Raw genomic sequence first — 129,872 nt, forward strand, 5'->3', positions numbered from 1 at the left:
CCACAGTATAATTTCATCCCACCTGTGTCTCAAGTATGCCATCCCCATTAGAAAAGCCTGGAAAGACAGAGAGCCCTCAGGCTCATGCAGCCAAGTGACTCTTGCATAAGTATTCATGCCCTTGAAGAAGAGTGGGTGATCAGCCACAGGTAACAGCCGACCATTTCACTTCAAGGTAATATCAGATGTTCTTTCCCATCCACCCTCTTCCCTTTGTACCCAGTGAGCGTGCACACAGCATCCTCTGGAAGGTTCCAAAGATCATTAATGGGGGTAGAGATGTGGGTGGGAACATGGAACATGGGCAAGGCTTGAGGGATATTTTCCCTCAATGACTGTCAGGTTTTTCCCCATAATTTTTGAAATATTTTATTTTCTGTTTCTAAGCTCTATATTTCTGATAAATACAGAGGCCCCTCGCTAAAGCCTGGCTACTAACCTCAATTTTTTCCTGGCTTCACCATATTTACTCTAAAGGTCTAACTGGTTGCAAATAACCTCTCCTTTGCAAAACACTCAACAGTCATCAGAATGTATTCATATACACTGAGTAAAGGAGGTTCACAGAAACACTTTAAAGAAGGTAGGGCCGGCCACATATGAATTTTCTCTACTCTACAAAAGGAAGCCCAGAAGAAACTCGTGGAAGAAATTCATCCAAGGTCTCACAACCCAGCCAAGGCAGAGACAAGACCCAAATTTAGGTCCCCCGCCCAGTGACCTTCACTGCCGACTATATTTCCTTGGCTGTATCCTTGGGGTACAGAGCTTCTGATCTCACACAGTTTCCCTCCTTTTGCTTCAGATCTTTGTTGTTGTTGTTAAATTTATTTTTGTTGAAGTACAGTTGCTGTACACGATCTTTGTTGTTTTTAATTAAAATATCACATTACTTGAGTCCCTACCTAGATCCCATCATCCTTCCTCCCTCTCCAGAGATAACCACTCTCCTGAACCCAGAATTTGTCCTTTCCGTGTATATTTGATAGTTTTATTCCTAGGCTATATACATACAAATAACCTAACGCCTTGTTTTGTAGATTTCAAAATCGTTTCTATTATTCCACAACTTGATTTTTTCTTTCCACAATTGTTTCTGAGTTTTGTCCATATCTTAGCTCTGATTCATTCATTTAAATTGCTATTAGTATTCCATGGCCTCAGCTGTTTTCAACAGCCAAAAGCCAAGCTGCAAGTCCAATGTTTCCCTTTTTTCCACCCTCCTCTCCTCAGGACTGAGCATCAGAATTTGGAACCAGATGGGCTCCATGATCCCTCCTGGGCTTTCAGTGGGCCCATCCCCTGCTACGTTACAGCCTTTACTAATTTCCATTGGGGTTTATCCCGAGTGACTGGATTAATGAGACTTGATATTGTCATTTCACTGCCATCTTCATAATTAGTTCTCAGTGGAAATTGTTGTAGTCATGATCCTTCTCAGTAGGAAGAAGTCAAGATCAAATTCTGGGGATAGAGCTTTCGAAACTACGTGAAGCAGGAAATGTGAAATGGGACCTGACTCATTGCTACTCAAGAAGACCACTAAAACTAGGTAAATAAAAGCAAAGTAAAAGTTGTGGTTTGGGAACGTTGCGAAAGCATGTGTATGTAGGGATGTCATATTCTAAAACCATTCTGATACAATCATTAAACCAAACAATCATTATCTGAACACTCATTTGGGGGGAAAACCCTAGGAATTATATGGCATAACAAAGCAATAAAAAGGCTTGTTTCTTGGGATAGGTGCTCATGAGGGTTGCTCATTGTCTATGCTTGCCTCTACTGCAGCCCTCAGCATTACATGATAACTGTTTACAAGCCCATCCCTCCTATTGCAAATTTCAGGATGGTGGAATCCATGTCATTGGTCCCTGGAGCCTGACACATATTTGGAGTTCCATTTGTCAAATGAAGTGTTTAGTAAGAAAAGAAGAGTAGCACCAGTGAAGTCCTATTGGCATGTAAGAATCTCCTAGAGGCTGCCCGTGAAAAAACGAATCACACCAAGCTACTAAAATCACTGCAGAGCAAGCTCAAATATGGCAGCCATGAGAGGAACGGGCAGGAGCGCATCTACAGATGTGATGAAGCCAAGTTCATTCACTCAGCAAACACCAGCTGAGTGAGGACCTGAGGAGGAACAGAAACAGTCTAAAGGGCAGGGAAGGAGGGAAATATATACTTACTGAACCTCTACTTTCTAAGCTTATTTATGTTGGATATAATATTTACCACACAGAAAAGCAGGTACAATCTCTATTTACTCACGAAGATACAAAGTCTCAGAGAGGCTGCCTTAGATAACCACTATCATTTTGCTCATCAGTAATAAACCCAGGTTGCAAGCTCAGTTCCATCTGACCTGAAGGCCAATGAATGGACTTTCCATAGCAAACAGGGCATCTCTCCAAGGTGAGGAATGATTCCTAACTTTGAGGAGCTTATGGTCTTATAAGGGAGATCATTTTGGCTTAATAAAAAATAATAATAAGGACTAATTAGAAAATAAGCACATCGCAAGAGGGAGGAGATATGGGGATATATGTATACATATGGCTGATTCACTTTGCTATACAGTAGAAATACAACAGTGTAAAGCAATTACAGTCCAATAAAGATGTTAAAAAAAGAAAAGAAAAGGAACACAGAGACTGAGATGTCAACATTCCTTATAACCAGGTAAAGTTTAGCCTATTACATTTTGCCTCCTACTACTTTTCTCCTACCTTCTAGAAAAACACCATGTCAATGTTCTCATTTCTTCGGTTTCCTCTACCTAGGATACTTTATTTACTCACTCTAGCTGACCACATGCCTTGCAGGTTCGTCATGGACGTGTGCACTTTTGGACCACCCGGAATCTGAAACTCTGTCCAACATTTGGGAAATTCCCAACCTTATGAATTTTAGTGAGAGGCACAGCCCACCTCCCACTTCAGAGGCCAAAAATGTCAGTTGGTCACCTTCTGCCTACCTTGCAGCTAGAACACAGCTCAAGTCCTGCCAATCAGGCATACTCACCACAGACTTGGAAACAGGAGCAAGTGAGGTGAAGAAGGACCACAGATGATTCTGTCTGGAAGTTTAACAAGATTGAGGTCCTAGAGTGAAACTGAACAGGACTGGGCACAGAAGCCTTTCTGTATCCCCCAGTTCTTGTTTGGAGGGAATAGACCCCAGCCACCATGACCTTCCCTGAGTTCCAAGGGGCAGATTCAAACAGCTGCTAATCAGGGAAGCACGGGTTGCAGAGACAAGCGAGGAACAGTCAAGAAACAATAGTGCAGCCTTGGGGCAGGGTCCTGGTTCTGCCTCAAGGGATACACATAACAATGTCTTTGAGCTCTTTACAGAACCAAAACCCCCAACAAATGGAGTTGGCATTCTTCATGCCAGAGAAGACCACCTGAGGCCAGATTAAAGGAACCAGAGAAGCTCATCAAGAGATTACCTGAGGCCAGATTAAAGGAATGCAGGCCCTGCACACACCCTAATCTTATCAGTAACCTCACCCTTGAACTATTGCTATAAAGCTCCTCACCCAATTCTCCCAGGTTGGGAAACACAGTTTTCGATGCAGGAGCCTTGTGTCCCCCTTTGCCTGGCAAAACAATAAAGCTATTCTTTTCTACTTCACCCAAAACTCTGTCTCCGAGATTCAATTCAGCATCACTACACAGAGACTGAATATTCAGCCTCAAGAGTAAGAGTGGTGAGTACTAGTGGTGGCAGCCTGAGTCCAGAGCCAATGGTCTTGGGGCTGCAAGAGATGGCCCAGTACTCGGCAGGACAGCGGTGGCGTCCTCCCCAGGCCAGCTCTGTGTTGGAATGGCCTGAGATTTTATCCCTTAATCCTGGATTGATGACCTCAGAGCCCACATCTATGTGCCTCTACCACTCCAGTGGGCCAGCTGATATAATTTCTAACAGTTTAACTCAGTGAGCAAGATGTCAGGCATAGGGCTTCCCTGGTGGCGCAGTGGTTGAGAGTCCGCCTGCCGATGCAGGGGACATGGGTTCGTGCCCCGGTCCAGGAAGATCCCACATGCCGCGGAGCGGCTGGGCCCGTGAGCCATGGCCGCTGAGCCTGCGCGTCTGGAGCCTGTGCTCCACAACGGGAGAGGCCACAACAGTGAGAGGCCCGCATACCGAAAAAAAAAGAAAAAAGATGTCAGGCATAGTGGGTACAAAGGTAATAAACCTCAAAAGTAAATCTCTGACAAATCAGCTAAATCCCGCTTGCCTCTTCCCAGCAAGGCAAGCACACTGCTCTGAATTGGTATTCTCATTCTCAAGCATCTTTAATACTTTACTATACATGTATGTAACCCTGAGCACTAGATGGTAATCGTCTTGTTTATTCTTAAATTTCAAATAAATGATATCATACTATATGTATCTTTCTGCAACTGGCTTTTTTGCACTCAACATTGTGATTATGGAATCCTTTCAGGATGATATATGTGGCTACTAGTTCATACATTTTTACTGCTGTGATGTTATACCATTCCACTGAATGAACATGCCACAATTTATACATTGCCTTATGGGCAGACATTTAAGTTATCCTAATTTTATGCTAATAGAAATACTACTGTTACAGACACTTCTGTACATGTCTTCTGCTGTGTGTGTGTGCAAGGGCTTCCAGAAGGTATATTTCTAGGAGTAGAATTGCTGGGTCACACCATATGAGCATTTCCAAGTCTCCTAGTTATTGTCATATACCTAGTCCTCTAAAGCAGTTGTATCTTACATCATTTTAACAAGTTTCTCCTTCTGCTTAAACCAGCTAGAGTCAACTTGTAACCAAGAATGCAGACGGATGCTGGGAAACAATTATCCATGGGTCTCCCACATTTCTGCATGGCTTAGAGCAGAGGCTCTGACTGTCTTTGTTTCCAGACTATCTTTTTAAGAATGTTTGTATGGTGAACAGCCTCGGGAAAAAGAGATAAGGGCTCCTTCAGGAGCGGAAGGGAGGACAGATTGTTATTGTCTAGTTTAATGAAGACAATGTCTCCTTCTAGGACAAAAGTCAGGCAGGCTCACGTCCATTATAAAAGATACAGTTTACTTAAGCTTAGGGCTCCTCTCTTGAAATTCACCCCACTGTGTGTGGAGGTATCATCTGGACCTCTTTGCATCACCCTGTGGGAACTGAGGCTCAGAAAACTGGTGGAAATCTTGATATTCTGGTTATTGACATTACAGTGACCAAGGAAGGAGTTTCATGTCTTCTGCCAGCATCTATGAAACTTGGGAGAGCTAACTTATTAGCTTGCAAGTAGGATAAAATCTCAGACTTTTCAGTTTTTGACAACTGATACAGGAAGTGGGGTGGTTTGGAAAATGGACCATCAGGGAAACCAGGAGAGGAAAATAGGATTGGTTATCTGAAATGGTCATAGCTTAAAACAGTAAAAAATCCCACTAGCATTAACAAAAGGGACTTCAGCAGTTCATGTGATTCCATTAGGAACACTTTCTGCTCTAAGTCATAGAATATTCATGTTAATAGTGAAACTGAGCAGGACCCTGTGGGGTTCCTGGGCACAGAAGTTCCTTGTTTGTAGGGAATAGAGGAGGGAGGGGATGAAGAGACAAGGGAGGAGCAGCCAAGAAACAATAGTGCAGCCTTGGGGCAGGGTCCTCGTTCTGCCTCAAGGGATAAACGTAACAATATCTTTGAGCTCTTTGCAGAAATAAAACCCCCAACAACTGGAGTTAGCATTCTTCATTCCAGAGAAGACCACCGGGAGGCCAGATTAAAGGAATCAGAGAAGCTCATCATGAGATTACCTGAGACCAGATTAAAGGAATGCAGGCCCTGCACACACCCTAATCTTATCAGCAATCTCACCCTTGAACCACTGCTGTAAAAACTCCTCACCAGGGCTTCCCTGGTGGCTCAGTGTTGAGAGTCCGCCTGCTGATGCAGGGGACACAGGTTAGTGCCCCGGTCCGGGAAGATCCCACGTGCCGCGGAGCGGCTAGGCCCGTGAGCCATGGCCGCTGAGCCTGCGCGTCCGGAGCCTGTGCTCCGCAACGGGAGAGGCCACAACAGTGAGAGGCCCGCGTGCTGCAAAAAAAAAAAAAAAAAAAAAACCTCCTCACCAAATCCTCCCATGTTGGGACACAGAATTTTCAAGGGTAGGGGCCCCCTGTGTCCCCGTTTGCCTGGCAAAGCAATAAAGCTATTCATTCCTCTTCACCCAAAACTCTGTCTGTGAGATTCAATTCAGCACCAGTGCACAGAGGCCGAGTTTATGGCATCAGTAGTAGCTTAAACAATAAAGGCTTTAATTATATCATATAAAAAGCACTCTGGGACTTCCCTGGTGGCACAGTGGTTAAGAATCTGCCTGCCGGGGGCTTCCCTGGTGGCGCAGTGGTTGGGAGTCTGCCTGCTAATGCAGGGGACACGGGTTCGAGCCCTGGTCTGGGAGGATCCCACGTGCCGCAGAGTGACTAGGCCCGTGAGCCACAACTACTGAGCCTGCGCGTCTGGAGCTTGTGCTCTGCGACAAGAGAGGCCGCGATAGTGAGAGGCCCGCGCACCGCGATGAAGAGTGACCCCCCGCTTGCCACAACTAGAGAAAGCCCTCGCACAGAAACGAAGACCCAACACAGCAAAAATAAAGAAATTAATTAATAAACTCCTACCCCCAACATCTTAAAAAAAAAAAGAATCTGCCTGCCAATGCAGGGGACACGGGTTCGAGCTCTGGTCTGGGAAGATCCCACATGCCGCAGAGCAACTAAGCCCATGCACCACAACTACTGAGCTTGTGCTCTAAGCCCGCGAGCCACAACTACTGAGCCCACGTGCCACAACTACTGAAGCCCACAGGCCTAAAGCCGAGCAAGAGAAGCCACTGCAATGAGAAGCCTGTGCACCACAACACAGAGCAGTCCCCACTCGCTGCAACTAGAGAAAGCCTGTGTGCAGCAACGAAGACCCAACAAAGACCCAACACAGCCAAAAATAAATAAATAAATAAATATATTAAAAAATATATATAATATATATTTTTTAAAAAGAACTCTGGAAGAATTCCAGGGTTGGCATGGGAATCCAATGAGGTCAAAGGTCCAGACCTCTTCTTCACGCTCTGCCCTACTGTCCTTATTCATAACCTCATTGTTGCAAGGTAGCTCTTGCAGCTCTGCATTAGGGTAAGGAGGAGAGGGAAGGGACTGTACCCATCATCCTTTGTTTTTATCAGAAAAGCAAAACAGTGCTCTGAGGGCCTCAAGCAAAGAGTCCATCATGACTCATTCCTTGTAGTTGAACAATCCCTCCCACGTCCACCCCTCCAACAAAATCTGAGTTCCATAAGCAAGAAAGGAAAAGCCAAAGGAAAGTGGGATGAATGTTTATCAAAGGTCCAATGGTGTGTGCCATAGTCTACCCATGAGACCAGCCAACATCTCCATATGTGACAATCGAGCTCCAAGTCCAGGATCTTAGACCCAAACATGCCTTCTCAACGTCTTGTGACCTGGAAGCTTCAAAACACATTATTTACTTCACTCAGTTGAATTCACCCAATAAATAGTGATAAGGAAGGCATACGATAAGTGAATCAACATTGTGCAGAAAAGGGAAGAATGGAAAACACAAAGCAAGCACCAGTCCTAACATGTGCCATAGTCCACTGAATAGGACAGGTACTCTGGTTGGCAGAACAGGGAGTTCCTTTGTGGGTTAACCCAGAGATCCCTGGTTCTACCTTTGGAATGCTCCTCTTTGTTCCCTAGCCTCTGTGATTGCTTGTCCTGGCCTCTGAGAGGAACTTCCAGGCCCACTGTCCTCACAGCCCCCTCTGAGGTGGGCCTTGAGGAAGACAGCCTTCTGGGAGGTGCATGGCTTTCATGGTCTTTTTAAAATTGTTGCAAGTAGCTTTTATTATTATGAGTAAGACTACTATGTACATTCTGCACAACTCTTTCTGTGGATATCAGAGACCATCTTTCACTTAACAGATTGGAAAAGATCAAAAACTTTGATAACACACTGCATTGGCAAGCCAGTACTGGCAGACACTTTCATATATATGCTGACAGGAGCATAAACTGCAGCTCCTTCCATGGAGGGCAATTTGACTAAATATATTACTCATAAGTACATATGAGTAATTTTGAGATATATATAGCTATCTATCTATATACATTTGGTTATATACATATACATTACTCATGCAATATCTTTTGACTAATTCCACTTCTAGGAATTGATCACACAAATGTATTCACACAAATAAAATGACATTTCTGCAAGATTATTCACTGCAGCTGTGTTTCTAAAGCACAGGATTGGAAACCACCTAAATGACAATCAATAAAGGATGGTTAAATAAAGCATGACACACCCATACGATGACATCCTATACAGTTATAAAAAAAGCATGATAAAGCTCTTAACTTAGGTCTCCTTGAAACATGGTTAAATTTTTTAAAAACAGGTGCAAAACAGTATAAGATAGTGTCACCTGAGTCAGAAAGAAAGGACAGTCACACATCTCTGGGAGGACACCCAAGAAACAGATAACAAAAGTTGCCACTGGGGCCTCCCTGGTGGCGCAGTGGTTGAGAGTCCGCCTGCCGATGCAGGGGATACGGGTTCGTGCCCCGGTCTGGGAGGATCCCATATGCCGCGGAGCGGCTGGGCCCGTGAGCCATGGCAGCTGGGCCTGCGCATCCGGAGCCTGTGCTCCGCAACGGGAGAGGCCACAACAGTGAGAGGCCCGCATACCGCAAAAAGAAAAAAAAAAAAAAAAAAAAAAAAAAAGTTGCCACTGGGGAAGGGAGCTGGGTGGCTGTGAGCATGACTGGGAGCAAAACTTTTCACTGTGTTTCCTTTCTTTTGTATTTGAGCCATATGAACACGTAAGCCATTTAAAATCTTTTAAATTGAAGTATAGTTGATTTATAATGTTGTGTTAGTTTCAGGTGTACAGCAAAGTGATTCCGTTTTATATATATATATATATATATATGTATATATATATATATGTATATACATATATATCTATTCTTTTTCAGATTATTTTCCATTATAGGTTATTACAAGCTGTTGAATATAGTTTCCTGTGCTATAGAGTAGGTCCTTGTTGTTTAGCTATTTTATATATAGTAGTGTGTTTCTGTTCATTCCAAACTCCTAATTTGTCTCTCACCCCCCTCACTATCCCTTTTGGTAACCAAAAATTTATTTTCTATGCCTGTGAGTCTATTTCTGTTTTGTAAATAAGTTCATTTGCATCACTTTTTTAGATTCCACATATGAGTGATATCATATATTTGTCTTTCTTTGTCTGACTTACTTCACTTAGTATGATAATCTCTAGGTCCATCCATGTTGCTGCAAATGGTATTATTTCATTATTTTTTATGGCTTAGTAGTACACAGCCGTAAAAAGTCAAGTGGTACACACTTGACTTTTAACCCAAGGTCACCTCATGGTCCGAAATGGGTACTGGAGTGCCAGTCACCACAGCTAAGTGCAGGCAGAAGAAGGAAAAAGAAGAAAGGACAAAAAGGAACTTGTAAAACTGAATTACTCCCTTTGAAATAGCCTTTCCAGAAATTCTGATGTCTCATTGACAACACATAAACCCCATGTTCAACCCTACCAAGGGGACTGAGGAAGGTAGTCCTTTATTCCAGAAAGCAACATATTCTACAATGTGTTGAAAACTAATCTGAGTGCAAAGGGGAGTGCAAGAGGCATTCTGCAAAACACCTGACCAGTACTCCTCAAAACTGTCAAAATGATGAAAAACAAAGACTGTTACAGATCTGCTATAGAATGAATGTCTGTGCCTCCCCCCAAAATTCATGTTGAAATCCTAACCCCCAAGGTGATGGTCTTATAAGGTGGGGCCTTTGGGAGGGGATTAGTTCATGAGGGTGGAGCCCCCATTAATGAGATTAGTGCCCTTGTAAAGGAGACCCCACAGAGCTGCCTTGCCCCTTCTGCCACGTGAGGACACAGAGAAAAGATAGCCATCTATTACCAGGAAGTGGGCCCAAACCAGACGCCAAACCCGCCAGTGCCTTGATCTTGGACAACCCAGCCTCCAGACTGAGAGAAACAAATTGTGTCTATAAGCTGTCCAGTCTATGGTATCCTGTTATAGCAGCCTGATCAGAAGGCAAGATCAGAAGAAACTAAGGGGACATAACAACTAAATGCAAAGTGGTATCCAGGATTAGATCCTGGAACAGAAAATGGGCATTAGTTTAAATAAACTAATGAGATCTGAATAATGTCTAGAGTTTATGTATTAGTAATGTGCCAATGCCAGTTTTCTACTTTTGACAAATGTACCATTGTTATGCAAGATGTTAACAATAAAGGGGACTGGGTGAGGGGTAAACCAGCACTCTCTGTACTAGCTTGGTGATTTTTCTGTTTTTCCAACATTTTTAGTTAATTTCAGAAACAGAATTTGTCAAAATAATCTGACTCACCTAAATCTGACAAGGGAACTCCTTCCCCCAGGTACTCCCATAAGTACGTCCTTCAGGTCTCTGCCCAAACGTCACCTTCTCAAGGACTCCTTTGACCACCCTATTAAAAATAGCAAACCCTACTTTACCTGGTTACTCTAACCTTTGTTTTTCTCCCTGGCACTTATCACCATCTAATACTCTACATATAATTTATTGCTTTATTTTCTTCCTTCCCACCTCCTCCAGCCAGAGGAGGGCAGGAAATTTTGTTCTCTGAGTCCTCAGCACATGGATGGGTACCTAGTACACAGTTAGCTCTCAATAAACATTTTTCAAATGAGTGAGTGAACCTTCTTCTAAACTATTTAATTGGGATTCCTATTACTTGCAGACAAAAGCATCCTAACTAATATGCACGTACAGTGGTTTAAGTCAATGGAGAGCCAGAACCACCTGACACAGGCAGGACCACCATGATTTCAGACTCTCAAGAATGATGATTTGGGTCACCATATGGAGTGGCAAACCCCAGTCAACTGACAAAGAGAACAGGGGTTGGATGGTGCTGCAGAAGGACAGTCCCAATTATCAACCATGGCTTAATGAGTAGTCTAGAAACAAGAACTGTAACATCTCACCCTAACTTTTTTCCTAATGTGTCAAAGAAACATTTATGTATTTTAACTAATTTTACCCCTGGTGTCCATCTCCCTTTTCCTCATCACTCTATAAAGGATTTCAGTAGGTGGTCTACAAGAACGGCTTCTATCCCAAGACACTATAATGGGACCAAAGAGGTAATTGATGAGTATTTGGCTCATTCCTCTTTGGGGGAGGGATGGATGCATTTTCCATTGTACTAATGCTGCACTATGTGAGTCTGGAGTTGTTAAATTTCTATTTGAAAACGTAAATATGGGAAGAAGTGCGTGTGTATGTGACATTGGACAACCATACTGGCAGACTCTGATGGACATTTATCTATCTCTTTGGCCACACAGCATTTGAACTCCCCACTTTTATAGCTAAGATTTATTGAGTGCTTATCATCTGTCAGGCACTGTTTCAAATGCTTCGTCTATGTTACCTAATAAAATCCTCACAGCAACCTTATGAGATAGGTACTATTATTCTCCTCCTTTTACAGATGAGGAAACTGAGTAACAGGGACATTTCATAATTTAACAAAAGCCATAAAGTTAGTAAGTAACAGACCTTGAATTTGTATCCAGAGAGTTTGATCCCAGTGTCCACACTCTTAACTACTACTCAATATTGTCCTCACTATATTGACTACATTCAGAAAATTTCCCATCTTGTGGTTTCTAGTGGAAGGCAGAACCCAACTGCCATTTTAGAAGCATAGGGAAAATTCCAGAAATTCACCTCCCCAGGCCCCCTGCAGGTCAGTCATGAGTACAGAATCTAGACTCCATCAATCTGAAGCAATTGCCCCAGACTCTAAGCCAGTAGGCATTTTGTAAAGAAATAAAAATCACGGAGAATTTTTTCTGGAGGCAGTGGCATTGTACCAAGATTGAACTCCTGAGCTTGAACTCCTACTGAGATTGAACTCCTGAACTCCTACTGCCCTGTCCAGTATCAATGGTGCTACCCACACGTACAGTGTTTGGTGGTGGAGTCAGTCTGTCAGATAGATAGAACCAGTCTACAGCAGTAATTTTGATCCTGACTTCTGGCTGTATAGCCTCCAAGTCTAGTTTTCCAAGCCACTTCCCCCATGTGCTTCTCTGAGCTACCCAATACCTTTATATAAGAATGATTATTACCTTATTACTGAGTTTATTTTTTTCTTTTTTAATTGAGCTATAATTGACAGTTATCATTGTATTTGTTTTAGACATACAACATAAAGATTTGATATATGTATATATTGTAAAATGATCACCACAATAAATTTAGTTAACATCCATCACCTCACATAGTCCCGATTGTTTTTTCTTGAGATGAGAACTTTTTAACTGTCTTAGTGACTTTTAAATATGTAATACCATAATATGAACTGTAGTCACCATGCAGTACGTTACATCCCCAGGACTTATTTATCTTATATCTGGAAGTTTGTACCTTTGGACCACCTTCATCCAGTTCTCCTAGCCCCTACCATGCACCTCTGGCAACCACCAATCTGTTCTATGTTTGTTTGCATTCCATTTTTTTCAGATTCCACATACAAGTGAGATCACACAGTATTTGTCTTGCTCTGTCTGACTTATTTCACTTAGCATAATGCCCTCAAGGTCCATCCAATTTGTTGTAAATGGCAAAACTTCCTTCTTTTTTATGGCTGAGTAATAGTTCATTGTGTGAATAGACCACATCTTCTTTATCCATTCTTGCACTGATGGACATTTAGGTTGTTTCGATGTCTTGGCTATTGTAAATAATGCTACAATGAACATGGGAGTTCAGATATCTTTTCAAGATAGTAACCTTGTTTTCTTCAGATAAATATCTAGAAGCAGAATTGTTGGATCATATAGTAGTTCCATTTTTAACTTTTTGAGGCACCTCCATACTGCTTTCCATAGTGGCTGCACCAATTTACCTTCCCATCAACAGTGCACAGGGTTCCCTTCCCAATATGCATTTAAGAAATGACTTTGCTACTAATAGCAATGAGAATCAACTTCTGTTGCTTGCAACCAAGGACCTTGGTATATGAGTCCTTTCCTGAGGATGAGAGACCCAGAAGCATCTAGGCTCTAGTCATACCTGGGAAGTTGATGGCACAGTCATGCCAGAAGCCTATCAGTACAGGAATCATGTGGGCTGTAGTGCTTCTTGGAAAGAGAACTTAAGCTCTATTCTCTGCTGGACTTCATCCATATCTTGTATGGCAGACTGATGGAATGGCCACACGTAATCCTCTGTTCAGGAGAGTTGAGGACCCTGTGATGGTTCATTTTATGTACCAACATGACTGGGCCACAGGGTGCCCAGACATTTGGTTAAATCTTATTCTGAGTGTGTCTATGAGGGTGTTTGGTGATGAGATTAGCAAGCATCTGAATCAGGAGACTGAATAAAGCCGATTGCACACCGCAGTGAGGGTGGGCCACATCCGATCCACTGAGGGCCTGAATAGAACAAAAGGCTGAGCAAGCCAGAATCTGCTCTCTCTCTCTACCTGACGGTGTTCATGCTGGAACATCGGTCTTCTTCTGCCTTTGGACTCGTATGGAACTTACACCATCAACTCTCCTGGTTCTTAGGCCTTTAGACTGCATATCTTTGGACTTCTCACCCTCCATAATCATGTGAGCTAATTTCTTAATAATGAATGGATGAGTGAATGAACAAATGAATATTCTTTAGTTCTGTTTCTCTGGAGAACCTTGGCTAATACAGACCCCCTTGAGAGAGAAATGATCCTAGGGGAATAAAGAAATGTACTTGACCTAGTAAGGAAAGGAAAGGCAATTCTTTAAGAAGAGTTGTTATGTTGAACCAGGATTTCTCTGACTTTGAAATCCACAGACCACTTAACAAGCCAAATTTTAGGTCATTTCTAAAGAGAGTCATCGTGATTTTAATAATAAACATAAAAACCTTTAAAATCAATAGTTTATTTCATATCAATTGAAAGGGTTGAGACTTTGAAATCTTTCGCTCTTTGGCTTGGTGACGTAGTTTTGTCACCAGATTCCACATCTAATTGGTTTCTCCTCTCTATTTTTTTCTACCTAATTATAAAATTCTAAATTCCAATTATAAGTTATTGAGCATGGCAGGAAGAGTTAGGCTCTGTCAGATAATGCTAGGTATTTGGGTTGAACAGGGACACGGAAATCATGGAGGGATGACTCACTGAAGTCTTCTTTCAGCTTTGCATCAGATGCTCAGTCAATAAGCATATCACACTCAAAAGCTGGAGGAATGACTTGCAGCTTGGGAATCGGTGCCGAATGGATTCCTAATCTACTCTTTGGAAAGTAGCTTTTCATGCGCCCTTGCAGCCCCTGGACATACTTTTAAAATATGGCCAATAATACATCATTGATTTCTTCTCCCTGAGAAGGAACTCAGCAAGTGCTGGAGAAAAGACAAACTTTCTGCAACTGAGCTCTTTGCACCATGAAGAAATTCTGGTACCTGACCCTCAGTATTAAAATTTATGATCATTCAGCCCTGACAATAAACACATTGCTGAAATACACAGTTGAGCAAAACACTTGAAGTCCTAGAAATGGAGTTTATGACATTTATCAGCGTCGTAGAGAAATGTTTTTATTTCCTTCTTGACTTCAAAAATTCTTGAGCTCCTTTCTCTCTGACAGTTGGGTACTTCAGTATGGAAGAAGTCTTGTACTAGGTGCCCATTTCTCGACATCCCACATTAAAAAGATATGCTGCCAGTGGGTATAATTTGAATGGATTCACAGTTTTCACTATCTCTATTAACCTTGAATCAAGATCAAGATGTGTTTGAAAATGCAGGCTTTATTATTATTCAGGTATGATGAGGCCAACAGATCAGGAGAAGTTTGCTATTGAAAAAAATATATTTGTTATACAGATCCCCAAAAGTAAGGGCACACCATGCCATGAGGGGGGCCACATGAGGAAACACCAGGGTTGGTCACAAGGCAGGGGGAGAGGGACTTCCCTGGCGGTCCAGTGGTTAAGACTCTGAGCTTCCACTGCAGGGGGCACAGGTTCAATCCCTGGTCAGGGAACTAAGATCCCACATGCCCTGTGGTCGGTGAGGGGGCGAGGAAGGCAGAGGGAGAAGGAGAGAAACCTGAGCAATAGCCTTTATTGCGGTTCCCATGGGGAGGAATACGTGAAGCAGGGTAAACTGGTTTAGGATCGGCTAAATTAAGATTTCAGCAGGCCCTGGGGCATAGCATAGGAACTGCCCCTAATTTCTGCTATGTTGTCTTGGAGGTTTTAGAGTAGATGGATAGTGGCCCGGAGTGTGAGAGCCTGATAAAGAAGGTGGTTGGAGGTATGGGCTCTGGATTGTTTGGTTTGCATATAAAAGGCAATTCTGGTGATTTTCATTTACTTTCTCTAGGAATTAGCTATCCTGGGAGGGGTAGTCTCTCCAGTGTCAGCAAGGCCCCAGATGTCAAAGCCTCAGCACACAGACAATAAAAGATATGTTGAAGGTAGGATGCATACTGTTGGCCAATAATTATTCTCAGTAAATAGAGCAGTGTGGGCATGACATTACAGAGGACCTTTTTTTTTTCAGATATAATCTCTATGCTTTCTTCATTTCTTTTTCTTTTTTTAAATTTTTTATTGGAGTACACTTGATTTACAATGTTGTGCTAGTTTCTGCTGCACAGCAAAGTGAATCAGTTATACATATACATATACCCACTCTTTTTTAGATTCTTTTCCCATATAGGCCATTACAGAGTAGTGAGTAGAATTCCCTGTGTTCTACAGTAGGTCCTTGTTAGTTATCTATTTTATATACAGTAGTGTGTATATGTCAATCCCCACCTCCCAATTTACCCCTCCCCCCCATTTTCCCCTAGGTAACCATAAGTTTGTTTTCTACATCTGGAATGCCCCTCCTTGCTTTACACACAGCTATGTATATTCAGGGAAGGTCCCAACATTTATTTTCTAGTCTACAACATCACTCATGAACTAATCAGCAGCTAGGTGAAAACTCTCTTCTGCAGCACATGCCTTTTGACTGAGAAACAAGACAGAAAGTCTCTAAACACTTCTCCCTCATGTTTGCATCACACGCATTCCAAGAGCTATTTCACTCTCTATACGTCAGTAGTTTCGTCCAACCATACATGATGATAATTGCTCTTTCATATTGCCTGTGATATCCAACAGCATCATTTTTCAACAGCATCATTTTTTTTTTTTTTTGGCTGCGTTGGGTCTTTGTTGCTGCGCACAGGCTTTCTCTAGTTGCGGCGAGCAGGGGCTACTCTGCGTTGCGGTGCGCGGGCTGCTCATTGCGGTGGCTTCTCTTGTTGCAGAGCACAGGCTCTAGAGTGCAGGCTCAGCAGTTGTGGCACACAGGCTTAGTTGCTCCGCGGCATGTGGGATCTTCCCGGACCAGGGCTCGAACCCGTGTCCCCTGCATTGGCAGGTGGATTCTTAACCACTGCACCACCGGGGAAGTCCCAACAGCATCATTTTTTAATGAATTTTTCAATAACTTGTTATGCTTTCTCTCTGAGTACAGTTGTCGTCACATTTAGCTGGTTTTATAAGCTTCCCTTCAATGACATAAATAATACCTCTTTTTGCTCTGAGGATAGCAATTCTGAATGATGCCTCTAGTTTTGGTCTCCCTTCTGCCTTTAACAAGAAAATTAATCAGTTCAAGGTTGACTAAGGAGGTTTCTGTGCTTCATTTGCAAGAAATCTGATAGCTCTCTCTCACTACTTGACAAAGTTTCAGACAACATATGAGGGACTGGGAGAAATAGATGACCTGTCCAACAAAATCCAATTTCTAACTTATTATCATACTTCTTCTTTGCACTCCTCTTTTGACAAATTGTGTGGTCTTACTTGTGCCAGCACATAGACTCACATACTACATTTGAGTTGTACTCTTTACATTATTGTTTTCACCTCTATTTGTAATGCTTCCTTGAACCACTTCCAAGCCATCTATCTTTCTCTGTAAACTAGGGAAATACTACAACACATTTTAAACTAGAAATATTCCCTTAAATGTTGCTTTCACTGTTTCCAACCTTTTTTTTTTTTTTTTTTTTTTTTTTTTTTTTTTGCGGTAAGCGGGCCTCTCACTGTTGTGGCCTCTCCCATTGCGGAGCACAGGCTCCGGACGCGCAGGCCCAGCGGCCATGGCTCACGGGCCCAGCCGCTCCGCGACATGTGGGATCTTCCCAGACAGGGGCACGAACCCATGTCCCCTGCATCGGCAGGCGGACTCTCAACCACTGCGCCACCAGGGAAGCCCCCAACCAGTTGTTTTTTTTTTTTTTTTTTTTTTAAAGACAGAGAATATATTTTATTGATTGATTGATTGATTGATTGATTGCGGTACGCGGGCCTCTCACTCTTGTGGCCTCTCCCGTTGTGGAGCACAGGCTCCGGACGCGCAGGCTCAGTGGCAATGGCTCACGGGCCCAGCCGCTCCGCGGCATGTGGGATCTTCCCGGACTGGGGCACGAACCCGCGTGCCCTGCACCGGCAGGCGGACTCTCAACCACTGCGCCACCAGGGAAGCCCCCCCAACCAGTTTTGATATAAAATGTTCTCCTGTTCTCCACTTCACTGGTTTTCTCAACTTTACAATACAAAAATTAACTATGACAAATGCAAACTTCAACAAATGTATACAATAACTCATGAATGACATGGAAGTACAATGAGCTAGATGAACTGAATTCTATTCACTGAAACTACATGAGATGATATCGCAAAATTGGAGGAAATACACAATAGATTTTGTAATAAATACAAGATGTTTAAGAAGACAATAATGTAGTGAGATTTTAGTTAAAATTATAACTGAGATTATAAATTTGTAAAACTCGGATGAATAATATTGTTCTATTGTTTTTTCTTTTGAAATTCCCTGTGAATCACCTGATAGCTGGGCAGGGATCACAATAATCACAGTAGGTCTGGTTTCCCTTTTGATCTTCCGGATAACTAAATCAATCATGTTTGTTCCATTGTTTCAGGTATTCTGTTCACTTTTTTAAATTCAGAAATGACTTTGTATTTCCAGAAATGTTTTTTTCTATTTGACTGTTCCTTTGCAATATAGTAAGATTTGTATAATTTTTTTAATCTCTAATTTCTCCCTAAGTCTGTGTCAGACCTCCCTATTCTAGTTTTGGTTAGATTTGCCTTCTGGCTACTGAGCCCATTATATGATTCAGGGGCTTTCTTCATCTGTTTGCATCACTTAATGCAAGTCAGGATGCTGGGCTCTTGCAGGCAGTGGGGAGCTGACTGCTTCGGAAGAAACTGCTTCTTCTGTAGGTCAGAGCCAAACAAACTGGCAAGCTGGGACTTCTTTTTTTTTTTTTTTTTTAAACAGGGCACTTATTTATTTATTTTCAGTTATTTATTTTGGCTGCGTTGGGTCTTTGTTGCGGTGCGTGGGCTTCTCATTGCAGTGGCTTCTCTTGTTGCCGAGCATGGGCTCTAGGCACGCAGGCTTCAGTAGTTGCAGCGCATAGGCTCAGTAGTTGTGGCTCTCGGGCTCTAGAGCACAGGCTCAGTAGTTGTGGCGCCCAAGCCTAGCTGCTCCGCGACATGTGGGACCTTCCCAGACGAGGGCTCGACCCACGTTCCCTGCATTGGCAGGCGCATTCTTAACCACTGCGCCACCAGGAAAGTCCCAGCACACCCATTCTTAAGTGTGAAGGAAAAGAGAGAAAGAAAAAAGAAGAAAGGAAGGGAGGGAGGGAGGGAATGAAGAAGGAAGGAAGGAAGGAAAGAAGGGAGGGAGGGAGGGAGGAAGGAAGGCAAAGAAGAAGAGAGAAAGAGAAAAGCAGCATAGAGTACATTTTAAAACTTAACCAAGAGGATGGATTTTTGTATCTGCATGACAACGAGCCACTACATGATCACTTAGTTTCCCAAAAGATAAGGGTTCGTCCTGAATCAGCAACAGAGATACCACCACTGCAGGCCATTGTCAGAAAACACAACCTTGAACCACCTACTCTGCTCTTTTAGAAAGTCTTGCTAAGAGGTGTGGCATTTAAGGGGGTCCTAGAGCCACCTACTTCTAACGTCAGTCCTACCAATTGTTCAGGTGAAGCCACCAAAAGGCTTCACACTTGGCCCCCAATAGCCTGAGCTACAGAACCATCTTCACTGAAGTGCTCTTAAATGTTTTAACATCAACTTTCATTGAGCATGACTACAGAGACAGACGGTATATGAAAAGTGATTTTGCTTTTGTTAAAAATCTTGTTATTAAGTAAATTATTCAACGTTCCTGATAACAAGGACAACAACAATAAAAGCCCTGTGTGAAGGAAAGCCTGAGAAACTCACAAACCAGAGGAAACTAGGGAGACCAGATGACTAAATCCAAGATTCTGTCCTGGATATATGGATACCTGATACCAGGACTGAATCTTGGACACCCAGATAGTAGAACTGAATCTTGGATGAGAAAAAGGATGTTAGTGGGAAAACTGGTGAAATCTGAATAAAGTTAGAGTTTAATTAATATTTATGTACCAATGTTAGTTCCTTAGTTTTGGTAAATGTTAGGGGAAATTGAGTGGAGAATCTGCAGGAACACTGTATTATCTCTGAAACTTTTCTGTAAATCTAAAATTATTCCAAAATAAAATATGTATTTAGGGGATAAAATGCTCACATGAGAAGCTTAGAAGAAAAACCACATCTCCCAAGACAGTCTTGTATGCATTCCTCTGTTTTGACAATAAGTTCCCATAACTTACTGTCCTTATTTTTATGTTTGCTATTCAGAAGCTCAGAGCCAAATCCCACGCTGGGTCACATCAACGTCATTAACCCTTAGAGTTATCATATTTGTTTCCTCATTTTTCCTGATCCTGATTTCCCATTTCAGTTAGGAATAAAGCCTAACCTTGCTGTGTTTTTGCTATTGTTGTCATAAGCCACCTCTAATCCTTTCAGGAAGGAGGCTCTGCAGTAATTATAGATGTGAAAATTGTCCTAAAGCAGGGAAGCAAGATCGTGAAGGCTCAGAAAGTCATGGGTCAGAAGGAACGGCTCCTTTAGGCAGAAAGATGACTCAGGGGAGAAACAATGGTTGTCTTCAAATAACTGAAAGATTGCCCTTGAGAAAGCAGGAGAGACTTTCACCATGCTGCACCAGAAGGCCAAACCCCAACCAAGGGGTGCTCATCACCAGAGGAAGACCCTCAACTCAAAGTGAGGAAGAACTAACAAAGCTGACCAATGGGGGAGTAGTTAGTTCCCTGGCCCTAGAGACACTTAAGGCATATCTAGATTATTTCAGCAGGATCCTCTATTTTTTTAAATGCTATTAAAATGCAATAAGTCTGATTCAATGGGTACCAAGACTCTAGTCTAGACCACCTGTCAAGAATTCCTCATTGAAGAGGTTCAGCTAGGAGATCTGAACATTTCTTTCAGCTGCATATTTTGCATAGTTCATTCTACAGTTCTGGGATGTAGAATGAATAAACGTAACAGCAGTGGGTGATATTAAATGCATACTCTGTGTCAGGAGCTGCGGGGTGTGCTTTGTAGCCATTATCTCTAGTAACCTTCCAACAACTCTTCCAGCTGGCCCAACAGGAGAGTTTATGCCCTCCTGGCCATACCTTTTCACACTGCTCTTGTCTCTAGTGGCAGTGTTGGTGAGATAGCTGCAGCATGATACCCCAAAGGCAGAGTCTGAGATAGTTACTTGTGTCTTTTTGGAAAGAAGTATGGGTGACTGAGTCAGGTGACCCATTTAGTCGATAGCTATAGCCTTAGCAATCAACTTAATAATGTATTGAGAAGATGGCAAGTCTATCTGTTCATAGATAGGAGAAAATCTCCTTTCCCTCAGCATCCCTAGCTTCAAGCAGAACTTCCTCTTCTTTCTATATGTGGGTGAATGCTGTGTAATATCTATTATATAACATGGCACCCACTAGCTGTGTGACCTTGGGCCAGTCATTTAACTTCTGTCCACCCCTCACTTGCTCCAGGGGGTCAGACAAATATTTTTGAGAACCCTTAGTGCTAACATTACCGATGATGGACTTCCCTGGTGACGCAGTGGTTAAGAATCCACCTGCCAATGCGGGTGACACAGGTTCGAGCCCTGGTCCAGGAAGATCCCACATGCCGCGGAGCAACTAAGCCCGTGCACCACAATTACTGAGCCTGCACTCTAGAGCCCACAAGCCACAACTACTGAAGCCTGTGCAGCTAGAGCCCGTGCTCCGCAACAAAAAGAAGCCACCACAATAAGAAGCCCAAGCACCGCATTGAAGAGTAGCCCCGGCTCGCTGCAAGTAGGGAAAGCCTGCACACAGCAACGAAGACCCAACACAGCCAAAAATTAATTAACTAATTAATTTTAAAAATAATAATAGGGCTTCCCTGGTGGCGCAGTGGTTGAGAATCTGCCTGCCAATGCAGGGGACACAGGTTCGAGCCCTGGTCTGGGAAGATCCCACATGCCGCAGAGCAACTAGGCCCGTGAGTCACAATTACCGAGCCTGCACGTCTGGAGCCTGTGCTCCGCAACAAGAGAGGCCGCGATAGTGAGAGGCCCGCGCACCGTGATGAGGAGTGGCCCCCACTTGCCACAACTAGAGAAAGCCCTCACACAGAAATGAAGACCCAACACAGCTGAAAATAAATAAATTAATAAACTCCTACCCCCAACATCAAAATATAATAATAATAATAACATTACAGATGATGGATGGAGGTGAACTGATATTTTCAACAACATCCAAAAGTCAAGTCATGAGTGAAAGATTATCTGAATGTTTCATCTTGAGGTTTAAACTTTCCTTTACAAAGAGCTCCTTGGCCAGCGATTTTATTTTTATCCTTACTACCCCTTGAGAAATAGCTATTGAGCTCCATTTTTTTTTTTTTTTTTTTTTTTTTTTTTTTTTTTTTTTTGCTGTACGCGGGCCTCTCACTGCTGTGGCCTCTCCCGTTGCGGAGCACAGGCTCCGGACACACAGGCTCCGCGGCCATGGCTCGCGGGCCCAGCCGCTCCGCGGCATGTGGGATCTTCCGGGATCGGGGCACGAACCCGTGTCCCCTGCATCGGCAGGCGGACTCTCAACCACTGCGCCACCAGGGAAGCCCCGAGCTCCATTTTTAACATCTGCAAAATGGGGACATGGGCCTTACCCAGTGACTCAGCCCTTCTGACCCTAGTGGTTTACCATGCTGGGTTCCAGGGCAGTGAAAATAGTGCTCCTGTGAAATCAGAGTTTCTGCCGCAGGAAAGGGCTAATGATACTGACTGTTATTACACCATCCTACACCATCCAGAGGAACATTTGGAAGCAGAATAGCATGGGCCCTACAGAGAATAAAACACAGGAGTTTGTGGAAGGGATCTTGGTCCCTAAGAGGAATAGCTTGGAGGAAGAGAATCCATGAGGCCCAAGGTTCAAGGGAGAGAGAACCTTGTTAACAAGGTAACAAGTTATAACAATTTGTGACAGTTATAACAATTTGTCTCTCAGTGCCCAGATGCCATGTGGCCTATACAGATCCATCAGACACCTTCCCTGCCCCTAATTACCAGCAGTTCACAGGGAAGGCAGAAAAACAACCAATAAACAAGGCAAACTGGGTTACATGTAGAAATAGTGCTGTGCCAGCAGAGAAGAGAAGAGAACAAGGCGGATTCAGAGAAGTCTTGATAAGCTTTTTGAAAAAAAGCAGTATCAGAATTTTGTCTTAGGGATGGTAAGAGTTCTATAGATGAGTTTAAGGGAGGAAGAGATTCTGACCAGGAAGACAAGGTATAAATAAAGACACAGAAGCAGCCAAATTAAAATGGTGAGTTTCTGTAAGATGAGGAAGAAAGGGGATACAGGAGATAAGGGGAAAAAAGCAAGCTGAAGGCTAAGGCTTGCTAAGGAAATCAGCTGCCCTTGGAGGGTCTGGGGGGATTTGGAGAGTTTTCAGCCAGAGGAGAGGATTGTAGCTGTGTTTTAGTAAGACTGCTCCAGAGGCTGTGAAGAGGTTGTGATCAGAAGCCGAGACTGAGGCAGGAAGCTCAGGAACGAAGCTCTTATAAGGGTCCAAGTTCACACTATCAAAGGGCTCGGGTAGGGGCCGCGCAGTGAAGTGGAAATGGTGCGTGTGGGGCTCTTTGGGATGTCCCCAGGGTTGGAGGTCCAGGTTTCTGGAAGGCGTTGGTGACATTAAGCAAGAGGGGACACATCTGCTCAGCACCTGAGTTTCCACACCACTTCCCCTTCCTTTCTCTCATCCCTGAGCCACCCCCATCTCCCTCAAGGTGTCACTCCCCTACCACCCGGTCTTTACTGGGATCCATTCCCAAGAGGCTACTAGAATCACACTCCAAACACATTTTCCCACTGGCTCGAGAGCCTGAAGTGGTTCCCAGTTCAACCCCTCAGATTCCTGGCAAGAAGTAGAGAGGAAGTACTTCTGATTATCAACAGTGGATCTATTTCATCCACATTCTTTCCCCACTTGGGCCCTGGTGCCAGCCAAGGCCTGCTTTCCAGCATGTATGAGTGACCAGCTGAGACCTGCTGCTGCTAGTATTTCCTTATGTCATTTGCCCGACTCCCCTCCACCCGTCTACACCCCTCTCCTTCTTCAAAATCCAGGCTGGGGCTTCCCTGGTGGCGCAGTGGTTGAGAGTCCACCTGCCGATGCAGGGGACGCGGGTTCATGCCCCGGTCCGGGAAGATCCCACGTGCCGCGGAGCGGCTGGGCCCGTGAGCCATGGCCGCTGAGCCTGCGCATCCAGAGCCTGTGCTCCGCAATGGGAGAGGCCACAACAGTGAGAGGCCCGAGTCCGCAAAAAAAAAAAAATCCAGCCTGGAACTCACCCCTAGGAAACACGAGAGTAGCACACAGATGACCATTGTCAACTGGACATGCCCCCCAGTTTGGGCTCCCTGTGCCCCCCTCACTGCTGAAGACTAGCAGCCCCAGAGATGGCCCTTCTGCCTAAAGGGACCCCATCTACTCTCCCCAACCCGGTGGGAATCAAGGCTCCCTGAATCTCTTCCTGACAGAACTGTACATGCTGCAGAGATATCCACCATCCAAAGTCCCTGGCTTCCCCTTTACCTTCCACCTGTTCTCCAAGGAGTCAGAGGGCAGAATATGTTAAGACACGGACACCTCAACCTCACTGAAACTTGACCGCCAGGAAGAGTCTCAGGTCCCTGGATGACCTACCATGCCTTTCCTGCCAGCAATCTGCCAGAAACAGTGAAGGTGCCAAGATTTCTTCAACTAAAGAAAAGAGGATACTCAGCCAGGCGGGGAAAGATACTGTAGATAACTGGATAAAGCGCTTGAAATTACTCAGTGGTGCAGCCATCTTTTAATTACCTTGGAAACAGGAGATAAGAGTAACGGAAAGCTACAGATAACCCGTTAGTTTTCAAAAAACCTTCCACGTCAAATGTGCAGTTTAAGTTGATGCTTACAAGACACAAAAGAGGCCAGGGAAGAATTTTCGGAAAGGAAGTAAAATCCAAAGGACAGGAAAGACACAAAAACCTTCCACAGTTATTCACCGAAACTCCGCACACTCTTTCCCATTAACGGAAAGGCTAAAGCTTTTCCAAGTATGACAAGTAGCATCTGATCACTCCTTAGGGATTCTCTGTTCTTTAGCCACTGAACAGTCACAATAAATTTTCTGTAGTTCCATTTAAAACATTATTCTCCAGGGGGTATTCTAGTTTACCTTGACTAGCCTGTGACAAATACCCCAACCAAGAGCAAAAATGCTTAATTCAACCCACTGTAAGAGGCAGAAGAGTCTGCCCAGCCCAGGTACCTTTGTGAGCCAGGACGGAGGCTGGTTCCAAGTCTAATTCTGCCCTCTCGCTTTGACAGGCAAGACTGTTCAGTCCAAGAAAGGGGAAAAGACACGCCCGCGGTCACATAACTCACTAGTGACAGAGTCTGCTCCAGGTCTGGGTCCCTTAAATCTGAGACCACCTCCCCAAGAATCCTTCCCTCCTACCCCTTACAGCAGGTTGTGCCACCTACTGCTTCTGGAAGGTGTGGAAAATGTAAGGTCTTGTGTAAGTGCCTAAGTAAATCTGTTAAGAGCTTTCTTCTCTTTCTACTCCTAACCCCCGACCCCTCAGCGGTAATTAGAGAAGTCCCCCAAAGAAACCACTGTTTTGACCTATGAGGCATTAGAACTATGCTGTTCAACTGGTACCCACTTTTTATATATATATAAATTTATTTATTTCTGTAGTTATTTTTGGCTGCGTTGGGTCTTCGTTGCTGTGCTCAGGCTTTGTCTAGTTGCGGCGAGCGGGACCTACTCTTCGTTGCAGTGCGCGGGCTTCTCATTGCGGTGGCTTCTCTTGTTGCAGAGCACGGGCTCTAGGCATGCGGGCTTCAGTAGTTGTGGCACGCGGGCTCAGTAGTTATGGTGCATGGGCTTAGTTGCTCCGCGGCATGTGGGATCTTCCCGAACCCGTGTTCCCTGCACTGGCAGGCAGATTCTTAACCACTGTGCCACTAGGGAAGTCCCAGTAGGCACTGTTTAAAGTGGCTAAATTTAAGCCTTATTAAAAATTCAGTTCCTCAATTATATTAGCCACATTGGGAGTATTCATGTGGCTGGTGGATTCTGTATTAGACACCACAGAGATGATGAAACATTTCTATCATCACAGAAAGTTCTACTGGGCAGCAATACATTAGAATACTTTTGCATTACCCTTCCTCAGATCAGTTAATTTTTATTGGAGAATATTGATACCTTAATGATCAGTTATAATGTCCCATGAAAAATCTTGAAGACACTTTTTTATGTTCTTTATATCCTTCACCACAAACAAATCTTGCTTTGCTCGTTTTCAGTTTCCTGTAAAGTTTCTCATCTTCAAAAAAAAACAAAAACAAAAATCTGAGACCATACCTAATTTAAAATAGACATTTTCTTCCTATTTTTCTGTCCCTCCTGTAACAGCCTGGGATGGACATGGGGATGCACCCCCCTGGACTCCCTTCAGGAAGGAGTGTGGCCCAGCTGTGGGATGCATATGCGGTCAGCACACAGCCACCGGCTTTCAGCTCCTTCAGGGTCTGCCTGCACTGTACAAGCCTATGCCACCCAGAGTCGCACCCTTCCTGGGCAGCCTGCATCCACTGACTGAATGAGGCGGAGTGTAAAGACCCAGCCACGTCTGCCCAACAGGGGCAGTGCAGATAAGCAATATTCACTCCAGAGCTCCCTGCTGGGCTAACCAGGGTTTTATCAGACCCACATCACACTGTGACTTCTTCCTCTGCCTGATCTTGTTTCCTTCCCCTTTCTTTCACAGATGCTGATCCCTGAGACACACCCCGGACTCCTCCTCAGTACCTGCTTCTGGAGAACCCGACCTGCCCTACACCACACCCCAGGCCAGGCCACCCCACACTCAACTGGCGGCCCCCTGTCCTCGATTTGTTCTTCCCTGACTTGCCCATCCTAATGCTAGGCTTGAGCTGTAGGCCACCAATTCAGGCTGTCTTTCTTTCCTCACTTTGTACCCCAAGTCTTTCCCTTGACCCGGAACTGCGGCTCTCTGGCGTGTGGTCTTCCTGCCTCTCCAAAATCAGTGACACAACACAGCAGAAGAGAAGCTTAGGACAGCTGGACCATCTCCTCACAGGCCTCTGCCCACCAGCCCAAACCCATACACAGGGGCCTCAGCTCACGTGAGACGAGCCAGCTTCCGGGAGCTGGTAGAGCAGCTGCGTGTAAGTGCATGTGAAGATGCCCCTTATCTTGGGGCGTGTGGATTGCTCATGTACTTATGGCTCCCTTAGCATTTGCTGGGTTTGCTTTAAGGGACAGGAAATTAAAAAAAATAGAGTTACCATATGATTCTGCAATCCCACTCCTGGGCATATATCCAGAGAAAACTCTAATTCAAAAAGATATATGCACCCCAGTGTTCATAGCAGCATTATTTATTGATACAATAGCCAGGACATGGAAGCAACCTAAGTGTCCATTGACAGATGAATGGATAAAGAAGATGTGGTACATATATACGAATGGAATACTACTCAGCCATAAAACACAACAAAATAATGCCATTTTGCTGCAACACGGATAGACCTAGAGAATATCATACTAAGTGAAGTAAGTCAGACAGAGAAAGACAAACATCATGATATCACTTATATGTGGAATCTAAAAAAATGATACAAATGAACTTACTTACAAAACAGATGTAGACCCACAGACGTAGAAAACAAACTTATGGTTACCATAAGGGGAAAGGGGGCTGGAGGGATAAACTAGGAGTTTGGGAATAACAGATACACACAACTATATATAAACTAGGTAAACAACGAGGACCTACTGTATAGCACAGGGAAATATACTCAATATTTTGTAATAACCTCTAAGGGAAAAGAATCTGAAAACATATATATATATACATACATAAACTGAATCATATATATATATTATATGAACTGAATCACTGTGCTGTACAACTGAAACTAACACAACATTGTAAATCAACTATACTTAAATAAAATACAGTTTTTAAAAAGAGAAGTTTAAAAATTAAGGCAGGATTTTGGTGGAAAAACACTTGTGTTCCAGTGAAGTTTGACTATTCGTGGGTAGAGTGCCCATAGGTCTGGTTTACCTGGAACGGTTCTGATTTAAGCCTGCCATCACGGTATAATTAGCAAGTAGCATCATGTTTCACTCTCAAGCATCCCGGTTTGGTGATAATGAGGTCACCCAGTATAAAGGCCATGTGACTTCACAGTAAGTCTCTGTCTGTCTAACCCCCTCCCCAATCTTGGCCATGCTGAGAGAGAGGGATGGTGGCGCTCTACATGGTGAGTGGAAAGAACATGGTCCAGGGACAGACTTGGGAATGAGGAACCTCTGGACCAGGCACCAGCTCAGAGACTTGGATGAGTTCCTGAGCCTCCTCTTGCTTTATCTGAAAAAATGGAATAAAGTACACTCAGCCTTTTACATGTGGTTGTTGAGAATATCAAGTAGAATAGTGGATGTAAAGATGCTTTGAAACTATAAAGCCCTATTCATATGTCAAGTAGGAATAAAATGCCCAACATAATAAATAGTTGCTAAATGAGTGAATGAATGATTAATTGACTGATTGAATGGCAAGGGAGAGATGTTAGGTATAATTATTATCAATATGTGGGAATGAAAACCAGTATTTTTTCCTAAAAGTCAGTGGGCCTCCCGTCAAGAGGTAGAGTCTAATTCCCCTACCTTTGTATTGGGCTGGACTTAGGGACTCACATCTAATGAAGAGAATGCAGCAGAGGTGACGCTGTGTGACTTCCAAGGCTAGGTTATAAAAGGTGCTTTAGCCTGGCTCTCCCTCTCTTGGATTGCCTGCTCTTCAATCTCAGCTGCCATGATGTGAGGAAGCCCAGGTGACAATGGAAAGCCCAAGTGTAGGGTTTTCAATCCTCAGCCTCAATCGAGGTCCTAACAAACAGACAGCTTTTGAGATGACTCCAGCTCCAGTCACTATCTGATTGCAACCTCAGGAGAGACCCTGAGTGAGAACCTCCTAAGCCCAGTCAACAGTAAGTGATCATTTTGTTTAAAAAGAAGAAGTCGTCAATGGGCATGTGTTCTGAAAACAAGATGCTCTTCTTGGTACAGACTACTTCCCAAGGATGTAAGAAGGAGTACACTAAATGTGACTTTGCCTACACAGCTAGAAATGTATGGCCCTGACAATAGCCTTAGGGGAGGGCCACTGAAAATATTCAGGTTTTTTTAATAGCCAATTATGACTGTCATCTCCACATTTATCTTAATCTTTGAAATTACATTTTCAGGCAATACCACCTCTTGGGATAATAGTTCCATAAGCTTCTTGCCTATGGAACACTTCCAGAATTTGAAAAACAAATGTGTACTCAATTTCTGTACTGCACTTAACCATTTCAGAACTTACAATCCCATTTGCTCTCAAATTTAACCTTTTCAGACTGAGAAGTCTGGTATTTTTCATCACATCCCCTAATTGGCAAACAAACATGGCACCTAAAACACTCAAGGCCTGTGAAGTCAGTGCAAACTCCCAACGAAATGGAGTTTCACTAAGTAGGTTATTTGTTAATATGTGTATGGTTTTAATTGAGTTTGAAGACAGCATGTGGGTTTTTAATTTGTGTAAAAGAGTGTAATACATACTGGAGTACTTGAAAATAAATGTATAATGCTCTGAACTGAATGTTAAGATTCTTATGTGTGATTTTTATTACACATTAAAAACTAAAATTTTTCCTTGGGAATAAAGCATCACAATCATAGTATAATACAAAACAGCCAGAAAATGTTTGCATGCATCAGGCCATCCCTGCTCAAAACCTTTTTTTTTTTTTTTGGCTTTTTACATTTTTTTCTCACCTTTGAGATATTATTGACATATAACATATGTGCATAGGTACATATATTGACATATAACATATGCACAATGTGATGACTAGATATATATGTAAAGTGATTACCACAATAAACTTAGTTAACATCTCTTATCACTTCACATAATTACAATTATTATGTGTGAGGTGCTAACATTTAAGATCTACTCTCTTAAAAACTTTCAAGTACATAATACACTATTGTTAATTATAGTCACCATGCTGCACAAAATGTATTTAAAACAATGTAGATGTCCCTCAATGTACTGGTCAAATTACGGTGCTTCCATACTATGAAATGTTATTCATTTGTTTAGAAAAATAAAGTGAATTGATATTTAGAAAGTTCTTCATAACATACTACCACTTGATTAAAGTAGGCTAGAAAATAATTATTAATACCATCATGCAAGTTATGAAACTAAATGTATTTTTTAAGTCTAGAAAGGTATAACCAAAAAAGAGAAAAAGAACTTAGAAAAAAGTATAAACGAATATTTATATATAAACAGGTTGTCTATGAATAGTTGGACCGTGAATACATTTTTCCTCCCTTTTGTTTCTTTTCAAAACCTTTAAGAGTTACTATGCCCTTGGACATATATACACTACCAAACGTAAAATAGATAGCAGTGGGAAGCAGCCACCTAGCACAGGGAGATCAGCTCAGTGCTTTGTGACTACCTAGAAGGGTGGGATAGGGAGGGTGGGAGGGAGATGCAAGAGGGAAGAGATATGGGGACATATGTATATGTATAACTGATTCACTTTGTTATAAAGCAGAAACTAACACACCATTGTAAAGCAATTATACTCCAATAAAGATGTTACAAAAAAAAAAAGAGTTACTATGCCTTGCCTTGCAGAATCGAGTCTACATTGCTCAAATGGATGGTGTCCACAATTGGACCTCCAACCGGATGCTCCCTACTTCTCAAAAAAAGGTCAGATATGATAAATAGGATCTAGTTTCTGATTCCCATACACACAGGGCTACATTGCCTCTCCCCGTCATATCTGTTTGCCAATCCTGCCTCCACAGCTGGAGTGTCTGTCCATCTTCACCCACTTTTCCAAATCCCCTTTTGCATTTCTTTTTTGAGTCCTAACTATTTATAAGGATTGATATTTTAGGACTATCTTCTTTCTTAGAGGTCTTCCAAAGAACAAAAAGAGAATTCCCATATTTTTAATTAAATAAAAACTTCTATCTTGCCATTACCATATGGACCCTTTTATCTAAGGGTAATGTGTCTAAGATACAATGTGGGATCTTAATGATCTTATTTTCCCTACATCTTAAAACATGTTACTCTTCCATTACCTGGGATATTGTTGCTCATCTTTCCCCACCATTACTCATCGACTGTTCCCAACTATGCTAAAAAAGACAAAAATAATTTTTAAATGGAAGGATGATGGCATTGCCTAGGAAGATGGTGCAAAGTGAAGAAATCATCATTCTTTTGTTTTCTTGTTGCCAAAAGGAATACATCATCTTTTAAGATGGTATAGAAGAAGAAGGCAGTGCATACAATCTTTGTAGCCTGCTCTCAACCTTCATTAAACACAAATGACAATTTGGAATTTTCAATTTCCTACCTTTAAAGGCAAAGAAAAGAAAACGAACAGAGAAAGACATTTCAAATTATTAGACAAACCAGAAAATGAAATGAAAAGCGACAGACAGCAGCACTCTAGACTAGAATCATGATGGGAAAATGTAACCTGTAAGTGAAATCTCAGACTGCAGGTCATCAGATGATGGTATCCTCATGATTCTTCTCAAATTTATGAACCAATGCGTGGACAATGTATTTTTAAGGACAAAAGGGTATAGGTATTTCATCATTAGTCTGTCAAAGGATGGATAATTGTTACAAGCACCTGGCCTATCCCATTTTGCTAAAAGGACATGTGATAGCACTGTTTCATTTTTTATGATGTTTGTGACTCAAAATTTACTTGATACAAAGAGGTTTACGGGCTTCCCTGGTGGCGCAGTGGTTGAGAGTCCGCCTGCCGATGCAGGGGAAACGGGTTCGTGCCCCGGTCTGGGAGGATCCCACATGCCGCGGAGCGGCTGGGCCCGTGAGCCGTGGCCGCTGGGCCTGTGCGTCCGGAGCCTGTGCTCCGCAACGGGAGAGGCCGCAACAGTGAGAGGCCCACATACCGCAAAAAAAAAAAAAAAGAGGTTTACTATGTTTGAATTCTTATTAAAATTTCTAATGAAGTTGTTTTTCACTATTCCTTTACGTTCACTTCAATAAAGTATTCATAGAGGGACTTAATATAAAAGAAAAATAAATAAACCATTGGACCCTGATGGTGATTATTTTTCCACCTACCTCCTGGAAACCTCCCTTCTGTTCCAGCTCACCCTGATATTCCCTTTCCAGAACTGCTGTCCCCAAACTTCCACCATAATAGTTTCACGTGTTTTTACATTTGCTTGGTTTCTTACCTAAACCAAATTATAATGCTCTTTAGGGCAAAGATATTCAGCCAACAAATGTTTGAGTGCTGTGACTGGCCCTGCAGCAGGCCACAGGGACACAACAGTAAGCACATTACACATCATCCTTGCCTTCATGGTGGTGCTTACTTCGGCTGCAGCAATGCCAGAAACTGACCAAGGGGGAGTGCAGTGAAAAACATCATAGCTTCAGTGTGAGATAGACCTGGATTTGAATTCTGGTATCACTACTTCCTACCTGCAGGAACTTGGGAAAGTTTCTTTGCCTCTCTGAACCTTGTTCGCTTTATCTGAGAAGTGGCAGTCCTAGTTCCTTCCTTGAATAAGTGTGTATTAGTTTGCTAGAGCTTCCATAACAAAATAGCACAGGCTTAAAAACAGAAATTCATTTTCTCACAGTTCTGAAGGCTGGAAGTCCAAGATCAAAGTGGTGGCAAACTTTCTCCTGCAGCCTTGCTCTTTGCCTTGCCAACGGCCAACTTCTCACCATGTCCTCACACGGCCTTTCCTCTGTACACATATCCCTGGTGTCTCCTCCTCTTCTTATAGGGACACCACTCATACTGGATAGGGCCCCACCCTTATGACCTCATTTAACCTTAATTATCTCCTTAAAGACCTTATTTCCAAATATAGTCCCATGGCGGGTTATGGCTTCCACATATAAATTTTGGGAGGACAAAACTCAGTCTGTAACAAAACATTATGAGGATTAGAGCATATACCATATATAACATACCTGGCACACAGTAGATGCTCAGTTTAAGAGTATGAATTATCATTAAAGTCTTTTAGCTCCTGGGTCAATACTTTTTTCACAAAGTCCTTCAAACAAGTTGAAATGACATTTCATAGTTGTTACAGAATTGACTCATTTGACATTTATATGGCACTTTTTCTCACATTCTTCAAGCCAACATGCACCTATTGCTCTGTTCAAGTCTTTCCTGGTGTTTCCCCTCACTTCCAAGCGTGAGTATAACGTCCTGAACAATGGGAAGCATGTCTTCCATTCATTTGCACATTAACGAGTTTAACACTCAACACACAGTCAGTGCTTAATAAATGCTACATCCTTGAACATGCCTGATGCAATGGTGTACACATAGTAGGTACTCGGTATGTACTTGATTGACCGTAGCAGGGTACCAGTTGTTTACACATACAGGGTTATACGGCACAAGAGAGAAAGTGCCACCTTTGGGGTCTGAAGAACTGGTTCAAGTCTGGACTCTGCCACTTACTAGCGTGTGACCTGGAGCAGGTTTCCTAACCTGACATTCCTTCCCTCTTTGTAAAAACAGAATAATAGTATCTATTTTGCATGGTTGTTTTGAAATCTAAATGAGATACTGGGACTTCCCTGGTGGTGCAGTGGTTAAGAATCCGCCTGCCAATGCAGGGGACAGGGGTTCGAGCCCTGGTCTGGGAAGATCCCACATGCCGCGGAGCAACTAAGCCTGTGCACCACAACTACTGAGCCTGCGCTCTAGAGCCCGTGCTCCACAACAAGAGATGCCACCACAGTGGGAAGCCCGCGCCCCGCAATGAAGAGTAGCCCCCACTCGCCGCAACTAGAGAAAGCCCGTGCACAGCAACGAAGACCCAACAACAAAGACTCAATTCCACCAAAAATAAATAAATAAATTTAAAAATAAATAAATAAATGAGATACTGCCTGTGACATTAGCTATCCTGGCACATAATGGGAGATCAGTAAATATTAGCTGAATTTTGAGAGTTTGTCTGCATATGGACCCCTAGGGAGGTAAGGGGTCCAATAAATAAAACAGTTTGCTCCCACCAACATTTTCATATGGGTAAACCTGGGTTCAAACAAACATCAGAGGTCGGTTTGAAGTAGAAAAATGGGATGGACATGTCTCAAAAAGGTAACATGCAGAAGGCTTGGGCTAAGCCCTTGGTCCCACTCTTGATGTCCTGGAGTATTAAACTTTCCAGATTTTTCCAGCACCCGAGGGAATCCCTCCCCTCCAACACACACACACACACACACACATGCAGGAAGATTTGTTCCAAGGGCCCCTCACCTCACGCCCCTACATAGCCACTGGGGTGGAGGATGAGGGGTAACATATTCGTGTTAACATTCAGATTCTCTCTTTTGGTTGGTCCCAGATCTGGGGTGAGGAAGTCCAAGATAATTCTGGAACATACTGTGCCGGAAAACACAAAGTATTTGTGGGGTTAGCTCAGGACACAGGAGCCAACTTGAAGGACTCCCACTGGCCAAATTTGGGGCAACGTATCAAAAAAAAGAGTAATTACGGTAAGTATTGAAGGTCTTTTTTTTTTTAAGATATAAATTCTATAATGCTCCTAAAGAAAGAGGAGGAAAGAGAAGGAAAGTAGGGAAAACTCTTCTTTATAAGACTGCCACCTAAAAATAAGGAAGGATTGATAGAAAATCATTTTGCAACCTGCAACATAGTAATTAATTTAGGCAAAGATCATCAAAGAATATTGGGTAAAAGTTGCAGGGAAGGGCTTCCCTGGTGACGCAGTGGTTAAGAGTCCGCCTGCCGATGCAGGGGACACGGGTTCGTGCCCCGGTCCGGGAGGATCCCACATGCCACGGAGCGGCTGGGCCCGTGAGCCATGGCCGCTGAGCCTGCGCGTCCGGAGCCTGTGCTCCGCAACGGGAGAGGCCACAACAGTGAGAGGCCCACGTACCGCAAAAAAAAAAAAAAAGAAAAAAGAAAAAAAAAAGTTGCAGGGAAACAGAATATTCACACTGCCTCCAAGTTATCACCCCACAGATTGCTTATGGATTAGAAAAGCCAAATGTAACGTTACAATAGAAAAACTTGGTGGTTTCTATACTAACTAAATAATCAAGTTTAGTCTCACCAGAAATTGCCTACTGATGTGTGAAATAGGAAGTATACAACATCACCGAGTTCACTGTTTTACCAAAAAATGTTTAACCTAAATCTAATCATGCAGAAACACCAGACAAATCCAGAATGAAGGACATCCTATAAGACAACTGGCCAGAAGCTTTCAAAATGGTCAATGTCGAGAAACATGAAAGAAGGCAGAATGACTGTTCTAGATTTCTAAATGACCAAAAATATGCAGCATAATAACACTGACTGGAGATTATCATACTAAATGAAGTAAGTCAAAGACAAATATCATGTAACATCCCTTTATGAGGAATCTAAAAAAAAATGATACAAATGAACTTATTTACAAAACAGAAACAGATGCACAGACTTAGAGAACGGAACTTAGGGTTACCGGGGAGAAGGGTAGGGGGGAGGGATAGGCTGGAAGTTTGGGATTGACATGTACACACTGCCATATTTAAAACAGATAACCCACAAGGACCTACTGCATAGCACAGGGAACTCTGCTCAATATTCTGTAATAACCTAAATGGGAAAATAATATGAAAAAGAAAAGATGCATGTGTATGTATAACTGAATCACTTTGCTGTACACCTGAAACTAACGCAACATTGTTAATCAACTATACCCCAATATAAAATAAAAATTTTAAAACAACCTTTGATTGGATCCTCAATTTTAAAAATTATAAAGGGAAATTTGGGACACGTGAAATTTTGAATATATACTGGACATTACATGATATTGTTGAATTGTGGTTAATTTTCTTAGGTATGATGAGGGTATGGTGGTTCAGAAGAAGAAAATCTTTACCTTAGGAGGCCATGCTGAAGAATTCAGGGGAAAGCATCATAGTATCTAAAACATACTTTCAAATGGTTTAGTCAAAAAACAGCGTGCCCGTGTGTGTGTATAGGCTGAGAAAGAGAAAGCGCATGAACATGGCAAAATGTTAACTGATGAATCTGATTAGTTGAAGGTTTATCGTTCTATTCGTTCAACTTTTCTACGGGCTTGAAATTTTTCAAGATACACTTGGGAGCAAATAATCTCCTTCCCGGGAATTTGCGATTCGCATTTAGAAATGTCATTCTAGGTTGATCAATCAAACCTAAAAATTGAGTTTTGGGTGTTTTTTTTTTTTTTTTCAAAGAAGACAAGTGTGTAAATCCAGAAGCTAAGGGCAGCCACCTTCTACCACATGATCGGAAAAACAGAGAAAACAGCCCAGATGGAGAAACGGAAGAAACAGACGTCCAGAATGATACAGAAAAGAGAGACCAGGCAACCCCAAAGACAGAGAGACTGATACGAGCATCTCCTTGTTTCTGAAGCTTTAGTTCTTGGTCCCAGTCTAAAAAGCCAGCCGCATGCCTGCCATTGGGTTCTTGAAGACATTCCTACATCTAATGTCCTCCTTTTGCTGAAACTAATTTGAGTGAGTTTCTCTGTTACCTGCAATCAAGTGGTAGTGGTAGGGGTGGTGGTTATGTGGTGAGGAGAAGGTGGTAGGGTTTTATTTTAACTGAGCATTTTTTATAGTGGTAAAATATACATAGCCTGTGGGATTAACAGGTACAAACTACTAAAATAGATAAGCAACAAGGTACTACTGTATAGGGGTTTCCCTGGTGGCACAGTGGTTAAGAATCTGCCCGCCAATGTAGGGGACACGGGTTCGAGCCCTGGTCCTGGAAGATCCCACATACCGCGGAGCAACTAAGCCCGTGCGCCACAACTACTGAAGCCTGTGCACCTAGAGCCTGTGCTCCGCAACAAGAGAAGCCACCGCAATGAGAAGCCCACTCACCACAACGAAGAGTAGCCCCCGCTCGCCACAACTAGAGAAAGCCCCCGTGCAGCAACGAAGACCCAATGCAGCCAAAACTAAAATAAATTAAATAATTTTTTAAAAAGGTACTGTATAGCACAGGGAACTATATTCAGTATCTTGTAATAACCTATAATAGAAAAGAATATGGAAATATATATACTTATACATAACTGAATCACTGCTGCACACCTGAAACTAACACAATATTGTAAATCAAGTATACTTCAATTTGAAAAAAATACATATGTAAGTACATAACATAAAATTGACCATTTTAACCATACAGTTCAGTGGCATTACATACATTCACCTTGTGCAACCTTCACCCCCATCCATCTCCAGAACTCTTCCATCTTCCCCAACTGAAACTCTGTACCCATTAAACAACAACTCCCCATTCTGCCCTCCTGCACCCCCTAGGCAACCACCATTGTGCTTTGTGTTATCATGATTTTGAATCCTGTAGTTATCTCATATAAGTGGAATCCTACAGTATATGTCGTGTTTTTTTGTTGTTGTTTTGTTTTGTTTTTTTTTGGTGGTACGCGGGCCTCTCACTGTTGTGGCCTCTCCCGTTGCGGAGCACAGGCTCCGGACGCGCAGGCTCAGCGGCCATGGCTCACGGGCCCAGCTGCTCCGCGGCATGTGGGATCTTCCCGGACCGGGGCACGAACCCGTGTCCCCTGCATCGGCAGGCGGACTCTCAACCGCTGCGCCACCAGGGAAGCCCCAGTATATGTCCTTTTGTGACTGACTTATTTCACTTAGTATCCTGTCTTCAAGATTCATCCATGTTGTAGCCTGCGCCAGCATTTACTTCCTTTCTAAGGCTGAATAATGTTCCATTGTACGTATATACACATTTTGTTTATCTATTCATTGTTGATAGACTACCTTTTGGCTATTATGAATAATGCCACTATGAACATGGTGGTAGGGTTTTATAGATACATGCATAAAGAAAAGTTCAGTAGTCTATGCAATCAAATATTAATAGAAGTTATCTCTAAGAGATAGAAGTAGAGATACTTTTTTTTTAAGATTTTATTTTTTTAGAGCAGTTTTAGATTCACGGCAAAATTGAGAGGAGGGTGCAGAGAGTTCCCACATACCCCCTGCCCCCCTCACGTGCACATCCCCCCACCATCAACATCCCTCACCTGATGGTACATTTGTTGTAATTAATGAACCTACACTGACACGACATAATCACCCAGAGTCCATAGGTGACATTAGGGTTCACTCTTGGTGCTGTACGTTCTGAGTTTGGACAAATGTACCCACCATTATAGTATCATATAGAGTACTTTCATGGCCCTAAAATCCCCTGTGCACTGCCTATTCATCCCTGCCTCTCCACAACCCTTGGTAACCAGTAATCCTTTGACTGCCTCCACAGTTTTGCTTTTTCTAGAATGTTATACAGTTGGAATCATACAGTATATAGTCTCTGCAGATGGGCTTCTGTTACTCGGTAATATGCATCTAATCTTCCTCCATGCCTTTTCATGGCTTGATAGCTCATTTCTTTTTAGCACTGAATAACATTCCATTACCTGGATATACCACAGTGTATTTAACTATTCACCTACTGAAGGACATCCTGGTTGCTTCCAGGTTTTGGCAATTATTATGAACGAAGCTGCTATAAACACCTGTGTGCAGGTTTTTGTGTGGACATAAGTTTGCAACTCCTTTGGATAAATATCAAGGAGCACAATTGCTGGATAATTTGGTAAGAGTGTATTTAGTTTCATAAGAAACCACCAAACTGACTTCCAAAGTGGCTGTACCATTTTGCTTTCCCACCAGTGAAGGGCCTCTTAAAGTCTTTGGCTCATTTTTTATTCTGGTTGTTTTCTTATTATTGAGTTTTAAGAGTTCTTTGCATATTACAGATAATAGTCTTTTATCAGATGTGTCTTTTGTAAATATTTTCTTTCAGTCTGTGGCTTGTCTTCTCATTCTTTGACATTGTCTTTTGCAGAAAAGTTTTTAGTTTGAATGAAGTCCAGATTATCAATTCTTCCTTTTATGGATCATTCCTTTGGTGTCATCATATCTAAAATGTCACCTTTATACTCAAGGTCATCTAAGTTTTCTCCCATGTTATCTTCTTGGAGTTTTATAGTTTTGTGTTTTACATTTCAGTCTATGATGGATTTTGAGTTAATTTTTGTGAAGAGTATAAGGTCTGTGACTATATTTTTTTCTTTTTCTTTTTTTTTTTTGCATGTGGATGTCAAGTTGTTTCAGCACCATTTGTTGAGAAGACTGTCTTTGCTCCTGTGTCAAAGATCAGTTGACTATATCTATGTGGGTCTCCAGATAAATTTTTACTTTTATTTTTATGCTTTTTTTGTATAGTCTAAATATTATTTGTTACAATGAACACACATTGTTTATATAGTCAGGGAAAAAAACTATTTTCATTTTGGGGGAAAATACCATTTTCTATTCCATAAGTGGTCATTCCATCCCTGAAAATTACTGGAATAATTGTCCATGTGATGAAACATTCATTCATTTAGCAAACATTTCAGTATGAGAGAATATTGTATTGCTTACAAAGACTCCGGATATATCTTGAAGGTTTTCTCATCTAAAATTATGTTGTTTCCCCCTATTTTATTCTATAAATATTACTGTAAGAACATGAAATAAAACTTTGAAAAGAAGGAAAAATCACCACGCTGATTTCTTTCTTGTTTCCCACCACCATCCCCCGCCCCCCGCCCCCCCCACCGCAGTCTGTGTCCATATCATTTTACCCAGTTGTAATCACCTGGCCTTCCTTTTAATTCTCTCTTCAGAATCTATCAACTCATTCATTTAAAACCCTCCGGAATCTATTCATATTTGGAGCATGTTCTGCTTTGTGTTCATTCTAAACGCATTTTTCAAGCTTTGACAGTTACTGTGTGCTAGAGACGGGACCTTGTCTCTTTCTTGTCTGTGTGCCCAGCCCGGAGAGCAGTGCCAGCACAGAGGAGGTCAGTAGTAGTCCGTGTTTGTCGAATGCATGAACAGGAATACGGACAGTTGTGTTGGGGGGGAGGGGATGGTCTGTGTGTGTTTAGACCAAGCACACGTGCAAAGCTATGGAATTGCAAATGAGAACGTTTCCACCCCAATCCTGAGCCCTGACTCAGAGCCCTCTGGTGTCTTTTGTCTCCAAGCTGCAGGGAATCCAAGCAGAAAATTCACTATTAATGGTTCCATAAAACATTCAGGTCCTGGATGCAGCCCCGTGGAGGCCACGTGGCAGCCCGGAATACAGATGTGCCGGCTCAGGAGGGAGTCCCATTCTCATTTAGTCTTATCTGTCATTAGGGCAGGAGCCTGAGCCCCCGAGCCAGGCCTGGGGAACTCTTCATCATCGGAGGGTAAAACGGAGCCAAGTTTTGGCCAGCCCCAGTTAGCGTCTGGAAGAGTTCCCCTCCTGGGGGTCTGCACTGGGTTTTGTTATATATGACACAAGAGGCTAATCTCCTACCTTTCCCTCAGAGGAACAATTCCATCACCTTAACCGACCATGGGGCTTTGGATTTTTTTAGACGCTGTGCTTGTGTGATTCAACACGATACATTTTGCGAGTGATTCTGATGGCACCAGCTCACGTGGGTGCTTGGGAAAAGCTCTTTGACTGTAATGATGGCAGACAGAGCTGGAGGTACCAGCTATGCGCAAGTGCGTGTGGCCGGCAGAGGCCCAGGGCGGGTAGAGGACACAAGGGAGGGAGACAGTCACGACGAGGTTCTTAGGAAATGTCTTTTAACTGATGCAGAAAACTTGGACTTAGAGATCTATTATTTCATTTTGCAAAGAATGAAAACAATGTCCTTTCTCAAAAAAAAAAAAAAAAAATATATATATATCTGTTTTGTATTCTCCTTTCCCGAAACCATGAAATAGCTTTGGAAAGATAGTCCTCTTGTGTGAAAAACAACACAATTTCGTGAAATGGCATTCTGTGAACTTTGGGGAGAGGGAGGAAGAAGCGGCCCAGACACTCTCCCGCTCTCTCCCAATCAGTAAGTATTTCCCGTATGCCCTAGCGTAGCGCTCCCCAAAGACTGCCTTGAGCCTCTCACTCCCTGAGCAGAAACTCTCCATGTCTTCCGATCGCCAAGACAGAACACAAATCACTGAGGCCACCATTCCAGAGCTGCGACTGTCTCACCCAGCCGGCCTGTCCAGCCCCCTCTCTGACCACCCTCTTCTGCAAAGCCTCCTCCACTGCAGGTGAGCTGGCCCGTTCGCTGTAAGCCACTTTCTCGCATCTCCATCTATCCGGATCTCACCCATCGTCCAAGAGCGGGGTCAACTCCTCCCTTTTGGCCAAGTCTTTCCCATCACCCCAGCTGGAGGGGGATCCATCACCCTTAAACACCCACGTGTCTTTTGTAACAGTCTTCTGCATCTTTTTCCATTCCTGCAGGTCATCTTCCAAGCCAGACTGTAAGCTCTCTGAGTGCAGGGATTTTTATTATAGTTCGCTGAATCTCTTGCTTATTCATATGTGCCTTGTGTGAATCAAATATCTGATGCTCAGTCAATGTACGTGGGATTGGTTGACTTCAGTGTGCTTGACGCTGTGCTCAGTTGGAGACGAACAGGAGAGAATATAAGCGTGTCCCTCGGGTGGTTTACAATCCTCCTGGACAGGCAAGATGTGACACCGGCAGAGAACAGCAGGGGGCGCACCATGCAACGCAAACTGCAAATCTGAATACCACAAGCAGTTGTCGGGAAAAGGGTTAGGGAAGCTCAGGAAAGAAAAAGGCCAGCTTTTAATTAGTTGTAAGAAGTGGTTGTGCTCGAGATGGTCTTGAGGGGTAATTATATTTTGTAGTATTTGTGTGGTACCTTCGTGTTTTCAAAGCCTCTTCACTTACACTGGCTGAATAAATGTCACACCGTTGTTGTTAGGGATTACTATTTTAAAGAATAAGAGGACAAGGTCCTGGAAGCAGGAGTGATTTGGCCAAAGTCACATGGCAGGGTAGGGGCAAAGCTAGGACTCAAACCTGGGTCTTTGGAGTTCAAGTGCACTGGGACCCCACTGCCTTCCGACTCTATCATCCTTTGCCTTTAAATTAGAACTCTGGAGCAAGGTAGTGAAGCAAAATGAAAACGTCACTTAAAAACATATTGGGGGCTTCCCTGGTAGTGCAGTGGTTAAGAATCCGCCTGCCAATGCAGGGGACACGGGTTCGAGCCCTGGTCCTGGAAGATCCCACATGCTGCAGAGCAACGAAGCCCGTGCGCCACAACTACCGAGCCTGCGCTCTAGAGCCCGCGAGCCACAACTACTGAGCCCGCGTGCCACAACTACTGAAGCCCGCGTGCCTAGAGCCCGTGCTCCGCAACAAGAGAAGCCACCGCAATGAGAAGCCCACGCTCCACAACGAACAGTAGCCCCCGCTCGCTGCAACTAGAGAAAGCCCGCACACAGCAACAAAGACCCAACGCAGCCAAAAGTAAATAAAATAAATGAATTTTAAAAATATATATTGGGCACAGAAACAGAATCACAGACATAAAGAACAGACTGGTGGGAGGGGCTTGGGGGAGGGATGGAGATGGGAGGTGGGGTTAGCAGATGTAAGCTTTTATATATAAACTGGATAAACAACAAGGTCCTACTGTGTAGCACAGAGAACTATATTCCATAGGCTATGAGAAACCATAATGGAAAAGAATATTTTAAAAAAAAGAATGGATATGTATGTATAACTGAGTCACTTTGTTGTCCAGCAGAAATTAACATAGCATTGTAAATCAATTATACCTCAATATAAAAAGTGATAAAAATAATACATTTTTAAAAATAAAAAAAAATACTCGGCAAGCTGCTCTGTATAGGATAGATTGAAGGGGGGTGCGGTTGGGAGCTCTGACAAATGGCAATAAAGATGAAATGATGACACTTGATAACACCCTGGTTACAAAGGCTGGGGAAAGATGGGGGCGGAAGACGACTCCGGTCGTAGGGCTGCGTGGATGTGAGGACGTTGTTCGCGACATGGGAAAGGTGAGGGGGGTGGGCTAGAGTAGACAGGACAGCGTCCCTGTGGGCATCGAGGGAACATTAGTAAGAACTCCTGAAGGCACTGGCAACGTGGCACCGGAAGTCCAAGGGAAGCTCTGGGCTGAGGGAGACCTAAGGGTCCTCCCAGTGGGTCAAGGAAATAAGCTCACTGACGAAACTTGTGCCTAATCTAACAGAGGGACCAGCTCGGGTTTCGTAGCATTTATTTACACAAAACGATGGAACGTAAGGATGTCGGAGCCACGCCCCGGCATTCAGATACTGACCTGAAGTGGCTGGAGGCCTTCTTCCCCTGAGCATGGCACTCCTTACGTTTCCATGATCTTCACATTCCAAGTTTCAGGATACCCCTCCCTATAAGGATGGGACTCTAAGCCATGGCCCTGAGAACGGCACGGGTGCCAGGCGCACCACGATACGGCAAAGCAGGACATGAATGGTCAGGGGTTGGTGTCTGGGGTTACCAGGGTCTGGGTCTGGGGGTCTGGGTGGGGGGCAGTGGAAGGAACACACTGTGCACAGGAGTCGCCTGGTGTCCCATAGTGACCTTTAGTTCCCTTTCTGGGGCTTTACCCCCATTATCTGATGGACACAGTATCATTTCCCCCATTACAGGTTGAACTGCGCTCTCACATCCCCAAAATGTGTATGTGGAAGTCCTAATCCCCAGGACCTCGGAATGTGACTGTATTTGGAGAAAGGGTCATTACAGGAGGTGATTAAGGTTAAATAAAATCATCAGGGTGGGCCCTGCTCCCTTATGACTGGTGTCCTTATAAGAAGAGATAAGGACACAGACACACAGAGAGAGAGGAGACCACATGGAGACACAGGGAGGAGAACACAGAAGGAGAGGCCTCTGGAGGATGCAGCCCTGCTGATACCTTGACCTCAGATATCCAGCCCCCGGAACTGTGAGAAAATGAATGTCTGTCGTTAAGCCACTTGGTCTGTGGGGCTTTGCTGTGGCTGCCTGAGCAGACGAATATACCCCCAATCCTGATACCCAGATTGAAGCCCAGCTGACCCTTTTCTACCCACTCAGAACCTGCAACTGAGCCTCAGTTTCTTAACATTTCGTTCTAAAAATAAGACAGGGCTTCCCTGGTGGCGCAGTGGTGGAGAATCTGCCTGCTAATGCAGGGGACACGGGTTCGAGCCCCGGTCTGGGAGGATCCCACGTGCCGTGGAGCAACTAGGCCCGTGAGCCACAACTACTGAGCCTGCGCGTCTGGAGCCTGTGCTCCGCAACAAGAGAGGCCGCGATAGTGAGAGGCCCGCGCACCGCGATGAAGAGTGGCCCCCACTTGCCACAACTAGAGAAAGCCCTCGCACAGAAACGAAGACGCAACACAGCAAAAATAAATAAATTAATTAATAAACTCCTGCCCCCAACATCTTCTTAAAAAAAAAAAAGACAAATATCCTGTCTCTTCTGTCTCACCTGAACTTTTCTCTCACTTCCAGGCAGATCTGCAATTAGCCCCTTATTACGTGCGCTCTCATTCTCTCATTTCTAAGCCACCGGAGTGTGTGCTGTCCTGTCCCGCAGGCTCACTTCTCAAGGGTGGGACACCTGAGTCCCTCTCCCTTTTGCTCTCCCGTCACCTGGAGTAGCACTGGGCTGAATGCTCTGGGTCGCAAAACCTACCCTTGTGATAATAACAACAGGCTCTTTGCCTTGACATTGGACTTGCCTAACTCTTCATTTAAAACGATCGCTACCACTCCACTTGCCCCCAGTACCCCAAAAACCCATCCATTTGGGGAAGCAAGGTTGGGGAGAAACAGGAGAGTCTCTTGATTTTCAAAATCTATCTGTGTTCCGATTTAGGGTGTTTTACAGTGTGAAGAGGGTTTGCCCTCTTTGAAACTACGAAGCAGCTTTTCCAGCTGGGACCCTGCTAGCATGGTTACTAAGGAGACCAACTGGCCTAGGTGCTGTAATGAATCACTAAATTCTGAGCAGCCAAATCCCCGGTGATGAGGGCCTCTTTCCTTTGAGAGCGACAAGTGCTGGGTAGGTGGAAGGCTGAGGAGTTTGCGGTGGAAGCCCAGCTCTGGCCGTCCCTTCCGCCTGCACTCACTCCACTGAAATTTGCCAGAGGCTGTTTTAAGAGCTTCTAGATCTGCCTCCAAACTTACCTGTCAGAACTGAATGAAGAATAGATATAGGGACTTCCCTGGTAGTCCGGTGGTTAAGACTCTGCACTTCCAATGCAGGGGGCCCAGGTTCGATCCCTGGTCGGGGAACTAAGATCCCGCATGCAGCAACTAAAGATCCCGCATGCGGCAACTAAGACCCAGTGCAGCCAAATAAGTAAATAAATACATAAATTTTAAAAATTAAAACAACGACAAAAGTGGAATAGATACATGTATATGTATAACTGAATCATTTTGCTGTATCCCTGAAACTAACACAACATTGATAATCAACTATACTCCAATATAAAATTAAAATTTTTTTCAAAAAAGAACTGAATGGAGTCTAATGCTTGCAGCCACCCTGGCTCGGGGCCCCTGACTGCAAGAGGATGGGGAGCTGGGATGGGCAGAGGTGACCTTTCCTCTCCAGTGATTTGAATAAGTAGGTGCTGTTAGTCAGAAGAGCAGAGGGCAGCTTGCTTCTCCAAGACCAGGTCCCATGCCTGAGGGAAGCCCACAGGCCTCAAGGTGTCTTGATTCAGCCACCAAGTGCAGAGGAGAAAGCCTTTAAGTGACCCTGAGCACCCAGTTTGCACCCACAGTTGGCACCCCTGCTAGTTCACTCCTACTGTTCCGAGAGGCAAGCTTCTCACACCCACACACACCCACACCACACACAACTGTGGCCGTAAACTCCCTCTGAACTCATTCCTGCCCTCCCCGCCAGGCGGTACAGGAAACAACCCCCCACAAAAGGCAGCTTCATTCAACCCAAGAGGAACGTCTGGCTCATTCGGTTCAACGCTTCCGTTTGGTAAAGGAGCAAAGAAAAGTTCAGAGAAGTTCAGTAGCTTTTCACTCTTACTTTTTCTTTCCCTCCACTGCAAGGACAGAAGCGCATCTGGTCCCCCAACACCCAGGGAATGATGAGATGCTCGAGGGCAGGGAGATCATGGAAGATGCTTTTCTACTGCGAGTAACAGAAAACCCAAGAAGGGTTTAAACAAAATGTGGTGGTTAAAGTTAGCAATGGCTCCAGTGAACAGCCTCGGTATAGCCACCCCTTTGTCCTCTGACCCTGTGGTCTCCACCCAACCCGGCTCTGGACTGGCCTTGGGATGACCTTTAGCCAATAAATGCAGCCAAAGCAAACGGAGTGCCAGCGCCAGGCTTAGGCTTCCAGGGATTCTATGTGCTTCTGCTTGGCACCTTGCTTGATTGTACTTGCTTGCACTCGCACCTCAGCCTTGCTCTGAGACCATGCCAGACCAGGCCTGCTGAGGGGATGTGAGAAACACAGGAAGGATAAGACACTTGGGAGAGAACCAAGGTGCCTCCAACCGACAGCCAGCCAACGTGCAGCTGACTGCAGATTCACGAAGGTGCCTGAGACCAGGACTTCCCTGCTGATCCCAGCTGAAGTCGCCAATCTGAGGGATCAGAGCCAAATAAACGGTGCTGTTTAACAAAGCCTCTGACTTCGGTGTGGTTTGTTATGAAGCAACAGTGAACTGAATCCTGACATGTGAAATAAATATTTGAGTGTTTTCTCTTAAAGAAAGTTGGAGGTTTCAAATCCAGGATTGGTGTGGCAGCTCCATAGTCAACCAGGACCCAGAATCCTTCTATACTGATGCTCCACCATCTTTAGTTCATGGCTTTCATGCTCAAAGCTGTCTCATGATCCAACATAGCTGCTGAAGCTCCAGCCATCACATTTGTGTTCCAGGCAGGGAGGAAGGGAGAAAGGCAAATAAGAGGCCTCTTCTAGCTGAATTGTTCCCCTTCAAAAGAGTTGGAAGCCCCACCCAATGACTGGCAGCTTGACTCTCTTTTTTTTTTTTTTTTTTTTTTTTGCGGTACGCGGGCCTCTCACTGCTGTGGCCTTTCCCGTTGCGGAACACAGGCTCCAGATGCGCAGCCTCAGCAGCCATGGCTCACGGGCCCAGCCGCTCCGCGGCATGTGGGATCTTCCTGGACCGGGACACGAACTCGCGTCCCCTGCATCGGCAGGCGGACTCTCAACCACTGCGCCACCAGGGAAGCCCAACTTGATTCTTATTGGCTACCCTTGGCTGCAAGGAAAGCTGGGAAAGGTAGCCTTTTAGTGGAGCACATTGCCACCTAGAATAAAATCAAGTATACCGTGTAGTAAGGAGGAACAGGGGAATGGGTGTTGAGTAGGCAACCAGCAACATCTGCCGCAGCATGTGTAAAATCAAGCTCCAGGCCCCAACATACATCAGGATGCAAAACTGACCACACGTCATGCTGATTTCTCAGAGTTCATAGTGGTGGCTTTGCCCTGTAGTAACGAAGTGTAAGATTTGGGCAGTAGACATCTAAGTGGAAAATCGTGAGTGTGCCAGTCTCCTGGGCCCTTTTGTAGTGAATACAGATGGAAGCGAAGTTTGTTCTTAGAAGGTGTTGCTCTTAACCTGGGGCAGGTGTTGCTTGCTTGCTCTCTTCCTTGCTTTCTTCCTGTTTTTTTTTTTTTTTTAACTGAGATATACTTCACCTAAAATTCAGAATTTTAAAGCATACAATTCAGTGGGGTTTTAGTATATTTACTATCTTGTGCAACCATCAGCACGATCTAATTCCAGAACATTTCCATCACCCCAAAAAGAAACCCCATATCCATTAGCAGTCAGAGCAGATGTTTTCTTTAATCCTTCTCCACCACATCTCAGGTCCAACAGAGAGCCAGACTCGCCACATGAGGGAGTGCTGAAGATCCTTGGACCACTTAGGCTCAAACCCTGGGATTCTAGAATATTTGTGGGTCTTCTTGGGAGAGCCAAGGAGGAGGTCATGGGGTAATTCACCTACAGCTGGGAAAGGAGGGATCCACAAGGGCGCTGCAGAATCTAAACATTCCCTGCCTGGGCTGACCGTGAGGCTACCTTCCCACAGGGAAAGGAAGAGAAGGGAAGGAGGCTCCATGCTGAGGGGTGGGTGCTTGGTGGTGACACCCTAAAGTAGAGCAGCGGCTTTAAAAGCACTCTACCGTGACAGTAGATATTGGCAGAGGAGTTTCAGGTTCAGTCGGAATGATTTATGTGAAAGGATGGAGAGGATGCCGAACTCGCATTTATTAAACGTCTCAAAGGTTCCAAATACAAGCAGAATCTCGTTTTTCTACCCACAGCCATCCTGGGAGATATTTCACCCCTTTACAGAAGGAGGACCTGAGGTTCACACAGAGACCTGGCTCTAACCCGAATTTCAGACACTTCATGCTGAGTCTAAAAATCTCAGCATCTTCCATTGTGCTGCGCGGTGGGCACCTGTGAGGCGTCTCCGGCCCCGGCCCGTGGCAGGTGGAGCCACTCCCTCGAGTGGCCTAGTTGTTGCCGCCTGTGGGGCGGTGACGGCAGGAGGGGGCTCATCGGAGCTCAGCTCTGGGCTTCTCTGTGCCCCCCTTTCTGCCCACTCCCTGTTCTTCATTCCTCAGGCACAAAGATTGCTCAAGGAGACTCCAGGACTGGGGTCTGCCTTGTCACTGTCACCAGGAGCCTTTTTTTTTCTTCCTGACTAGCCAGAGCTCCCTGTCAGTCTTCGCAGCGCCTCTGGAAGCAGAGGGAAGGCAGCTGTGGGATCCTGGCTGAGCAGAGTCCAGGTAAAGCAGGCTTAGGAATGGACGGATGGGGAGGTTGGGATGTCACAGGTCTGAGCACAGAGCCAGGGGGGCGGGGAACAGCCAGGAAGGTTGGTAGGTTCTGCTGCTCGCTGGATTAAGGGGGCCAGCGTGTGTCTGTGTCATCGAGGTGGGCAGGGAAGGGGAGGGCTGTGTGGGGGGCGGGGGGGAGCGTATATATGCTGGTGTGGCTGATACCGCGGAGCCTCACATCCGAAGGAGCCTGGCTACTGACAGCTCCCAGGTAGGCGACTGCAAGCAAGCCCCAGCCCCAAGACACGCTGCTGAGAGCCTGGGGGAAGTAGCTGGGCGGCAAGGCTTGCTCCCCAGCCCCTCTCCTTTGCCCAGTGTGGATGCTGCTGGCCCCCTGTGAGATTATCCCTTCATTCGTCTTCTTTTCTGGGCTCGGATGGGGGGTGGAGGGGAGGGCTGAGGCTTTATCCTGAAGAGAGATGCCGAAGAAGAGCTGAACTTGGAAATGAGGAAAAGTTTTGATTCCCCAGTGTGGCCCCTACTTTGTCACTGCTGTCTGTGGTGAAAAGGTGGTTATAGGTGTGAGGTTAGGGGAGCGGCAGGCACTTGGGGGTGGGAGTGAGGGCTTGCGTTTCAAGGCAACCCTCCAGAAGCCCCCAGCCCTCCAAGTACCTTGTGAGTGATTTCTCTCTGCACCTGACTTCTTTTCATAGGGCGTGCAGGCTGTTTTCAGCATATCACTCAACTTGATTTGGATTTGGGTTTTTAATCCTGAGGGAACCCTGCTCCCCTAGGCACAGAATACAAATCGCTAGTAATGATGCCGGGGAAATCAGACCCTGCCTTGTGCTCCACCAGTACGTGGCTGATCCCGGTCGCTGTGTGTGAATTCCGCGTAGATTTCTGCAAGGTTGACCTTGGTCTCCAGACGCTGATTCCTTTGGAGGTCTCTTCTCTTTCTTTGCATCTTTCTTCCTCCTGCCCATCTCTCCCACCTAAAGGTCTCTGCCGGGGTCCTGTGGAATACGATGCTCAGAAGTCATCCAAACTCTCTCTGGCTCAGCCTTTTTCCTCCTTCTCTCTTTGTGCGGCTCTCCCTTTGCGTCTGGCTTCCCCTCCCACCGCTCCCCATCCCATCCTCCCCCATCTCATTCTGAACATGGGCAAGTTCTGGGGGAATTTCAAGTAAGGCAGGATAAGTCGGGAAATGGACTATTTAAAGCAAGCAGCTTTGGACTTGAATACCCTGATCCTGGGCTTCAACATCTGTGTTTCGTTTCCTTGAGCAGCCCATAATTGTCCCAATTATAACCAATAACATTGGTCGGTAGACTAACAAAAGATGAGCTTTGCATGGCATTCGCCAGCAAGCCTAAACCGGAGTTTTCAACATAGAGGGGGGAAAAGTAAGTGCCTGGCTTCTTATCAAAACCTCCCAGGGAAACCGCTGCTCTCTCACTTCCTGTGGGTGGCTACTGCAGACACACTCCTCTTTCTCATTTATGAAGTGTGGCAGGGAAAAAGTCTGCACGCTTGCACCGCTGCTGTGATACGGTTCACAAAAAGCATTCGTGTTCCTCTGGCCTTGCTGAGTCTTCTGCAGGGGAGGGTCCCTGGAAAGACTGCCCCCAACCACCATCTTGGTAACAGGAGCAGCTTCCACCGTTCCCCGTGCTGCCCGTCGAGGGCGCTGTGGTGCAGCCTGGGGTCATTCAGGGGGTGCAGTTTTGTTCTCCCAGGGGCGGCAGCCCTGGCTTTATCAGCTGAAGGCTGAGGGTACTGGGTGATTTAGAGGATGCCGATTTTGCACTGTCAACGAAGGGAATAATTGCAGGATTAGGCGCAAACGGGTGCTCTCTGGAGCCCAAGATAGGAGCTGTCACAAAGCTATTCTGTATTCAATCAGGTATTTATCATCTACACTCCACCAGGCAGGGTGGATCCAACCAACAGAGGTGATAATAACAGCCCTTTACACTCATACAACGATTTACATCTTAGCGCTTTCACACCCACTAGCCCCGGCAACAGCCGCGAGAGAGGGTGTCATTACCTCCATGTTGCAGTTGAAGAAACTGAAGCTGAGAGGTTGTGGCAGAGAGGGGACTGAGTCCAGCCTTGCTGGTTCCTTTTCATCCCCCTCTCCGGGCCAGGGGTGCTTACAAACGAATGGGATGGGCGCGGGGCAACACACAGTGAAACAACTCGCGGATGATGCGAGGCTGCGTGTAATTAAGTCCTGAATTGCGTGGTCCAGACAGCAAGTGCTGGAGGAATTTGGGGGAAGGAGTCCTTGCTCAGAGATTCCAGGGATTCAAACCGGGCAGGGAAGGAGGTAGAATCTGGAAAAGCCAAGGGCTTTGGAGAGGGAGGTGGCAGCCGGGACAAGGGCTCAAAAGGAGGGCAAAGACATGAACCTTTATTGGAACCTACTATGTGCCAGGTAGTGAGCTAAACTTGTCTGCGTGCCTATTTCATGCTAATACACACACGCCGCACAGTAGGGATGGGAGGTTTAGGGTGAGTGTTCTATGCTTTTATCCCCACGGTTCAGTTAGCCTCACGCCCCCAGCCCCAGAGCTCCCATGAAGGAAATCTACCTGATGTGAATCTGGGTGGAATTACTCATTAGATATCCTAGGGAGGGGATGGGCCCCTCCCAGAGAACAGGAGTCATAGTGATGCCAGCCCGCAGTGGCTCGAATGGCTGGGAGTTCATGAGGCAAACTGGATGTTCTAAACACTTCTGTGTAAATACCTATAGGTCCTCCCACTAACCAACATGCTGCTTTCCTTCTCACCACACACTGGCTGTGAGATTTAGGGCACACCGGTTTGGGGGGCAAGCCGATTTTCTGGGCATCTCCCTAGGAGAGCCAAGGATCACGTTCGGTCTTGATTTTCCGCGATCCTGTGATTTTTCAAATACTGGTTGCTGCCTCCGTGTTGCAGAAACAGAGCATCGCCAGCTCTGAAGGGCCTGGCTCGGCATGTGACTTGTGGAGCTGGCCTCCGAGGAGTCCTGGGTCTCAGTGAAAATGTCGTCGGAGCACCAACACACACCCAGGGCTCTGCCTTGCAACCAGGGCTCAGAGCCAACCTCCCCTCAGCTCACATTCGTCCTGGGCTCCTCCCCCACCAAGTCCCCATTCATGCTTTCGTTCATTCAGCCGAGAAACGTGCTTGGCTTACTGATAGGAGCCCGCAGTACTGAGTGCCAGGAAAACAGACCTGGCGGCCTGTCCTCAGGGCTCTGGCCAATGTCACCAGATGTTAACGAGTCTAGGCCAAGTGGTCTCCAAAAGGGGCGTGGGTGCCCGACAGACCACTGGGCTTTGGGAAACTGAGGCTTAATTTTCTATGTGGTTATCTTATCTTTCTTAATTGGCACTTTAGTGGGTTTTATATTGTATGTAACTTTTATAAATAAATTGGGAAGGTGAGCTCAAGACGGTCTGATTGCTAGAAGTATAAAGTTAAAGAAGTTTGAAGATTATTGATCTAGATCCATTGCTCTTTTGCTTATCTGTGTTTTCTAATCTTTTTGAAAGGAAGCTTAAGAGGCTTTATTGTAAAAGTAAATAAAAGCTTTGAAAAATCCATTTAAGTTATTTTGACAGTATATGTGGAACCGTGGGCCAGAATCAGGAAGATCCAAGTTGAAAGCGATGACACCTTTCCACTTTTGTAGCAGCCCTGATAGAATATGTGTCCCTTGGGACTTCTCTGGCAGTCCAGTGGTTAGGACTCGGTGACGGGCCCCGGTTCAATCCCTGGCAGGGGGCGGGGGGAGGAGGGTGGGAGCAAAAATAAAAAATAATAATAAACATAAAATGTTTAAATAAAATAAAAACAAAGACTTTAAGAAAAAAAGAGGAAAGAAAATGTGGCCCTCTCCTGAGCCCCAGCTGGGCTACTGTAACAAATATCTGGCCACGTATAATATCAAAAATATTGACCATCTAATCTATTGTAACTGCCTCTTTTTGGAGAAGGGGAAACTGAGCCCCAGAGAAAGAAAGGGTCTTGTTCAAGATCCCACAGGTGAGGGCAGAGCCAGGCCTCTGACTTCCAAGCAGAGGGCTCTTGTTCATTCATTGCCCACCAGCTCCAGGCACACCCGGTCTGTGCAGGGCGGGGGAGTGCTTTGCCCTCCACCTCCTGGGCACCCATCCTCTCCTTCCAGGTGGAAATTTAGAGCAGGAGAGGGACCTTTTTGGATGTAAGTGTATTCGTCAGAGGAGGAAAAGAAATAAAGGGGCCTCAGTCATAGCTGGTGAACAAGCAAAAGCTCAGCGTAGGAGTCACGTCTGCATTAAAGAAATGGGGCGTGTGAAAGACAAACCCCCGTGCTGGTGGGCAACGAAACACTCCTCCAGGAACTGGGGAGAGGCAACAATAAAGAGGGTGTCATCAGAGAGGGGGAGCCCAGAGTTCAGGACAAAAGGAGCTCCTTACAATGAATTCATGTACACGAACACAGAAAACTGCCGAAATCTTTTTTTTTTTTTTTTGGCCGCAACATGTGGGATCTTAGTTCTCTGTCCAGGGATCAAACAGTCCTAACCACTGGACCGCCAAGGAATTCCCCTGCCGAGATCACTGAGAGGTCTGGTGAGAGCGTGAGCTTGCAAATCAGATGGGTTGGGTTCTCAGTTCTGCCAGTTCAAGTTATTTCTCCTCTTCAAGCCTCAATATTCTCAACTGTAAAATGGGGACAACAGCATTTGCCCCATAGGGTGGATGCTTATAAAGCAATCAGCACAGTGCCTGGCACAGAAGAAGCTAAATATAATAATAATGTGATTACCATTAAATACAAACAGAGACCATCCCAACGAGATTCCACAGAATTTGCCAACCTTTCCAAAGCAGGACTAGTGTGTGGAACTTATCGTTTCCCAGAACACGTTTTAGAGTCAAAACACCTGAGTTTGTCTGGCTCTTGTATAAGCTGGATGATCTTAGGCAAGTTGCTTAACCTTTATGAACATATGTTCATCTCAAAAGGGGGGATAATATTAACCCTAGATTATAGGATTGTATAAGAATATAAAACTCTTTTGTAACCTACAAGAATAATATTTATAGATGTGGTTGATGAGAAGGATGGGGACAGATATACCTCTAGCAGAAAGGCGTATCTGTCATCTTCCCTTCTCTACTAGAAGCACTAAAATTACAGGCTTCCTCATAGGTCATAAGACAAAAACTCAATTAACTTTTAGCTTTGGCTAAATCTTCATATGTAATCCTCCAAACAGATAAGCAACTAATTACGTTGCCCTTGGAAGCAAGATTACAAGCAAATAGATTAAGCTAAACACAGTGGTATTTTATCTTCATAAAGAGTGAGGCACGATTAATTTATGAGGTGTTATTACTGAAATAAAAGGTAATTAAACATTTCTTTACTCAATACAAGATGTCCAGACCCATAGCATCCCTACATAGAAGGGTTAGCCGAGTTTGGTTCACTAAGTGAATACAAGCCATGTAAAATTCAAACACACTTGGGGTAGTTTTATTTACTTATGGTCTCTATTGTACAATTTAGAACAACAATAACTACAAAAACTGTTGTTACCCCCATTTTGCAGGTGAGAAGACTGAGGCCCTCAGAGGTGAAACAACTTGCCCAAAGTCACACAAAGTGCAAAGATCAAACATAAATATAACTCGGGAATTAACTAATTGCTCACCTTCATTTTACTTCACATTAACTGATATACAGAGCAACAAAGCACACAGACGTTGTCAAGTCTTCTCAAAAATGAAAAACTTCTATTGAGTTTTCAAGAAAGTTTAGTCTTAACCTAGAACACAATTGTTCGAGGGTTGTGAGGAGTACCAAAAAGGACAAAGCGTTGTCCCCTTTATAAGGATAACTACATATATGTTGAGCCTTTATTTATATTCGTCTCATTTAAATATCAGAAACCATCTTTGAGTTGGACTGTGTGGTGATTCCCATTTTAAGGATTCTTTGAATTGCAGAGGAGAACGAATAACGTTGAGTAATGACTGGTTTTTAATTACTAGGTGGAGTCACTAGTTAAAAGTGAGGGGTAGAAACCTCTGTCTGGCTTCTTTTACAGGCTAAATGCCCACTAAAATTCATCAATCTTTCTGTTTCAGTGTGACTGGAACATTGTTATGGAAAAGAAATAAAAACTTCAGCTTTCAGCATCAACTACTCTTTAAACTCATGCTAATTCATAAACAAGGATAATAACCAACCATGCCTCCCCAGCACTCAATTGCTTCCAAGTGCTTTTCATTAAATCGAAGTGAAAACACTTCCCATGATGCAATTTTAAGGGAATATTATTAATCACATGCCTTGATTAGCCTTGGGGAATGGAATAAGCAAATTGTCTGAATAAAAAATGAAAAATTTAAAAAAAATGAAAAATGAAAAAATGAAAAAAATACAACTTCTTTCTGAAAAAAATACAACTTTAAATTTTAAAATTTTAAATAAATAGAAGTGCGGGGTAGGACATGGAGGGGTAGGGCGGTCAGAGATGGGAAGAGAGGTAAGTGTACCATGGACCAGCAAGGAGAACCAGGCTAATGCCAAGTAGATTTGATAAGGTTTTTCCCAGTGCCAGACCAACAAAGGCCCACATTTTACATGCAGGAAACCTATCAAATGGAACACATGGCTCAATGTCCCAGGAGCTTATCTTCTTGCCTCAACTCATCCTAAAAACCCATTTACCCAGAATTTGAGATAACAGGAGCAGTCAATCCATCAAACATTTCCTGAATGTGCAAGTTGCCACGGTTAATGAAGTTCATGAAAAAGCTCAGCAGGAGAGCACTTCATTAACATCTGCCACAACTTATCAGCTCAGCCCGTGCAAACATGTGTTGCAATTTTGTATTAGGAAGCAAACAGTCCCTTTTCTCCCCGCCTTTCCGTCTTCTGTGAAGTACAGACACTGCCATCATGTGGCCATAGAGAGCATAGCATGCTGGACAAATCCTACAAAACCGTCGCCCGCCTAGAATGAAATTGAGTAGAAGAAGAAACGTGAAGGCAATTACCAAATCAGACAAAAGATCTATCCAAGCCCTCCTCAGTTTAAGACCTTTGCTTATCTGGTGGCTGTTTGGAACTCAAGATACGTGTTCTCTTCAAAAGAGCCTGTAAGTGGTGATGAGTTTCCCTGGGTTGTCTACCAACACGTTGCACCCGTGCAAACTTAGCATGCAGCTAACCACTCCAACCATGCCTCCTGGCCACCGGCAACCAGTCTTCTTCCAGAACGGGCATGGGGTCCAGCTTAGGATGGCATCTTGCCTTGCTCTGGAGCAAAACTCATTCCCACCCCTCCCCGCCAGCCTCACCCCCCACCGCCAAGCTGAACAGCAAGCTACTGGACCCTTTGTCAGTGACACAGGTCCTGAAGTGGCTCCTGTGCCATGAGCATCCCGGGCCCCCAGGGGGCCGGTGCTCCCAGACACTCCCCAGTTCTCCATTTGAGAAGGAGAAGGGAGAGGGCTCCTGAGATACTCCACTGTCACTTATCAAACTTTCTTGAGCACCTCCTAAGTGCCTGGCCCTGTGCTGGGTGCTGGAAATTCAGAGAACCACAGAACGAGATCTCTGCCCTTCAGGAACTCACAGCCAGTGGGAGGCATAGACACATAAGTCCAAGCTTACCAGGTAGAGTGTTAACGGCCGCGCGAAAGACAATGATAGTATCACAGTGAAGGCTATGTCCTAGGCTCTTTCTTTGACAAGCTTTTGCATTGTACTTGTTCTGTGCCAGATGCTATTTTAACTGCTGAAAAACATCAACCCATTAATTGTCCAATAAGATAGGTACTATTATTATCCCAGTTTTACAGATGAGAACCTGAGAGGGTGACTTGCAGACGTGGGATCTGAACCCACGTCTGTAGCCATGAGCAGATGAGAAAACGTGAATCTCAACAACCCCGTCTCGGAGGTCTGTTGTGCCTATTTGCCCCTGGGCCTCGCTTGCTTCCCGGTGTGATGTGCTGCTTTGCAAAGCCACAGGAGCACAGGAGACTCATCTAACTCAGACCAGGGCTTGGAGAGGGCTTCCCAGAGGGGATAATTCCTGAGGTGTGTATGAAGTATGAGCTGGAGGCGGGTATTCTGGGCAGAAGGAACAGCAAGGGCCAAAGCGCAGTAGGCGTTAAGGACCCGATAAGAGTTGGGAATTATGTGTGATTCACTAGGAACGGAGGAGATTCAAGGGTGAGTGACAGGAGCTGAAGCCAGAGAGCTGGGCAGGAGCAGCGCTGACTCCCACTGGGGGTTACAGAATTACTTTAAGTATGAGTAACATCATCACATGTAGAGATGGCTTGGTCGGGGAGGGGGATCATTAGGCAGACTAATTAGAGGGCGATCACAGTAACCAAGGCAATAAATCTCAGTAAGGCACTAGCCCTCGGGGTATAGGAGAAAACCGCATTTGAGATATATTCATTTGAATAGATGTTCAAGTTCATTGTTCATTAACCCCAGACATCCCAATCTGTAGGGTAAACGTCAGACCCTTTAGGATGCCCAACATGACCCTGTTTCATCTAGACGGAGCCTCTCTCTCTCTTAGCAAGTGCTTCCCTTAGGGAGGGGGCCCCAGTGCAGCCGCCTGCTCATCCCCACCCCACCCCAGGCTGTAGTCCCGATTCCAATATGCCTTTGAAAAGTTGGAGTCACTAGTTAAAAGCGAGGTAGTTCTGTGTCTCTCAGGTGCCCTCTTCTCTGTCCTCTTGGCAGACTCTTACTCATTATTCAAAAGCCATCTCAAATGTCACCTCATTGACTTAACAAACAGTGACTGAGCGTCTTTCATTCGACATCCTCTTGGTATGAAACGCTTGGATGACGCCCAAGAAGAGCTGGGGTGGTCTCCCAACATGGCCACTGGCACGGGATCCCCCTCCTCCTCCCACTGATTTGCTCCATTTCACATCCATCTTCTACCCTTGCTTCTCAAACTTTAGCATGTGTATGAATCCCCTGAGAATCTTACTAAAAAGATCCAGATCCAGGGGCTTCCCTAGTGGCGCAGTGGTTGAGAGTCCGCCTGCCGATGCAGGGGACACGGGTTCATGCCCCAGTCCGGGAAGATCCCACGTGCCACGGAGCGGCTGGGCCCGTGAGCCATGGCCGCTGAGCCTGTGCTCCGCAACGGGAGAGGCCACCACAGTGAGAGGCCTGCGTACCACAGGAAAAAAAAAAAAAAAAACAGATTCAGTGGTTCTGGGTAGGGCCTGAAATACTGCATTTCTTACAAGATCCCAGGGGATGCTGTTGATCTGCAGACTGCATTTGAATAGCAAGGCTTTTATGTTTTCTCAGTACAGTCTGATGAAAAAGCAATAAAGGCAATTATTTTTGTTTTCCTATGCTCAACTCTTATCAAGGTAAAATTTATGTACAGTGAAATGCACAGAATCTAAATGTACAATTCAGTGGGTTTTTGGCAAACGTATACACCCCTGTGACCTACACCTCAATCAAGAACATTCACATTTCCAGAAAGTTCCCTTGTTCCCCTTTCCATTTAATCCTCCAAATAAAGATGGTTCTACAGGGACCCAAAGTGATGTAGTCCAAGAAAATAGCTTTCTGATTCAGGAGACTTGATCACAGGAAAAATTTAAAGGGAAACAGAAAGAACTGTACATCTTTGAGACAATCCTACATAAAGAATATAAACAACTGATCTAACTAATAGCCATTAGAGCTATTACCTTAGAATAGTCTCTTTGTTCATTTTTTTTAAAGATTTTTTTTTATGTGGACCATTTTTAAAGTCTTTATTGAATCTGTTACAATATTGCTTCTGTTTTATGTTTTGGTTTTTTGGCTGCGAGGTATGTGGGATCTTAACTCCCTGACCAGGGATCGAACCCACACCCCCTGCATTGGAAGGCGAACTCTTTTTTTTTTTTTTTTTTTTATTTATTCATTTATTTAATTTTTGGCCGCATTGGGTCTTCGCTGCTGCATGCAGGCTTTCTCTAGTTGCAGTGAGCGGGGGATACTCTTTGTTGCGGGGCGCAGGCTTCTCATTGTGGTGGCTTCTCTTGTTGCAGAGCACAGGCTCTAGGTGCGTGGGCTTCAGTAGTTGTGGCTCGTGGACTCTAGAGCGCAGGCTCAGTAGTTGTGGCACACGGGCTTAGTTGCTCCGCGGCATGTGGGATCTTCCAGGATCAGGGCTCGAACCCGTGTCCCCTGCATTGGCAGGCGGATTCTTAACCACTGCGCCACCAGGGAAGTCCCTCTTTGTTCATTTTTCGATAGATAACTCCAAAGCCTGGTTCTGCAAAGCCTCGTCCTGTGCTTTGCATGGATTAGCAAGGTGAACATATTAGCTCTGTGCTCAGGAAGCTGGCTCACGTCTAGCAGGGGAAACAGACAAGGAAGAGTGAATTCTGGGCCTCGGGGCATTCCTGGCAGAGGCAGGGGAGTCTGGGGAGGATCAGTCACACATAAATCTATTTTACACATCTCACTCATCACCGCACTTTGCAAAACGTCCCTTATGGGTCTAATCTTTGCAGTAGCCCTGGGACAAGGTGGGTACCACTATTCCCCTTTTAGAGTTATGAAAACTGAGGCTGGGAGAGGTTGTCTTCAGGCCGCACACTGGTAAGTTGCAAAGTGAGGCCTTTAGCTCCCTGGAAGGGTTTATGCACGTGGAGGTCAGCTGAGTGGCAGGAATCACAGGGGTGCTCCCCCCAGCAGCCCAGACACTAGCCCTGCATGAACATTATGCCTGGCAGACAGGCCTAGGCCACCTGTGCTCTCAGCAGTCCACTCCCTCCTGGGAGGTGGAATCTCAGGCCCGGCTGCACTGTCCCCTCAGAAGAGTGTCTTTCCCGCATCCCCTATGTGAGGGTCTCCAGTCCCTACTGGCCCCCACAGAAGGGCTGTGCTAATTGCCACCCGCCCTCACTTGTGTTTTAGCATCCTGCTTCCAGCTCCTGCACCATGAAAATCCTGTTTTGTGACCTCCTGCTTCTCAGCCTCTTCTCCAGCGTGTCCAGCAGCTGTCAGAAGGACTGTATGGCCTGCAGAGAGAAGCTCCGCCCCGCTCTTGACAGCTTCAACCTTGAGGTAGGTCCGGGAGCAGCCCTGTCTTCCCCTCCCTCCCCCCAAGGTCACGTGACTCTCCCAGTGTCAGATGGTCTGTAGGAAACAGATGTGGACTTGAGCATCTTCTGAAAGCAAACCCTGTCATCTTTCCACTTTACCACCACGTTCATATAAAGACCCACCCATGCTGCCATTTTGTTCCCATCGTTAAAATAATGCATACTGGGCTTCCCTGGTGGCGCAGTGGTTGAGAGTCCGCCTGCTGATGCAGGGGACACGGGTTCGTGCCCCGGTCCGGGAAGATCCCACATGCCGCGGAGTGGCTGGGCCTGTGAGCCATGGCCGCTGAGCCTGCACGTCCGGAGCCCGTGCTCCGCAACGGGAGAGGCCACGGCAGTGAGAGGTCCGCATACCGCAAAAAAATAAAAATAAAAAAATAATGCATACTCATTCTAGAAAATTTGGCAAATTCCAAAAACTATTTAAAAAATTTTTTTAATCACCTTTAATCCCACCAGAGAAAGAATCCTAGTTTTTTCACTTGCCATGTTACACAAGGATAATTTTCCCCTGTTATTAACATTATTTTAAATTACTTCTTCCCATGAGTACAGTATACTTAGCTTAACCAATCCCCTCCTGTTGAACATTTATGTTGCCCTTCACTTTTGATATTACAGACAGTTCTCCAATGAACACCTAAATGCTCTCTTGTATTTTAAATTTTGATTTGAGCACTAAATTTCTTTTTACTAAGTAAGCTGCTTTCTCACCTGCTTTCATTACAGTTTAGTTATTCCTCTCCTATTGAATCCAGTATAACTCAATTACTTTTTCTTTGTAGTCAAGTAAACTCTTTTCAAAAGATGCCATGTTTGAAACTCCTCAACCTTTAAGAACAAACTTTCGCCTACTGTTCCTTAAGGCAAGCGTACAAATATAGGAACCAAGTACTCACGCTGGGATAACACCCTAACGTGAGCAGACACAGCCCCCGACGCACCCAAACACCAAGCTCCTCCTGTGCCAGCTCAGTGGTTTTCAAGTCTGTTTCCTAAACAGTAAGAACCACCGAATCATGAAGCGCATCCCCCGAGAACCCATTCAAAGTTCATCCATCCTCCTCATTCAGCCTCATGGGTTTCCTGAGCACCTACTATGTGCTGAGCACTGGGCTAGGCCAAGGGCCCTGAGATGAGCGGATGGATGGCTTTTGCAACTGGTGGGAGAGAAGAACCCCCAATCCCTCCATGAGCGTAATGACTGAGCCCCAGGGAAGCAAGAACAGGGGACCCCAACCTAGTCTAGAGGGGCAGAGGGGGCTTTTGGAGGAACTAAGTCTTTAAGGAAACCGAAAGAGGATCGGTAGTGAAGAGGCAGGGAGCGAGAGCCCCAGGTGCCCAGGTAATGGAGGGAGGCGTGGGGGAGGGGAGGGGGGCACATGTGCAAATGCCTTTTGGGGGAGGGGAGCGGCAATTAAGGAACTGAGAAAAGCTGCGTTTGGCTAGAACACAGAAGGCCCACCTGCCTTTTCTGTGCAGCCCAGAGAGGCTTAAAATTTCACCCCAAACAAAACGCTTTCCCTTGGCCTTAGTAACCAGAGCAGACAACTAGTTTACACGTAAACCAGTGAAGGAGTTGACTAAGCAATAATCTCATAAGCGCCACACTTTTAAGGCTCTGAGGCTGCAGCCTAGACAAGACTGAAAGTTGTGAACAATTCCTGAGTCACGAGCTTTAAGTGCAGCCCTTTATCTCCCACTCAAAAAAGCATTAGGACTCGAACAGATATTTGTACACCCATGTTCATAACAGCATTACACACAAGGGTCAAAAGGTGGAAATGACTCAACCGACCATGGAGAGATGAACGGATAAAGCAAATGCGGTCTATGCATACGGTGGAATATCATTCAGCTTTAAAAAGGAAGGGAATGGTGACACACGTTACGGCATGGATGAGCCCTGAAGATGTATGCTAAGTGAAATAAGCCAGTCACAAAAGGACAAATGCCGTAGGATTCCACTTACCTTAGGTTCCTAGAGCAGTCTGATTCGTGGAAACAGGAAGTAGAATGGGAGTTACCAAGGGCTGGGGAAAGAGGAAAGGGGAGTTAGTGTTTCACCGGTACAAAGTTTCAGTTTGGGAAAAGGAAAAAGTTCTAGAGATGGTTGGGGGAGTTGATGGTAGGACAACAATGTGAATATATCAATACTTAATACCACTGAGCTGTACGCTTAAAAAGGGTTCAAATGCTACATTTGATGATATGTGTATTTCACAATAGAAAAAAACGTGTTAGGACCTCAACTGCAAGGATAATCCTAAGTCTGCTCTCATTTATTTTTTACAAAGTAAAGCATTCATGGATTTAGGTGGTTTGTTTGTAACAAACATCGCACCTGACTGTGAAGCACCATGATGCTCCCACTGCCGGGACACCTTGACCTTGGGGGGGGCCCTGTTCTGGGACAACAGAGGCCACCAGGGACAGATTCTCTCCAGCCTGCTTATAGCCATCTCAGGATCTGTCCTCCTGCCCTTTCTTCTTCCTCTGTACCACTGATTTTCCTGCTGGGAATTTTTCCTTTTTCCCCTCTCCCACTTGCTCTTTCCTTCCCTCCATTGTCATGGGTTTTTTTTGTTGTTTTTTGCGGTACGCGGGCCTCTCACCGTTGCAGCCTCTCCCGTTGCGGAGCACAGGCTCCGGACGCGCAGGCTCAGCGGCCATGGCTCACGGGCCCAGCCGCTCCGCGGCACGTGGGATCCTCCCGGACCGGGGCACGAACCCGCGTCCCCTGCATCAGCAGGCGGACCCCCAACCACTGCGCCCCCAGGGAAGCGCCTGTTGTCATGTGTTTGAACTGAGTATCTACACTTGTGACTTTGAGCGCCTTGCATCTGCCTCGCTCCTTAGCTGCTGTCGGAGGTCACCAGCAGCTCCTAACCACAGAAGCCCCGGCAGGTGTGCAGGCTTCCTCTCCTCGTCCTCTCTGGGTGAAGCCGGCTCTCTTCCCCACTCTGACTCTTCCTTTTCTGCCTCCTGTTGCGGCCCTGTTCCTTTTCCTGCCCCCTGAACATAAGCAATCGCCAAGATTCCCTGCTTCTTACCTCCTTCTGAGATGCCGCATCCACTTTCCAGGTCGTCCGCTCTCCCCAGACAGCAGGTAACACCCAAAGGTACACTCTTCACCTCTTCTCTGCTGGGCTTCCATCACTTTCCATAGTTTCTGGGAAATCCAGGCTTCCCTTCCCTTTCCACGGCTCCAAGAACCTGACCTGCCGCCATCTTGCTCATGGCTCTCCCTCCTCCCCCAGCCAATAAATCCTGCTCTCAAAACCCAGATCAGGTTTCACCTCTTAAGAGAATCTTTGCTGATTCTCCACCTGGCCCCAATTGAGCCAGCCCCTAGCTCCTTTACTCTCTGATGATTATTTGCGTCGGCTAGTCTCTCACCACCAGGTATGAGCTTTCTTTGCTGATTATTCTGGGTATCCCCAGCATGTTGCAGTGTGGGGCACAGAGCAGTACTCAGTTAAGAGGTCCCATGGAAATTGTAAAATTGCAAGACCTTTAGTCTCCTAATAGGTGCAGGCCCTGCACAGTTTTTACACAGGTGTCTTTCAAAGCCAGTAAAGAATCTGGAGCCTGTTTCCATTCCTCCATAGCATCTTCAATCTTCTGGGGTCCAGACAACACTTAGAAAATGGCCAGTTCTAGCCTGACCGTGAGGGATAATCCCTGCCAGTGCCTGCTGGCCCCCAGAGGACCTGGCTGCCTGGCTGTTTGGTTTCTAGCTTGTATTCACTTTTAACCTATTTTTTTTAAGTTTTATGAGAGGCCTAGAATTGAGGCAACCACATCTCATTTCCAAATCTTTCAACCCTTGAGTATGTCCACTCTGTGAATGATGGGGGAGTCAGATATTTAGGCAAGGGTCAGCTCCCCAATCCCCCCACCAAATGACATCATCCCCAGGACCATCTGGACCCTTGGCTTCATCAAAAATCTCTTTATTTCTCATTCCAGGGCAGTGGTCCAAGTATGGTTGTCTTTTTGGTAGACTATCATTTTGGTCAGTAAATGATTCACACATCCCCAAACGATTGCAATGTCCTGGGCTTTCAGCTAAACTGTGAATGGTACTTACACCATCGGCTTAAGAAGAAAAAAACTAGATTCACTGAGTTGTTTTAGAGACAAAGAAGAAGGTAGCTCCCAAGAAAGGTCTGGGGAAATTTATTTAAATTCCCTAAAACTCTATTAAAAGCAGAAGAAACTACCTTCTGCTAGTACTTTGTCTTCATTACATGAAAATTCTTAGTAGTTGACTTGCAGTCGGAGTTCCTGATACGTTTTTCTTTTGTACTATTCCTCTGCTGGCCTGCTTGGGTTGGCCCTCAGATATTCTGGCAGAACCTCCTAAAGCAAATAGATCTCAAATGTCTCTCTGTCAGAAGTGGTTGGATTCCTTAGTGGCAGAAACGTGACAAACTCAATGAGCTGCTTCTTTTCCTTCCAATGGGCTCGTGGGCCTGTTTCCCTAATCTTCGATCCCAGACATCCAAATGGCCCTTTGCTCAGTTTCCTCCCAAGCCCAGCTTTACAGATCAATTTGGCACCAATCTGGGACTTTCCAGATGCTCCTGGGCACTGTGGCTTAATATAGCAATGTCATCAGTGTGGGCTGTGAAAATGTGTCCAGCTCACTTAACGGGCCATTAACCCATCTCTGGAAAGAAGCTGGCGGGTCCCTCAGACCAGACAGTTTAGGCGTTAAGCTCATATGCGCATCTGGTGCTACAAATGCCGTTGCGAATTTGGATTCCTCAGTTTTGCCCAAAACCTTCTCCTAAATCAAGAATTGAGACGATTTTGTTAGTACCTAATTCATCAAATAGTACGTTGAGTCTCGGTGTGGGCTCTGCATCTGGTTTGATCCTAGAATTTCATTTTCTCTGATTGACACACAACCTAATTACCATCTGGGCTGAGAAACTCAGGGGCTCACAGAAGATCTGATAGCCTCTGGGCTTAACAGCTTCCACCTGTTTCTGTAAATGGAAGGAGCAGAACAATACAACAAGCACTTTGAGGGTCCTACTCTGTGAGGATCAGACCGAGTGTGCTCCAAATGTCCATTTCACCTCTACACTTTACACTTCTGAAACCGCACAACTCCGATTGGGACTGGAACCACTGGGGCTGGGACTGGAACCCAGCCAAAACCCAGATTGGGACTGGAACCCATGGTCTTATAATTGAGATCACCCACCTGGTCTCAGGACTTAATGAGGCTCAGATGCTTTATGTCTCATCACAGAAAGAATTCAGCAAAAGACAAAGTGGAAGGTAGGAAGTGGATTTATTTAGAGAGATACACATTCCATAGACAGAGTGCATCATCTCAAAAGGTGAGAACGGCCCTGGGAGAAACACACTCCACAGATTGTGAGCCATCTCAGAAGGAGAGAGGCCCCGAAATATGGGGTGGTTAATTTTTATGGGCTGGGTAATTTCACAGGCTAATGAGCGGGAGGATTATTCCAACTATTTTGCAGAGGGGGAGGAGATTTCCAGGAATTGGACCACCACCCACTTTTGGACCTTTTATGGTCAGCCCCGGAACGGGCATGGCATCTGTAGGTGTGTCATTTAGATGTTAATGTATTACAGTGAGTGTATAATGAGGCTCAACGTTCCACTGGAAGTCGAATCTTCCACTGTCTTGGACCTAGCTGGTTCTAACCTGTTTGTGTCATATCTTCTAGGGCTATGTCATTCTTTTAGAGGTTATGCCCTGCTCCCTTCCCTCCTGTTTCACTTCTACTGGCTTTCCCAGTGCTACCCATGCTTTCCTGTTATCTCCTTGACTCTGTAGTATAGGGTTTCTCAGACTCATCACTGTAAATATATTAGGCTGGATAATTATTTGTTGGGGAGGAGGGGGCTGTCCTATGCATTGTAGCATGTTTGCTAGTGTCCCTGTGAAACAGAGCAGGACTCTGTGGGACCCTCCTGGGTACAAATCCTTTCTGTGTCCCCCATTTCTTTTTTTGTAGGAAATAGGCTTCATCCAGCTTCCAGAACTTTCCCTGAGTTCCAAAGGGTAGGTTCAAACAGTTGTTAATCAGGGACAAGGAAGGAACAATCAAACAAGAGTGCAGCCTTGGGGCAGGGTTCCTCCTCAAGGGATACATATAACAATACCTCTGTGTTCTTCTGCGGGAACTAAGGCCCCCATCCTTAGAAGGATAGTAAGTCCAGGCTGAGCACAAGATTCCTGAAGCACCTGTTACCTCACCACCAACACTTCAGAGTCACACACCCTGCAGCCTTCAACCCAAATTTTGCCTATTAAAAACTTCTCCCCGAAAACCATCAGGGGTTTTGGGATTTTTGAACATGAGCCACCTGTTCTCCTTGCTTGGCCCTGCAATAAACCTTTCTCTGCTCCAGACTCCAGTGTTTCGGTTTGTCTGGCATCACTGTACGTCGGGCACACAACCTTGTGTTCAGTAACAGCTACTGGACATCCAGCTACTCACTGGATAGCAGTAGCATCCCTGCTCCCACCCACTGTGTGACAACCAAATGTGTCTCCAGACATTGCCAATTGTCCCCTGGGGGGCAAAATTGCTCCCAATTGAGACCCACTGCTGTAGAGCAATAACCCAATAGGATGATGATCTAAAAGAACAAACTACAAATTAGTTCTACTCAGTTTTCTTCAAAGTGTTTCAGGAGCAGGCGAAGTGCAGACCCCAGTGACTCTCTGAAGGAGTCCCCAACCACCATGTTCCATGATGGTTTCTTCCTCCTCAGAGCTAGTTCCAAAGCAGGGTTTCTCAAAGTGTAATCCAGCCTCAGAATCGCCTGGGATGCTTGAAAATGCAAATTTCTGGACCCCACCCTCAGTTTACTGCATCAGAATCTCCAGGGGTATAGATTAAGAATTTGCATTCTAACAAACCCCAGTAGGGGTTCATAAAGACCACTCAAGTCTGCAGCTCCATTGTTCTAGAGTCCACCCTCCCCCTCTATGGAATTTTCCCATCATTCTTTCTTACCCAGTGAGTTTGTGGGTGTGAAAAACTGGTTTCTCTATGTATCTCACTGAGTTGTCAGCATCTCTGAGGAAACTCTAAATGGAAAAGACATACTCGAAAAACTCTTGTGTATCAGTAGGGGCCAACCTCACCACCTCTGGCCAGCAGGTAGTCTGGGCAAAGGTGTCCCTTGGAAACCTTACCAGTGAAGGAGAGTGAGAGTAACACTCCCACTGGATACCACCTCTTTTTCCTCTCTGGTCCAGTAGAAAAATGAGCAATTTCCCCATCAGAACCTTACTTTTTGGTCCCATAGAATCCTTATTTTCCCATTAGTTTCCACCAATTCGTATTGCAAGCACAGAGAAGTCACTGACTAGGAGGTGTCCTGGGTTGGGACTTGAAACACTGGAGTTCTGTTCAGGTTATACTGTTATTTCACCATGTAGTTTTGGACCCATTACGGAACCTCATTATGACATGGGAACATGGACCACACTGGTCATTTCCAAACCTGGGCAAATCTCACAGTTACCTGAGCTTTGTAAAACTAAGCTTTAAACCCTGGTTCCATTCCTCAGAGGTTTAACTGGGTTATGAAATTCTGTGTTTTAAAAAGTTCTGCAGATGATTCAGATTCACACCCAGGTATAGGACCCATTGGGCCAGGTGTTGCCCAAGGAGTCTATGCAATGCCTTGATGATGCACAAGAAGAGTTGAGGCATCTCCCAGTGTGACCACTGGGCGACCTCAGCCACAGACCCCCTCTTCCTTCTCTTGTTTCTCTTCATTTCACATCCTCACTATGGACTCCACTTTGTATTCCAGCTATGAGATGCCTGGAATGCGTACACGTTCTCCCTACAGCGCAGCTAGCAGCCAAGTGCAGAGGTCCTAAGCCTGGAGTCCACGGATGCCCATCCATGGCTCGGCTTTAGAAGACGTATGAACCCCCTAAAAGTATACGCAAATGTGACATGAATGTGCGTTTAAACGGTGAAAGGGAGGGAATCCCTTATGGAGAATCATTAGATTCTCAAAAGAGTCCATGACCCAAAAAAAGGTGAAGAACTCTGGTCTAATGGGACAGCAAGACAAAGAGCTGCAACAGGGTGACAAACACTACATCATAAGCGTGCGCTAAATGACAGAGGAGTTCTAGTCTGGTTGCAACTAGCTGCAACTCCTGTTCTTCCAGTGACTCCCTTTCTCATCTTTTTTCTTTTCTTTTTTTTTTTTTTTTTGAAGTTTTCCCTTTGTCACGCTTAGCTAAATATAAAGTGAATTCTTTATTAATACAGCTCAGGGCAACAAACCTCTACTTGAAACCCTCCTATTTACTGGATGGAGAAGATTCCTCCATGAGTAAGATGTGGTCCCTAACGTGTCATATTCTGTCTTGTAAGGTGTTACAATTATACTAAGCATTCAAATTTCCACAAGCGCAAAACAAAGTTTTGTGGGAGCACAGAAGCAGGAGAGAGCAATTCCAGCTGGGGAGCCAGAAGCAGGTGTCATTGAGGGGTAGCTCTGGAGCCTGGCTGGCCCCAAAGGATGGATGGAAGGAGGTTATTCCATCAGAAGGAACAGAGTGAGAAAAGACATGTGGGGAAGGTGACATCGCCAGACCCCTTCTCTTTCTGCTTTACCTGTCTACGGCTGCCACCCTCATATGGTTCCATCCTCTGAGTCTCCTCAAGATTTCAAGATGGCCCATTGAACACCTGCCAAACTGTCCACATTCTAAGCAGGAGGCTGGAGGAAGGGGAGGACGAAGGAAAAAAAAGATGTTCTTCCTGGATAAGTCAGCCCCTACTTTCCCAGAAGCCCCACCTGGTCCTTTCCATGTATATGTCATCGGCCAGCTCTGGCTACAAAGGAGGTTGGGAAACATATATGTGGCCTTCAGAAAGAAAACAAGTGTCCTCTCTCTTTTTTAAAAAAATATTTATTTATTTATTTGGTTGCACCTGGTCTTAGTTGCAGCAGGCGGGCTCCTTAGCTGTGGCATGCGAACTCTTAGTTGCAGCATGCACGTGGGATCTTAGTTCCCCGACCAGGGATCGAACCCATGCCCCCTGTATTGGGAGAGCAGAGTCTTAACCACTGCGCCACCAGGGAAGTCCCAGAAGTGTTCTCTTAGTAAGGAAGAGGGGAGATGGGTACAGAATGGGCAGGTGGTAGCCTCTGCCCCAGAAGAGAATGTGGGCTTTATTCTTAACAAATTGTACTTAATGTGTTGGTCAGACATTTTGATGGAGATAGAAGACAGGGATCAGAGAAGTGTCTGGACTTCAGGAGGTAACAGGTACCGGATATAGAGACCTGGGGTGCCCTGAAAGAAGTGATGACCAAAATCACAGAAATGAACAAAGTCACCAAGGGGCAGATTGTAAAGAGAGATGCGAAGTGTAAAGACCGAATCTTAGGAACACAGGAGGAAGGAGCACAAACAGTCCGAGAGGTGAGTGCAGTATCAGAAAGAGAAGTTTCAGGAGGGCGTGGTCCCCATTACCAAATGCTGTAGGTCAAGGAGAAGGAACTAAGCAGGACCATTTGGCTCTGGTGACTGGGAAGTCACTGGAGGTCCCTCAAGTAGGGATGAGGGTGGGAAGCAGACTTCAAGGAGTTGAGGAGAAAGTGGAAGATGCTGAGATAGAGACATGGGCACATGGCCACATCTTGGAGAACCTGGGCAGTGACAAAAGAGGGGCAGGGTTGGAGGTGGCAAAGGCTTCAGGAGAAGTCGGATTGAAGGAAACATTTTGAGGGTTTGGTGGAACAGCCTGTGAGGTCTGTGATTTAAGCTGCACACATATCTCACTCCTTGGTTAGAGATCAGGTTGGAAACCTGTAGAGGCATCTATGCCACTCTGAACACCTGGGTGGATGGTTTTGTTGTTGTTGTTTTGTGGTACGCAGGCCTCTCACTGCTGTGCCCTCTCCCGTTGTGGAACAAGGCTCCGGACGCACAGGCTCAGCGGCCACGGCTCACGGGCCCAGCCGCTCCGCGGCATGTGGGATCTTCCCAGACCGGGGCACGAACCCGTGTCCCCTGCATCGGCAGGCGGACTCTCAACCACTGCGCCACCAGGGAAGCCCTGGGTGGATGTTTTTGCTCCCCAGGTGGGGCCGATGAGGCACACACACATCTTCTCACGTCCCACACCTGCCCAGGCAGAGCAGTAACTCCTGATGCCCTGTAAGCCAAGCAAAGACTCCGAGGTCTGACGAAGGGCTCTCTGCCGCTTCCTGCTGACCATGATGTCAAGGTCAGGTTGAAAGGTGGTTTCCATCTGGCTAAGGCCAGAAACACAGAGAGGAGCATTCAGGGTGAAGTCAAAACAGCAAACAGGTAAAAAAAAGTTGGAGGCAGAGGCTTCCAGGAGACCTAAACGGAGCCCGGAACGTGGGAGGAAAGGGTCAAGGGCCAAGGCCAGGACCAGTCAGGAGGGTGGGAGATATCATGGTCAGGCTGGTAGTCTAGATGAGAAATGGAGACGCCTGGAGAGACAGTGCAGCAGCAGGAGTTCCTCGGGGGCTGGCGGGTCTACTGGGTTGTGTCTGATGTTCCCCGAATACCCAACCTGCCTACATCCCAAAGTCTTGACCCTCATTTTCTTTTTTTAAAATTTATTTTGTTGAAGTATAGTTGATTTACAATGTTGTGTTAATTTCTGCTGTACAGCGAAGTGACTCAGTTATACACATATATACATTCTTTTTCATATTCTTTTCCATTATGGTTTATCCCAGGACGTTGAATACAGTTCCCTGTGCTATGCAGTAGGACCTTGTTATCCATCCATTCTATACGTAATAGTTTGCATCTACTAACCTCGAACTCCCAATCCATCCCTCCCCCACCCTCCCTCCCCCTTGGCAACCACAAGTCTGTTTGACCCCCATTTTCTATAACTGATGCAGAGATAGTGAAGACTAGTGTATGTGAGGTGAAAAATGAATCACACCAAGGCTGATCTTTACCTGGTGACCTGAAATAACCATGCAGATTTAACTATGTGACTACATACTTTGACATCCCCAATTTCTTAAACCGATCTGACCTCTCCTAAGCTTGATAAGAGAACAAAATAAAATTCTTCTTTATGGGTGACCCTGATGAGCTGTGTTTGGCTCCAAAAACCCGACGAAGGCTATAACACGGTGCAGATTTGGTGCACTCATTCCGTTAACTTGCTGTGTCACTGGTGGTGAGTTCACCTCACCTCCCCGAGCCCCAGTTTTCTTTGTGAAATGACAGAGCTGGGCTAGTTTTCTGCTTCTTTCCAATTCTGAAATTCTACAAACTTAAATAACTGCATGTAAAACTGCTGCACGGTACTTGATAAATGGGTGCTTCAGGAGCACTTGCACTGGCACCAAAGTAGACGCCAGAAGGACTTGACCTCCTCATGGGCTTGGACCAATAGCTGTCCCTGGTCTCTCTCCCTCCCCCACCTCCATCTTTGCAGGTGTGCATCCTCGAGTGTGAAGGCAAGGTTTTCTCTGGCCCCCTCTGGACTCCGTGCACCAAGGTCATGGCGAGGGGCTCCTGGCAGCTCAACCCTGCTGACCCAGACCACGTGGCAGCTGCTCTTGACCAGCCAAGAGCCTCTGAGATGCAGCATCTGAAGAGAATGCCCCGTGTCAGGAGCCTCTTCCAAGCTCAGAAAGGGACACAGCCTGGCACGGAGGAGGTGGGGGACACGGAGCAGAAGCAGCTGCAGAAGAGGTTCGGGGGTTTCACCGGCGCCCGGAAGTCGGCCCGGAAGTTGGCCAACCAGAAGCGGTTCAGTGAGTTTATGAGACAGTACCTGGTCCTGAGCATGCAGTCCAGCCAGCGCCGGCGCACCCTGAACCAGAATGGTAATGCGTAGCCGGAAGGGGAGCCCCTCCCAGCTGTACCGTCCACTTCAACCCATGAGTGAGTGGGGCCCGAATGAGCTGGGGGCAAAAAGAAACCTCCTCTACCCCTGTCTTAGCCATCCTCCCTGGCCTGGCCCCCAAACACACACACACACCCTACACCACCTCCAGGGCTTCAGCTCCTGGGAGGCCTGGGAGGTAAACCCACCTCCCTACCTCCTGCCCACCTTCTCTCTGGGAGCAAAGATTTTCCTGGGAATGCTCTCGACGCTGACCACTGCCATTAAGAGACTGGTTACCATGGGGATAATAGTAGTGTGTTGAGATAACTAATTCCTCTATAGCTCTCCAGGAGCTTAGTTTCTATGGGGACAGTTAAGTGGACCAATCCTCCTATCTGGTTGCCATAGAAACCATTCACTCACCTTTCCTCCGAGACTAAGAACCGAGAACTGGACCTACGCTTAGCCATTCGCAGAGAGTCTGATTTCTGTGGTTGTGATGTTGCTATTTCACCTTCAAAGATGGCTTAGCTGTCCCTTTCCTCCCCCCCTGTATCTCAAGGTGACTGGCTTCCATGGAAACCATTAAACGTTCCCCATCTCCCCCAGTCAAGGAGTTCTGGTTAGGACCAGTTCTTGTCAGGACACTTTCTGCTTTTCTTTCTTCCACACATCACTCGTCCATCTGACCACTTTGCCAGAGACGGGCTGATTCTTTGCAGCCAATGGAACCTGAGCAAGGCTTTGAGAATCTGGCCCAAATGACCTGAGTCGCTTTTGGAAGAGGGACTAAGGGATCATCCTCTTTCCTCAGTTTTCGCCTCTTTCCAGGCGCCATTTTTGTTTTGTGTTTGCTTGCTTGCTTGCCCTTTTTCCTCTCCCCTTCTGGTATGTTCTTACCCCCATAGACATGTTTATACATGTACCTATAATGCAGACCAGATGATAAACACCAGAGATGCTAATTTATTGCCCAGTCATTACAAACTCAGCTTTCCTCAGCCCATCAACTTATACGTAACTTTGAGTGGCACAGGGAACCGGCACAGTGGAATTGTCTGAAAATCTAAGAAAATCCCAAGCATCAAGCATATATGCCTTAATTCATGTGTGGGAATATGATTATCTGCAGGATCTCATAGCTTTCCTTAAACAGTCTAGAAACTTCCCCTAACAGAAAGTACTAATCAGTTGGTCAAAAACTTTCCCCAAACATTGTTACCCAGGTGGGGGCTTTTCCCTGACTCACGAGGCATAAGAGGAAAAAGTCTGCATGTGCTGTGTTATTTTGCTTCCCGTACGACAAAGGTAGCCAGATTGTTAAAAATCTTCCTTCAAAGTATATTAATACACGTGGGAATCTTTGGCATCCACACTTTAGCAGGGAGGCAGCCCACGTAGTGCTTTGCAGGTAGGCTGGCTTGTTTGCAAAACATCCATTGCCAAATACGGGTATATGTATTAAGTTGTGAGCCGAAGGCCGCCGTGTTTATTTTAGCAGAATGACTAATCTCTGAAGGCCCTGAATTAACCTGCACTGTTTCTGAAGTCATATTCTTGGATCCTTAACAAGCATTCTATTTTTCCTAAGCCATTCCTGCACAGGACCTAACGGTAAATCTTTCAGAGCTAGCATGGATTGAATTCTTTCAAATCTTAAAGATATTCTTCTTTAAAGGGACCCTCAAGGAACACTGAAGACATGTCTAACGCTGAACTGCAACCATTTTCTTTACCTAAAGACAGTTCAGAATCAGTCACATTAGCAAGAATCAATCTATTTAAAAAAACAAAACAAAAACTATTTGAGTCCCTATTCAGGTAATTGGTTTTTCTAGTTATCTATTAAGCTTCCAACGGAGCTGCACTGAAACATAACTGGTAACCAGCTTCTGTCTGTGGCTTTGCTCAAGATGTAAAGTTCTTGATGGAAACACTGCAGATATTAACCAGCTCATTTGGGTGTTATTGATTGCTCTCCTCCTGTGACCATCTCACTCATTCTTTTTTCCACGCATTCATGGTTGCCGAGTTCCAGTGCAAATGTGTATTTATGAGTCCCTTAAGCCTGTCTTTATTCGCCTATACATACTCCAACCAGCCCCACACATGCTTGAGATTTCTCCACGGCTGGGGGACTCCTGTTGCCAGGCTGTTCTGGACTCCTGAGACATCCAACACCAACCTATATTTAGAAGGCTGGAGGAAAGGGCGCCACCTAACACACGGGATAAAGAGCGCTTATTCAGGGACTTCTCTGGCTGTCCAGTGGTTAAGACTCTGCGCTTCTAACGCAGGGGGGTGTGAGTTCAATCCCTGGCCGGGGAACTGAGATCCCACATGCCACACGGTGCGGCCAAAAAATTTAAAAAAAAAACCTTATTCAGAAAGTATAATTGTTACTGGGTCTAAGCTCGGCCACACGACAGGCCAATAACTGAGAGATGAGTTGTTGGGACAAAGCAAAATGACTTTATTCGGGAAGCCAGCAAACCGAGGAGACGGTGAGCCAAACCATCTTGCCTGAGTTAGAATTCAGGCTCCTTTTATACTAAAAGGGGAGGGAGTAAGGGCCAACATTTCCTGGTTCCCATCAGCCTCCAGAGGGAATGTGTTCATTTCTTCCTCCCTGCAGTCATTCACAGGTGGGCCTGGTCAGGATGTTTCCTGTGAGCTAAACAAAGGTATTTTAGCTGAATGCTCATTACCTGGGAAGCAGGATTCCCAGAGATGGGCCTTTATGTATAACTTAAGCTTATAGGCAACATCCCTTTAGTGATTAACATGTAATAGAATACAGAAGTTCTTCCCTATTACATAATGATGTCCTAGAAAGGAAGGACCCTGGGGTGCAGGACCAGTTCTAGACAGACCTGTGAAAAGTGCACAACAGGTCGTGGTATATACCGTCCCTTTTCCTCTCTTCTGCTGTCCCTGGCCTTGAACTTCTAGACAGTGGAAAGTAAGCAGGTTCATTCCTGGTGAGAAATTAGTGAAGTTAGCACTTGTATTATAAAGGAGAGCCATAAGTGAGGGCTCTATTTAGCCTGAAGAAATGAATTACCACACACAGATTCCAAACTCCAGGGATGAGAGAATTGCTTCTGGGCAGTTCTCCCCTTCTGACTTTCAAGCTCTAGCCCACAGACCTCCCTTCATTCTGTTGGTCCTGCCACTAGACCGGGGGCCAGGAAAGCAGGTATGTAGAGACAGACAGGGAACCCTTCTTGCTGCTTTTGGGGCTAATTCTGTGAATGATAGCTTTTCTTTGCCTCCTGGCTATTGCTCAGGCACGAGGGAACGCAGAACTGAAGGGTCAGAAAAACTGTCAGGTTTGCCACTGTAATCATTTCTGTCTCCCCAGGTGTCCGGGTGATCCACAAATCAGCATGTCTCCAGCCCCAGACCTGCCGGCTGGGAATCAGGATTCCTTCCTCCCCAAGGCCCTGAGGCAGGCCTTGTCTCCAGGCCTCCGCCCCCAGGGCCCAGCCCCATCTGGCTGTCTTTCCCTCCCCCCTCCTTCCTGCCCCCTCCCCCCATGGCATGTTTCATGACAACCCTGTTACTACATCAGAGTGTATTTTTGTAATCCTTCCAGCTAACATTTAAACAGCCCCAACTTTCCTTCTCACCCGCCTCTTCCCTCTTCTAGGGGTGGGTTCAAGGAACAGGAAATCAAGAGTGGGGTTTTGACTCGTCACTGCCATAACTTGTTTGTAAAAGAGCTGTTCTTTTTGACCTATTGTTTTAAACAGATATTTCTCCATTAAACTTATACTGAGCAAATGGTTAGCAAACTGGTTGGCTGCTTTTTTTTTTTTTTCTTAAAAAGTGAGCATTTTGGGCTTCCCTGGTGGCGCAGTGGTTGGGAGTCCGCCTGCCGATGCAGGGGACACGGGTTCGTGCCCCGGTCCGGGAGGATCCCACGTGCCGCGGAGCGGCTGGGCCCGTGGGCCATGGCCGCTGGGCCTGCGCGTCCGGAGCCTGTGCTCCGCAATGGGAGAGGCCACAGCAGAGAGAGGCCTGCGTACTGCAAAAAAAAATAATAATAACACCTAAAATTTATTGAGTACTTGCTATGTGCTAGGAATACTAAGCAATTTACATGCATTCTTTCTGTCACCTTCACAATAATCCTGTGAAATGGCACTGTAATCCCACTTGTGCAAATAAGGAGAATGAGGCTGCAAAGGCACCTAAATTAAAAAAAAAAAAAAAAAAAAAAAGCGAGCATTTTTATTCCTGAAGAGCCTTTAGTGAGAATAAAAACAGGGACAAAGAGGGACTGCCCTGGTGGGCCAGTGGTTAAGACTCCACGCTCCCAGTGCAGGGGGCTGGGTTTTGATCCCTAATGGGGGAATTAGATCCCGCAGGCATGCTGCAACTCACACCTGGCACAGCCAAAATAAATAAATAAATAAAAACTTTTTAAAAAGGAAAGACAGGGCTTCCCTGGTGGCGCAGTGGTTGAGAGTCCACCTGCCGATGCAGGGGATACGGGTTCGTGCCCCGGTCGGGGAAGATCCCACATGCCGCAGAGCAGCTGGGCCCGTGAGCCATGGCCGCTGAGCCTGCGCGTCCGGAGCCTGTGCTCCACGATGGGAGAGGCCACAACAGTGAGAGGCCCGTGTACCGCAAAAAAAAAAAAAGAAAAGAAAAGAAATGTTTACATCCAGAAATTACCCAGGAGTATGATCCAAAATGCAAAGCGGGGGAGGGGTGGGAGGCTGGGATTAGCAGATGCAAACTATTATATATAGGATGGATAAACAAGGTCCTACTATATAGCACAGGGAAATACACTCAATATCCTGTGACAAAGCATAATGGAAACGAATATGAAAATATATATATATATATAAGTGGATCACCCCGCTGCACAGCAGAAACTGGTTGGCTGTTTTTTTGTTGTTGTTTTTTATAAATGTGTTTACTTTTTATTTATTTTTGGCTGCATTGGGTCTTCGTTGCTGCGCACGGGCTTTCTCTAGTTGTGGTGCGCAGGCTTCTCATTGCGGTGGCTTCTCTTGTTGAGGAGCATGGACTCTAGGTGCGTGGGCTTCAGTAGTTGTGGCATGCAGGCTCAGCAGTTGTGGTGCATGGGCTTAGTTGCTCGGCAGTATGTGGGATCTCCCCTTACCAGGGCTCGAACCAGAGTCCCCTGCATTGGCAGGTGGAATCTTAACCACTGCACCACCAGGGAAGCCCTGGTTGGCTGTTTTTAAGTGAAGTAAGTGAGAAGCACAGACGCCGGACACATGGTCAGAGCTGCCTCTCATGGTAGGCAGAGGCAAAAAGAGAGAGGCTCTGCTTTATGTAAAGTGTGACGGGTGAGATACATGAGCAGAAACGTCGCGACTGTGCTGGGTCCCCAGATGCAAGCCCACAGCTGCGTGATTGGACCGGGCGGGATGGCGGGGGCCAGGTTGCTGGGCCCCTCCCCCAGTTTCTGACTCACTAGAAATTTGCATTTTTAACAAGTTCCAGGTGATGTAGAGCCTGCGGGTTTGGGACCCCCGGATTGGGTCGCAATTAACACGAAACATGTTACAATGTGTAATCATCAGTTCAGCCAAGAAACCTCGGGTCCACCCAGACGGAGTGCCTGCAGAGAGTCAAACATCTACAGAAGTAGACGGGGCCGTGGGAAATCAGTAAGGGAGGGAGGATAAGGCGCTCTGTTGGGGAACTGGGGGGCCCTGGTGAGGGATTACTGAAACCCAGTGAGAACTGTAGCTCCCTCTAGCGGTCAGTAGGGAAACGGCCACTCACTGTGCAGGGCAGTAAAGGTCGGCGAGATTCAAATACCCCAACTCCTCTCTCCTCCGTTCCCTTCCAACTCCAGCCTGTTGTCTCCAGTTGGTCAAACCCAACTGGAAGCCAGAAAGTTAGGGAGTCCTCGGATGCAGCCACAAAGGTAGGCCTGGGAGGGCCCAGGGCCGCAAACAGACGATGTCCAGCCCAAAGGCAGTGAACTGATTTAAAGGAGGGATGGGGGAAGGGGGTCAAACTGCAGCAGAGCAATGATTCTATTGGGGCTTTCTTAGAGAAGTGGGGCAAGGACAAGGGAAGGGGGAGAAAGGAGCCCTCTGTTCTACCCCAAGGTGAGGAAAAGGCCAAGGACAACCTCCTCCACAGGCTGCTGAGCTTGACGGGCTTCGGCGGTAATGTAGTCCCCTGGGTCTTCTCCAAGTGACCTCATGCTCCCCACTGGGTGCTGTCAGGGGGCCCTAGAACCCCCTCCCAGAGATGCCTCACCGTCCCAGAAATGCCTCCAATTTCGTAAAGCAGTCCCTGAGCTACCAGAACGACACATAGCTTTCTGCACCAGCTCCCCTCCCACCCACGCCAGCCCTGAACCAGCTACGTGGGCCATCACAGGACACGGAACCCATGAATTCAGGGAGCAGCCCATGTCACTCCCTAGGGTCAGAGCTCACTCCATAAGCAGAATGTGACTCATTTTCTCCTTAGTCACTTGCCCACCCCCCAACAAACTCAGGTACACAGCCAGGAACATCTCCCCATGGTCAATACAAGCAGGAGAGAAAATGGTTACTTCCTAAAGCAAGAAAGTAACTGACATAGAAAGTCAAAGAATAGTGGTTGCTTTTATGCGGAAGAGAGGAGTGGCACTTTGCTTGAGGTACAAAGGCAATTTCTGGAATGCTGGCAATGATCTGTTTCTTGAATGACTGGTAGATACTTTGGTGTTTGCTTTGTGATAAATCATTAACCTGTAAAAATAAAAATTGGAGATTAAAAAGAGAAAAAAAAGAAAATGGTTACTTCCTAGATTATAATTCTAGTGCCATTATTTCCCAGATGATGACTTTGGTCAAGTTTTGTAACCTCTGGGCCTCACTCTCCTCATCTGTAAAATGGGAATGATGAAAATAAATTAAATTAAATTAATAAAATAAATTTTAAAAATAAAAAAATTTTTAAATAAAATAAAATAAAAATGGGACTGACAGGGGCTTCCCTGGTGGCACAGTGGTTGAGAGTCCGCCTGCCGATGCAGGGGACACGGGTTCGTGCCCTGGTCCGGGAAGATCCCACGTGCCGCGGAGCGGCTGGGCCCGTGAGCCATGGCCGCTGAGCCTGCGCTTCCGGAGCCTGTGCTCTGCAACGGGAGAGGCCACAACAGTGAGAGGCCCGGGTACTGCAAAAAAAAAAAAAAAAAGGGACTGACAATAGTAACTCCTTCATGGGTTATTCAGGTAATCCGTGTAAGCAACTGGCTGGGTCCCTGATAATGTTGCCTGTTGTTATTATAAGCAAACGAGTGTGTATGCTTCGCCCTCAGGGCTATCACTTGTTTAACACCAAGGACAATGATAATCTTATCCTTTGTAGGGGGAGAGGGCAAAGGGATAGGCACACATTAAATCAGACAATGTACCATTTTATTCCTTATAAAATATATTTCATATTGTTGCTGTAAAAACATTACATTTCACATTTTTAAAAAAATTTTTTGACAGTAAAAATAATACTTGGAAGACAGCTGGGGGAAAAGGCGCCAATAAGACAAGTTCACAGATGGGATTTGTCTCCCTCTTCTCCTTTTTTTTTTTTTATTTGCCCCTGGTAAAGTCAGAACCTGGGAGGACCAGAAAGTAACAGGACAGATTTCTTCAAACAAATCAGTTTCCACATCCAAATTCATTATGTCCTCCAAGATGTCGAGCTGCGGGCCGACCGCAACAATGAGGACATCGCTCAGAACGCATTCTGAAATTACACAATTGCTTTCACAGCCGGCTTCGAAGTCAGATCGTTAAATCCAAGCCATTTTACTAGCACGTTGGCCCTTATGCTTTGCACCTGTGACCTCATTTGCCCACAGCTACTATTCGCCGGTCTCTCTCTGCACTGAATGCGCAAGCACGGGTGCAGATTTGGTATCATTAAGGCTGTTCAGAGCAGGCACCACAGACTCCAAAGGTACTTCCAGAAATATTCTGAATAAGGGAAACGTCCCTGGAATAGTTTCCCAAGACACCTGCTTTTGCCGATCCATCCTGTTAGTTTCCAGTGCGCACCTGTGGCCTCTTACCTCCTATCAGATTCTGCCGCCCGGGTGGGCCGGGAAGGAGGGAGAGATACAGAGATGAAGAAAACAGGCGTGTTCGCGGGATCAGTTCACAAACCCCACCCCCCACCCCCGAGAAGAGACGAATGGGACAACCCCAGGACAGACCACACGTCAAGAACCAACACGACAGCCACAGATGGGGCAGCGGGAGGAGGGCGGCCAGAGGAGGCCACCGCCACCAGAAAGGAAGCAGGAGCAAATGCTGACGGGGAAAGCCGCACCAGAACAGTAAAGGAAAAAAAAAATGAAAAAAGGACCTCAGTTTTTAAATTGTTGCATCCATGTCTTCTCTCTTCCTTTTCTGCCCTGTGCACCAGTGACATAAGAAGCCTGCCTTACTCAGAGAAGATCTTTATATCCAGTTATATCTACACGGTCCAAACTGAGGGGGAAATGAAAACAGCTTTTCTGAAGGCGAGACCCAGCAAGAGCTCTGATTAAGAAGGGAAGGGAAGAGGCTGCTGGGCTGAGCCTCCCCCCACCCCCATCTCAGAAGCCCCTTCCCCCCTCAGGGAGGACCTGCAGATGCACAGGGTGGGAAGTGAGGCCACACCCTGCATTAGCTTTTAATCAGGGAGCTTGAAAGGGCAGCAGGAAGAACCCAGGGCACCTCTTGCTGGCCTGGTTTCAAGCTTTACCAAGGGACAGAATTCCACATACTTTGTTGTGGTTTTTTTTGACTAAATTATAAAAATATACCCCATCACCACCAAACACACTCATGCATGAGAGTGTCTTTCCCTTCTGTCACCAAACCCAGGTCAGTATCACCCTTCACAACATCACAGCCCTAGTCTCATGTTTGCAACACTCGGAAACCTGCATGTTTGCAGGTGTGTCTCGGACTGAAAGGCATCTGCACGGTTCCTGCTTCAGCAGCCAGAGGATCCCACCTGGACCAGGAGGAGAGCCTCGCTCACAGCCAAGGGCTGGACGCCGCTGTGCAGGCCCCAGAGGGGTGGCCCGGTGGGATTCCCTGAGCCCCTGACCTCTGGGACGCAGGCCCTGAGGAGTCCCCAGACCCGTCCCGCTCAGAACAAAGGTGAGGCTTCGAGACAAAAACACGCCCTCCCCTCAGCCCAGCTCACCCAGCCTGGATCCGTCACTGGCTGGCACGGCGCGAAACCCCCCGCTTCTCCCTCCTCAACGAGAATAGCTTGGCTTATTTACCCCCCAAGCATCGCAGTCCGGGCTCCCTTCCATTCCTGAGGTCTCCAGAAGCGCCAGCAGCTGCTAGATCCACCCCGGTCCCCCTCACGTGACCTCCTCAGGATCCTAACTTGCTGCATCCTGCCGGCAGGCAGAAACGGCGTTCGGCAGGTATCTGGGAAGGTGATACCGTATCAAAGTGACCCGCCCCATCACACTGACTGGACCAACCAGAAGTCTCCTGCACTGACTGAAGAGTCCTGTCCTACTTGTCATCTCAGGAAGGAGACCAGATGGTCCCCAGAGGGGCAGGTGAGCCAGTGGACCCTTTGGGGACCACTCAACACCCTCTGGGGAAGCTGCCACCTACCTTTCAGTCTGTTCTCTCAGCCAGCCCAGCCCTGCGGCCTTGGAGGGACATGGGAAAATCCCTGGTGAAACCAGAGCCAAAGGGGAACCTATCTCAGGGCAAGGTCTCTCAGCCAAACAAAAGGGATCTTTAATCAGAAAGAGGCTTCTGAATATACCGTAACAGAAAACAAAGTGTTTCCGGGGTGTCTTCCAGAGCTGGGGGGGAGTTGATTCACTCGGGGAACAGGGGAGAACTCTCACAAATACTATACCCTCTGGTCTCTCCTCAAGGATATATGAAAGAGTGATCAAGGTAGTGTTTAACTGCCACACCGCCCAACATGAATTCGTTTGAGCCCTTTGGCTCAGCTATTTGGGGACAGTCTTTACAAACCTACGAGTCTGGGCTTGGAGAAGAAGGCATACAATATCGGCTGGGCTGCAACTCAACGTCAGGGAACCCAGATTCGAACAGTCGTCACCAGGAAAATGGTTTTCCTTCGACTTCCATGGAAGCTGACTGGTGAGGACAAGGTCTCCCTTCTCTCAGATTCGGGTGGAGGAGGGCCGGCTGCACCTTACAAAGCCCACAGATTCCCCCCCTCTCCCACCCCAGCCTAGGCAGGCCCTGCTCTCTGAGTCATCAGCCAGAAATTTCTTTCTTTTTTTTTTTTTAAAGAAAAGTAAATCCATCTTGCTTACAGTCCCTTCTGGAAGAGTGGAGAAAGCAAAGAATTCACCACCTCAGCAGGAAACAGAATGAGCTGTTCCTTCTTTCTTTACGTACAAACTAATCCCCTAGGGAGACGGGCTGGGGGGAGGGGAGTGGAATCAGTTCTTTGGTCTCTGGTTCGCTGCAGAATACCCTTGGTCAGTTTTGGCTCTCTTCTATTTTAGGGGGGAAAAATATTTTCTTTTTTTTTTTTTTTTTTTTTTTTTAAATAAAACGTTCCCGTGAGGGAGGGAAAAACGTTTTAAGTATTAAACCTTGGCCAATAGAGCCCAAACTCCCAATGTCCACGCTTTAGCTTTTAGGTTTCTGCTGAGGGCTTAGGACGCGTCTGCCTTTGTCCTCTGGCCGTCGGGCAGGGCTGCTGGACAGTTCAGTCCAGGAAGCGCTGGCAGGCCTTCTTCCAGCGGCAGGCTGTGCACCACTGGTCCCGGTGCTCGATGCCGTACACCTTGCGACACTTCTTAGCCTCCCCGCGGGCTTTCCTGCAAGACGGAGCAACGAGGGGACAGTCATGCACTGGCTGGAGCGCGGCCGGGCCCGAGGCTGAGCCAGAAGCGGGGGTGGGAGGGGGTGGGAGCCACCGGGACGGAGGACCAGCTGCCTCCCCACTGCACCCAGGGTGGTTCCCTGGGACCGACCCTGCGGACGAGGGTCGGGCGGGGACCGAAGCCAGAAGGGAGGCCACGGGAGCAGACGGTCTCACCTGGTGCTGCTCTGGGCCCGGGGTGAAGAAGTGACAATCAGGTGAGATTTCATGGCGGGTGGAGGCTGCTGGGGCTCGCTGAAGCTGAGAGACCGGCTCCGGACCTGGGCACGGTGGGGGGGTGGGAATGGGCCATGAGCACGAGGGCAGACGTGCAAGGCGAGAGGACCATCCCCAGGGACAGCCGGCCACACCCGCCTTGTGCCAGGAGGCCTTCTCTGGAAGGACATTCCAGGCAGAGGTGAGCAGGGACCAGCTAGGGAGGGGAGGTGGAGAGGGACGAGCCGGCCTGGAAAGCCACACGCCCGCTGGGAGTGGGGGCCACGGGCAGGGGGAGCCACTTGGCCTGGACACCTTGTGGACTGCTCCCTGCAGACCTGGATGGAGCCACCGTCTGTGGGACAACAGGAGGCACGGCCCTGCCTCAATGGCACCTCCAAGGCACGTTTTACAACGTGTGGTGCCTTCCCGCAGGAGATGCTTCAGACTGGAACCCAGCAAGCCACCTAAAGCGCTGGTCCCCAGTGGCCTGCGGACCTCTGTTCCACCCGCACTGCCCACCCACAAGCTCCTCTCTCCTTTCTCACCCGCCCTCTTCCTCTCCAGCTTTCCCACGTTCTCTCCCTTCTCCTCTCAGCATTAAAACCTTACCAAGCACGCACAGACGCTCACGGCTAAATAGGGCACGGACCCCGCCTGGCCCCGTGATCTTCTTGGCAATCAACTTGCTTGATCTGGGTGCTCCTCTGCAGGTGCGCCCCTCCCACCTTCTACAGGAGCCTGTGACCCGCTGGGGGTCGGGGGGCCGAGCTGGGGGGCGAGGGCACACAGACCTTCGAGAAGCTGGGGCACAGGAGGCGTGCGCGGGGAGGCGGCCTCCGGCACCGGGTCCCTGGAAGTGCTGATGGGCTCAGAGCTGGGCACACTCACCGGAGAGAGGGAGGAGGCCGTAGAGGGGGCAGCGGCCCAGCTAATACTGGTGTAGATGTGCGGTGAGACGGGGATCTGGAAGGACGGCAGGGCCTGCCGGAGATCAGAGAGCGTCAGCCAGGGCCGCAGCTCAGGAAGCTTTCGGGGCCCAGCCCTCCCCCCGTGACCTCACAGTCTGCAGCAGCAGGTGCACCTCGGACTAGGAAATTCTGGGACACCCCGAAATGCTCTTCCAAAGAGAAATATGAGAGTACCGACTCTGTGGGGTCGCCTGGGTCTCAGGCTCCAATCTTTTTTTGGAGCCCTTCTCTGGGAGCTGGTGTACACGCCAGCCTCATGACTTAATCATCTCTGCGGATTAACTTCTTGGCTGGATCACCCACCGAGAACACGCTCGAGGCAGTTTCCCCCAAGAAGTCCAAAAGCCTTCCGAGTGGGAGCTTCTGGGGCTGCGCTAAGGGTCTGGCGTCCCCAGGCAACCGCGTGGAAGCGGCACGTCCAGGTTGAGGGTTGTTTGTAAAAACAGCAGCCGCCCTCTCCAGGCCCCAACTCACAGAGTCGGCCGGCTGCCCGAAGGGCCACCTGAAGTTGGCCCAACATGAAATAGCTAAGCGGCCACTCATTCTAATGAGCAGGAGAGCTGGCTCATCTGTAAAGGCTTTCTGATGGAAAACACTGCTTTTTAATTACAAACTTGCAAATCAGCCTAGAGTCGGATAAAGCCAAGCTGTGGGCATACAAGGATTTTAAGAAAAACCGACACATGGCAAGCAGGGTGTTCAGTACCTACTACGTGCAGTAAAGACCATCCTAATGCCACTCCCTCCATGACAGCTTTACCAACCCCGTAGGCAGAGTAGCTTGGTCTTTCCCATACCCACAACAATTTCTTATACCTCCAGTAAGATACTTTGATTACTTATTGTAATTAACCATAGTTACCCATTCATTTCTCTCTCCAGCTAAAGCATACACTTCACAAGGTCAGGAACTATGTCTTATTCTATCCGTAAAGCTTAGCCCGAGGCTTAGTAGGTATTCGAAAAACGGAGTGCCAGATTATTTCTTAACACAATTCTAGGAACTGGGGATTTGCTTTGGGAAACCCAACTACACTATTCTATCCCCTTTTATAGCCAGTGATGTACCATTTCCCCAGCCCAAATCCATCAGCCTGGTTACCCAGGGATTCATCCAGATTTCTCAAACCGCTCATGACAGCCACTGAGGTAGAACTCTGGAATCCCCATATTTATCGAGTGTGAAGTCATTTTTCTTTTCTTCTTTGTAGAAGTCAGAGATTAGTAATGCAGCCAAAGGACTCAGCCTTCAGCCGGGGTGGTCAGTGGCCTGTGATCAGGCTGACCAGTGACAGTCAGAATGCCCTCACCGCCGCCAGACTGAGCTCCCAGCAGGTCCCCACCCTATACCTGGTATGCATGGTCGGCCTGAATGTGCCAGAAGGAGCCAGGAGCTGACTTGCTGAGAGCACCAGAGGGCAGGTAGGACTCCAGGCCAGGGTGATCTGGGCCTGAGGACTGGGCTTTGGGAGGAGGCGGAGGGAGAACGGCAAGGGGCGGGCTGGTCACGCTGGGGGTGGGAGCCGGGTCGACGGTGGAGCCACCAGCGGCAGTAGCTTCCTCCTTCATCTGCACCTCTGTGTAGTAGAAATCCTCCTCCCGCTTGAACTGGTCGGAGTCCACGGTGTCCCTGTGTGGGAGGGAGACGCACTGATGACCAGGGACACGCTGCCTTGGTCCAAACACAGGGGAGAGTGAGGCGCGAGGGGAGCACTTGCCCAGGGCCGCCTGGCGAGTCTGGGAGGAAGGCCAGCAGGACACCCGCTCCTGACGTGGGCTCACAGGGGATTACAGGCTGGCCCCCCAACGGGAATTGTTTTCCCTGTCACCGAAGTCTTCTCCTCCCACAAGATCTGACTCTGATCTCCGCCCCGGGTCCTCTCCGGGCCCCACCCACTCGCAGTTGCTCTCCTTCAGGGAAAGGGCTCTGAGTCAGTTTCCTTGGCCATAAGCTGCCCCAGCGCCAGGGGGTCAGTGCAAAGGGAGCCCTGGCTTCCCGAGGGGAAGCAACAAGCTCTCCCCAGTCGCCCTCTATCTGTCCAGAACTGAAACACCTTCCTGCCTACGGTGAGGTGAGGAGACACGACGGCAAGGTGGAGAGACCTCCCTTCCCATCAACAGCATCAACATCCACTACTGCAGGAGGGGCCTCCTTCCTGGCAAAGATCTCCTTCCAAGGGACTGTTTTGCAGGGCACGAGGCCAGGGACAGGTGGCGTCCTCAGCCGGCCAGTTTCTTGGAGGCATTAGGGACTGTGGGTCTCGGGGAATCGGCAGGTGGAGGACGCCTGAACGGCACCCTCGGCAGAGGGGCCCCGGGCTCGTACCTACCCCAGGTGGAGGGCTTTGACGTGGCGCTTGATGCCCACGATGGAGCGCAGGACTTTGCCACAGTTGGGCCACAGGCACTTGTACATCACCTTCACCGAGTTCTGGGGGAAAGGAAGACGTGGTAAGGGGCACGTGTCCTCCCCTCCCAGCCTCACCCAGTGGGGGCTTTAGCTGCCTTCGAACAGAACCCAGCAGAAGGCCGAGGAAAGGGCTTCCCAGGGACCAGAGACACTGACAAGCAGGGGCACAGAGCCTGGACTCGGCAGCTGGTCCCGGGGGCCGGCATCGGCGCCTGGAGTGGGGATGGTTGGTGGGGAGGGAGGAAGGCCTGCCGGAGGCCTCTGCGGGAGAGCAGGAACGAAGGCAGGGCTGGGGCAGGGGTGAGAAGGCCAAGGACGTGGCGCTGGAGAGGAGGATCAGGCTCCTGGGAATGCCAGGAGGAGAGAGCAGCAGCAGAGGAAAGCCGAAACGGGATGGAGCCTGAGAAGGCCCAGGACCCGGGGCCCGTGCCCTCCCCGGCTGAGCTCCCCGCTCCCGCCGCGTACCTTTCTTTTGCGGGGAGCTGGTTCATCCAACAGGAAGGCGTCCGGGTCGGTCTCAAATCCGTTATCAGTTTGGGGAGAGCCGAAGGCGTCCCCCAGATACTTGGGGCTGGCCTGGGGGTGGGGGGGCGAGGGGGTGGAGACGCCGCTGCTCCCGCTCCAGCGCCCGCTGGTGGTGCTGCTGCCGCTGTCCGACACGTCGCCGCTCTCCTTCCACGGGTCACAGGCCGCGCGGGCAGCTGGGAAGAGACGGGACAGAGGATGCTCAGGGGCCTGTCCCGGGGTCCACTCCAGATTCTGCACGGACAGCCCAGGGCGGAGGCCAGGAAACTCTAGTTTGGAGTGTGGGTTCCCGCATCTAATTCCTGGCCCTGGCTTGCCTGGCTTCGCCACTCCAAGGGGGAAAAACAGAAAGACAACAAAATGCCGCCCCGCCCCCCAACAAGCCCCTCCCCTTTCTGAGCTTCAGTAAAAATGAGGAGGGTGTCCATTCATTGCGGCGCTGTCTGTGGGTGGCCCTGCTCTGCCGTCGTGGACACTTCCTGGCAACAGCCATGCTGATAATCTGACCGCCAGACACACGCTGCCACTGCATTTTGTGTGTGGGTGTCCCCCACTTTTCGAAAGTTTGCTTTACACCGTTTCCCTTTGATGAAAGACCCACAGTCGGCCCTCCGAATCTGCAGTTTCCGCATCCGAGAATTCAACCAACCGTGGATTGAAAATATTCAGGAAGAAAAAATTCCAGAAAGTTCCCCAAAGCAAAACTTGAATTTGCCACACACCAATTAAACATTTGAACAGCAACACTTAAAAGGCATTTACATTGTATTTACAACTATTTACATTGTACGCAGCATTTACATTGTTTTAGGTATTAAAAGTAATCTAGAGGTGATTTAAAGTATACAGGAGGATATGCGTAGGTTACATGCAAGTACTATGCCATTTTATACAAGGGACTTGAGCATCTATGGATTTTGGTATCCGCAGGGGTCCTGGACCAATCCTCCACAAATACCAAGTGACAGCCATACATTACTATCTGTTTTCATTAACTAAAAGAAATCTGAGGAGGGTTTTCACTTTATGAAAAAAGGTGAAAATAGCGTTCGATGTTGGTTTTGCAGTGAGCTGTGACAGAGGCAGTGCACACCCCAAGCAGTAAGAGAGGCCCCGCTGAGCTCCTTCCTGGGAACCACACTCGGCCCCTCAGCACCTAGTGACCATAGCTTTGAACCGTGTCTGTGAGCATCCGTGCTTTATCTTGATTTATTCTGTGCATCTGTTAGCAAGATGTGTCCTAAGGTAACTGCTTCGCTTTGTACCATTTCAGCTTTCACAGAAATGTTCTACTTTCAGATAGCAGGGGAAACCTGTATTATTAATGGAAAGATAACCTAATTAAAATGTACTTGTCACTTTAAAGGCAGGGGGAGAGCGGGGAGAGGGGAGGGGCAAAGCCTCTCCTGCCTCCCTCCCAAGCACAGACAAGCGGGCTGGGTACCACTTGGGAAGCTTTCCCTGCAGCAGAGTAGCATGGAGAGGCCAGGTTAAGGGCTTGGTAACCAGGCTTTCTTGAAAAAATGCCTGTTTGATCATTTAAACCCAGGCAAGTGCATCAAAACCGGCGTGTGAAAAGAAACCATCCAGCTAGCGCTCGCAGCTGTCGGGAGGTGTAGCCTTTACCAGAGCCAGCTGTGGCCCAGGTGGCTCCTCTTTTATCCACAGGGAACACGCTTAGAGAAGGAAAGACAAGCTCTGAGAGCAGTTCAGACTCATCACAAGACGACAGGAGGCCCACACAGCCGACGTGGCCTAAACCCGCTGCCCTGCTCCCAGCAATGCGTCTGAACAGGAAGGTCACAGGTGAGTCATGTCAAATTTTCAGTTTTTAAGCTGCCTTTCTTCAGGCTGCTCTAGGCCCGACCCAGAGTCTTCCATGCCGAGACCATAAATCCATATTAATTTTTACTATAGGAGAAGCTGAAATGTTGATATGTGGAAATAGCAAGGAAAGGGGGGAAAACTGTGACACATGCAGGTATGGTGCCCTTGTCCCCAAAAGCTCCAACTCCCAACATGGGCAGCATTCCACGGAGCCTCCTCAGCCCGGATTCTGAGACGGTCTACCACATCCCCTGTGGCCAGGAGAAACATCCCGCTGCTTTTCTCTCATCCCACTCCATAGTCCAAACTGCTTCTAGGCTCATCTAGACGCCCAGCATTTCGTGTTTCCAACGCAGGCTCTCCTTAATTAAGTCTCACACGCTAGGAAAAGCCCATCCAGACAGAAGGGGACAGATGAACTCGGCCCTTCCTAAGTGTCACTGTCAAGTCTCAAAGCAATGACTTCCTGGAAACCGAGAGTTTACGACATCTACACGTGGGGCTAAAAATAGGGTAGCCCTTCAGGAAAGATCTCAGGAGCCGCCAGCAGGGCAAGGGTTCACACACGTCCACTCAAGAAACCTATCAGGGAGAGAAGGGCAAGGGAGCATCAGTGCTACATCTAACATCAGGACAGAAGAGAGCAGGTCACAAGGCAGGCCCGCCCCACGGCACAGCCGCCTTCCACCGAGGAACCATGCAAACGGCTCAACGGTGACACTGGCAGATTGGCACACAAGGAAAAATACAGAACAAAGCAAAAAGTGAATCTCATAAATGAACCTATACCTTGTGAGAGGAACATAAATCACTCTACCTTAGGTCGTAAGGTTTTCTAGGGCAGGGTCAACAGAGCATGAAAGCAAAGTGCTCCCCTGCAAACGCATGGTGAACTTCGGAGAAATCCTTGCAATTCCCTCTGCTCTCGACACGCCCATGCAGAGCTATCCTAACACTACAGAGACCAGAGGGAAAGGGTGGATTCTGCACAGAGTATCCACGATTAGAGCAAGGTTCTGGCTGCTGTGGAGACCTCACCTGGCAGAATACGTCAACATAATTAGCTGCCAAGGGGGCCTTATTTCTCCACTGACTTCAACGTAAGATCAGAAATATACTGGAACGTTCCTGGTGGTCCAGTGGTTCAGACTCCACCCTCCCAATGCAGGGGGCCCGGGTTCAATCCCTGGTCAGGGAACTAGATCCCACATGCCACAACTAAAGATCCTGCGAGCGGCAACTAAGATCCAGGGTAGCCAAATCAATCAATCCATCCACAGATTTTTTTTTTTAAAGATACTGTAATGGGAAAAAAAGTCTTTAATAGACAATGAAAAATGTTTATCAAAGGGGACTTAAGATATCATGGCATATTATCAGTTAAGGTACGTATATACTGGTGTTGGGATGTGTGTATGAACATATGTAGATGGATTATACACATACACACACACACACACACACACACACACAACCTAATGGGAATAGCAGTCAACGACTTTCTCTCCCTTTATGACACTTTCCTGGATCTTCCTCCTGTTGACCAACCTCCTGCATCTCCTAAACTCGTAGAGTTTCCTAAGGACTTAAGATTGACTCCTTTCCTCCCTGCGTTGCCTGTGTGGCCCCCAGGTGTTCACAGAGCAGGTGTGTGATGCTCTGCGTCAGACTGCAATAGCAGTAGGGAGATTATTTATGAGGGATGCTTATAAAGGCCACTTTCCTCCTGGTATGTGTTCAGAGCTGACTCCGTATTTTCCTATAAGCGTTTAAGAAGCTCGCAATTCAGTTAGGTCTCACCAATGAAAAAGTTATTCCCTGGGAGTAAGTCAGGCCAGCCTGATGACAAGTTTCCAAAAACACCCCTTCAGGTTCACTACCAGTCTTATCAAGCTACTGATATCCAGCAACCCCCCTTCCTCCCATATTACTCGTGATGTATTTTGGGGGTTGTGCTAGAATTTTCTTTTAATTTATAAATTTGCTGTGAAGTCTTACTATCGATTTGTATTACGCAATTAGATTTATTTTAGACTTCAGCTCATTTGTTCCACACTAATGTACAAGGCTGAATCAGGCACTTGTAACGGGGGAGTGAATCGGCTGAGGCCACTAGGGGTCCATTTGGTAAGTTTCTACCTTTAGGACTCAGTGTTCCTCCACTGGCCATGTTCAGCCCCACAAGTGCCTCGCTCGCTTACTCCCATTGAAGAACTTACTCAAGTGGCCAGTGTGGCTCAGTCCCGTGCTCAATCATCTTCACAATGCACCAGGAAGCTTCTCCCCAGAGGAGGAAACTGAGGAAAAAGAATGGAAGCGGCTAACTCCGTGTCACTCAGCCACTCTGGGATGCCAGGGAGAAGAGACTCCAGAAACCCTGCTGCCAGGCCAGCGACTTAGGCAATTATCTGCCCAAAGCAGAAGAGGTCGGTCGTGGGCCTCTGCCGCACCCAGAACCCACCCGGGCCCCGTTCCTCACCAGAGAAGTTGGTCTCGACCCCAGGAGGACTCTGCACCACGGGGCTGCAGGATAGGGACGTCAGCACCATGGCTGCCATCATCTCATCCATCTCCACTGCATCCGACTTCCTGGATTCAGACAGGTGAGAGCCAAAGGTTACTTCCCGACACAGCTGGTCGTGTGAGCATCTTAACATTCCTAGATTGTCCCCTCCACGCCTCGACTCCAATCAGTCAGTGTGTGCTCAAGTAATATTGTTAAATAAAGCATGCAGACCTCTCTTCATTCTTCATGAAAAAGACTCAATTCTGAGCTACACTGATATTATCAGTCAAGCCCCCGCAGAAGCAGGCTGGTCCCCATCCCACTGCTGACACCCAGAGGCAGTTCCACTCTCCCTTGAATTCCCTTCCTAACTCTAAGTCTGCAGCTTAAAATCAGGAATTTTATTTGGGGGAAGGGAAAATGAGTCCAAGCAATGAAATAAAGCATGGGCATAAAAGACGGCCAGCTAGAATTCAAAATCACCAAAATTACCTTCCTTTCCTCGTTTTATATTTAAATTTAAGAGGGAACAATTACACTAACCAATTCCTTCCCCTCCCCGCAAGATTAATGATGAGGTATTGTGATAGCTTCTGAATGTGAACAGAACCTGGTACATAAGCCAATGAGCAAAAAACCCAGAAATACTAAAATAAATCTTCCAGTGCAAATCTCAATGCTTTATACAGTAGAGTTCTATAAAATTTTACACATAATTTTTTTAATCCATATAAAGTTACATTATTTGGAAATAAAATTAAAGCTATCTATAAGTTAATGCTAAAGTATGAAAAGTCCATCTGAAATAAATTTCTAGGTGGCTCCTCTATTTCAAAGGACTGTATTATACAATTCATTCTTTACAATTCAGATCCACTAAAATATATGACTGGGCTTGAAGCAGCTAAACGAAAACTAGTAATGTATTAAATGTGTCAGCATCCCCCTTTTTATATGATTATTTGTATTTTTATTTCCACAGAATGGAAAGACAAATTCTTTGCCAGTATTCCATTGAATTGACAATCACAAATGTTGTTGCTCTGGTCTGGTCTCAAGACACGGGGTGTACTGTCAATAACAATAATACTCACAAACAAACACAGATGGGGCAGGGGGCAGGGCTCAACTGCTTACACATCCGTATATAAGGATCTCACTGGCAGGGGCTTCCCTGGTGGCGCAGTGGTTAATGAATCCACCTGCCAATGCAGGGGACACCGGTTCGAGCCCTGGTCCGGGAAGATCCCACACGTCACGGAGCAACTAAGCCCCTGCGCCACAACTACTGAGCCGGCACTCTAAAGCCCGCGAGCCACAGCTACTGAGCCCGCGTGCCACAACTACTGAAGCCCACATGCCTAGAGCCCGTGCTCCGCAACAAGAGAAGCCACCGCAATAAGAAGCCCGCGCACCGCAACAGAGTAGCACCTACTCGCCGCAACTAGAGAAAGCCTGCACGCAGCAATGAAGACCCGACACAGTGAAAAATAATAAATAAAAATAAATAAATTTATTTTTAAAGAAAAGAAAAGAATCTCATTGGCAGATTTTCTCTTTCAATCTTAAAATATCAATGTGCATAAAGTATATAACATAGAAATTAGAATATACATATTCTCAAGGAAAAAAAATCATGTCATAAAATTCTAAAGCAGGGACTTCCCTGGCGGGTCCAGTGGTTAAGACCGCGCTTCCACTGCAGGGGGCATGGGTTCAATCCCTGGTCGGGAGCTAAGATCCTGCATACTGTGCAGTGTGGCCAGAAAAGTAAAAATAATTTTTAAAAAAATTCTAAAGCAAAGTAAGCGTTCTTCATTCAGCATCGATAGTTTTAAATATCTAGCCAGGGCTCTGCAATCTCTAGACTGAGCCTTTCCGCCTGTTTTAGCCTGGCTCGCAAGCTAAGAATGGCTTAACAATTTTTAAATGGTTTTAAAAATCAAAAGAAGAATATTCCTTCTTGACATGACACATGGAAATGACATGAAATTGAAATCTGAGTGTCCATAAGTAAGGTTTTATTGGGGCACAACACGCCCGCCTGTTTACATACTATCTGTGGCTGATTTCACGTGACCACAGCCAAGCAGAGCAGCTGTGACAGAGACCATTTGGCCCACAAAGCCTACGTTATTTACTCTCTGGCCCATTCTGAACACGTTTGCTGACTCCTGATCTAAGCCATTTTTTTCTCCCTCATCATGAAAAACTAACACCTAATTTTAGTTTGAGCATGAAAGGGGAAAAAAATAGCCCTTAGCCAGACAAACCTATATCACCCATAATAGAGTTACAGGGAAAAAAAGACGCCCTTCTGGGTCTTTTCAAAAGGATGCCCTCTCACTGTATCCCATTTGTCCGATATCTTGACTACTAGACACCTGGTAGTTCCACATTCCTTCCCCAACACAAGGCATCCCAAAACCCCATACCTCACCACTCATGTGTCTTTCAGAGCCCAGGTTCTGTCACACAAACCTCTTTGGGACATCAATGTTCCTGGAGACAGGCCTGTAGGCTGGCGCCTGGGTTCCCTGCTCGGGAGGTGGCACCTGGGGGACGGGGCTCTGCAGCTCGGCCGGCCACACCTCCTCCGCTTTGCAGCAGATTTGTAACTTCTGGTCCAACAGCCAGACAGTCACCTTATCGTCTGCCCAACTATGCCGCTCCACCAGTCCTGTACACTCTTGACCCCCATACCACACACAAACCTGGGGAAAGAAAAACAGCAACCAGTGGTCAGCACTTGGGAGTTCTCACTCCATATGTCCCAAGTTCTGGGAGCCAGGAGCCGTATGCCACAAACTGCATTCTCTGACTCATCTTTAATTCAAGCAGATACTCCCAGGTACCTGCTTCCCACCTGAACACCCAGACTAGCCACAGTGGATTGGTTCTTCCCAAAACAAATCCTTATAAATTCTCTAGATGGAGAGAGCAAATGTGTCAGTTACTGGGATTTTTTTTTTTTTAACTTGGAGTCTCTATGCAATTAAAGTTAAGTTGTTATCATCTTAAAATAGACTGTTATAACTACAGGATGTTTTCTGTAAGCCTCATGGTAACCACAAAGAAAAAAACCTCTAGGAGATACACAAAAGATAAAGAAATCAATGCACAGGACTCCAAAAAAAAAAAAAAAATCAACAAATCACACACAAAAAAGAGAGCAAGAAAAGAAGAAACAAAGGAATTACAAACCAGTCAGAAAACAGTTAACAAGATAGCAATACCAAGTCCTTACCTATCACTAATTACTTTAAATGTAAACTGATTAAATTCTCAAATCAAACGAATTTGGAATCTGTGTCCCTCCCTCCTGATTTCTTGCCCTGACTAGCCTCTGAAGTCCTATATATCTGCTGGTCCCCAACTATTGCCTTGAATTGCTCACACCCTGCATTTTTCCCTTCAGAGAATCCTGAGTCTACCTGGGAGCAAGACGGTAGTGGTGAAGAAGTAGGCTGACTGCTTTCAAGGGTGCCTAGCAGTTGCCAGGTGGCCTCACCTCATGGGAAGAGATGTCTGGACAACACAAGCCTTGAAACAGAGGCAGAAAGCAGGGCCTCTATTATCAGCTCTTGAGAAGGCAATGAAGGAGAAGCCCATGCATCTGGATCTAGTGACAACATCAGGCACAGGTGATGCCTGAGCCCTGCCACAGGGGAGGAAACACTGGAAAAGGGACTCCAAATGGCATTCCAACTAAACAAACACCTTCATCTCTTGAAAACATCTAAAGGTAATTCAAAGATGCAATCTTATCTGTCTCCTGTAAGCCTGAGATTCTTTCCCTTGTTTTTGTAAAGTTGCAAACTGAGACAGATTAAGGGAAACAGCTCTGGCCACTCTCTGAACTGAGGTTCTGAACAGGCCTGAGCCCAGAACTGTCGTGGAGGAGCCCTGGGTCTGCTCATTCCCTTGGGAAGCCTGCTGCCCAGGGGCTCATATGGCTGCAGGGAAAAGCTCTGTGCTAAAGCTCTGTGCTAAAGCCCGTGCCCAGAGAGTTTCACTCAGGGCACCACTGGGCCGCCAGACGCAAGCCTGGAGAGATCGGACATTTGTCCACTTGGGGATCCACCTACCTTCTGCCCGGGCTGAAAGGCCACCTGTTGGAGGCCTGAGGTGCCTGGAGCCTTGAGGAGTTCCTTGGGCTGTTCCTGGCAGGACGTGTCCTTAGAGGCAAGGAAGGGCTGGGGAGCCGCCCCCTCAAGCAGCTCTGCCTGAGGCTCCAAAGGTGGGGCAGCACCGGGTGGCCCCAACACCCGGGCGCCCAGGAGGGACCTCTTGCCAAGGCGCCGGGACAGAACGCTGGCCATGCTGCTGCCTTTCCTGGGAGGCAAAGGGGGTACAGAGTCCTTTATCCCGTATCTGGAGGCATCAGGAAGCCCTACACACAGCCGGAACCCATGAGTGTCCGTTAAAAAGGATGAAACATTTTAAATAACTTTTACAACTTTTTTCTTTTTACAAAAGTAATACCTGTTACTAGTAGGACATTTAGAATGCATTGATAAGCACAAAGAAAAACAAATCCCTCAAGAAGCAGCCTCCCACAGATACCCATGTTTCCTATACAGCATTCCAAGCTTTCTTCTACACATAGATTTATATATTTCTATTTCTACAAAAATGGGATCATGGTTTGGTAAACTGAATTTACACTTATGCTGTGTGGGTTATACTGTATCATTAAATGTTATTCTACAATGATACTTTTATAAGTCACACATTGTTTTCTTAGGTGGATGCATCACTGCAAATTTAACAAATTCCTTATTCTTCTTCCTGAGGGCTGTACCCAGGGTTGTGTTGCTGAAACTGCTCTGCCCACAGGGAGCATCTCAGCACACACACCAACGTCCGCTTCCTGGGTCAGGACGTTATTACAACGGCACTAAGTCAGAGCGGGAGCGGGTCTGTCAGACACTCAGATTCTCAAGCTCAGCTGGCTTCAAAGCTGCCAACAGCCACAGAAGCGAGCCGTGCTAACTATCCTTGTTTTCCACTTGAGGGAACTAATGTGGGGAGCCTAAGCGACTTATTCCTGGCGGTACAGGTAGTTGGTGTCAGAGCCTGAACGAGATCTGGTCTCCTGACTCCAAACCCAGGTCTTCTCAGCGCCTCCCAACTGCCTGCACCCTGCCCCCAACAGGCTCCAGGCTTAGGCCACTTGAGCATTCAGGGCTGACGGAAACGCAGGACCACAGCCCTGACACGGACCAAGAACCATTCCAGGCCTCTGCACGGTCACCCCACGATGGACAGGAGCTGCTCTGGAAACCGTACACATCATTTCTGCGTGCTCAGAGGTATCAGCTCACCCCCACATATCATACTCCAGAAAGCAGGGCACTGGGGAGCGCTGTCCTCTGCATTTTATAGGGAAGAAGAGTTAGGAAGGAGACACCACCAGAAAGCCTGGTGTGATGCTCCTTTAGTCAAAATCCTCCTGCCTGAGAGGCGGGGTTCTAACCAGCGGGCACTCTCTAAGCCCCAGGGCAGGGTGGGGGGACACCCCTTGACCTTCAGGTGCCTACACTATTCCAGAAAGGAGGAAGTCAATCTTATGGGACCTCAGAGATTCAAAACAGTCAACGTGCTTGCTCTTGGGAAATCCCACCCCTGATCCACAGCCTCCCAGCTAAGCAGGATGCAGGGAAAACACAGTAGATCTGCCTCAGGCTGCACTGTGGACCCCACTCAGAGCCTGTTTCCTCATCTGTAAGTCACAATGCTAATACTCCCCTTATCAACCTTCAAGGAGCAATGAGAACGTTCCAGTAGAAGCCCTCTGGACACAGGCTTCTAAATAATTCCGTATTAGACTAACCTTTCATGTTCTTAAAAAGATGATGAATAATCCCTCCCCCCCCTTAGGTAATAAGGTGCACCCCCCAGGTTATTTGGACAGCTCACCTCTTAACACCTCATTTATGTGTAGACATTGTATTCACACCTAACACTGAAGAGCATTTCCTATGTGCTAGACTCTAAGTGCAGGTACTGGCATTCTCTCATTCCACAGGTACCATTAGTATCCATCCTTATTCTGTTCTCAAAAAAAACAAAGACCCAGAGAGATGAAAAGACTTGACCAAGGTCAGGGTAAAAGGCCAAATCAGGGCCCCTCAGGACCTACTGACTTCAAAGTCTGTGTTTTTTTAGGACGACACCATGCTCCCCCTCCTCTTCCCAGATACCCTCTGCCTGGGGCCCATGACCTATGGCCTCTGCTTCCCTATTCTCACCTCCTTGGACTCCACTGACTTCCATCTCTGCTGTCCATGTCATGACCCGGGTCACGAGGTACTGCCCAGCACCAGAGGGTCAAGCTCTGTGCTCACAAGCCCAGGCACACCCTCCTTCCTGGTTCCCTCCCCCCGTCCTCAGGCTACTGGTTACCCTTGTCAGCAGCTTCATTCCCACCAACGCCTCTCCAAGAGCTGACTTCCACTGGTCACCCAACAACAGGTCAGAACTCTGCAGTCCCTTCACCCCCAGAAACCAGAATCCCTCGCATCCGCACAGGGCTCGAGGGGTGGATCGCTACCGGGGTGGGGCACAGCTGCTCCCGGGTCTGCTGGCGGAAGGGAAAGAATCAGACCTGGCACCCTGCGAACTCACGCTGCCCCTTCCCCAGAGCGCTGGGAGCTCCTCAGCCACCCTGCGGCTCATTCCCCCTGGGAGCCCCAGCACACTCCGAATCTCTGCTGCCCCGGGTCCTCTGTTGCCTCGTAACTCACTTCTCCAGTCAGTGTTTAGTCGAGGAACTGATTTGTACAGAGCATATCCCCGGGGCTGTGGCAGGTGTAAAATACTAGGATTTTCAGGGACTCAATACCAACACTATTTCCCTACCTGGAATGCCCATGAGGCTAACTCCACCCCTGTCTATTAAGCTTGGCATTTCCAGAGACTGTTCCAGCAGCCTTTCTCCTCCCTCCCACCCCTCTGCCCCTGGCCGCACCCATGCCAGGAGAAAACTGCACCACAGCTACGGGTTCAAACTTTCTTTGAATAGTTCCATAAACCTTCTTTACTTTTCACCCTTGTCCAGAAGTACCTCGGGGCTTCGTTTGGGTCCCATGCCATCTTCACGTCTCCCGATTCCTGGCCTCCTTCCCAAAACCATCCCAGCAAAGTATGCTCAGCACACATCTCCACAATAACAAAATGTGAAGGGTAAAAATAAGCTTAAAAGATAAGAATAAAGTGGCAAATACAGAGGAAAAGGGTTTGGCACATTTTTATCAGTGTTTTACTCAGAGCTTCAAGGGCTAGAATCAGAGAGTATGCTATCTCCACCATGAATTCCCTAGAAAGCAAAGAGATAAGAAAAAGGTCGAAATCACAGCATCCTACAGAGTTCCTCTCTAGGTGTCTGGTGACTTTATATTTAGTAACACTCTATTGGAAAGCTTTACTATGTATGTCATCAAAAGGAATAAAAAATAAGGAGTAAATTCTTTACCACTACCAAAAAAAAAATGTCCAAGCTGATTTGGTGCTTATTTGGTTTTAAAAACTCAGTCACCTACCACCATCCTCGAAGCCTCAAGCCAGAAACAAGAACCTCAAACCCACAGTTTAATGTCGCTGAGCTAGAAGTGAAGCCACAGTGCCACTTAGAGACATCAGATGGCAGCATCCATCCAGAGAAAGAAACAATCCTGCTCTTGACCCAAAAAAAAAAAAAAAAGAAAAAAGAAAAAAACACAGTGGCCACCCCCACTTTCCACAGCAGGAAGTTTGAGGTTTCTACCACTGAAATGAAGAAAGGGTAGTATTTCCAAAATTCCTGGGCTTCCAGACGGAGCCTGAAATATTTGGCTAACAGACTCTGACGATGTTTTTGTTAAGTCTTTTTTTTTTTTTTTTAATGTAAAGAACGCTTTTTACTTGGTTTGTGAGGCTGCACCTTCCAAAGCCTGCTGGATTTGCACAGTTGGTGAACCTGCCCACTTCCGGCTTCTTCCCACATGCATTCTCGGGCCTTTCACCTTTAACTGGCCTGAATTCCACCCTGAAATACCTTTTATTATTTGTTTTATTTATAGTGCGCCCAAGTCTTAATTTTTAAAAGCAGAAGAGAAAGAAGGAAGGGAAACTGCTTTTATTAAATGCCTAATAGCACCAGCTTTCACAAATTGTATCTAATTTAATCCTCAGAGTGACTTAAGATACGGTCTTTTATGTCTGATGAGGAAACTGAGCCACTGAGAGGTTAGGTTGCCAAGGCTACGCAACCAGGAAAGGCAGCCACTAGGGACTGAACTCATGTCTATCTGGTGTCAAAGGGCATGATCCTACCGTTATTCCAATAGGTGTGAGATCTCTCAAAATAAAACACTCAAGTTGCTTTTCATCTACATGGTATTTTTTTTCCCCTATGTCAGCGAACCTCTACAGGAAAAAAAAAAAAAAAAAAAGCAAAAGCAAAACAAACAAACAAAAAACCAGCTCCCGGGCCTCCCTGGTGGCGCAGTGGTTGAGAGTCCGCCTGCCGATGCAGGGGATACGGGTTCGTGCCCCGGTCTGGGAGGATCCCATATGCCGCGGAGCGGCTGGGCCCGTGAGCCATGGCCGCTGAGCCTGCGCATCCGGAGCCTGTGCTCCGCAACGGGAGAGGCCACAACGGTGAGAGGCCCGCGTACGGAAAAAAAAAAAAAAAAAAAAAAAAAAACAGCTCCCAATCCTGCAAGTCTCCTTGTGCACTTTTTCTTTCCTTGAAAACCCATTCTCCACTTGCATCTTAACCTCCCACCTACAAAATAAAGGCCAATGCTTTCCTCCAACCTTGTTCAACAGTCCAGGTCACTGTTAATCATTTAGCGGTTTGGGAAGACCTTTATACACAATATTGCCCTCTGAGAGGGTGCAGAGAGATAATGTAATCAATCCCAAAAGTTAAGGGAAAGCTTAGCCAAATTTACACTGAGGATTGATAGCATGGAAGTGAAAAAACATGAATCTAGATTAAATGTAGGCTGGGCAGGATGGCCAGGTGTGTTGATCAGCATTACAGTAGGAACATGGCTCAACAGGTAACACCATCCCTCAAGTCCTTCGGGGATTCGGAAGTGAATTCAAGCACCTACAGAGGTCTCCCATGCAGGCAGTAAGAGGATCCAGGTTAATCTGGACTCTAGAGGGACTTTCCAGGACGGCCTGTTACTTTATACCTTAGCTTGAGGGTCCCAACCCCCTCCCAGCATGTTTCTACCAATGTAACCACCGCTTCCTTCAAATCTTTCTTCCCTGATCTCTACTTTCAACTCACCCCCCTATTGGTTTCTTTCTTGGGAGCTATTGATGGTCCATAATAACCAGCCAGCCCCTAACGTGCCATATGGTTCTGGTTCGGCAAAGAGAAATCAAGAAACATCTATTTCAGGGTAACAATAACAGTGTTTCAACACACAGTCAAATCCAGCTTTACAATGTCACATTCTCGACTTACTGAAGTCCTTGACCGAAACATAAACTCATGCTAAAAAAGACTTCCTGGCTGATGTACAGTTTTAAGATATCCCGAGTCCTCTTTGCTTCTCACCCCACCACTGTCACCCACAGGGAGGGGTCGGCTGCCCAAGAAGATGTCTTTTGGTCCATGTAAAAGGGATTAGCCCTTTTCCAGGCTCAGCAAACATCTTCTGATGCGCTAATAGCCCTTAATGAGGACATCTGCCATCAGTTAAATAACTGGGACAGACAGAATAGGAAAACAAACCCTCTCTGTGGTTCTAAGTTGCAAATTGCCATTTGACACGTCACTGTTGCCGGAGAATCCCAGGTCTCAGCACATCCCTGTGTGCGTGCGCGCGCGCACGCGCTCACGCTCAACGGGTGCTCTCTCCTACCTCCCATGGCAACAGGCCATGACGTCACCGAGTAGCACTTCCAGGACACAGGTAATAAAGTCAAACTGATTCATTACACAACTAATGGGGTTTTTGGTGGTGGGTTGTTTTTTTTTTTTTTTGTCGTTAAGGAGGGTGAAGTTTGGAGTAAGACTCCCATTTGCCAAAGCATGGGTGCTTTGCTGCCTCTCTAATGAACAATTTAGGGACCAAGGTGCCGGGCATTAACTCCTCTTCCAAGAGTTTCAGGTTCTCCACTAACCTTAAGCTTTCTACCCTATGATCTCCCCTGGTAACCACTGCACAGAACATCGATTTGAGTTTTGGGTTCTTTGGCTAATATTTTGCGTATCATTCTTAATCTTTTATCAGAAAGTCGCTAATGTTTTCTTTTTAATTTTATTTATTTATTTATTTATTTATTTATTTATGTCTTCGTTGCTGTGTGCGGGCTTCCTCTAGTTGCGGCACGTGGACTTCTCATTGCAGTGGCTTCTCTTGTTGCGGAGCACGGGCTCTAGGCACACGGGCTTCAGCAGTTGTGGCTCACAGGCTTAGCGGTTCCGCGGCATGTGGGATATTCCCGGACCAGGGCTCGAATCCGTGTCCCCTGCATTGGCAGGCGGATTCTTAACCACTGTGCTACCAGGGAAGTCCCTGATATTTTCTTTTAAATCTGTAAAGTTTTAACTTCATTTCTTTTTTCAATGTGACATTCTAAGCTCATGCAAAGGTCAAAACGTTACAGCACACCACATCTTTTATTTTATAACAGAATTCAGTGGAGAATAGGACAATTCATTTGTCCAAAACAATTCATTTTTCAGCAATTCTTGGCCAGGGATGATCTCTGTTGAGAGATGCCATGTGTGTCCGCAGCATATTGATGACTATATGCAAATATGTCTGTGGTCCTTGCTATCTGAACCTTGGCAGAAAGAAATAAGTTGTCATACTCCACCATCACCACCCAAATGCTGCCTGGTAGTTTCTTAAGCCTTATTTTCTTCTGGGGTGCCTTCTCCAGAAAAAGTAAAAAAAAAAAAAAAAAATCACTTCACTGAGCATATATTGACCGTTTCTTCCCAGAGGATTTTCTTCCCAGCCTGGCTTTGGACAGAAAAACCTCCAAGGGTAGCCAAGGGCCTGCACTAAAAGATCTAGGTCTCTCAAGTTATACATCAGGTCCAGTTACACCATTTTTTAAATGTGTGGTATGCATTTTAGGTTTTCATGATATGAGCTTAAGATCACAGCACTGAGCATATTAGTAATTGATTCAATACCAACATTTCTAAATCAGCTGTTCAGAGAATGACCATTTGGATTCTCAGGTCATTCTAATTGTTGTCTTCTTCTGAAGTTTTTTTTTTTCTTTTTAATATTTTATTTATTTATTTGTTTGTCTGTTTGGCTGTGCCAGGTCTTAGTTGCAACATGCAGGATCTTCGTTGCCACGTGCAGGATCTTTAGTTGTGGCACGTCTGAAGGTTTTTTTTTTTTTTTTTTTTTTTTTTTGTTACGCGGGCCTCTCACTGTTGTGGCCTCTCCCCTTGCGGAGCACAGGCTCCGGACGCACAGGCTCAGCGGCCATGGCTCACGGGCCCAGCCGCTCCGCGGCATGTGGGATCTTCCCGGACCGGGGCACGAACTCGTGTCCCCTGCATCGGCAGGCGGACTCCCAACCACTGCGCCACCAGGGAAGCCCACGTCTGAAGGTTTTTAAAAACTGGATTACACTGCCTCAATGTATAATAGTTTAGACTATGGGTAAAATTAGAATTAGACAGTCAGGACTGGCAGGGATCTTAAAGGTTGCCCATCCCCCATTCGGGGCTGGATCCTCTCCACAGCGTTTCCTATAACTGAGTGTCCAGCCTTCCCATCGCTGAGTAATAGATGTAACAGAAAAATGGAAGGAGAAAATAAGGGCCCCAAATAGCCGTGCTATTTTCATATCCCAGCAGATGGGCCACAGAAATAGGTCACCTGATCTGGTTACACTGAATTTTCTCCAGCAAATAACAAATGACCCTGATCAACAAATACTTTTGTTGGTCTGACTGCACAACAGCCATTCAATCAAGTAAAAGAGACCATTCTGTTTGCACTGCCGGCAGGGAAGGAAAGCATTTTCACAGCTCAGCCCAGAACTACACTTCCCCTTCCTTCACACCTAGCTCCCCATTTGCTTTCAAAACCACCAGTGCCCTTTATTCGTTGCTCTGCTGTGCATACACTACTCTGTATGAAACAAGACAATTGTTAGCACAGTACTGGGCACACAGGGCTCAGTGATCTGTAACTACTTCTATTAGTTCCGATGGACTGCATCTCCCTTAGACGGCAAGCCTTTGCTTATCCCATCAAATTTATGATGTTGAAGAGATGCTATTCCCGTAGGTGAGAAGAGCCCCAGATTTAAAAAATAATGTGTTGTAAGAAAAAAGACCTGCTGCTCGCCCAAAAATGAAGAATAGTCATAGCGTCTTAGTAGCGCTTCAGTGTTCAGACTCGGTTCTAAGATAGCAGTGTTTTCTTGAAAACAGGTAGAGAATGCTTTATAAGGAAGCAGGGATAAGTAAAAGCATGCCTACGAACGTGCCATGTGAGAGGGAGAGATGATTCAGCACTGTTTTCGTCCATGCACGGGGCACGCATGCATGTGTATACATGTGGGTGCCTGCACTGTGGTTAAACCTGATTTGGCTGTACCAAAACTATGTGAGACGCAGGAGGCACGGAGATGGATGACTGCTGACTCAGCACCCTACCCAGAGCCAGCAGGAAGGAGGGAGCCAGGAGCTGAGTATCTCCGCAAGAACAAGCCTCCGAGAACTGACAGTTCCCTCCAGCAGTTTGCAGGGTAAGCTTCCAACCTGAACAGTTAACCGCCAATGAATGCCTGAATGGCATTTGGGTTTACAGTCACTTTGATACACACATTCGAGGCTTCCTTTTTTTTCTGACCTCCTGGCAACTCAAGGAAACAGGGAGGGACAATTTAATCCCAATTTTACAGCTCAGAAAACTGAGGTTCCTCCAGAAGGCCACTGATTTGCCCGAGCTAGCCAGCTGGGGTGTCTGCAGCTTTCCTGGCCCCTCCCTGGACTCGTTCTCTCTTCCCCTCAAGGGGAGACCCAGCAGTAGGACAGGGGCTCGGGCTGGAAGGGCTCCAGAGTTCCCAGCCCCAGTGCCTTCACATTGCCTTGTCTGATTCTCACAATGAACGCTCTGAGGAAGAAAGCGTGAGTTTCATTGGGAAGAAGGATCAATTAGAGGCACTTACAATAATGAAAAGAGAGAGGTGGCAATAAAAGAACCACCCCCCAAAACATAAAACACAGAGGGGAGAATTTAAAACGCCTAACAGTCCAGGACCCGTGAGTGTAAGGCCCTGAGGGGTGCACACGCCAGAAAAGCTCTGTGATCATGATGCCTGAGGTGCCAACCCCGAGATAGAAGATAGGGGCCCCTTATGTTCTCCCCACTTTGAAGGCAGAGAAATGCAGGCTCTCTCTCTCTATTTTTTCATTGAAATGGTTAAAGCAGAAAAACTATTCGGAAGTCAACAGTCATTTGAATGAATAATCACATTCCCTGACTATGCTAAATAAACAGACGGTGGGGGGTGGCAGCTGTAGGGAAGGTGAGAGCCACCTGGTGACTTTCCTGGCTGGAATCGATAGGTAATAAAAAGGCAGCAGCCCTCTACAGGGGTGGATAATCAGAGCACACAGGGCTGCAGGTGCCCAAGAAAGGAACCACCTGGTCCGGGGGCCGGGCCAGGAGTGGGAGATGCAAAATTACAGATGAGAAACCATGCACACGCAGACAGGATGGGCCAACTAGAGACACCAAACCAGAAAAGAGAAACAGGTATGGGAAGGGATCAAGGTGCCCAAAATACCCCTCCAGAATCCAAGTCTCATCTGGGAGCCAGCGGTGCCAAACCAGCCAGTGGGAAATAAAAGTGTAATCTTGGCAGTTATAAGTCACAAGATAAGAAACACGTGCTGTTGGGATGACAGAACGTTCTAGTGGCTGATAACATTTAAAAACCTGAAATAAGAGCTGGGTGCCAGAATTCGTTCCAAGACCAGGATGGCTGACCAGCCAAGGGGATAGATGTGTCTAGCCAGGAGGGCGATAACAGGCTTCCACAGATCAACTTTTAAGCCAACTTTTCCCTCCCTTCTGACTTCCCGGCGGACTGTACAGGCTTTCTGTTTCAGGATGGCAGTGGCTCCTCAGGCTGTCACTCTGTCACCTTCTCCCCGGAGATTGCTCTGATCTCCTGGGATTGGAGCATCTCCCCCAGGACCAACGGGAATGCGTCCCATCCCCCAGGAATGCTGTGGCTGAGGGGAAAAAAAAGTCTGGATACACCTGAGCAACGAACACTGGCTCCTCAAAATGGAAACAGAATGTGCTAGAGAAGCTAACCCCGGGCACACTGCCCAGGACGCCTCTCCAGGAAAAGGGCTCGTGGCAGCCCGTCACCGTGACCTGTGTGGCTTTCGGCAACAAGCCACCACCTCGGAGCCTCAGTTTCCTGCCTCACCATGAAAAATGAGAACAGTGCCCAGCACGTGAAAGGACCTCAACAGATGTGTCGCCTCCCCTGCTCCCCGATTTCAGACCGGCACTAGACAGCTGAATGACACGGTGGGCCACTCGGAGAGCTTAGGAGCCGCTGTCCCGCTGGCATCTGGAAACTGAGAGGAGTGCAAAAGGATATTCAACCTGAACCAGTAATACAACTACTGACTCTAAAGGGAATCAAGGAGTTGACCACGGGTGAGCCGCTGATTAACTGAAATCCCAACAGAACTGATTTCGGCAAGACAGGGGAACCGAGAAATCCAGCGTATTCCATTTAGAGGCCAGCTGGCCACGGTGAACCAACCCCAGGGCTCCCTGCTTCGAGAGCTCAACACCCAGCCGGCCGGCTCTGCCCTGTGGCCCAAAGCAGAGCCCACGTGACCCGGCCCCTCACCTTGCTCTCAGCACACAGGTCCCAACCCTGCCCTCCTCTTCTGGCTGAAATCTCCATCTTGGTGCCCTGCCCAGGGCGGTTCAAGGCCCACTGCCAGGCCTCCCCGAGGCGGAGTGTGACCAGCCTCTGCGAGAACCCCCCAAATCTGACGCTCAGTCCCGGGTTCCAGCTGTCCCAGATCTGGATCCACATTCACCCGTGCAGACCTACAGAGCACACAGGGCAGCACTGACTCGCCAGAAACCCAGGGCAAGGGGAGCCGCAGAACCAAAACACCAGTGTTCTAAACAATCTGCCGGTACTCGACACACGTGCAGGCTCTTGCCGATGAACTGAATAGAAGACGGAGAGCTTCCCCGGTGGCGCAGTGGTTGAGAGTCCGCCTGCCAATGCAGGGGACACGGGTTCGTGCCCCGGTCCGGGAAGATCCCACATGCCGCGGAGCGGCTGGGCCCGTGAGCCATGGCCGCTGAGCCTGCGCGTCCGGAGCCTGTGCTCCGCAACGGGAGAGGCCACGACAGTGAGAGGCCCGCGTACCGCAAAAAAAAAAAAAAAAAAAAAAAAAAGAATGACGGAGCCTCAGCTTCAGACCCTGACTTTAGAGAACTTTAGGCCTCGCTGAGCTCCTCCTGCATCCCACACCCAGCACTTGTTCATTAAAGCACTTAATACGCTCCAGAGTGACATTCATAGATCTGTGCTGTATAATTAGTGTGAGGCCACACTTTGTATTCTAAAGACGGACGGAGAAGAATCACAGACGCGTTGAAGATCTACAGCTAGGGAATGAACTCGGTTTAGAATTTACCATCCAGAGTCCACCACTGCTGTTCACCCATCCAGTGATTCTTCACCAACACGCAGGCCAAAGTCCTCAGGGGGCCAGACACAACTGACTATGGGGCTAAGCGGAGCCCTTCCCAACACCCACCCTTCCAGCCAAACCGTGCTAAAGCATGGGGCCACACACTCGCACACCCTAAAGCCTGCCCCCTTCTTAGAAAACAATTGCTTCGTGTCTGAGGCCATCTCATGTATGCCCGGCCTGCGTTAAATCTAAGCTTGGAACCGACCTTGTAATGGGTCTTTATTAAGATTTAAAATTAATGTACCCTGTTACCTAGCAAGTCCCCTTTCTCAGGATCTACCCTAGAGAAACACTCACGTGTGTGGCAAAGAGGCATGTACGGCCATGTTTATTGTAACAGCAGAGGATTTGGAAGTAACTTATATGGCCATCAATTAGGCTAAATCAACCAACAGTTTAGCCTTCTGATTCTAAGGAAGGCTATGCAGGAGTTAAACAAAATCAATAAGACCTAGACATATAGACAGGAAGCCATCCCTGAGATGTAGTGGGGTGGAGGGGGCCAGCACACTACTACTCTGCAGTGCACTTAGCTTCTTTTAAGTTCTTTAGGTATAAATGCAAGTATGTTAAGCATTTGGAGAATACCAACAAACTCCTAACAGTGGTTAACCTCTGGGGAAGGGCTGGGATTAGGAGTGGTTGTCAAGGAAGATTTTGTTTGCTCTGGAAGGTTTGCATTTTTTTTCCCCCTACAGAGAATGTGTTCAAGTAGTACTTGTGTAATGAAAATTTCATTTCACCATGTAATTTTTTTCAAAAAGAAAGAAACTGACCCTGCTCCGTACATTTCGGTCACGTGTTTGGGGGCAATTTCTACTCCAGTCTACACACGCTTCCCGGGAGGCTGAGCGCTCAGCAGTGCAAAGAAGTGGGCTCTGCAACACAGATCCTGTTTCAATATTAGAAGCCCAACTCTGTGACTCTGTGGACCGTTCAATTTATACACTAGTTCAAGGAAGAGGCAAGAAAAAAGAGAAAGGCCTGTCAGGGGACTTCTGGGTAATTCAAAGGGATGTCCTAGGAGCGATTTCAGTTCTTCTAGTTGAGCATTCCAGCTCTCCAACACCACACACACGCATGCACACACACACACACACACACACACACACGCACGCACGCACACGTGCACACGGACTTGCCAATAATGGCAGCCCTCGCCCAACCACACGTAATCCACACCAGGCCTAGCCGGCTGCGCCTCAGACTCTTCCATCCGGGAATAAGGATTTCCAACATAAATTCAGATCCTGTGGGCTAATGAGAAGGAAGAATCTGACCACCACATTAGGAAAGCTCCAAAATATCATTTACTCCCCCAGGGCCACCTAACCACACAGAACGCTGATTTTTCAACACAGACACTCCTCCACCTCCACCTCTTCACGACACTACGTGAAAAGTCCTTAGAAACACAAAACTCTAATATTAAGGACCTAGGGTAGGCAAAACTAACCTAGAGTGATAGAAATCAGAGCTGTGGTCCTTCCAATCGGGGGAAGATTCACTGGAAAAGGTCACATGGAACACTTCGGAGGTGATGGAAGTGTTCTGTCTTAAAATGCATTTGTCAGAACACATTTCAGATCTGAGCATTCCACTGTATGCAAATTACACCTCAATTTAAAAAACAAAACAAAACAAAAAAAACTACCCCAGTACAGTTTCTCTGCTAGCTGCAGCAGAACTTTGAGCTGTCCTATCAGACATCTGAAATCTCTGTTGTGCTATGTAAAGAGCACAAGTACCATGGCGACAGTCACCATAAAAATAGATAACAAGATTAAAATGGATAGAGGACACAGGAATTTAAGAACGGCGCACCAGGAGCAATTCGTTTTCGGCAGAAGAAAAATAGAGGACAGGGAGTTTTTCATTCCCCCTGCACTTTGAAAAACAACCATTGAGTGTGGTTGTTTTCACTAAAAGAGTTTTATGGCTTCCCAATACTCAAAGGACAAAAAAGGCTGAGAGCTGTTACTTCGTATCATATTTTGCCTTAAAAAAAAAAAAAAGTATGATACCCTAAGTTCTTCCCATACCCGCTGTTCTGTGGCCCTGGGAGCCGATTCACAGCAATGCGACAAGCACAGACGACCGTGCCATACACTGTGTGAGGTCCAAATGATACTGAGATAAAGGCGGCCTGGGCCCTTTATCAAGTGCACAAAGACTTCCAACTTAAGTTCCAATTACCAAGTTCTGCCTACATTTTTTACATATGTCGAAAACTGACGCCCCCTAGGTGTGCACCCTGAAATTACTCCACGTGAAGAGAGCACTTTCTTGCCCAATACTGACTTCTTTCAAATGCCAAAATGTAGGCATGAATCACTTGGCGACAGAAATCTTGTGTTCTCCTCCAAAAGATGAGATAAACCTCTGTTCTCCTTGTGGAGTTTCTCTAAGAAATGTTTGCTAAGTGACTTAGCCCTTGCAGTGTCCCCAGCAGCAAAAGAAGTCATCCAAAAATATCAGGAAGAAAATCTAACATTTTTAAATAATCAGGGTGGATTCTAAATAAACCATATATTTAAGTAAAATTTAGGCAAAATTAAACTTCCACGTGTAAGCTACAAATAATAAAAATGCAAAAACAAAAAAATTTTTCATTCAAACCACAAATTTACTGTCGGATAGCAACTAAACATATGCATTCCTGGAAAATCCCACCCGAAAGTCTCTTTAAATCTGTCCCTTGTTCCCTCTGTCACTAAGCCTACAGAGCAATCACAAGGTTCAGACTCGTCCCTGATGTTGGGATGGTTTTTAACGTGCTGCACCTGGTGATATAAATCTGCAGTGGAGAAAATGAAGGAGATGGTCAAGGACACTCCCAGATCCTCCGCAGCCAAGCAGAGGACCCAGGAGTCAGTTAAAGGTCCCCATCTTGATTCATTCATTATACTGAATACAAGCGGCCAATAAACATATGAGTCTTCCGTATGTCGATCCATTTTACTTATTGTTATTTGCCATTTTCCACCCCACACCCACCTTCTTGCCTTTCCTAAAGACAAAATTCCATTTTCAGCAGCTCTGGGGCCACAGAGTAAGTCCTGACCCACCTTGGAATAGTTCTCTTCCTCCTTTCTAAAATAACCCCAGAAGATCTCTTGAAAACGTTAGGACCCACCTATTAACATTTTTTTAAAGAGCTTAAAATGATTTGACCCCAGTACTACACACTAGAGGTATATTCCATATTCCACATTATCTTTCAGCTTTGACAAGTCACACAATAACCCAAGAATTAGAAAGGACTTTGGAGGCCAGCCTAATACCTGTTCTCTTCTACAGCACCCCTAATCCACAGCATTCAGCCCAACCTGAATACCTTCAATGATGGGGAGCTCACTACTCCACGGGCAGACATTTCCACTGTTGGTCAGGCCTGCCAGCTAGAAAATCCCTTTTCTGATAGAACTGAAATCTGCTCTCCCAGTCTTTAGGGTTAAAAGGAACCTTAAAGCTCATCACCTTCGTGTAATCATTCAGTGGATAAGGAATCATGTAATGCAATCATTCTACAGAAGAAGAATCTGAAGCTAGAGAGGATAAAGCAGTTGTTCCATCCGTTGGTCATACTGCAACACCAGGGCAGAAATGAACAAGTCGACTCTTTCCTATACCTCATAACCACGAAAATATTTGAAAAGTGCTATTGTGCACCCACCCCATGAATGTACTCCGGTCACTCCTGATCCCACAGCATCCTAGTCTCCTTCCTGTGGGCGAAGCCTTGTTTGTTCATGTTTCTTTTAAATCATGGCTCCCCAGTGGTCAGAATGTCACATGACCAGCAGAGGTCATTAAAACTAGACCCTGTGATTGGACTGATGAATTTCTGATCCAGTTATGAATGGGATTCAATTTCTAAAAAGCCTCATCCCACTCAGGGCTCACATTTAACTCATGACCAGAACAATCTCAAAACTTTTTTCCCACATGAGCTGCCCCCTCCTCAGCACCTGGAGGACCACCAGGGTTACACTGTGCTTGTCTGTTTACCTGTCAGTCTCCCCCTTTCAATCAGATCATCAACTTCAGGTCAGGGACTGAGTCAGTCTTCTTTTTTTGACTCCAGTACCTAGTCAGTGCTTGACACACGCAGGTAAATACTCAAGATTAGTCACTAAATGAATCATCTACCTTTACCCATCCTGTCCTTGAACGATAAAATGTTTTTAAAATAGCAGTGTTCAAGAGAATGAAGAGACAAACCACAGGCTGGGGGAAAATATTTGCAAAAGACACACCTGATAAAGGACTGTTATCCATAATATACAAAGAACTCTTAAAACTCAACAATAAGAGAACAACTCAATTTTAAAAAGGGAGCCAAAGACCTTAACAGATACCTCACCAAAGAAGACATACAGAGAACAAAAAAAGCACGTAAGATGTCATCACAAATCATTAGGGAAATGCAAATTAAAATGAGATACCACTACACACTTAAGAGAATGGCCAAAATCCAGATAACTGACAACACCAAATGCTGGTGAGGATATAGAGCAACAGGAACTCTCCTTCTTTGCTGGTGGGAATGCAAAATGGGGCAGGCACTTTGGAAGACAGTTTGGTGCTTTCTTACAAAACTAAACACACTCTCACCATATGACCCAGCAACTGCCCTCCTTGGTATTTATCCAAAGGAGTTGCAAATTTATGTCCACACAAAAACCTGCATACGGGTGTCTATAGCAGCTTCATTCATGATTGCCAAAACTTGGAAGCAACCAGGATGTCCTTCAGTAGGTGAATGGATAAATACACTGTGGGACATCCAGATAATGGGATATTATTCAGTGCTAAAAAGAAATGAGCTATCAAGCCACGAAAAGGCATGGAGGAAGATTAGATGCATATTACCGAGTAACAGAAGCCCATCTGCAGAGACTATATACTGTATGATTCCAACTGTATAACACTCTAGGAAAAGCAAAACTGTGGAGGCAGTCAAAGGATTACTGGTTACCAAAGGTTGTGGGGAGGGAGGGGTGAATAGGCAGTGCACAGGGGATTTTAGGGCCATGAAAGTACTCTATATGATACTATAATGGTGGGCACATTTGTCCAAACTCAGAACGTACAGCACCAAGAGTGAACCCTAATGTCACCTATGGACTCTGGGTGATTATGACGGTGTAGGTTCATCAGTTACAACAAATGTACCATCTGGTAGGGGATGTTGATGGTGGGGGGATGTGCATGTGAGGCGGGCAGGGGGTATGTGGGAACTCTCTGCACCCTCCTCTCAGTTTTGCTGTGAACATAAAACTGGTCTAAAAAATAAAGTATATTTTTAAAAATATACTTACATATATGGTAGTGTTTTTTCCACTGTGATATACATACACACTATAAAAAATACAAATAGTAAATTTAAAATGTAAAAAAAGAAAGTCACTCAACTCATCCATTTAGAAGTAACCAATATTAGTATTTTGGTATTAGAATTTTTAGTAAATTTCCTTCCAGTCATTTTCTATGCACTTTGTTTCTTTAAGATTTGAAATCATATTGTAGATGCACCTTAACTTTTAGCAGAAACATCTGTCCATGTTATTTTAAAATTATTCCTAAACATTATTTTTAATGGCCATAATATTCCACTATTACGGAATATTAGTGGAATCACTTTCGGATTACTTCCAGCCCATGCGCACCATTGGGTATTTAGGTTGTTTCCAATTTTCCATTATAGTTTAAGAAAAAAAGAAAAAAAAAAACACCTCTAAATAATCTCTGTGCACAAAGCATCATCTACATTTTGGATGTGGTCTCCAGAAGTGGAATTATCTTACCAGAACGCATGAACATTACAATTCAAATTTTAAAAACTAAATCAGACTTTACATTTATCCCTTACTGAATTTCTTTTTTAAATTTGGGCCCTCATTCTGGATGTCTTTGAACCTTGGTTTATCTACTAAATAAGCAATTCCTCCCACCTCTATGCCATCAACAAAGCTGACAAACATACCTTCTGTATCTTGATCCACGACACTGGAATAAATGTTGAACAGCTCAAGGCCAAGAATAGAACCCTATGGCACTCATTTTCAGACCCCTTACCAGGCTGACTCAGTGCCACTAATTAAGTTTTTGCATATGACCATCAAATTAAATTAATAACACCATCCAGCCCACATTCTACCACTTATTTAATACGGACCTTCGTATCTTCAGAAATTGTTAAGTACTTTACTAAAGACAAAGTGTACTATAGCTGCTGCACCATTTCTCTGATCTAGTAACCATCATATAAAACAGGAAATGGGTTTAATTTGATACGATGTGGCTGACTTCTGATTATCCCTGCATCCTAAGGGCACACTTTTTCAAGCAATTAAGCAAAAAGCATTTCAGTTTCTACGTTTTTTCCCCAAAACCTGTATTTTAAAATAATCAGACTGCGTACCTGTATGAAGCAGGGTGGCTCTTGTTCAGTCCCTGTCACCTGTGGCTCCCCTAGGGAAGGGCTCTGAATCACAGGTGGTTGTGGACCCCCAGGGTAAACCCAACTGTCTCCAGACCACAGAGATCTGAACTTATTCATTTCAGCTGGTCCCAAATCAGCCTGGTTTTCCAGGAGTCATTTGCATTCACACCTTGAACCAATTATCCCGTGGTCATTACGAATCCTGGCTTCTCAATCTCTGGATCCTGGAGGCCTACCCCCGGGGCCCATCCTAGGAAGAAGGAAATAAGAAGTGACACAGCCCTTCTCCTTGCCGTTCCTTTATTACTGACTCACAGAACCAAAGCTCCTGAGAATCTAATGTCTTGCGGCACTTGGCGGCCATGACTCACATCTCACCAAGTTATGACCCTGACACCGTTCTCAGAGGATACGTGCCAGCAGCCACCAGCTAACCAGGTCAGCCTGAAGTGCAAAATGGCAAGGCCTGAGAGATCTTGGGGTCGCTAGAAACTGGCTTCACCATAGAGAATACAGCCCAAAGCCGTCTCTAATTAGTATCATCCAGTCATCAGAAAAATATTTCACAGTGCCAGCCGGCAGCAACTCAGAAAGCGCTGCTCACCTGCCCAAAACAAATGCTTTGCACACAAGGCTCTCAGATTCCATGTCACACTCCTACCCGAATCCCTGCGGTGGCCACCCAGAGCCAGGGACTCAATCCCAAAGTCCCTGCTTGGCCTTCGAGTCTCTTGAAAAACTCAGGTCACAAACCCAAAGGGCTGCAGGGCTGAGCAGGGAATTGACTTCGACTGGATTGAGGCAACAGAGAGAACGGGAACTGGGACGGCTGGGGGCCCCGGGCCATCTCCCGCCCACAGCGGGCAGCCGCCACTCAGCTGCACAGACCTGCCTGCTCTGACTCTTTGTACCAGAGTCCCAACTCCACAGGTTTTCTGGATTGCTCCTAATTTTTGAAAACCTTTGCGTGGTCCCAACGACAACTCATCTGAAGGTTGAACACATTCTTCGGGCCTCCCATTTACAACCCTTCCACTGCCCTTTGATCCTAACCGACCTTTCCAGCCTGACTGCTCCCTCCTCTCCCCCAAGGACCTCTGTTCTTCACTCTTCTGCACACTATGTACACCCCGAACTCCAAGCTGTGGCCCGTGATGCACACCCCACCTGTGAGGCACCATGAGACACCCCAAAGGGTTCTTCCCAGACTTCCTTCCCTATTCCAGAAGGTTTTTCCAAGCCAAACAAGCATGGCCCCTTCTCCTGAGCCCTATGGCTACTTATTTTTCATCTTGGCATTTTGTCATCTTGCCTTGTTCCTTAATCACAGGTGGATCCTATCTCTCCTACCCTTCAATCCCTTCCTCCTGCTTCCTTCCACCTCCAGCACGACTAAGGGTAGCTCTGCCCAGGCGCAGCTTCCTAGATATGAAAATGCTCTATAGCTGTTTTTCCAACTGTGAGTTATGATCCATTACAGACCGGTTACATCGACTCAGTGGGAAACAATAAGCATTTTTAAGTGAAAAATAATGGAATAGAAAATAAAAGTACCAGAGGAGATTGCACCAAGCAGAAGAGGTAGTACTCATGAACTTAAATTAGATTTTTACATACATGATTGAGTATACTAGGTCATGATGTAAATTTTATTTCCTAATGTAGGTCATGGTCGAAACAGTGTAGAAAACACTGCTCTCTAACGAGTAGATTAGCCACCAGTGCTCCATGCAACTTTTTTTTTTTTTGACAGTCATATATTCTCTAAAAAGAAAAAAATATCTGGTGGCTGCCTCTCCCCACACGCGTCAGCTTCCCCTGCTAGTTCACTGATCCTGCATCTCAGAGAAACAGGGAGGCTAAGTAACTGCAATTACGTTCTCGCTCATTCTGCAACTTTTTGCAATCACCCTTCAAATTCACCAGCCCTCGGATGCTGCAGGTTGAGGCTTCGGGAATTTGTTCAGCAAATCACCCTAAGTCACCCTTGCAACAGGAAAGCAGAATTCAGAGCTCAAGAGAAACCCCAGCTCCCCTCTGCGGGCTGGTCGCTGGCTTCCTGGGAACTGGCAAGGGCTCTGGTTAGGGGGACCTGTCCCTGGGAAAGGCACTATCCCTAGGCCCAAAATCTTCTCCTTCCTCTTTTAGATCATCTTGCTGCCCCTCATCTTGTTGCATCCCCCATGCACATCTACAAGGGGACAACAGGACTAGACTGAAGGTCTCGGTGGAGAGCAAAATTCAACGTATGTCAAAGCCCAGCAATGTATGTGCTTAGTGAATTCCATTCTACTTCCCTCCAATCTCCAATCCCACCCTCCTGGTCAGCAGAAGAAGTGGCCCATCCTCCTTGGAGCCTCATTTCCTCCGAGTTGCTTTGCCAAATTCATGTTCAGGACCAGGTGGTATCTTCTGAATGGCAAGACAGAACAGAGCCTTCCAAGTCAGACCCCCAGTCCCCCTCGCGAGCATCCTCTACTGCCCCCCACCCCATGACCAAGAAGACACCCCTTGGAGTGCCTTCCCTCCCCGGCTTTGGCAGCCTTTTCCACCCTACGCACCCTGGTTTCCCACCAACCTCAGAGCCACAGCTGCTAGCAGGACACCTATGTTTCGACGTCTTGGCAAACAGAAGAAACTTCCCTGCAGCCTGAGTGTCAATTACTTCTCTCCAAAACACACATTTCCGATTTCTCAAGTTACCAACTACAGCAGCTCCAAGGCCCTGGCGTGTAATCAATTTCCACAAAGAATTAATTTCCATTCATCTCCTTCCTTCACCCTGCCCCTGTCAACAGATTATTTCAACAGTAATGCTTCTAAAATCCACCCCGTTTTCCATTTCCAGTTATCCCAGTCCAAGCCCTGGGCACTGCACAACTGTAACAGCCTATGAACTGATTTGTCTCCTAACATCACCTTTAAAAATCTTTGCAAATACCCTTTCGTTACATCAGTCTCTGGCTCAGAAACCTTTACCATCTCCCCAGTACACACACGGTAAAATGCAATCCCCCAGTCTGGCTTTCTAGGACGCTCGCAACCTCAACCATTGTTCCTCTCTATCTTTATCTCCTACTGTTCAGGAAACATCTCCTGGTCTGGCCAAGGCCATCTCCTTGTCTCTCAGGAAAAGTCATGTTCATTTGCACCTCATGGCCCATCTCAAAGGTCTCACACTCCAGAAATACAGTTCTGGCGATTCCTACCGTATGCCTTCTCTGAACGCCAAGAGCACCTATTCTACGCCTCGCAGTTTGCCAGGTCATTGTGCCCTATCTTGAGGTCTTCTTTCCCGTGCTCAAGACTTTCTGTCCCCCCGGCCCCCGAGGTTAGAGACCCTGGAGGGAATCATCTCATGTATCTTTTGCATCCTCCTCACTGAGATAACTGTTTGAATCTCTTTCTCCTCCACAGTCGCTTTCTGACCTCTCACACCGGTTACTTCTTCCTCCCGTGCTTTGGCCTTTGCCGGTTATCCTTCACGTGCATAACTTATTTCCTAACTTAGGACTCTAAGTCCATTCCCCAACTCTGACCTTGCCTTTGATAGTCCCCCTGTCCCCCAGCATTTGCAGTCACTTACGCAGTCTGTGTACATTAATTTGAACTTGAGCTCTCAAATCACTTCTACCTGGTCAGCAGGCTTTCTGAGGCCTTAGATTTCTTGAGTGCCTTTTATCTCCCAGAGAACCTGGCACGGTGCGGAGAACGCAGCAGCCCCCCAGAGGTACCTGTGGAGTTGAACTTCATTGCTATGTTTCCTGGTGTTTCAAGTTCCCTGAGACCCAGAACCTCTGTTTACACAACATCTTAGGAGGGTGTCGAAAAGGCCTTCAATACCTGTTGATCACTCACTTCCAGGCAAAATGCACCAAATACTTTTCTAGAAAAGGGGGTGTAAAGAACGGACCGGTGGCCTGTAGGTAACCCCTGCACCTGGCCGCCTGGCATCAGAAGAACGCCGGCCTGCGAGAAGCGCTCCAAAGCCACCGAGCATTGGCCCAGGCTGCCTGCAATCAAGGGGGCAGCGGGACCCCCCTCGCCGCCTGGCAGGTGGGCTTCTTTAGGTTACTGCGTCCGTCCCAAAGTGAAGGCGCTGAGCCCTGAATTCCCAGGCAGAAAAGAAAATGCTGCCTTTGAAATTGCACATGACAAACTCCCCGTCCAGGCCCCCACCCGGGCACCGCACATGCCCACAGTGCCAGTACTGAGGAGGGTCAGGGGCCGCCGGCGAGGAGAGGCAGGGTGAAGGCGCGCAGAAGCAAGCGGGGTGGACAGAAGGGCAGAAGGGGACCGGGAGGGTGGGGGCCAGCCCCCGAGGTGGAGGGTGTGTCGCGCCGCGCGTCCCGGAGCGCGGCACTCGCCCGCCCGGCCGCTCGGCGGAGCGGGCAGGAACGCGCGGGGAGCCGGGAGAACTGGGCCGGCGGCCCGGCCGGAAAGGGTCAGGGAGGGGGCAGGTCACCCTCCGGCGGAGAGGCGACTCCCGGCCAGTGCTCAAAGTTGGGGAGGGGATTCCTCGGCGAGCGCCGGCGGCGGGCGAGATAAACAAGGCGGCGCACGGGAGGGCGGGCGGCCACCCTCTCCCGGCCGGCGCGGCCACTGCCGCAGCGCCCCCGCGCCCCTACCGGCCGCTGCCCCAGCGGCGCCCGCCTCCCGGGCCCTCCTGTCGCCGGCCCGGCCCCCGCGGGCGTGCGGAGCGTGGGAAGTTCCCGGGCCGCCCCCGTCCCCGGGCTGCAGCGCCGCGAGGTCCCCGCGTAGCTCACCTCGCCCCGCCACGAGCGGTGGCGCGGGCCGGGCAGCTCCCGCTCGGACAGCTCGGCTCGGCTCGGGGCTGCGGCTGCCGCGGCCCCCGCCCACCCGGCGCGGCCCACCGCCCGGCTCCGTTCCGGCTGCCCGCCCGCCCGCCGAGGCTCCGTTCGCGCCCACCTGGCCGGCCTGCCCTCCCTCTCCGGGACACTGCGCTCACGTACGCGGCCGCGGCCACAACCCGGCCCGGATTCCCCGCCCGGGAAGGGAGCGGAGGCGCGCGCCAGCCAGCGAGCGCCGGGGCGAGGCGGGGGACACACCCCCTCGCCGCCCTCCCTCCGTTGCCCCCCCCGCGCCCTCCGTCCCCCGCCCCCTTCCCCCGGCGCCGCGCGCGCACGCCGCCTGCGCGCCCTCGCCGGCCACGCGCGCCCGTGCCCCCCGCCCCAATACCCCCCCAGCGCGCGCCCGGCGTACACACCCCCGGCCGCTCGTAGACAGTGGGCGCTCAATAAGTGCCCGAGCGACTCCTCGCGCACATGCGCACTTGAACCTGACCGAGTGGTGACGCCCCCGCCCCCACCCCCAAATCGGACCCGGCGGCTGCAGCCCCGAACCAAACTTGAGTCTTATCCTGTTTTCACTGAACCGGCCACCGAGCCAAAGTTTCTTGCTGTTGTTTTTCGAGGCCGGGCTCCGGGACAGGCTTCTCCGAGAGAGGCCGAGCTGGCCCCAAGGCGGGAAATGCCGCCAGCGGGCTCCGGGCGCCTCCGACGGGCGCTTGGCGGGGGCGATCGAGACCCAGGCCGCGCCGCCCCGACCCGCCGAGCGTGAGCGAAAGGCGAGAGGGAGGGAACGCTGGAACCAACCTTTCCATCTTCCTTTGCTTTAATGTTGTCTTCTCCATTTTATGACATTTTACTCGATCTCACTCGTTTGTAGTTGTAAAGTGAGGCGTTATTTGCTGTTTCTGGAATTAACGTGAGAGAAAGTTAACTATTAGCCTTCAGCCCTTATGTAAACAATACCAGTTGCTTTTGGCACCGTTAGGCTCTGGCTTTTGTATAACTTGTAACAAGGAGAATTGAAGCTGATCCATTGTGTTGCTCTGTGTTTTTCAGAGATAAGACCAGAGCCACACGGTAGTGAGAAGCCCCAGTACCGATATGTGTGAGCATATAGAGGCATATTCAAATAAGTTTAATGGATAAAAGAAATAAATCCCCTCCCCCCAGAAGTTTTAAAATATTTTTGGACATACTTGTTGAGTTTGCAGTCAGTTCACCTTCAATTTGAGGTATGCTGTTTTTCCTGCAGAGAGGTAGTGGGGAGTGTGCAGGAAAGGACTAAAGGCTTTGCAGTCAGACAAGCCTGGTTTGCAATCCTGATTTTACTGCTGAACTAGTTTTATGATCTTCAGCAGGTTCCTTTATCTCTCTGAACCTCAGCTTCTTTATCTGTAAGATGAAATAAAAAACATAAGTATAGTGCCTAGTTCACACCAAATAAACACTAGATATTATTTCCCTTCCCCCACCGTCCACCATTTGTTACAAAAGAAAAAAATCTAAAAAAAAATTCCTATAGGACATTAGTTATCAACTGGGGATGATTTGCCCCCAGGCGACATTTGGCAATGTCTGGAGACTTTTTTTTTTTTTTTTTTTTTTTGCGGTACGCGGGCCTCTCACTGTTGTGGCCTCTCCCGTTGCGGAGCACAGGCTCCGGACGCACAGGCTCAGCGGCCATGGCTCAGGGGCCCAGCCGCTCCGCGGCATGTGGGATCTTCCCGGACCGGGGCACGAACCCGCGTCCCCTGAATCGGCAGGCGGACTCTCAACCACTGCGCCACCAGGGAAGCCCTGCAGACATTTTTGATTGTCACAAGTGGGGGTAGTGGTGCTCCTAGCATCTAATAGGTATAGGCCAACGGTGCTGCTAAACGTCCGGCAATGCAGAGGACAGCCCCATACAACAAAGAATTACCTGGTCTGAATTGTCAGTAGTGACATCGTTGAGAAATCCTGCTATAGGCTAATTCTGCCATCGAATAATTCACCAAAGACCGGTTCTACCTTTTAATTCTCATCCTCAAGGAGACATTCTTGTTTTGCATTCAAGAGCACAAGAATGAAAGCATTTGGGGGACCACAGCAGTTATATTAATATGCAAAGCCTGCCCTTAACATGAAAATGCAGATTCGAATTTTATATTTTATTATTAAAGGAATATTTTACTTAATTAACAACCAATGTATGTGCCCTAATTATTAAGGTATCTTATGATATATTATGTATTACTACAAGTCACAAATAGCTTTTGGTTCTGTTTCCCTTTTTCCTCAAACAGTGGGTGTTTACTCACTTCTGCAGATTCAGCTCTCTGCTAGGTCCCTCACCTATCCTGAAGTTTATAACATAGTCCCTGCTCCCAAGGAACATCCAGCCTAGGTGGAAGTAGATGAATGCACATGCAACAATTAAGGAACAATACAAGATAGCATATAATTAAGCTTTAATTGCAGCACCCAGACTAAGGTGGCACAGAGGCAAGGGAAATGAGTTCCAGCAACAACACCCAGTGCTGCCTGGCTGAGGTGTTCTGTAAATGTTTGTTGAATGAAATGAAATAGCGAAAGCTTTTGACATGAGATAGGACTCCAGCTAGTATATAATTCCATTCCAGGATTTAAACTGCTAGACTTTGTAAATGGATGTTGGTGCCTGGCTGTGAGTTTATTTTTCTTAAAACATCCAGTTCAAACTTGTAACCCAACCTATATATTTCCTAAAACGATCAAATTTTAATAAAATGGAAACAATCATTCGTTTGACAACTATGTGAGTGCCTGCTGTGTGCAGCGTGAACCAAAAGAGTCTCTAAATTTGAACAGAACCCAGAGCTTGTTCTGTCTGAGACAGGCCATCAAAAGGCACGTGCTCTCTTACAGCATATAGTGAATGAATATCCCCTTTGACTGCAGGTATGTACTTGTCAGTATGCATTCCACAGTTTTGCACATTAACACAGACTGAGCACTTTCCCTCACAAACACCCATTCCCAAACACACACCCAGCACTCAGAACCTCCACAGGGACTCCAGGCCCTGTCCTAAACACATACTGCGCAGCACACAGGACATAAAGCAGGAGGTGCTTAGAAAACTCTAACTGGTCGGTTTCCAATCTCGGCTCCAGCCCCACCCCCCAGAGTAGAGCTCGCCCTCCCTGGAGGCTGTCCCATCCTAGAACTGCCCCTTACCGTGGCCCCCTATTAAAATGTAGGCATCTGGTACCTCCTTTCCATCAAAGTCATTCGCTTCTCAGAGAGCATCTCCCATTAAGCTGGGGTTCAGCAAAGCAGACCCAGGCCTCATCTCATGTTATATGGACACATTTAGAGGAGATTTTCAGGGCGCTGTGAGTCTGAAATTGCCACAATCTCCCATCCCCTGATGTAACTCTTTCCAGGCTTGCCTCCCTCCAATCCAGGCTTTACACCAGCCTCTTTCCTCTGCTTCAAACTCCTCCAAGGCTTCCGGTAGCTTTTATAATAAAGTCCCAGCATTGCTCATTAAGCTCCTTCATGGTGGGGCTCTTAATTAGTTCTCCAGCCACTACTTGCGGCTCTCCGCCCCCAGCCCCTTCACTCTGCACTCCATACTCTGAACTTCTGTCCTTCGCCTGAACAGACGTTTGCGTTGCTTGACCCATGCTCTTCTCTCCGCCCCGAGCCCCCTCCGCCCCCTCTCTCATGTCTTTTTTTTTTTTTTTTTAATTTATTTATTTATTTTTGCTGTGTTGTGTCTTCGTTTCTGTGCGAGGGCTTTCTCCAGTTGTGGCAAGCAGGGGCCACTCTTCATCACGGCGCGCGGGCCTCTCACCATGGCGGCCTCTCTTGTTGCAGAGCACAGGTTCCAGACGCGCAGGCTCAGTAGTTGTGGCTCACGGGCCTAGTTGCTCCGTGGCATGTGGGATCCTCCCAGACCAGGGCTCGAACCCGTGTCCCCTGCATTAGCAGGCAGATTCTCAACCACTGCGCCACCAGGGAAGCCCTCTCTCATGTCTTTATCTGGCTATCCCTACCCATCCTTCAGAGTCAGCTTAGATAGCACTTTCTCTCGCCTCCAAGGCTGGATTAGGTGCCTCTCCTTTAAGTCCAGTAGGACCTACACTCACTCCCCCGCCCAGTGCATTGGACCGAAATCTCCCTTCCCTTGTCCTAATTTCCCACAACACTGAACATCCTAGGAGGACAAGGAGTGTGTCGTGTCTGCGTGGAATACCCAACATTTGGCAGAGTGCCGGGCGTGGGGTAGGCACTTGATAAACACTGGTGAGTAATGAATTGCTGGTTGAAAGCTGGGGAGTGACTAGAGCTTTTCCATCCATGGTCCAGGCAATCCCTAGTTGGAAGCGTGCCTCAGATGCTGAGAAGATGTCAGGGCTGGTGAAGACTTTCTAACCACTTATTTAGAACAGGACGCAGCCTATGGAATGAACTGAGTTTTCAGGTTCCACCAGAGCCTCACTTTATACCTAACCTGGCTTCTTGAACACCAATGATCTACCTAACACCTCCACTTGGATATCAGATTGGATCTCAAATGTCCACGTCCAAAACCAGACTTTGATTTCCCTCCCAAATGGCTTCTCCCTATCTCGGTAAATGGCAATTCTAGTTGCTCAGGAAATGAAGAAACAAGAAAACCTTGGGGTCCTTTCTTTAATCCTTAACTCGTTTCTTTTTCTTTTACTACACATCGAATCCACCAGAAAATCCTGTTGATTCCATCTAGGAAATATATCCAGAATCAGTGACACCCCTCCATTTCCAGCCCTCCATCACTAGGCGGACCACCATCTCTCTGAGCTGGATTTCCACAATAGACGTCTACCGGCTCTCCCTCCTTTTTCTGTTGCCTCCTTACACTCTGCTCAACACCATAGTGGCCAGAGTGATCCTTTTAAAACCTAAGTCAGATCACATTACCATTCTGTTCAAAACCTTCAACTGATTCCCACCTCCCTCACTGCAAGGCCCCCAGTCAACTCTCTGGTCCCACCGCCTACCACACTTCCCTGGGTCCCCCAGTGCCAGCCACACTGGCCCCCTTGCTCTTCCTCAGACCCACTTCCAACTCAGTCTTTTCAAGCCTGTTCCTTTGGGCTGGAATGATCTTCCTCCAGATATCCACGTGGCCAGCTCCGTCACTTGACTCAGGTCCCTGCTCAAAAGCACTCTTATGGGCTTCCCTGGTGGTGCAGTGGTTGAGAGTCCGCCTGCCGATGCAGGGGACGGGTTCGTGCCCCGGTCCGGGAAGATCCCACGTGCCGCGGAACAGCTGGGCCCGTGAGCCATGGCCACTGAGCCTGCGCGTCCGGAGCCTGTGCTCCACAACGGGAGAGGCCACAACAGTGAGAGGCCCGCGTACCGCAAAAAAAAAAAAAAAAAAAGGCACTCTTATGAGAAAGACATTCCCTCGCTAACCTATCTAAATAGCACCACCCAACCATCCCTTGGCCCAGCTTTATTTCCCTTCTTAGCATTTATCACCACCTGACAGCCTGTTTCCACCCGCTCAACTATAAGTTCAAGGATAGTAGAGACTGTAGTTTTGTTTACTGTGTATCCCCAGCTTCTAGAACAGTGTCTAGCATATGGTAAACATTCAAGAAATAATCACGAGGGACTTCCCTGGTGGCTCAGTGGATAGGACTCCATGCTCCCAATGCAGGGGGCCCGGGTTTGATCCCTAGTCAGGGAACTAGATCCCACATGCATGCTGCAACTAAGAGTTTGCATGCCACAACCAAGAAGCCCACGTGCTGCAACTAAGGAGCCTGAGAGCCGCAACTAAGACACGGTGCAACCAAATAAATAAATATTTTTTAAAAAGAAAGAATCACGAATCAAGGATCTGGTTAGACTACCAAAAAGTTATCCCTGAACAGGTTCCTATCCACTGCTTTAATCCCAACTAGCCCCTCCAGAATTTAGCTCTCCTACATTAGGGCATCAGGATACCAGCAGCTCAATCGCTTGCCACCCTGCTTCTCATCCACTTAGACCAGGGACCTCTATTACCTCAGTGATACACAGTTTGAAACACAGCTTCCATATCACAACCTCAAACCAGGCTATGAGTTTCAAATGAAAAGGACAATACTGCAAATTTTGCATTTGTAGCAGACTTTATCCTTTTTTTTTTTTTGATTTAGAAAAAGTACAGTGTGTCCTAGTGACCAAAACAGACCCAACAGCTAGTTTAAGCTTTTCATTCTAAAAGGCACAACACTCAGGAACTCAAAAGAGAAAATCAGGGACTTCCCTGGTGGCGCAGTGGTCAACAATCCTCCTGCCAATGCAGGGGACACGGGTTCGATCCCTGGTCTGGGAAGGTCCCCCATGCCGCGGAGCAACTAAGCCCGTGCACCACAACTACTGAGCCTACGTGCTGCAACTACTGAAGCCCGTGCGCCTAGAGCCCAAGCTCCTCAACAAGAGAAGCCACCGGGATGAGAAGCCTGCGCACCGCAAAGAAGAGTGGCCCCCACTCGCCACAACTAGAGAAAGCCCGCGCGCAGCAATGAAGACCCAACGCATCCAAAAAGAAAAAAAATTTTAAATAATAATAAAGAGAAAGTCGGTTGCAGTTATGCCTGAGGCAACTGGCATCTTCTCTCTGATCTACCCAATCTGTAAGGCTTTCCAGGAGAAGGTGGGCTTTGCATTTCATTGAAGAGAAAGGATTGACAGGTTGCAAGTAGGCTGGCTGTTCAAAGCTTAAGGGTATCCCTGGAGTAGCTGCTTAGATCTGCACAGCCATACTTTTTAACAAACAAGCTCCCACATGTGTAAGGATACTCACAGACACACCCCAGTGCATAAACACCCAGATCCTTGCTTACTGCTTCCTAGCTCTGAAACTGGGAATACAAGAAAGAGTGCATATTCACAAGGGGAAAAAATGAGCTGACTTTGGAAAGACAGACCATAAAGCCCTATAACTCTGGGTACGAAAGAATGTGTAAGCCCAGGCAGGCTCTCTGTGCACATCTGGTTTTTCCTTTTATGCTTCTGTGATTTCTATGACACAGGAAATCCATTCTGGAACAACCCTGTCTGCTTTCTAGTGAGGACATAAAAAATGAGGATTAAAAGTATGTTCATCTCACTGTTCAGGGCAGGAAGATAAAATCCAGAACAGTACCAATTTGAGGGTGGACCAACTCCAGCTTCATCCTCCATGGTGCCCCAGGGGAGATGCTAGTAACTGAGACACAGGAATGAGAGACCTAGGAAAAAATTTCTGCCCAGGCTTAAGACTATCTAGGCATGGCTCTCACGCTGAAGCATACCAGGTACAGGAAAATACCACGTGGTGAAAATACCAGTTCCATCAACTCAACAAATACTATTGGAACTGCTCCCAATCTCACTGGGAGTCCTTCTCCATTCGGCTTCCCCAGTGTAACCTTTGTAAAAATAGTCTTCTCATAGAAAGTCCTTAAAATGGGCTGAAGCAGCCAGCTTTCCCACTCCAGGAGATAACACAGAGCTGTTTAAGAGATAAGCAACATTAAATAAAGTGGAAAAAGACAGGAAAACTTAGACTGTGAAACTGAAGAGGACTGGGTCACACCCTAGTGGGGTTGGGGGCTGAAGTCATCTCACCCCCGAGGTAACAAATGTGATGAGAAAAGCAGATTGGGAGAAAAGAGAGATCAAGCAAAGGCAAAACAACCAGTAAGAAGCAAAGCAGTGCCAGAAAAGTGTGCATTGTGAATGCACCTCCGTGCCACCCCTTATTTTAGCTTCTTAGGTTCCAATCAACAATACTTACTTTTCTGGGACTTTCCTGGCGGTCCAGTGGTTAAGACTCCGTGCTTCCAGTGCATGGGGCAAGAGTTGGATCCCTGGTCGGGGAGCTAAGATCCCACATGTGGCATGGCCAAAAAACCCCACAAAAACAATAATTACTTTCCTGCCCTGTGTTTTTTGTCATGTGATTTTGCTCTTAAGCCTTCTATTTTTGTTTTCCCTCCCATGGCAGTAGTATTCTCCCCACTCCACAGCTTCCCAGAGAAGGGGCTGGTGGCCTTTTCTCTGGAGAACTTGCCAGAGTTTCATTTTGCCAAGCTGTTAACCCCCTCAAATACATGCCATTTTTGTTCACTAGCCCTACATAAAGTCTGAAACTTAGCTTCTCCTTCAAATTTAATTTTTTCAAATTGAAATCATTTAGTGACAAAAAATTTCTCCTCTTTCCATAGACCTGCCTAAACTAATTTAGATGAAAAGAGTGAGCCTTCCTGATCTTTGGTTTTCTGAAGAAAGTCAGTCAAATACTTGCCCAGGAAACCCATAATCTTACCTTGATAATATATCCATATAGTCACTATGGTGATTCATTTTTTTTTTTTTTTCACGGTGATTCTCTACAATTCATCTAGCTTTAGGCCACATCCTGCCTTAAGAATCCTTATAATACATTAGAGTAGAGGCTTCCCTGGTGGCGCAGTGGTTAAGAATCTGCCTGCCGGGCTTCCCTGGTGGCGCAGTGGTTGAGAGTCCGCCTGACGATGCAGGGGACACGGGTTCGTGCCCGGGTCCAGGAGGATCCCAAATGCCGCCGAGCGGCTGGGCCCGTGAGCCATGGCCGCTGAGCCTGCGCGTCCGGAGCCTGTGCTCCGCAACGGGAGAGGCCACGACAGTGAGAGGCCCACGCACCGCAAACAAAAAAAAAAAAAAAAAAGAATCTGCCTGCCAACGCAGGGGACTCAGGTTCGAGCGAGCCCTGGTCCAGGAAGATCTCACATGCTGCGGAGCCACTAACCGAGTGCACCACAACTACCGAGCCTGTGCTCCAGAGCCCGCGAGCCGCAACTATTGAGCCCAAAGTGCTACAACTACTGAAGCCTCACACCTAGAGCCCGTGCTCCGCAACAAGAGAAGCCACTGCAACGAAGCCTGAGCACCACAACGAAGAGTAGCCCCCGCTCGCCACAACTAGAGAAAGCCCGCGCGCAGCAATGAAGACCCAGCGCAGCCAAAAATAAATAAGTAAATAAATATTTAAAAAAAACATTACAGTAGAAATCCTGTGAGTTAACAAAATCCTGTTCAATTATCCTTTTGTGTTATCCACCTGGGAGCACTCCGATTTGCCAATACTTGTTTTCGACATGGCCACTCACAATCTTCTCACTTATAAATTGTTGAATCACCAAATCCCAACTTTCTCCATCTGACAGTATAATTTGATTGCCTCTCAGATCACCCCTGATAAGCTTTAAATGATTCCTGAGGGCAAGAGAAGTGGCTAGCACCTCACCTAGGTTTTCAGCCATTTAGCATCCAAACGTGGGAGTGAAGATCTGCCATATATAGGAACCAGATTTGTATCCAGTCCCAGACCACCCTAGGTTGTTATTTGTCCGATATTTCTCTTCATCCTTCATGGCTGACCTCCCAATCCAAACTAATCACCGAAAGAGAAAATTCACTAGCCAATAACCTGCCAAGCTTCTTTGACATGAATACTAAAAGCCAGAATGGCTGGGAAATCATTACTATCACATACTGTGGCATCCGCTGGTCCCACGGCCAACATGCTAACCCACCACTTGATAAATGAAAGTTATCATTGTCACTGATTTCTTCTATGCATTGGGAAAGGTGCAGGAGGTGAGATGCTAAAGCACCTTTAGTGAGTTAGAGGGGTGATGAAATGCTGATGGCAGACTTGTGAAATCTGGGTGACACAGCCAGGAGAAAAACCAATTCGGTTCAAAAAAAAGCCTTAAAAATAATATGTCTTTGTTGACATTTTCTTTAGGAGGAAGCCAAGAAGGAATTTCATCTCACCACACATAACAAAGCCTCCAAAAGTCCTCTTTTCAAGCTTCTGTCCCCCAAATCCTACCTCCCTTAGCAGCTGTCTCTCTCCCCTCCTCCTCCTTCTGTCTTCCCCTGTCCTCACCTTGTTCTCTTTGTCTCCTTACTACCCTTTCCCCTCTTTCTCCTCCTTCTTCAAATGGATAAATAGCCTGCCCCCGACTTCTGTCTCTGAACTTTGTCAAAGACCTAGCGGCTGACTGAGCCAGCCAAGAATCCTCCCCGTGGAAGCCAGGGAGTGGCAAGGGATTGGTATCGTATATATTGAAATTTTAATGTTTTTCTTTTCTGCTTCTCACGACAACAGTATCAGTATCAGACCAGTTCCAGTCCCTCTAGTGCCTCTATACTTTTATCCCCAGACCCTTAGAGTAGCTGAAAAAGTATGTGAAGGACCTGCTCATCTTTCCCTGCTCTCCTTGGACCACTGACCACCTTTTGCTCAATGGCCTATCTAGCTGTCCATCACCAGAATCGTTCAGGAAGAAGAAGAATGATCTGTCAGGGACTCCATCTGCCTCTAAGATCCCGTGATGTCTAAGGCCGCTGCCCCTTGTAGTTCAGTGTCGTTTTTCATTGCATCCCTGAAACTGACCAGTCCCCTTCCCACGCTTCAGCTTGAATCCACAAATAGAGTAGTCGTTACTGGACCCTCTTTCTTTACCCTTTCACTAAAAGTCTTCTAATAACCTCATCTCAAAAATCTCAGTCTTGGCCTTGCCTGGTGGCGCAGTGGTTGAATCTGCCTGCCGATGCAGGGGACACGGGTTCGTGCCCCGGTCCGGGAGGATCCCACACGCCGCGGAGCGGCTAGGCCCGTGAGCCATGGCCGCTGAGCCTGCGCGTCCAGAGCCTGTGCTCCGCAACGGGAGAGGCCACAACAGTGAGAGGCCCGCGTACCGCAAAAAAAAAAAAAAAAAAAAAAAAAAAAAAGCTCAGTCTTATCCTCTTCATGATTCAGACTGTTACAATAGCCCAAGGTTAAATGTTATCTATCCAACTTCTAATTTGAGTTTGTTGGCTGGTGTCCTGTTTACCATACAATAATACTGAGGAAGAATTCTATTTTCTTCTGTCTACCCATATCCATGGGACACTTGGTATGACTCATGGGAACTAGAATACTTAAGAAGTGATAGTTGTGGCCAGCACCCAACTTCCATTATTTTCTGAGGGATAAAGAAATAATCCTGTGCCAAACTTATTAGTCAGCCCTCTCTTTGGAGACAAGTGACAGGAACTGAATTCATGCTAACTTAAGCAAAAAAATGAATTTGTTGGCTCAGTTAACTGGGAAATCCAGGAGTTTATACTGGCCACAGACACAGCCAGACCTCAGGTTTAAACAAAGTTGTCAGGGTTTGTGCTCTAAATCTCTCCTTTCTGCTTGCCCCCTTTTATGAGTCCCCTTTTTCCTATTTCAAACGAACCACACACACACACACACACACACCGCAAAAAAAAAGAGCTTCCTTCATACACTTGGGAAGCCTGTTGCTGGCAACTACCAACTATGACATCCCGATTTAGCAACACCAGCAGAAAACAAAATTCTCTCTCTCACTTTTCACATATTAGTTCCAGGGAGAGACTCTAATTGATTCTGCTTAGTTAAAATGCCCCACTTTGGACTACTGTTGCCAGAGGGATGGGTTACTATGATTTTGAGCCTAAGTAAAACCACAGGGAATAGAGGACTGATGTCCCAGAGGAATGAACGCTGGAGAGAGACATCACATATGTCCGCTACACAAACGGGAGGGAGGAAAGGAAGGAGAGCATTTAGGTGTCAAAGGACTCGTGTTCCTGTGCTCTTTTACCAGCTGGGTGATTTCGGACATGCCACCCCGTCTTTCTGAGCCTCAGTTCCTCAGGTGTAAAATGGTTACATGGTAGTTACTAGTACAATATCAAATTATATGTGACAGTATCTCTGTATGGTACCAGGTGATTTTTCAGATAATGGAAAACTGACTTAATTGAGGAAGGTATTTTTTACGAATACATTATGGAGCACTTTACATTTTACCAAAGCTTTTTCATCTACTGTGCAAACTGGAAAATGAAGTTCAAGGGGCTGGAATGCCTAGAATATAAACTAACTTATTTGTGTAACTGTAGCCACACGCAGACACGCAAAAATATATGACGATCCGGCA

At 46.8% G+C, this 129,872-nt stretch overlaps 2 protein-coding genes across 4 annotated transcripts; one reads left to right on the plus strand and one right to left on the minus strand.

The window, feature by feature from the left end:
- Positions 1-59,541: 59,541 nt before the first annotated feature.
- On the plus strand, positions 59,542-75,019 carry PNOC (prepronociceptin; the record flags this gene model as incomplete). The annotated part of the gene is made up of 3 exons (XM_082619106.1): positions 59,542-59,667; positions 71,174-71,567; positions 74,934-75,019. 3 exons carry the CDS (start codon positions 59,542-59,544, stop codon positions 75,017-75,019), a joined length of 606 nt encoding a protein of 201 aa, XP_082475232.1.
- Positions 75,020-78,961: 3,942 nt separating this feature from the next.
- ZNF395 (zinc finger protein 395) lies at positions 78,962-118,778 on the minus strand. 3 transcript variants are annotated; one of them, XM_082628242.1, is made up of 10 exons: positions 118,681-118,778; positions 94,973-95,219; positions 93,366-93,598; positions 90,858-90,967; positions 86,492-86,727; positions 85,947-86,047; positions 84,967-85,246; positions 83,537-83,629; positions 82,607-82,710; positions 78,962-82,385 (listed from the first exon to the last, which is right to left on the minus strand). In XM_082628242.1, exons 1-10 carry the CDS (start codon positions 118,716-118,718, stop codon positions 82,274-82,276), a joined length of 1,554 nt encoding a protein of 517 aa, XP_082484368.1. In that variant the 5' UTR covers positions 118,719-118,778; the 3' UTR covers positions 78,962-82,273. The 3 variants fall into 3 exon arrangements, with proteins under 3 accessions (XP_082484368.1, XP_082484369.1, XP_082484370.1); XM_082628243.1 differs by lacking the exon at positions 118,681-118,778 and adding an exon at positions 117,995-118,070; XM_082628244.1 differs by lacking the exon at positions 118,681-118,778 and adding an exon at positions 117,832-117,949.
- Between the last annotated feature and the right edge of the window lie 11,094 nt (positions 118,779-129,872).

This window comes from Mesoplodon mirus (assembly GCF_964341445.2).
Source record: "Mesoplodon mirus genome assembly, chromosome: 1".
NCBI lineage: Eukaryota > Metazoa > Chordata > Mammalia > Artiodactyla > Ziphiidae > Mesoplodon > Mesoplodon mirus.

Excerpts from the sequence above, each read along its gene's own strand:
- ZNF395 (XM_082628242.1), bottom strand. The coding sequence starts at position 118,718 with ATGGAGAAGACAACATTAAAGCAAAGGAAGATGGAAAG. Across the intron at positions 85,247-85,946 it reads GTCAAAGCCCTCCACCTGGG|GGACACCGTGGACTCCGACC; the intron begins GTAGGTACGAGC and ends CCTCCCACACAG. Across the intron at positions 82,711-83,536 it reads CGGCCTCCTCCCTCTCTCCG|GTCCGGAGCCGGTCTCTCAG; the intron begins GTGAGTGTGCCC and ends CACCGTGCCCAG.